Source organism: Felis catus, chromosome A1 (assembly GCF_018350175.1).
Source record: "Felis catus isolate Fca126 chromosome A1, F.catus_Fca126_mat1.0, whole genome shotgun sequence".
Taxonomy (NCBI): Eukaryota; Metazoa; Chordata; class Mammalia; order Carnivora; family Felidae; genus Felis; species Felis catus.
In genome coordinates this window covers 189619822-189764000 of record NC_058368.1, presented here as the reverse complement: position 1 = coordinate 189764000, position 144179 = coordinate 189619822, and the positions used below count along the sequence as shown (strand labels likewise).

Below are 144179 nucleotides of genomic sequence, written 5' to 3'. Positions count from 1 at the left end.
TTCCTTTCTTCCTTCCATAAACATTCACAGAGCACCTACCATGGGCCAGGCACTGTGATAGAAGCTGGGGATAAAAAAACCCCAAAAACAAAAAACCAAAACGAAAACCTTCTGCTGTTAGTGAGTTTACAGTCGAGGGAGAATCTTTGGCAAGTTACTTAATCTAACTTAATCTAACTATTCCATAGATAAGCAACCCAAAATGTAGAGCAGTCACAAGTTTGCCTGGGCTGGAAAGTAGCTCCGAGGGACTTGAACTCAGTTCCTTGTTTCCCGTTTCAGAGTCTTTCATCTATATACCATTTGGAACTAAATTTTCTCCAAAGTCCCTTCATGCTCTTTTCATAAGTGATTTTGTGATAAATATTGGTTGAATTAAAAGGTGATCACTTTTTACCTATTGTTCCAAAGCTGTGGGTAATACTTTTAGATAAGCATTGGAAAATCACTGAACGTTGTTGACAATGCAAGCCAGAAAATATTTATTGAGTATCTGATACATAATAGAGAATATATTAAGTGTTGGAGATTAAAAGTATGTGTATAATATGAATATATGAAATATACCTAAATATACTTTATAGGTAATAGGATATATATTATATATAATAAGAAATGCATTTATGTATAAAAGGATATGTATATGTGTGTGTATATATATATGTGTGTGCATCTAATATATACACACATCTCCTATTTTTTAAGGAACTTAAAGTCTAGTAGGACAAATAAACAGGAAATATAATACTACAATACTGTGTGGTAAGGACAGTGACAGAGGAATGCCTTTGGTACTAGGGGACAACAGAGTGAAGACACAAACTCAGCCTGGGGAAAGGATTGGGGAAGGTTTTCTAGGGACCCTATGTCTCAGCTGATTTTTGTGAGATGAATGATCAAAAGGAGTGGGAAGCAAGTGATCCTACCAGAGGGACCCATATGAACCAGGCTCCAATGTGTCAAACAGCAGAGTGTGTTCAGAGTCTGAGTGTTCTCTAATAGACCTGAAATATGATGTGTGGCTGTCCATAAATCTGGAAATGTGGGCAGGAACTTTGTGAGCCACACTTGGACATGTCCTGTATGTGGTAGGAAGACTACATATCACAGAGGTTCAGTGCTTGGGCTTTTAAGTCAGACCTTGTGTCCTTGATCCCAGTTCTTATATGTATTAGCTAGTGATCATGGGCAATGTAATTCTTCTGAGCTTTAATTCTCACAGCTATGAAATGGGGATAATAATGCCTACTTGTATGGTTTGTTCTGAGGATGAAATATGGGGTAATGCATGTATAACTCTTGTTGTAATATTTACTGCAAAATATGCTCCCAGTAAGTGGAACTATATGACAATAATGATGATGACAACTATCATTAGAAGGGTTTATCATAAATAGCTGCCTAGTTGTGCATCATATTGTCATTATACTGAAAAGTAAAGATCTGATGATGACTCCCAGGGAATTTACTGTCTTAGAGACGGTACTAACTTGAACAAAGAAAGCATGAACAAGTTGTGTAAGCAACTTTGCATTTCTATGCTTATCAATGAAGGTTTACTATTATTTACCCAAAGTGGGAGGGCAGAGAAATTACCCTGGTTTGACATCAAGCAGGCTGTCATTAATAATTATTTAACTTGGGGCACCTGGGTGGCTTAGTCAGTTGAGCATCCATCTTCAGCTCAGGTCATGATCTCATGGTTCGTGAGTTCAAGCCCCACATTGGGCTTGCTGCTGTCAGACTGTCAGATCCTCTGTCTCCCTCTCTCTACCCCTCCCCTGCTTGTGCTCTCTCAAAAATAAATAAGCATTAAAAGTTATTATTTAGCTTATGCTCTGTTTTATTCATTGTGGTAAACTCAGAGACAAAGAATGAATAGGTAAATTTTCCCTTCACATCTGAGGAAGGGCAGACAGACTTGAATTTTAGGTTCCCTGATCCAAAGGTGCATTGACAACTTTCTTCATTTTCCAGCCAGGAGGGCTGTGATGAAGTTCTGTCCTGGGGATTGGCAGGGATAGGGATTATAAGCTTCTGTGTAGGGTGTCTGAATTCTAGGCTGCCTCTTGCTCAAAGCCCTTCAAAAATGGCAGGCCCTTGGCCAGCAGGTGGTTGTGTGGATGCTGTGCTCTTGGGAAGAGTGTCTCAGCCTCTGTGGCCTGAGGACCTAGGGAGAGGAAGGATGAAGGAAGAGGCAGAGAAGCAAGTGCCAACAAATGGACGGAACAGCTGTCAGCCATGTGTGCATATTAGAGGGCTTAGTGTGATGACAGTGAGCGATGGGGACTGAACTAGAGCTGTTATCTCCATTTCTCCCCATATTCTGACACAAACCAAGGCAGAGAGAGGAAGCCACAAAAATGACAGATACCAGTCTTTTCACTGACCTGATTGCATGGTGCAGGAAGGTGGATTCTGTGTAGTTTAGAAAAATAAAAACATATGACATTGCTCAAAAATGGAGTATTGAGTCACAATTTCTACTCATTAAAATAACTTTCATACAGACTTCAATTCATTGCAAGTATTGGCAAGCATCAACTCAGATGCCAAAGAAAACTGGCATAAGAGTAGCCTTCTCCACCCTACCACCCCAACAAAAACATCTCATTGTGGGGGCTATTGATTTTCTCTGTTCTCTCCTTCTCCACTTTCTGTCCCTAGTGCCCACAGTACCTATGTGCTGGGCGGAACATGTATGGGAGCATTGGGTGGGTGCTTCTGGAGACGGCTGACCCTGGTTCATTGTATTTCCTGTTGGTGGTCTGGATATTTTAGCAGGCACTGTATCTTTTTCTGTTAACGGCTTTAGACCGTTATCAGCTCTGCTGCTGCTGCCCTCACACATACAGTCTTGGCAAGACACTGCCAGACCACCCTCTCCACTGCCCCCATCTGCCCACCACACCCCTTTCTCCTGTAAACCTCAAAGAGCTCCAAGGAAGGAGCAAGTTGCCTCCTGCTGCTCTGCCCTCCACCAGTTTGACTGGTTTTTCTTGCTACCGCACACAGCCCAGTCTTTCTGCTTCTGAGGCCTTGGTGACCCACGGAGACCTACATGGTTAGCAGCCATAGGACAAAAAACTCAGGTTTGGCAGGCAAACAGTAAAATTGGTCTTTTCAAGTGATTCTGAGAACCTGAAGAGTGACTTTGTTGTAAAGCCTGTGATTTTCCTTTCTGCTTCCAATGAGTTGGATGTTTGAACTATACTTAGTATTCAGAACTCAAAGTCCTCTTTGTGCTCATTGCTTGAGAACATATTACAAAGTGAACCCTTTCTCTCAGTAAGGGGCAGAAGGTTTTTGAAGAGCTCTGCCTCTGTCCTTCAGATTGTAATCATATTTGACATACCAACTGGCCATCATCACACCAGGTCCTTAGTACATTTCCGAGCAAGGAAGAGGGGGAAACTATTCTCCTACTCTTAAAAAGAAAGGTTGCAAAAATGACTAATTTAATTCAAGCTTTACCTGGATAGAAACTGATTACTATAGAAAATGAGGCAAGAAACTCACACAGACTGTAACACCAAGTATGTGCTGGGGACCCAGCACACATCCTCTTGTTTAATCCTCTAGCAAGGTAGCTTGGCAGGCTGTCTGGCAGCCTCTCGTTAATTACCATGGCCTCAGCTCCAGGAGAGACACACCAGAAGCTACAGGGCCTGTTGAGTTGCCCAGTGCCACATATGCCAACTTCTATTGGTTCAAGCAAATGATAAAGCCAAACCAGATGCAAGAGGCGGGGACAGAGACTCCACCTTTTGGTGGGAGTTGCTGCTGATGGGTGTGCAGTATAAGGGATGGGCAGAATTACTGAGGCCATCTTTGCAATCAATTGTCACACTGGACCTGGGGGAAGAAAAGGAGTAATGACAGCTGATGTGAGCCTAACCCCAAAGATCTAATGTCAAATGAAACAACATTCACAAAATGTTTTGATCCCCTTGGCAGAAAAGTGCAGTGTACAGTGAGAGGACAGGGGCAAGTATCCATGAAACATAAACAGAGGTAGTTTCTATTATCACATGACCCACAAAATCGATTAGATAGACTTAATCAGATTTGGAGGGTAGGTTTGCAATGATTAGACAAAATATAGGCAATATTTATTTGGCATGCATGTGATTCACGGTGAGGAGCTCGGGAGAAGTCATTCTCTAGTGCAGTTGACGCTAAACTGAGGCCTGCAGACTGCTGGCTGGGAGAGACATGCCAAGGGATGGAGATGGTGTGGGCAGAGAAAGTAAACTGGTTTCAATGGGAGCCCTGAATTGAAGGTCAAAAGGGTGGATGTATAGCAAGTGTTGATTTGCAACTGAGATTCTTCTCACATAAGCAACTCTGAGAAGCATGCTTCTGGGTAAGTAACCGCCTTCATTTATTTATCTAACAATGGTTAATGATTCTTTAAACCACACCTAGTAGACATGCTAGTTATTAGGGTCTATTGTTATTTCTCTATCTCTGAAAGCTTTCTGTTACTGACCGTTAGTGTGATAAGCAGGGCTTCATATCTCAATGAGTTTTACTTCTTAGAATGACCTTGGTGTCCCTGTTTTCTGGTGATGGATTCAGAAAGAAGTTAAGGAAACACTGTAACTGGTAGGGGAGTAGTGGAAATTTTTCTGAAGTTAACATATTGTACCTAGGGTAGAATGGCAATAACATCAGTTTGGGATGTAGAAGATCTGGCTTTAATTTTAGCTCTTTCACCAGCTATGTAATTGTAGAGGCTTCTCTTTCTTTTAACCCCCACAATAGGTAGTATCTATAATTTCTCTTGAACCTAACCACTATGCAGTGCATCTTTCCTGCCATGATCTAGTCCTTTATCAACTGTCTTTTGGATTTGAGGTGCCTTGGTGGCTCAGTCAGTTGAGCATCCCACTCTTGATTTCGATTCAGGTCATGATTCCAGGATTGTGGGATCGAGCCTCACCTTGTGCTGAGTGTGGAGCCTGAACAATCTCTCTCTTTCTCCCCCTCCCGCTCCCTCTCCCTCTCCCCCACCCCACTTGTGTGTGCGCACGCTCTCTCTCTCTCAAATAAAAAATAAAAAATAAAAAAGCAATGCTTTTGTAGAGTTTGTATCTGAACATCTCACTCTTCCATGGCTCTCTGTTGTCTCTCTAAGCACCTGAGTTTGGAAAACAGCCCATTTTATGTTCTTTGCAGGTTTACTTCTTGCCACTGTTTTCCTTCTGTAGTAGATTGATTTTAAGAAATGGCCTAAATTCTCCCTCCCTGTATCCATATGCTTCGCAAAAAGACTGCAGCTTCTCCTATCAAGAGGTGGAGTCTGGTTCCTTACCTCTTGACTCTGGGCTGTCCTTGTGAATTGCTTTGGCTTACTGAATGCACTGGAAGTGGCACTGAGTCAATTCTGAGTCTGGGCAGCAGAGGCTTAGAGTGCTTCTGCTCTTTTTTATGGAATCCTGCCACTGTTGTGTGGACAAAGCCAGCTAGCCTGCTGGGAAATGAGAGACTACTTGGAGGAGAGCCCAGTTGTGATAGCCAGGGCTATCAGAAACCAGGCTACAGCCAGCTAATGCCCACACATGCGAGAGAGAGCTATCTGCCCTATTCTCAGCTGACTGCTCATATGTGTATGAGCCCAGCTGAGGCTAGAAGAACCACTCAGCTGACCAACAGACTCATGAGCAGTAATAATGCTCTTTATTTTAAACCACTGAGTTTTGGGATGGTTTGTTACGCAGCGATGACTAATTGATACACCCTTAATTCTGTCTCTCTGCACTATGGCTCCAGTCAGGATAAATTTCTTCCAGTTTTCTATATATGCCATCTTCATCTTTACTTTTGGTCTTTGCACAGGCTGGTTCTTGCCCTTCAGCATCACCCTTTACTTGGCTAAAGTCTATTCATTTTTCATGAATGCTAGACAGCTAGCAAGATTGCCCTTAACCTCATCAAGAGTAGGTTAGCTGTCGCTGCCGTGTTCTCCCAGTGTTCTGCCCTTACCCCCTTCATGGCAGTAGTCATACTGTATTGTAATTACCTGTCTTCTCATCTGACTTCCTAGTCTCCTTTAAGTTCCTGAGGGCAGGCCTGCATCTTGTTTGAAGGAATATTGTCTAAGATTAACATAATGTCTAGTATATAGTAGGGACAAAATAGAACTCTGTCTATGAATAAATGAAGTTATTCTACTTTCCCAAGTTTCAGTTTCATCCTTTATAAAATATGAGGGGTGGAAAGAATCAGGGACAAAAATAGGTTTTGTTTTGTATGTTGACTCTGACCCCTTGGTTGTGAACATCTGCAGTTCTATACTGAGGCGATTATGAGGCTGTGACCAGAGTTATAGGGGAGAACTTCATAATTAATTAGCTATGTCTGCCATGGTCAGGAAATAGGAAGTGACAGCAAGTCTTCCAAAGACGTGCCAATCTAGGGAAAGATGATTTATTTCTCTGATTCAGCTACTGTGAATTTGAATCTTGCTCAGCCCAGTCATATCTGCATTATATATTGTGTTAATGAAGGGAAAACCAAATGTTAAACTGGCTTGGTGCTAAAATTAATGTCACTTGCTATGGTAGAGACTAAGTGCTCACCAATCCATTTTCTCTTTTGCCTGGGCACATACTAGACTCTGTTTCTCCAGCACTTTGCATTAAATCTGGGGCATCTGACTGGTTCTCACAAATGTGATATAAGCTGAAATGATGTAAGTTGCTTCTGGGCTGAGCTGGTTAAGCACAGAGAAGCCTTCTTTGTGCTCTCTCCTTCTTCCTTCTTGACCCATTCCAAAGAGGTAATCCACTGGAAGGATCTGGGTACCCGAGGGACTGCATCTCACATTGGACTGTGATGAGAATGAGAAATAAGCCTTTATCTCTCAAATTACTGAGATTATGTGGGGAGAGGTGTTATCCCAATACATCTGCCTGCCTTTTTCCCCCCTCTTTGATTGTTTTTTTTAAGCGTGCAGGCATGGAAGAGTTAGGTGCCAAATGTTAATGGCATCTATGCAAGTCAATAAAAATTACATTTGATAATTCAGGTGCTTCAGATAACCCAAAGTAATGACTTTATAAATTGAGATACTTTAGAAGTCTGGACTGTTCTGGTCTGCATTTATTACTGCTCTTTCTACCTTAGGTCCTTTTCCCATATAAAGTGACCCACTACAGGGACATGATAAAATCCCCACATGGAGCACCCCTCTCCACCTCCTCCCCCTTTTTTTTGATATCAGTTACCCAACAGACCCTGCAGGTGAAAAAGTTTATTGCTCTTAAAGCTCAAAAGGTAATTGATTTCTCCCTTCAAACCTCCTGCCTTCCACAGTGTGATTGCAAAAGTTTCCACACTCATGACAGAAACAGAAAACATAGATTTAAGATATTCATGCCTTTCTATCTGCAGCAATGTGGGGCCATGAATATGCATACACAGCCAGACAGCATTACCTTCTTGTTCAGGGAGACAAGAGGCATCTACGAAAAGTGGGAGGTGACCTTTCCTATATATCTGCCCTGCAATCTTGGGCCTCTTACCTTCTAAGTTCCTGGATATCAAGCCCTTATTCTTCCCCCAGTAATTATGGTCTCCAGAGCTGCCTGCTTTTCTTGCAGTAAAATGTTTTCTCTCTAAGATACCATCAAAACTTCCTCATCCTGTGGCCCAGGTCTCACTCGACTCTCTAATCAGCTCAATTCTTGTGAACCAGTGTGTTACTGAGTACTTAGAAAGGGAAGTGGCTTTTGTCTAATGTAATAAATGATTCCTCTCTGTAGTAGTCCATGGGATGATGTTGCCTAAACTGGAAATTTCACACTGGACATTTCAGGCCAGTAAGGACAAAAGGAAGGTCTACTGCATACCAGTACAGGGAGGTTCTTGGGCAAGCATGGCCTCCTGGCACTCCTCAGGTCACCCTTTGAAGGTAGCATTGTTATTTGCCAGTATGCAATGCTGTTCCAGTGAGCATACTGTGATGGCAGAGACCCGAGCAATGAGCTAGTGGGAGCTTTGATGTTATGGACAGCAGGAGTTTAATGTGTGCCAGGGCACATGTCAGAGGGCTAAGTAAAGGTCAATGGGTGGTATAGATTTCTGGTAAAAACAGGGCAGGAGGAGGGCACTGGGACTGGGTGGGGGTAGAGAGAGGTTTTAGAATGCAACAAGCAATAAGGAAATGCAGCAACTTGGAGGTTTTTGGTTTTTTTTTTTTAATCCCCTTTATGACTCATTCTTTCTTTTCTCTTTTCTTTTCTTTCATTTTTGTGGGTGCTATAGAGTGGGCCTGAAGGCTTGAATTTGCCTGTACCTTTGATTTATAGTGGAAGCCCAAACTAACACCATCACTACCACCACCACCAATAAATATAAGGTCATATTTATTGAGCCCTTACCATGTGCCAATGGTTCATTTATTGCTCCCTACAACTCTTTGCAGTCTCAGTATCATTATCCCACATTTTTTTAAGGAAGGGAAGAGGCAGAGGGAGATGGAAAGAGAGAATCTTAAGCTGACTCACAGTCCAGAGTGGAGCCAAACGCAGGGCTCAAACTCATGAGCTTGAGATGATGACCTGAGCCAAAATCAAGAGTTGGACACTTAACTGAGCCACCCAGGTGTCCCAATTAGCCAACGTTTATAGATGAGGAAACTGTAGTTAAAAAATAACTTGTGTAAGGTTACAAAGCTAGTAAAATGTCAGAGACTGCACCCTGTTCTTAACCATAACACCTGACTCAGCATCCTTGAGAGGTAAAGAAGCCAGAAACTTTTGTAGGACCTAGACCTCCTGTTATCAGCCCTACCTGTCTCATGAAACGTAGTTCAATGTTAAGATGTTCAGTCAGGAGTCAGTCTTGCCAGCAAGAATTCCACCAGCATCTTTGGCTGGGCACATTCTCTCTGGGCAAGTCTTTGCAACCAGTGTCCTTTGGCTGATTTGAGAAAGCAGGCTGCCAGCTTGCATAAGGTGAAGCCTCATCAGTGCTAGAGGAAGAGAAGCATCAAGGTGAAAACCCTAGAGAATTTGGGGTTGTCATATCCCTTGTCAGTCAGGCAGGGTCACCCAGTGGAAGATTCCCTAGTCATTAAATGGCCCTGGAGGAAGCTAACATGCTGTCCTTGAGAGAACCATGGCGGTAACAAAAAGACATGCAGACGTAACTGTACATTTGTGAGCAGAAAATCCATCGTGACAACAGGCTGCATTTGAGTCACCAAATGGATGCGGCCACCTGGCTGGATCTTGACTGCCACAGCACGTCCGGAGAAGTCAGCCGTGGCTCCAGCCCTGGCCGCCAGTGTGAGGGAAGTGGTTCAGTAATCAGATCTTTCAAAATCAATTTAGCTCATGCTCCAAAGTCCTGGCTGTAACTGACAACTTCCTCCATGGTTTCCTTAACTATCAGATAAAAATGTTAAACTGTTTTAAACCCTTTTGAGGCCAGGATTCACCTTCAAGTGGAATTTTAAGAGGCACCTGCAAAGAGATTTGACTTAATTTCAGGTCTTTCCTTTCCACTACTATGAATAATTAGCTAAGCAGTCCCAGTACCCAGAGTTTATGTATAGTGATCCATAGTGGGAAATATTAAAGAAGCCTGTGCCTAGTGGTGGTGGCATAAAAAGATTTCTACCCACCTTCTGTGTTCTATGAAATGGGGATAACGATAATGTATTCTGCTGGGTAGATGCAGGCCAATTAGTCCAAGTTTGTAAGGCTCAGGCAGGGTCTTATTACAGCTTTACTGCTCCTGCAGAGTAGGCAGGACCTTCCTGTGACTTTGCATGTGAAACTAATTGCCCTGGAAATGTCGGGAATTTGATCTTCCATCAAATCCTCCAGCCCTTCAGATCCCTTGACAATCTTTGGCTATTTGCATCTCAAGGTTAAGGGAAGCTATTGCTTTCTGGATGGATGCTAATCAGTTGTGAAAACTTTTGATCTCCTCTTGAAAACTAAAACTCTGTTGCAATTGCCTTATTCGGAGTCTGGTGAGAATGGAGGAGAAGTGAGATAGGGTGGCTTTATTGCAATGAGCGATGTGTTTAGCAGTTTTGAGTTTTAATTCTATTTTCCTTGGACTCTGTGGGGTCCTGGAAAATCACTTAATATTTCTGAGTATTTTTCCCCCCAAATGTGATCTGAATTTTGTCACATTTCCCCAGGGAGAAATTGGAGAAATTATGTTTATGAAACTCTAGATTATCATAGTACGTAGATTTAAAAGAAAGAAACTTTGCAAATAGTTTTCTGGAGGAAAAATATATGCTTATCCATACCCGCATGAGTACTGTTTTCCTACGACGCCATTTTAGCCAGACTGCGTGCTTTTCAGACATAAAAGTTACCCAAGGCTTCTCAACAGTGGTGCTATTGGCATTTTGGACCGCATCATTCTTTGTTGTGGGGGGATTGTCCTGGGTATTATAGAGTGTTCAGCAATATCCCTGGCCTCTGCCTACTAGTTGCCAGTAGCACCCTGTTAAATTGATTAAATAAGGAGGCCATTAGACTGAGGTGTTTCTAAAACCTTAGCAGCCTACATAAGCAAACCAAAACCTAAGCCTATAAATGCCTCAAGGTTAAGAAATCAAAACCTGAGGACAACCAACCATAAATAGCCAACTAGGTTTTCCCAAATAAGGTAACAGCTCAAGCTACAGCCAATCAATCCTTGCATTTCTTGCATGTATTCTCCATAAAAGTCTTGCCACTAGAGCTTGTTGGAGGAATGCTTCTAGCCACTTATAGTTGGGTGCTACAGATTTGAATCAATTTTTGCTCGAACAAACTCTTAAAAATTTTAATATGTCTCAGTTTATCTTTTAATAACCCCCAAGTCATGACAATCAAAAATTCCTCTAGACATTGCCACATGTCCCCTGGGATAGGATTGCTGAATTGAGCAAATAAAAATACAGGATGCCTAGTTAAATTTGAATTTCAGAGAAACAATGAATAGATTTTAGAATGTATAAGTTTAACTGGGTGTACTATATTTAATCTGGCACCTGTCTGGGGGACAGACTCTCCCCCTACTTAAGAACCACTATTCTAGATAAAGATTTGCATTTATCATTGAACTCACATTATTCTCATACTTCTCTCATTCCTGCTCCCCTTTTCTTTCTTTTTCCTCTTTCTCTCTATATATGGCCTTCAAGATAAATGGTAAAATAAATTACATTGTAGGCCTCACCATAAACTGTTGTTAGCCTAGGCATGAGAGAAAGTAGAAACAAATTTTTATGATACTATGATAAAATGAGAGTCGGTCACAAAAAAAAATAACAAAAGAAAGAAAGAAAGAAAGAAAGAAAGAAAGAAAGAAAGAAAGAAAGAAAGAAAGAAAAAAGAAGGAAAGGACGAAAGAATTTTGGCAAGCCAAATCATGCTTCTCCAAGCAGAATCCTTGCATGACTGGCACAGGACCCAATCAGATAGGCCTTTGAGGAAAGGAAATTCTGTGTGCTGCCAAGATCTCCATGGACCCTTTGAAAGTGAAACCCAGAAGTTAACGGGAGTTTTTCCTTCTGCCATTTAGTCACCAAATACTTTTTGAGCAGTGGCAAAATCAACCAGGTGCTATATGGCATACAAATAAGAAAAGGCATAGTTTGTGCCTGGTAGAGAAGAAGCAGGTTGTCCTTCCAGGCAGAGATACTTGCTGATAACAGGTGGTGTGCTCCCAAGGCCTAATTAAAATGCAGATGATACTCCCAAGGAGAAACCCATAACCACGGGCAGTGTGCGAGTTAGGGAAGCCTTTGCAGAGCAGGTAAGATGGAAGGATAGGTGGAGTTGGGGTGGGGGTAAGGGAACAAAGGTGGTTGGAGACATATGACTGCACCTTGAGGATCAATGATTTGATGCTCAGAGCACACCAAAAATATAGTGTTCCTTTAAATTGATAGTCAGATATTTGTTCAATATTAGTGTAGAGGAGCATGCATGGAGGAAGTAGAGAGAAGAAGGCTAGCTTTTGTCCGTCTTTATTCTTTTCTTTATTGTCCCCAAGGATTTGTTATTGCTCGACTCTGCAAAATAAAAGTTAATCAGACTACTGGTTAGAGACCATCTGTTGCTACTGAGACTGCTCTTTGAGGGGACCCTAGCTCCCCACTTCCACCACAATGTATTTGATATTTCATTCAATTCCATAGGATGTCTTGCTGAGACGAGTTCTCCACTTTCTTACATTTGCCACTCTTTTTCAGTGCCCCTTAATAGATTCTTGATTGCCCTACTAGTCCCCTTCTTAATCCAGCTGTAAGCCTATCAGGATATTATTGACACAAATGTGTGCTCAAACCATTTGCATGTATCAGTCACTCTGTAAAAGGGTCTTCTTCACCAAATGCTCCATGAAAAGGCTTTCCCTGGTGGTAGCAGAAGAGATAGGACACAATGGTGCCAGGGAAGAAGCATTCAGCTGGGAAGCAGAAGGCTAGTTTTGAGTTCTGGCTTTGCAAGTAACTTGCTGCGTGTTTTTGTGAATGTCACACCCCCACCCTGGGTCTTCATTTCTTTCTCTAAAAAACAGAAGTTTGAACTAGAACCAGGGCGGCAAAACAAGTTTTATCTTAAACACCAATTCTGATTGATTGGTAGCAGCTCCCTGGGATGTTGCATAGAGAAAGCTTTTTATTTTTTAAGATTTTATTTTTAAGTAATCTCTATACCCAATGTGGGGCTCCAGTTCGCAACCCCAGGATCAAGAGTCACATGCTTAAGGAGCCAGCGAGGCACCCATAGAGAAAGCTTTTTAGGCTACATCTGAGCTCTGGAAGAAACAGTGATCAATTAGCAAGGTCTACCATGAGTGCAAAAAGGGGATGGTGGTGATGATAGTATGGGTGCCTCATTTTTAGTATTCCTTGGTTGAATAGGCTCTGAAAAATTCCAAGCAGAGTTCTCAGACAATGTGAATATTGGTTAAACATTCAGAGAGAGTATCTATATTTGGAGTTAGAATTCTGTGGATTTCCCCAAAATGATAGCTGGGTTGCTCAGTGCAGAATAGCTCTACAGTTGACCTATGGAATAACATGATTTGAATAGGATTTGAACTCTGTGGGTTCAGTTTTATACAAATTTTTTCTTGGATAAATATAGTACAGTGCTGTAAATGTATTTTCTCTTCCTTATTTTCTTAATAACATTTTCTTTTCTCTAGCTTACTTTAAGAGTGCAGTATATAATATATATAAAACATATAACATAAAATATGTGAATCAACTGTTTATGTTATTGGTAAAGCTGTAGGTCAACAGTAGGCTATTAGCAGTTAAGTGTCTGGGGAGTCCAAAGTTATATGTGGATTTTTTACTGTATGGGGGGTTGTTACCTCTAACCCCCATGTTGTTCAAGGGTCAACTGTAATTCTTTGCTTCATTTGAGATGGCTTAGCATCTGACCTGCCACCAACAGAATCTGCACATCTCTGGTTTTTCTAGAAGTGGAGAATCCTTATACTAATAGAACCATACTTAAATGACTTAGTCCTTCAGCACACGTTACAATTTTTTTTTATTATAAAATAAGTTGATATGACCCTAACCAAAACAAAATAAAACAAAAGCCAAGCACAATAGAACAGCAAGAAAACAAGAAAATGACAATTCCATATGTAAAAAAAGAGCAAAGAATATCAACAGGCAACCCAAAGGAGAAAGATAAACCTGTTAAACATATGAAACAGGGGCGCCTGGGTGGCGCGGTCGGTTAAGCGTCCGACTTCAGCCAGGTCACGATCTCGCGGTCCGTGAGTTCCAGCCCCGCGTCGGGCTCTGGGCTGATGGCTCAGAGCCTGGAGCCTGTTTCCGGTTCTGTGTCTCTCTCTCTCTCTGCCCCTCCCCCGTTCATGCTCTGTCTCTCTCTGTCCCAAAAATAAATAAATGTTGAAAAAAAAAACCATATGAAACATAAATCATTTTTAATATGCTAAGCAATGCGAAATGAAACAGGGTACTGTTTCCCTCTATCATATTGGTAAGTAATATCCAGTGTTGACAAAGAAGCAATATAGAAAAGGAAGTAAACTACCACAACCATTTTGGAGGACAATTTGGACTTATCTATAAATACTTTAAGTGCACATATCTTTTGACCTAGCAATTTCGCTTCTAGGAATTTATCTTACAAAAGAACGCTGGTACAAAAATAGAAATACTCAAGGGCATTTATTGTAGCAATTTTGTTTTATTTTTTTAAGTTAATTAATTAATTAATTAACTTAGTAATCGCTACACTCAAGGTGGGGCTTGAACTCACAACTCCCAGATCAAAAGCTGCATGGCCTTCTGAGCCAGCAAGGCTCCCCAATAGCAATTTTAAACAGCAAACACATAGAATCAACTTAAATACATATAATCAATAAAGGAATAAAGAAATAAAGCATGATATACTGTATTATATGTGTTAGATTATACTGGGTCTGCTTGGTTCAGCTAAGAATTGTTTCCCAGAGTTCCCTTCCCTGTATGATCCTATGTTAAAGCTGGCCAAAAGAGGAGCTTTGTGAGATTGGGAAGGTTTAAGTTAAGAGGGGCCATTACTCACTACCACCACCAAATCCTACTGCCAAACTAACACACACACACACACACACACACACACACACACACACACACACACACACAATTTCTGTCAGTTTATATTCATGGATAAAACCCTGGAAAGCCCCACATGAAATTGTTAATGGTGGTTAATTTGGAATTGGGATTTGACAGTGATGATGAGTATGGTAAGTAGATTTTGCCTTTTAAACTTCTTTGTTGTTTATCCTTGTTATAAAGAGCAAATACAGAGGTGACTGGGTGACTCAGTCGGTTAAGCATCCACTTTGGCTCAGGTCATGATCTCACAGCTCATGAGTTTGAGCCCCACATCAGGTTCTGTGCTGACAGCTCAGAGCCTGGAGCCTGCTTCAGATTCTGTGTCTCCCTCTTTCTCTGCCTTTCCCTGCTCATGCTGGTTCTCTCTCAAAAATAAATAAATATTAAAAAAATTAAAAAAAAATTTTTTTTCTACGTTTTTATTTATTTTTGGGACAGAGAGAGACAGAGCATGAACGGGGAAAGGGCAGAGAGAGAGGGAGACACAGAATCGGAAACAGGCTCCAGGCTCTGAGCCATCAGCCCAGAGCCTGACGCGGGGCTGAAACTCACGGACCGCGAGATCGTGACCTGGCTGAAGTCGGACGCTTAACCGACTGCGCCACCCAGGCGCCCCCCCACCCCCCCCCCAAAATTTTTTTTTTAAAGAGCAAATACAAAGGTATATTTGAGAAAAAAGAAAAACACTTAAAAATAGTGTATTACAATTTTGGAAAATGCAAATAGAGCAAAGGAAATATGTATAAAATACATGATATCTGTACTTCAATAATAAAATATAATTTTTTAAACATTTTAGTTTATTTAAATTTCTAGTCTTTACTCATGCTTTTAAAACTGCTTTGTGAGGGGCGCCTGGGGTGGCTCAGTCAGTTAAGCGTCTGACCTCAGCTCCGTCACGATCTCGCGGTCCGTGAGTTCGAGCCCCGCGTCAGGCTCTGGGCTGATGGCTTAGAGCCTGGAGCCTGCTTCCGATTCTGTGTCTCCCTCTCTCTCTCTGTCCCTCCCCCGTTCATGCTCTGTCTCTCTCTGTCCCAAAAATAAATAAACGTTAAAAAAAATGTTTAAAACTGCTTTGTGAAATATAAAAACCATAAAATAAACTGCATGTATGTAAAGTGTTCAATTTGATGAGTGTAGATGTATGTCTATACTTGTGAACCATCACCAAAATCAGTGTAATGAACACATACCTCTCAAAAGTTTCTTTATGTTTCACTATAATTCCTTCTTCTTGGGGCACCTGGGAGGCTCAGTTGGTTAAGCGACCAACTCTTCATTTCCACTCAGTCATGGTTCCTGAGTTCAGGCCCCACCTCAAACTCTGTGCTGTCAGCGTGCTTGAGATTCTCTCTCTCCTTCTCTCAAAATAAATAAATAAACTTTAAAAAATTTCAAAAATATTCCTTCTTCTCTCCCCAACCATATTCTCCAACAGCTATTTATCTGTTTTTTTCTACTGTAAATTATTTTTGCATTTCTAGAATTACATATAAATGGAATCAAACATGTATATAGTGTTTTTTGTCTGATTTATTTCATTCATCGTAATTATTTTGAAGTTTATCCCTGTTGTGTGTATTAATAATCTGTTCATTTCTGCTGTTGAGTTGTATTCCATTGTATGGATTTCTGATTTCTTTATCCATTGACATATTGATGGATATTTGAGTTTTTCCAATTTGGGGCTATTACAGTTAAAGCCATTATGAACATTCACATACAAGTCTTTGTATGTATATATGCTTTCTTTTTCTTTGGGTATATACCTAGGAGAGGGATGCCTGAATGGTATGGCAGATGTATTTTTGACTTTCTTTTTTTTTTTTTACATTTATTTCTTTTTTGAGAGACAGAGCACAAGTTAGGGAGGGGCAGAGAGAGAAAGAGACACAGAATCCGAAGCAGGCTCCAGGCTCTGAGCTGTCAGCACAGAGCCCGACACGGGGCTCGAACTCACAAACTGTGAGATCATGAGCTGAGCCAAAGTCGGATGCTTAACTGTCTGAGCCACCCAAGCACCCTGTGTATTTTTGACTTTTAAGAAACTGCCAAACTGTTCAAAGTGGTTCTGTCATATGCATTTTCACTAGCAGTGTATGAAAGTTTCAGTTATGTGTTCATCAACCCTTGGTATAGTCCATTTTTTTATTTAACCGTTTTAAGAATTGTAACGATATCTCATTGTCATTTAATTTGCATTCCCCTAATTACTAATAATGATCAGCACATTTTTGTGTGCCTGTTTGCCATCTGTGTGTGTGTGTGTGTGTGTGTGTGTGAGTGTATGTATGTATTTTTTTGGTGAAATGATTGTTCAAATATTTTATTTAGGCTCTAATTGGTTTTTCTTATTAATAATCACCGAGTTTAAGTATTCTTTATATATGTTTACAATCCTTCTCAAGGTATCTATTTTGCTGATCTTCTCTCCTAGTATGGGGCTTGCTTGCCTTCATTTTCTTAATAGTGGTTTTTATATAGCAAAAAAATTTCATTTTGATGATGTCCAACTTATTAAATTCATGTTTTGATTTAAGACTACTCCAAAGTCTGTATGATTTCTTCTAGAAGTTTTATTGTTTGGATTCTTACATTTGGCTCTTTGATTCATTTTGAGTTATTTTTGTGTGTAGTATAATGTAAGGGTGTGGTTAATTTTGGTGTACCATTTGTTGAAAAGATTATCCTTTCTCTCATTGGACTGACTTGACATCTTTGTTATAAAGGAGTTGAACTTGTATGTGTGGATCTGTTTCTGGGCCCTCTATTTTGTTCTACTGATCTATAAGTATGTCTTTTCATCAATATCATATTTATTGTTTGTAATAACTTTATAGTAATTCCTGAAATGAGGTAGTGTGAGCTCCCTTACTTTGTTCCTTAAAAAATTATTTGGCCTATCTGCATTTTAACACAAATTTTTTTTTTAATTTTTTTTTTAACGTTTATTTATTTTTGAGACAGAGAGAGACAGAGTATGAACGGGGGAGGGGCAGAGAGAGAGGGAGACACAGAATCGGAAACAGGCTCCAGGCTCTGAGCCATCAGCCCAGAGCCCGACACGGGGCTCGAACTCACAGACCGCGAGATCGTGACCTGAGCTGAAGTCAGACGCTCAACCGACTGCGCCACCCAGGCGCCCCTTTAACACAAATTTTAAAATCAGTTTGCCAATTTCTAGAATTGAATAGAAATTTAAATAATAAATTTCTTTTGCTTGGATTTTGGACTGAGATTGCACTGAAACTGTAGATGAATTTGGGAAGAGTTGACATCTTAATTTTGACAGTGCATTTCATTTTGATCTGTTTTTCCCATATGGAATAGTACATATTTATAAGTAAATCTATGATTTTTTAAGGGATGAAATCAGGTATTGCTTGACAGAGCAAAGTTAACTAGCCCTCAGAGACTGAACCCATGGCTTTGTCCTGAGCAATATGGAATGTTAGCAACTGTTCCTTAACTTGATTCAAATAAAATGTATTTGGTTAAGTTAAATCCACATTTTTGTGTAGTAAAAAAAATAAAATGTTGTTGTTTATTGACTATGATTAGCAGAATACATCTAAAAATGCCTGACCATTTGGGATGGCAAATAGGTGGGATAATCCTGTTATTACCTTGCCTCTCATTCCTTGTTATGGCAGAAATCATCAATCATGCCATTCTTTCTCAAAGAATGTATACATAGATACTATTTATTTATTTATTTATTTATTTATTTATTTATTTATTTATAATTCATTTATTTATTAGCAGTGGTCCTGTTTATTTAATACTACTTATTACTGGTGGTCCTCAAACCCAGTTTACCTTTTCTGCAGTAGAGAGAATTCCTCCAAGGGGTTGAGTTAACTTGCAAAAGTTTTTCTAATGCTAAAGTCTGTCAACTTTTCATTCCTTACACCAGAATCTGCTAAGCCAAGGATTTTCCACTTGTTTTGCAACTCAAATTCTATGTGCTTTTTTGACTCTAGCACATCCCTGCATGGGGGTCAAAGTGGACTCAGTGTAATAGAGCCTTTAAATAGTACATAATGACTTAACTTCAAGGATTTTAACATTCTTGTAGAGCCCCTGTTCCCACCTCCTACCTTGAAGCCTAAGGCCTTGGGCCCTCTGCTGCCTCTACAGTGCAGCTGAAAATGCGTCCATTGTACTTATAGCCCTGACTTGTAGTGCACTTGACCACTCTCCCAATCTGTATGTCACCTTATGAGGCCAGCTCTCCTACTACTAGTTTGCTATTTCAGTTATTTCAGACCACTGGACTGACTCAGTGCATTATGGATACTCTTCCTCATGCTGAGCCATAGAAAACTTACCTTTCTTTTTTTTTTTTTTTTTTTTTGGTTGCCATGACATTTGGAGAGGTGGAGGGCAGGGTTAGAGACCTGGTAGGGAGCAGATGCTTCTATTGCTGATAATAAACTTAATTGGAGCTAAAAATCGTTGGGTCTCTTTGGTTTCTTCCTTGTGACCTCTCTGTAGTAATAGATGCCAGGAATTCAGGCCAGTTTGGGAGGGCAGGGTACTTGATGGATTCCATTTGCAGGTTGTAGAGTTGAGAAGAGGTGATTATGGGATGTCCTGGTAGAAAAGAGATGTGGATTTGGAGTTTAGGAGAAAGGTTTACATTGGAGATTATTGATTTCGAAGGCATTTGCATATAGGTGACTGCTTAAGAGGCAATGGTAGGTAGATTGAAATCACCATTTTCTTTCAGGTGGGAATGTGCATAAAAAGAGGCCTGCAGCTGGACCTTGGGGATACTCACATGTGAGAGAGTGAGGAAAAATGGGGACCTGAAAGTGGAGGAAGTTGAGAAGAAATGATGGAGAGAAAACTAGCATTATTGTATTAGGTCCCTTCTTAATTTCTACTTGGCCAAAACTTTGCACCCTCAACCCTTGTAACAGCGATTGGCACATAGTCAGTGCTTAATAAACTTTTGTTAAATGACTGAATGTGTGGAATCCAAAAGAGATTTTCTAGGAGGAACCCAAGGTCAACAGTCTCCCAATGTTAAAACAAGGCTGGGATGAATGAGAAAAGGTTTCTTTGAGAAAAGGGCTTGGATTTGAGGGATTAGGAAATTACTAGTGACTTTACAGTATATAGGTTATAAACTCTTATCACCTCATGCTTAGATTATTGGAACATGTAAAATGCAGATGGTTAATACTTGATTCCTTGGATTAAGGTGAGGGCTCAATGATATGACTTGTAAATGGTGTTAAGTACTTAGCCCAACCTCTCATTTACTCATTAAAATAATATTTAATGAGCGTTTACTATGGTCTAGGTGTGGTTTTAATATCTGCAGATAGAACAGTGAATAAAACAGATATGATTTGTGTATTCATGGACTTTATAGTCAATCTGGGGTGGGGACAGGTAATAACAAAGACATCTGAGAGTGACAGATGCTGTGCAGAACCAAAGGATGATCATCTGATAGAGAGTGACGTGATGGGTAGCCTATACAGATAAGGCCTCTCTGAGGAACTAATAGAAGCTAAGAGCTGAATGGGAAAAAGAGCCAATATTGACTATTACTATTCCTTCCTTCTTCCTCTTTTTATTTCTGGTTCTTCCTCTTTCCACTTCAACTGTTCGTCTGCCTTACACATCGGCTCATTTCATCACATGCTCAAAACCTTTCCATGCCTCCACGAGTGACTTTGCAAGTTGTTATCTGGGCTCAGCCAGCAGAGGAAAGTGCTGCTTTCTGTATTACCAGTGGGCTGTCAGCTCCACGTGGTGCTGTAGAAAAGGCATCCTTGCCCCAGGCAAAGGCATTTACACCTTCCAGGGAGATGAATGATTAGAGACAGCAGAGGGGCAGAGGAAGTGGCAGACGCAGACACAGAGGAGGGAGTGGATAGGAAGCTAACAGGACTTAATCTATTAGAAGAGGAAAGGCCTTTGAAAAGTGAATTAATGATATTTATAGCTGCATCAGGTAAGTAGTTGGCCAGAGTTCACTGATAATGAGACCAGGATTGAATTCCTATATGGACCAGAGAGCTTCATGTGGAGAAACTATGCTATTTACTCCCTGGCTATTGAGACTTAGGCAAACACATACCTCTCTGAACCTCAGTTCCCCAGTCTAAAATGGGCACACACATCTCATCTGCCTGCTCATGTCATAAAGAACAAATGAAAATGGATAATAAAGTGCTTTTAAAAATTATAATTTTTCAATGTGATCTATTGTTATTACTGATTATGTTATTATTTTCGTGGCCTAGGTACCTTCCTCCCCTCCTTTTTCTGCAATGTATCAGCTGGCTATCTCTCATAGTGGATATTCAACCACACTGTGAATGTTCCGTATAAATCAATCAATAGCCCTTCAATAGGCCCATTATACTGACCCTGAGATAGGAAGATCATATATTCTCAAGTGCTAGTGCTTGGGCTATTCTACCCACTCCTGGCTAAGTCTTTGTCTTACTTATTTTAATATTTGTTACACTCTATTGAAGTGCTTCTAACCACTAACCGCTAGTGTGGATTTCCTGTCTCCTCATCATGAATGAGTCGTAGGCGGAGTCTTCTTTGACCTTTGTCCTTTTGCCTGATCTCTAGAGAACTGGAAATTAGGTCATTTGGTGTTTACTACCCAGTGATGACAACTATAGGGCACATGTGTCTCGCCCCCAATATCCTGCTCATCATGGATACTGCTAATTGATTATTGCCCTATTCGCTATTGATGCGGCTTACCAGCCTTACAATGGGGAACCACTGGGTACATGTGGCTACAGAGCATTTGAAATGTGCCTAGTCCAAATGGATGAATGTTGTACAAGTAAAATACATAATGATCATGGAGACACCACAAAAGAAAAAAATGTAAAATATCTCAATAATTTTATATCTGTTGCAAGTTGAAATAATATTTTGCATATAATAATTAAAATATGCTATTAAACTTACTTTTACCTATTTCTTTTAACATTGTTTTTTGATGGCTGCTAGAAAATGTAAAATTATAAATGTGGCTCACATTTGTGGCTCATGTTCTGTTTCCACTGTATAATGCTGCCTTCAAATCATTATTAAGACAGTTCTTTAGGCATTCAATGACCAATAAACCAGAAATTAAAGGAGTTGTATTTTTTGGGGAGCAGAAGAGAGGTTGACATTTCGAGTTTACATCTAGAATGAAAAAAAAGAGCTTGAGTTTATGTAATTTAGTGGTTCCCAAACATGTCTCTGTATCAGAAAGTCCTGGGATCTGAAATTATAAAATTAGAGATTTCCAGGTTCCACTCTTGGCGATTCTGGTTAATAGGTCTGAGATGGGGCCCTGGATTGTGTATTTTCTTCCTTTTCTTTTGTTTAGTTTTTATTTCATAATAATAAACTTAACGCTGCAATCCAGCTAGACTTGGAGGGGGATAAGAAAAATATGGAACCCATATTCTTTGCAGTGAGATCACAAAGATTATAGGTTATTTTGAGCAGATGAGGGTGAAGGGGTACTTTTGTGAACTACAGAAGGAATGGTCTGATGGTTAAGATAAAACACAAGTCAAATTTATTAGATTTGTTCATGGTCAGCAATGTGATCATCTTGCTGGTCTTGCCATTCCTGGACCCAAAGTGCTCCATTAGCTTTCACAAAAGTCATGCCCTCTTTTACCTTGCCAAAGATCACATGCTTGCCATTCATCCATTAAATCTTCACAGTGCAGATGAAAAACTGGGAACTCTGTGTGGGATCCAGCATTTGCCATAGACAAGATTTGAGGACCATATGCTTCAGGATGAAATTCTCACCATTAGATTTTTCCCCATAGAAGGACGTGCCACCAGTGCCAATAAGGCATGTGAAGTCACCATCCTGGCACAGAAATCCCAGAATAACTCTGTAATTCCTTCTCCAAATTCTTTCTTCCAGGTGCTCAGAGCATAAATGGTTTCTGCTGTCTTTAGAGCTTTGTTTGCAAACAGCTCGAAGGAGTAATGGCCCAAAGGTTCACCATGCCTGACAATGTCTAAGAACACAGAGGGGATGACCATAGCTGGGTAGTGCGGGAATCTGCCAGGGTTGTGTGTTTCAGTAAGCAGCCTGCGAGATTCTGATGTGCAGCCAGGTTTAAGAGCCCCTGCGCTAGGACTTTTTTTACATTTCTATGAAGGGACTTTCCTGCGGTGACAAGTTGTTACTAGCAGAGCTAGGACCAGAGCACATGTTCTTCATGGATTATATTTTGTACCACAAATCCCTAGAATATTTTGTGCTACTGTGACCTAAGAGGCTTCACAGAACTCAGGATGGAATGAGGAACTCAGGCTACATCTAAGCAGGCAGGCAAGCTCTTCTTCCTTATTTGGAGAAAGCCCAGTTTGGCTCAGCAGCCCCCTCTGTTGTCAAAAATCCCTAGCGCAACCTGACACAGCTGGCTGTGGGAAAGGGAGCAGGGAGAGGGAACACAAGAGGATGTAGCATGAAGAACAGTAGATGGGGGGGATCTATTTGCAACCAGGCAGTGGTCAAAAGGAAACAATGCAGCCTAAGCCCCTTACAGCCAGAAAGGCCTGTGGAAATTGTTTACCTGACTGCCTCCTGGTCTGGAGGAGAGGAGGGAGTTTGGACAAATCATTTCACTTCTCTGGGCCTCAGTTTCCACATCTGAACAAGGAGAATAATGACATGCTCTCTACCCCTCCCTCATTACAGACTATTGTAATAGTCAAATAGAAAAATGGGTATGTTTTTAGCAGTCCAAAGACACGTGGCTAGTTCGAGATAGAACCAGACTTTGAACTCTGGTCTCCCGGTTGAGGCATGTCATACAATTTCAGCTAACAAAGGATAGATGTGTTCAGCTGCTTCCAGAGGGACAGAGGCAGAAAAAAACTTACAGGGGAAGTTGAGGCTGCCATCACACCTAGGTGAATTAAAGTCAGGTAGCTGCCCTTTATGCATTCATTCATTACTAATTTATTTAGCTTATATTTATTGAGTACCTCTTATAGGATTGAAACTGTGCGAGATGTGGTGATACTAAGTCAAATCAGACAGGCTTTTGTTATGTCTATGGTTCTTGCAGTGTTTCCCCAAATATTTCCTTTGTCAGAAATATTCTCAACTAGCTGTCACAGTGCACAAGTAACATGACTGGGTGAAATATAATAGCTGCCATTTATTGGGAGTTAGTTATGTGCCAGGCACAGTGCTAGGCACTTCCAGTAATAACTACCTTGGAATCCAGAAGAAGAAATAGACCTAGGGAGACTTAGCACATTTCCGTTTAGTAGGCGGTGGAGGTAGACATATTTCCACCTGTTAAACAACAATGCTATATTGTTTTGAAAAGTATTTCCTTTTTGTAATAGCGTGGGGTGGCTGTAAGGCCCTAGACAAAATGCATATTTACTTGTCTATGTTCATGAAAGTGTTATTTATAGTAGTGGAAAATTAACCTAAAATATTCAAAATAAATTTAAATAAATTATAATACAATATTTTTGAAGAGTATTTCATGATCTGGGAAAGTGTCATTCATAAATTGCTACTTCATACTAGGAAGATTTATATCTGCTTGATACTAATTTTGTAAAAAACACCCACCTAACCGTAAATCCAGAAGAAAAGGATGGAAGGCAATTCACCGTTGTTTTCAATGTTGTTGGGCATTAGTGTTTTGGGAGAGGCTTATTTTCTTTGAACTTTTTGAGTTTCCCATATATTCTAATTTTTTTTTTAAGTTTTCCCCCAGACATTAAAAACATTTTTTTTAATGTTTATTTATTTTTTGAGAGAGAGAGACAGAGACAGAGTGAAAGCTGGGGAGGGGCAGAGAGAGAGGGAGACCCAAAATTTGAAGCAGGCTCCAGGCTCTGAGCTATCAGCACAGAACCCAACATGGGGCTCAAACTCATGAACCACGAAATCATGACCTGAGCTGAAGTCGGACACTTAACCAACTGAGTCACCCAGGCGCCCCTCCCCCAGACATTTTATTATGATAGTTCTCACACATACAGAAAATATGGAAGAATTACAGTGAGTACCCATATACCCACAACCTAGATTCTACAATTAACATTTTACTATATTTGTTTTATCACTGATCTATCCATTTCTCTGTTTATCCATTTTATTTTCTGATGCGTTTCAAGATACATCGTTGGCCTCTCTATACCTTTGCCCAAATACTTCATTATGCATTTTTTAAAATTAAGAATTTGTTTGGGTACTTTTTTTTTTCTTTAGGAGGTAGTATTTACTTGTGATGAAATGCACAGATTCTATGTACCATTCAGTGGGTTCTGAAAATACATCCACCTGACAAATCCGCAGTGAGACACAGAACATTGACATCACCTTGGAAAATTCCTTCACCTCCAATCAATCCCTTTCCCCAAAGCAACTTCTGTTCTCGTTTTTTCCAGCATAGATTAGTTTTGCCTGTTACAGAAGTTCATGTAAATAGATTCGTCTAGTATATAGTCTTTTGTGTAAAGCTTCTTTTATTCAACGTAATGTTTTTGAGATTCAATCATGCTACTGCATGTACCAGGGGCTTGTTGTTCTCTGTCGTGAGGGTGGTATGAATGTATCACTTTTGGTATTTCCATTTTCCTATTGACGGACACCTAGTCCGTTTTCGGTTTGGGGCTATTATAAATAAAGCTGTTATGAACATTCTTATACAGTCACTTATGGACATATGTTTTTCTCTTGGGTAGGTACCTGGGTGAAGTTCTGGGTCATAGAGTAGGTATATATTTAGTTTTGTAAGAAACTGCCAGGCCCATTCTCAGAGTGGTTGTATCATTTTATACTCTTGACAACAATATAAGCAAGCTCTGGTTGCTCCATATCCTTGCCAATATTTGATGGTGTCAGTCTTTTTAAAAAAATTTTTTTTTAAGTTTTAGTCCTTCTGATGGGGGTGCAGTGGTGTCTCTTTGTGGACCACATATTTTTAAAATCAGAAAAAAAAGTTTTATAAAAAATAAAACTGAAATGATGTCAAAGAAAAGAAAGAGAAAGTACTGGAAGTAAATTTGGTAAAATTAACTTTCCTCTTTTTTGGGTGATTTGTACATGGATTTCTTTCTTGTCCTGTTTTGCTTTAATTTCCAGATTGTCAAAAATAAACATGTATTATTTTTATTATGAAAGAGAACATATTTATAAAAAAATATTACCTATGAGAGTTAATATGTTAATTGAGGTAATTCAGTGACATTTTAGTAGTCATGGCTGTGTGACAAATTAAAGCTTTAAAAAGTTTAAAATGTGACTGCTGGGCTTGTTTGATGGGCTATATTTGGGTCTTATGTGTAAATACTCTGTGAGTATGAGCAAAATGCTTCCTGTCTGGGCTTCAGTTTCTTCCTCTTTTTTATAAATGGGTTGGAATAAGTTATCAGAATAGGTTATTCTATCTCAGTTACAAAGAAAATGTGTGCAAAACTGATAAGCATTTGAGGAAGTGAGAGATAGGACATTTAAGCTTTGATGGGGAACAGAGGTTTGTTCCTTAGGAATTTCAAGTTGAGAAAAAAAAGAGCCATTTGCCCTGGGACTCTTAGAAAAGGTCCAGGGCCACAGAGGGAGACTGCAGGGTATAGCGAAGAGAATGTGAACTTCAGAGTTTGATGGTCCTGAATTCAAATTCAGACACAACCCTCTTCTTGACCTTTGACCTTGGGCGAGTGCTTTAATCCCTCTCAGCTTCTGCATCTGCAAAACAAAGATCACAAAACCTTTATCCTTTTGTGTGTGTGTGTGTGTGTGTGTGTGTGTATTTTAAATCATAATATTTACAGACATTACCATTTACAGAAATGTCTGGGTTTGTCCTCTGCCTTAGAATGTAGTAGGCAAGTGACAAAACTTGGGGAGAAGGACTTGGAATAGAGGGAAATAAAAAGGGCCAGAGATAAATTTAGAAATCTAGATTGTGAAGGCTTAAAGGAATGCTAGAGATGATCTAATCCAAAGCCTCATTTTGCAGAGGAGAAAAATAAGGTCTCGCATTGATCTCCCATGGACATGGTGGCAGGGCCAGTATGGGAACCCAAGGCATTTTGTTTTCCGCGTATATCATGAGGCTTCGGCCAGCTTTGCAATTTGACTCTAGTGTGGTGTCAATCAGATGAAGTGGAATTTTCCTTGCACATTCCACGAGGACCACTTGGCTTGGGGTTTTCAAATGCCATAACCAGCAAGAGAATAGAAACAAGCTCCCCAGGAGACTTGTCAGTGGAAGATTTAACTCTTCTCTTCAACTCTTTAAATTTTACAAACTCGAGTTTGTAACATAGTTACAAACTATGTTTGTAACATAAGTTTTACAAACTCGAGTTTGTAAAATAGGCAAAAACAAACAAACAAACAAACAAACAAACAAACAAAACACATGTTGTTGGTCAGCTTAGCTCTGCCCTGGAACTGTTTGTTACATTTGACTCTGATTCTTCCCAAGCTCAGGCACCAACTTCCCTGGTAAGTACATGCTGCCCAGGGAGGAATTTCTGTGTATCAATTTCATCCACGGCAAGTTTCCTCCATTGTCCTGGGTTGCAGGCTAGAGACTTACTGTCTGATAACTGTATGATTTTATGGCACTTTCAAAGGACACCAAATATCCCTGCCACACTGATTTGACCGATTAGTTTTCATCAAAGTTGTTTACTACTGGTTTGGTAGTGTTAGTTTGCTTTTGTGTTTAATTTCAGAGAAAAAGATTTAAGAGCTTAGAATCCCTCCTTTCAAACCTTCAGTTTGTTGGTCTGTGGAAGCAATTTCTTGGATAGTTTTATTGGCTGAGAAAAAGAAAAGAAAAGAAAAATCAAGATCCAGCTTGAATCTTCTCTTGCTCCTTGACCTGAATCTCTATAAAAAGTCTTTCCCTGCACACCACACCGCTCCCAACTTTGCAAAGGGGTGCTCATGAGTGAGTACTCTCAGCCCTGGCGATCTTGAGACAGGAAATAACATTAAGCTCTCCAAGGGAAGGCTGTTTTCACAGAGGGATTTTTACTCCAGACTGATTCAAAGAATAATGAGCCTCTTGTGGGCAAATCTCTTGGGAAACGTCTGATCTCGTTTTCTAAGATATTGGTCAGAGGAGTGGGAGGGCTTTGGGACACTATCAAGACTGGCTCTGGATCCATCTTACCTTATTTATCTGCTGGGATCAGGGTCAGCTTCCTGCTGGAAGGAACAATTTTTGCCAAGCTCCTTCAACCCAAGGCATAGAAAACACAGAAGAAATATTGATACATTCTTGTGCTTTCCAACACAAATGTATTTCATAGAGTCCTTGTGGCTATAAAGAAATTCTTTGAAAGCAAAATGTAAGAGAGCTTTGTTTATAGAAAAGTCCTTTCTTCCCTTGGCTAAGGGCTCCTTGTTTCTTTGCCGTCTCCATTCTCTCCCTTGCCTGCTTTGTTTATATGACAAAGTCAATATTATACTCCACTTACTGACATTCACTGTGGTAAGGAAGATGGAGTTGTAAGTTTTGGCCCCAAGGGCAATGTGGTAGAATAGAAAGGCCTGGAACTTGGTCTGGTGTCATAAATTCAGGCTCTGGTTTTGCTGATGACTTCTCAGACCTCAGCATCACCAATCATATCCAAGAATAAGATTTTACAAAATATTTTTCATAACATATGTGAGACATTTAACACAGGTTCAGGCCCAAAGTAAAGCACCCAGTTAGTTCTAGATGAGGTTGGCTTGAAAGGTTGGCTTGAGGTTGACTGCCTTATTCCTTAATGGGTGTGTATGGCAGGGGACTAGGCTCCTGTAAAAGAATGAGAGGGAGGGCTGCTGGAAGGGGGCCAGGATATAGGGGAAGGACTGAAGAATAGTTGTTGAAGGCATACATTGGCTTGGTCTTTTTCTGAGGACTGACTCTTCAGCAGTGGGTCAGTGTGTGATGTAGTAGAAATGTAATAGACTTCGAGTAAGACAGATTTGGGCTCCAGGTTCTATTCTACTGATTTTAGATGTGCAACATTGTGTATGTGCCTTAAAATACCTCTCTGATAGGTTTAGTAGAGAGACCCAAGTTTTCTGGGCTCTTCCCTGCCTTTTGCACCTGAAGCTGAGAAACTAGGCTGGAGCACTGGAAATGACTCCATTCTCTGTGTGAAACCAGCCCTGAAGAAACAATTAAGGCAGCCTAAAGGTGTTGGCAGAAGCCTAATAAACCTTACTGGCATGTTATTTGGGGTTGCTAACCTTCCTCACAATTGGACTCTTCTATTCACAGATTAACACTAATAATAAGCCCCATTGAAGAGAATGGCTCTAATTGGTTCCTAGTTGTTGCTCTGGGATAAAAGTTGATCATCTATTCTGAGAATGGTCTTTCTGAGGCTGTGTCTGCAGTTTGCTCAAATGAACTGATAAATCAGTGAAAAATTCACTTCACAGACTCGTTGGGTCTGAGCAACACTAACTTCCTGCGCAGGTTTATGTGTGTGTATGTAACTGTGTTTATGTGTTAGAGGAAGTGTATGGATGAGTATGAGTTTAAAACTGTGATGCAGACACATGAAGATACTTAGAAAAGTAAACTAGCCAAAGGCCCAAATAAAAATGTGCTCGCTTGATTGATCTCTCCTACATCAGTGTAACTCCAAAAGCAAATGGAAAACATTGTGGCATAATGAACATGACCTGTCACAAATTCTAATGCTTTAGGAGGAAAACAAGATGATAAGAAGGAAATTTGGCCCAAGGATTGAGGATATTCCCCACTTTCTTTCCAGAAATTATTGTAAGAGGGATATCCAAGTCAGTTACTGTTTTTGTTAAGGCCCATTGTATGTTTTTTTTTCTTGACTTCTTCATATTCTTTTATTGTGGTAAAATATACATAACATAACATTGACCATTTTAGCCATTTTAAAGTGCCATTAAATACATTCATCTTGTTGTACAACCATCACCACCATCCATCTCCAGAACTTTTTCATCTTTCCAAACTGACACTAAGTACCCATTCAGTCCTTCAAATTTTTAAGAGACACAAGTTACAGATTTTGGAAACTTCTATTACTTATTCACATGAGGGGTTAATGCAGGAAGTAGCACATGTTTTCTTTTTCCTTATTCATTTATTCAGTTGCTCAATAGGTATACATTGATTACTGATGATGAGCCCAGGTACTATGCTGGGGATGATGTCAAACAAACCAGACAGAATTTCACTCTTTCAGATCTCACAGATTGTTCCCTTCTCGTTGTGGCAGGCAGAATAATAGCCCTCTAAAGATGTCCATGTCCTAATCCCTGGAGCTTGTGACTATATTGCTTTACATGACAGGAGGGATTTTGAGATGTGATTAAGTTAGAGATCTTCCTCCCCCACCTTTTTATATTTATATTGAGGTTAAAAAAAAGAAGAAGAAAAACATGGATGTAAGATAAGGATCTTGAAATGGGGAGATTATCCTGGATTATCTGGGTGGGCCCAATGTAATTCCAAAGATTTTTATAAGGGAAAGAGGGAGGCAGCAGAGTCAGAAAAGGAGATGAGATAATAGGACAGAGTGATGAGAAGGGGGCCATGAGCCAAGGAATGTAGGCAGCCTCTAGAAACAGGAAAAGGAGAGGAATGGTTCTTCTCCTAATGCCTCCAGAAGGAACACAGCTTTCTTGACACGTTGGCTTCAGCCCATTAGACTCATTTTGGACTTCTGATCTTTAGAACTATAAGGTAATTTGTGTTGTTTTAAGACACTAAATTGTGGTAATTTGTTATGGCAGCAGTAGAGAACTAATACACTTGTCTTTATGTTTAGTGTTAAGGGGTTTCTTTATTGTTAGTTTACTCTGGTTGGTCCAGGAAACAGGAGAGTGTAAAGTTTTTGCAGAACTCAGACTTTGATTTGCTCTGGAAGACCTGCCTGCCCCATGTCATCAAGCCTGTGCCTGGACTTCCAATGGACGGTGGCTTGTATTTAATTCATCTCTTATATTCTTCCCCTTAGTACCATGCTGGCCAGGTACACTAAATGTCTAGCACTGAAACAGAGAGGCATCCTGCACTTGGCTCAGGTCCTTTCTGCACACCAAGCAGCGTTCAGGAGAGGTGGTCATTCCATAACTGAGTAAATTTACAAGTATGTAATCACTTTGCCTACAGTAAAAATGGTTGATTACCAAGTGGTAGTAGTGTATTCACACGTGCTGTGTACTAAACCATAAGATACATGATTTTTCTGAGACCCAGATAAAAGGCATAAATGTACTATGCAGGAGTCTTCCTCACACGAAAAGTAAAATCTTTGACAATTCTAAACTCTCAGTATTTACTTAGTCTTGTGCTTGTCTGAAACAGTAATCCTTATCCTTTTTGCTGCATGATTCCTTCTTAAGAAAGGAAAATTATATTTTCCAATCTTTCAGACTTCATTCTGTAGTCTCCCTCTCTAATCTGCTGGGCAGAGAGAGGTCAGGCCTGAGTAGGTAAAGGAGTAAATAGCTCCCAGTCTTGGGAAGACAAAAATGTGAGCATGAGAACGGAAACTCCATGTTCTCTGAAGTCTTGACCTAAGACCAAAGAAGAACAGATTCTTCCATTTACTTGATCTTTAGAGATCCTCATAAAAGTGAATCTCTTTTTAAAGAACAATTCTGAGATGCTAGCTAACCTTGTCTTTTTCGTGTTAGGAATGAAATCTAAGGCACAGTAAGTTGAACCTCTTTAAAATGGCTTACAAGGCCCTTCATGACCCAGCCGGCCCTTTTCCCTACTTGTGCAGCCTTATCTCTCCCCATTTTGTCTCCTAATCTTCCAACCATTCTGATTTTTTTTTTAGTTTCTCTGACATTCTGATTCTTTCCAGTGTCATAGCTTGTACCTGACTCAGCCTGAACCATGCGTTCTTCTCCTTTCCTCCACACCTTGGCCTTGCTGACTTCTATACAACCTTCAGCTTAGAGGTTGCTTCCTTAGTTAGCTTTCTCTCATCCCTCACCACACTCAACTGCTCCTTTGCAAGCAGTTATACACTGCTGTTATACACTGTCCTATTGATGCCATTTACTTGTCTTTCTCCCCGACTAGACTGTAAGCCCCAAGAGGGTATGTTGCATGGGGGCCTCTGTATCTTCTGTTCATTGTTTTCCCCACCATGCTTGGCACTTCTTTCTAACAGACTGGCACTCTGCCCACAGGCTAAATCTACCTCAGTCAGCCTTTTATGTGCCACCATTTGTTTTAATTGCACAGTTGTACATGACCGAGCAAACGGCGGATAGGTACCTGTAATCAAACAGTCCGGAGATTTTAAGTACTTTTGTTCATTCCTGGAACAGTCAGTGAGCCTTGGCAATAGGCAATTTAAATTCTGGACAACGAGTTTCCAAGCCGCTTCAATGGCTACATTTTGAGGATAGCGGAAAAACTCCGACCCTTTGATAATTAGACTGAATCAGTTTTCATAATTCTACTTTATGCACTAGAATGGTTAGCAAACTTCATTATCAGAAGCCTGATGAGAAAGCTTTTAGCTTCTAATATAGATCTTGTGCATGATTTCGATTTGCAACCAAACTATGGCCACTCTGCATAGCAATGTTTCTTAGACAAGATGATCTTAGAGTTTCATCATTATAAATAATTTCAAAGTAGGCTCAGAAAAGAGCATACAATCAACATCTTGCTTATGTATGTTTGATTTAGAGAAAGGACAGCTGATTGCCATAGTCAAAAGCAGCCATCATAAACCTTTGTAACACAGGTAGCCTGCATTTGTTGAACTTGTAAATTGATTTCTTTTGCTCTCTATGTCTGGAACATTGCCAGTATCTAAAGGATTCTTCCTAATTAATGGGAAAATATCCTCAAGAAGTTTCCAGAAAAGACATGTGACTTATCTGACAGAGCTTCCTGGGCTTCCCCTTTTGTGACACTCATAAATTACTCCTTCAATGTCTCTTTAATCCACATTAGTCTGAAAGCTCCATCAAGGCAGAGACCACTTCTGTCTTTGCTGCTGAGTCCTTAGCACACAGACAGTTCATACACATTTGTTGGATGGAGAGATTAGTGACTCAGATGAATGCACTTCCATAGTGATGTATTGGGACATATGCAGTTTTATCTTTGGCAGCTCTACTTACTTGATGCTATTCTAAGTTAGAACTCTATAGCTTATTTGGAAAATTGCTTTGCGTCCTCTTTCAGTGAAAATGGCTACATAACAAACCACCTCAAAACTTATGACTTACCTCTCAACAACATTTATTTTGCTCACACATCTGTATTTTGAACAGGGCATGGCGGAAAAAGCTCATTTCTGCTCTCCTTGGTGTGGGCCGGAGCAACTTGGCAGCGGGAGTGGGGAAGCATCTGAAAGCTACTCCTTGCCTAGGCTAGGAATCTTGAACAGCTGGGGGCTGGATAAACCAGGGTTCCTCTGACATCTCTTTCTAGCTCTGCAAGGTCTGTGTAATCTCTCTAGCATGGTGGCTTCAGGGTAATTGGAATTCATACACAATGGTGCAGAGCCCCAGGGGTACGTGTTCTAAGGAGAGAGAAAAAGCCAAGTAGAAGTTATATTGCTTTTTATTTTTTAACCTCCCAAGTCTCATGGCATCACTTCTGCTGCACTCTGTCCCTTTGAAGAGGTCACTTATCGGGGGTCAGTGCATAATCAAGGGGAGGTTGAATTCGATTCCACATTTTGTGGGAGAACCTGCAAACATGTTTCAAAACCATCACTCACCCATTCACTGTTCTGGAAGTTTTGTGAAATCAATAAAGTCAAAATCTATTAAGCTGAGACTTGAACACCTATTCTGAGTGAGACAAGGACTCCTGCAGAGAAATAAAATAGTGTAGTCACTTTGTACATACAGGCATGAAAATGAGGAGTTTGAATGAGGACCCTTTTCACTCCAATGCAAGCCATGGTGTCATGACTCCTCCAAAGGGTAGAATTTTGGAGTACATTTCTATTCTTTCGATGGGTACAAGTGGGACCCTTACAAGAGGAGAAGAGATATAATAGGCAATGTCAACGTAGACATTAGTAGGCATATGCTTTATGGTACCCTCATTGCCTCCCACTGTTCCAGCTTGTCCCCCCAGGCTAGGCTTCAGGGAAGGTAGTGACTTTCCTGATCCTCTAGTTGGTCTTCTCAGACCTTTTCTTCCCCAGCAACTCCCACAATTGTGCAAATATCATTTCTATACTAATACATTTCCCATTCTATAATATTGATAGTTGTTCTGTTATCTGATTGAAGTCTGACTGATAGAGAAGAAACCAACATCCTGTTATTCTATAAAAAAAATCTTATTTTTGACCAAATACAGCTTGACTGGTTTTTATTTGCAACATGAAGCCTCAACTTTATATAGATGGCAGTTATAAACCATGTATACGGGACCTTTTAAAATCTAGTGGAGCTCCCCAAGATACTTTGCATTGACCTCTATTAAAGTATCACCCAAAGATGAACAGATTGCTGCTGAGGTCCCTGAGGCCATGCCAGTCCTGTACCTCACAGGCCCTAGGTATGGAGAGGGTCAACTCTTCCTTATCCTCCACCCACAGGCCTGAGGAGTCTTACCTCAGATTACCCTCAAAGCATCAAAGGACCAAGTAACCTACTATTCCTCTCCACTCTAGATCAACCTAGTTAGTTGCAAACTACTTGCTTCAAGACTGTTTTTCCCAAATCTCCTCTGGGAAGCCGGCTGAGTATTTACAGCTCTGTTAGAAAGAGCCTGTCTCTCCTGACCCTGAACAAGGCCTCCAGGACTTACAAGTCTGATTTGGGGTTGTAATCAGGGCCTTCCCCCTTCCACCCATCTCAAGCAGCTTTCCTTTTTGGTCCTGGAACAAAGGCCCTTTGGGGAGGGGTAAATACCACTCATTCCTTCCTGATAGACAAAGGAGAAATGGACACAGAAATATCTCAGTAGATTATTGTTCTGCAGTAAATTCTCAAGAAATCATCAGGCTATGTATGTTAAAATACCTTTAGCTATTAAAAGAAGCTTATGAACCTCAGATGAAATAGTGTAGGGGAAATTTTGTTTTCTTTTAATTTTCTCACTATTTGTAGGGTGTAGATGTGGAAAATTTCCTGGATAGAGATGTTCATAGTTAAAACAAAGGCAGAGCAAAAGGGGTTTCAGGATGTTCATATTTAAAATGAAAAGAGTGCAAAAGCGTTTTCAGGATGAGAGTAGTAACAGAGGGAATACTTCTCTCTTGCAGATCTGTGAGTTTGCTCTTTTTTTTTTTCTTCTCTCAGAACTTCTAAATATGGTGAGTTCTTCTGAGTCCCTGAAAATGAGCCAGCTGTTTTCAGAGTATTTAAAGAACTCAAGGGAATGTTGCTAAGTTCTGAGGATCTCCTCCAAAAGGAAGGTAGGGAGGATTAAGGAGCTACCGAGTTTACTCTGCAGATACGTGATTCACTGACCTTGTTCTTAAAATACCTGATAAAGTAGAGTCTCTAAGAGTTGAGATTATGTGACTGGGCCAGACCTTGCTACAATCTGCACATTCTCCAAACGTAAGAGCGCAGAACACAGTTATACGTAAGAACATGGGTGTTAGAGGAAGTTTTCCTTCTAGCTTTTCCCTTTATTAACTGTGTGAACTTTGTGGCAGGGACTCACTGTCTTTAAGCCTCAGGTCCTTGTACCTAAAATAGAGGTAATAAAAGCATCTACCTTACCTCATAGAATGAATGGGGGTACAGGATAGTGGTTAGGAGTGTGGATATGGAGGTGGACTGTCCAGATCTCACTGCTGGTTCCACTGTGTATTATTTCTGTGTGAGCTTGTGGGCAAGCTCTTTACCTCTTGGAGTCCCAGTTTCCCCATCTGGAGAATGGAGCTAACAATAGGACCTAGCTCTTAGAATTGCTATAATAATTTAATAAATTAAGAAAAGTAGTTAGGAGAGTGCTAGGGCCTAGCAGCGCTCAGAAAGTGGTAGCTATTCAAGTAGTTACTCGAAGCTGGAATGAAATCCAGAGAGCCAATGTAAAAAGCCTAAGTGGGCTTCTGGTGGATACTCACATCATGAGATATGTGAAGGAGATACAAGGTGCAGGACTATGTTACATGGCATGAATTCTTTGCCTAGAAAGGTTCTCTGGACAGACATCTATACTTCACTTATGGACTGATGCTCAGAATACAGTCATTAAAGAATAAATTTAATAGCCTAAGACAGTATGTTCTGGTTATCGATTGCTGCATAAAAACTACCCTTAAAATTAGTAACTTAAAAAAACAAAAACAATTTATTATTTTTCACAATTCTTTCAGTTGACTGGACAGTTTTGTTTCACATGGCATTGGGGGGGGGGTGCTGCAGTCATCTGGAGGGCTCAATTGGGTGGGATGTCCAAGACGTGGTACACGGTCAGTGCTGGCTGTTGACTAGAAGCTCAACTGGGAATGCCAAACAGAGCACCTCAGCTCTCCTCCACATATCCGTTCCATGTGGCTTTGGTTGCTCACTGCATGTGTCTGAGTTCCAAGTGGTGGGAAGTGGAAGCTGCTAGGAAATTCCAGAATGTCACTCCTGCAGCCTTCTATTGCTCAAATCAGTCCCAGGGCCAGCTCAGATTTAAGTGGAGGAAAAATAAACTTCATCTCTCTCTCTCTCTCTCTCTCTCTCTCTCTCTCTCTCTCTCTCTTTTAATGTTTAATTTATTCTTGAGGGAGAGACAGAGCACCAGCAGGGGAGAGACAGAATTAGAGAGAGACAGAATCTGAAGCAGACTCCAGGCTGTGAACTGTCAGCACAGAGCCCGATGCAGGGACAGAACTCATGGACTGTGAGATCATGACCTGAGCCAAAGTCAGGCACTTAACCAACTGAGCCACCCAGGTGCCCCTAAACTTCATCTCTTGATGTGAGGAGCAGTAATCAGGAACAGGAAGGGCACACAGGAAAGAGACTAACTATCTGTATTGATGATCTATTGCTGCATAACAAGTTACCCCAAAACATAGCAGCTCGAAACAATGAACATTATTATCTCACATCGTTTCTGAGGCTCAGGGATTTGGGAATGACTGAGCTAAGTGATTCTGATTTCAGAGTCCCTTATGATGTTGCAGTCAAGCTGTCAGCTGGTGCTGCAGTTTCTGGAGGAGCTGGACTATCCACTTCTAAGCTCATTCATGCGGCTGTTGGCAGGAGGCTTCAGTTTCTCACCACATGATTCTCTCCATAGGGCTGCTCATTTCCCCCAGTAAGAGTGGTCTAAGGAAAGATAAAGAGAGGGAGAGGGAAAGGGAAAGGGAAAAGAAGAGGGAGAAATAAAGGGAGAGAAAGAGAGAGAGAGAGAGAGAGAGAGAGAGAGGAAGAGAGAAAGAGATCAAGTCTGGAATTGCAATTTTTTTATAACCTAATCTTGGAAGTGATATACTGTCACTTCTGCTATATGCTATTGGTCATATAGACAAAACCTGGTACAATGTTGGGGGTGGGGTGGCTACAAAATGGTGTAGCTTGGGTATTACTGAGGGTCATTTTAGAGGCTGCTTACCCCACTACTGCGTAGTGATGCTGTGCACAAGAAGCTTCTTGAGAGCTAAATTTGCAGTTTGCTTGTTTGAGATTCTGATGTAGACCATACTTTGGGAAGCCTTGGTCATACCAAGGCTTTAATCTTATTGACAATCTGATGTCCAAAGGGCAGCTAATTATCTGCTGCAAACACACATTTATGCATCAGTGTGAATAGATATGGGTTTCTCCTTTGCCTCCCACTAAGATTTGATGTGTATTAAATGTGAAGACCACAGACCCTGCATTGCTTGGAGCAGATGCCACTGACAGATGTATGGATTTTTGGTTTTGGGCTCTTTAGTGGACTCTTCGCCAATTTTTTATTTTCCTAAGCTGTAGATCCCTGCTTCTGATTGGCATACATGGTGTTAAAGCTAAGAGTCCCTATCAGTGGCTACTTACTTCTGGATACTCATCACGTGCATATGGACATCGATGATATCACTGTCACTGGATTTCATAAGTATCTACATTAAGACACTAAATTCCTAACCTTCTGGTTTGACTCTTACCAATATAGGGAAGCCCTCCAAATGTATTTGGATTTGTCCCTCCTGCCTCCTCTCTCTTCCTCCCTTCCTCCTTCTTTCCCTCCCTTCTATTCAACAAAACACCTGTGTAGGAGTCACCTTTTGGGCGGTCTGCTTAGCTCACAATGATTCTTTCTTCTCTTTTGCCCCTTTTCATTGTCCCTAGTAATTGTGTTTAAATCATATAGCTGTGACCAACTGAAGTTAGTAAATTGAACTGCCGTGGATACCCGACTCAAACTGGGCATTCTGACTCCTTCCCTGGGATTTGAAATTGAGACCAAAGAGGAGACAACAAGGGATTCTTTTGGCATGGCTGCACTTCTGCCCTGTAGGTGCAAAAATTGTGGTAGAACCGAGTCCCTCCACTACCATCCTCCTCTTTCGCTGTGTAATCTGATAACAGAAAAAGTCAGTCTGTAGTGCAAAGCAGATGTAAGGGTGAATCGGTGATGGAATAGGGAAGAGTGTGACTTTTGGATGAGAGATGGCTTTCCATTTCTTATATCTGTCTTTCTGAATCTTGGCTTGGATTTTGTGTGCTTTCCATGTATACTTATCACTTGTGCCCCACCTCCCCCCACTTTTAAATTTAAGCTAGCTCCTATAGATCTCTGTTGCTCAATTTCTAAGAAGATTTTATTTATTTAAAATTTTTTTTTAACCTTTATTTATTTTTGAGACAGAGAGAGACAGAGCATGAACAGGGGAGGGGCAGAGAGAGAGGGAGACACAGAATCCAAAGCAGGCTCCAGGCTCTGAGCCATCAGCCCAGAGCCCGACGCGGGGCTCGAACTCACGGACCATGAGATCGTGACCTGAGCTGAAGTCGGATGCTTAACCGACTGAGCCACCCAGGCGCCCCAGAAGATTTTATTTTTAAGTAATGTCTACACCCAATGTGGGGCTTGAATTCACAACCCTGAGATTAGGAGTCACATCCTCTCCTGACTGAACCAGGCAGGTGCCACTCTGTTACTCAATTATTAATACAATCCATTTGTATGGGCACTGTGGTTACACCCCTTACCTGGTGAGTTCAGATATTGCAAGAGAAAATTCTTGCTGAAGGCCACCTGGAGAATAATAGAGGCATGGACATAAGGTGTTGGGAGCACTGAGGAGGGATTCCTCACTCTATCTGAGGGTGTTGGCGGAGGTTTCACACAGGGTAGGAGGGCAGGGTAGGAGGGCAGGTTTGAGCTGGACTTTGAAGGATGGCAGGAGTTTGTGAGAAATGACAAGAATCTAAGTCCAATGAGGTCAGGCTGGTGTGTAAAAGCATAAGAAAGAGCAATTATAGAAACTGGGGGTGAAATTTGATGCCAGAAAAGTCAAGGGTTTCTTATGTTATGCTAAAAATAACAAGACATATTTTCAAAAGAGAAATGAAGATAATCTAAAGCATAATTTGGAACAATTGGTCTGGAATATCTCCTCATTATGTATTCATTTGCTATGCACTGTAATAGAGCCGGTCCTTATAAGTGCATTTGGAATTCAAATGACTCTCACATATACCTTCCACAAGGTTTGGCCTATACTTTAGAGGAAGCTATTGAAAAACATCCATAAGCTTTCATTCTGGTTGTAATATTTCTGTGGCATGGGAAAGACATTAAAAAGGAGACTTTCACACATCACATTTGGCAAGGCAGATGTTAATTAGAAACAAAAGCAATTTGTGTTTAATTTAATGGTAGTGGGAGATTCATTATACTGTTCTTTGGTCGGACACAGTGTAATGAAGGTAGATTTCTATGCTGTTTTTCTCTCTCTTTCCATTCTCTTTGTCTTTCACAGCCATGGTTTAATATATTTCCTGGGGATTCAGACTCACTTCATTTTTTTCCCCATTTGATTTTTTTTTTAATATCATCACTATTACATTTGAAATTTAATTCTTTTCTGCTTCTAAGCTTTCATTTGCTTGTTTTTGCATCCTGTAACTACACATTTCTAATTTTCTTTATGGTGGGCAAAGTCAAATTGTGGGTTATTCAGGGAAAGGCAACCTGATTATCAGGTAATGTGACTCTTATTTATTTATTTATTTATTTATTTATTTATTTATTTATTTTTTACCTTCTTCTTTCTCTTGCCAATTTTATAACCTTTTCCTGCTCACCAACATATTTATTAATAATCACCCAGGGGTGAAGGAGGAAAAAAAACTCAAGCAATTAAAATTCAGTGATTTTTAAGCGAATGTGATAAAAGGTTCATTGGGAAGAATTTGAAACTTCTGGCTAGAAGCAAGAACTTTGATTATCAGTAGAGCTGGGATTCTTTTCTGAAGTCTTAGTAAACTATAAGAAAATATGTTCTTTTTAATTTTTTAATGTTTATTTATTTTTGAGAGAGAGAGAAACAGATTGTGAGCAGGAGAGGGGCAGAGAGAGAGGGAGACACAGAATCTGAAGCAGGCTCTAGGCTCTGAGCTGTCAGCACAGAGCCCAACATGAGGCTCGAACTCACGAACCACGAGATCATGACCTGAACTGAAGTCCAACACCTAACCGACTGAGCCACCCAGGTACCCCCAAAACACTTTCTAAAGATGGGTCATAATCTTGTGGTTTGTGGGTCTGAGCCCTGTGTTGGGCTCTGTGCTGACAGCTCAGAACCTGGATCCTGCTTCAGATTCTGTGTCTCCCTCTCTCTCACTCTCTGTTCCTCCTCTGCTCATGATCTCTCTCTCTCTCTCTCTCTCTCTCTCAAAAATAAACATTAAAAAAATTATTAAAAAAAATAAATAAAAAGATGGGTTTAAAGGAGACCTCTAGACTACTCCTTCATGAGATAGCTTACTTCTTATTTGGGAAAGCAGAACAGAACCACCACTCTATTTATTGAAAGACGGAGACAGGTGGTATGGCTATCAGGCCCATGGATGTGTGTTCTAGTCCTCACTTTGCCATTCACTATCTATATGACAACAGAAGCACTATAAATAATAGGAATATACTGATGGCTTATGGTGCTATTGTTATATGCCAGGCATTTTACTTATGATGATTTGTTCTTGAAAAACCTTATGAAATGAGAAAAAAACTGAGTCAGAGAGAGCTTATGTAGTTTGCCCAAGGTCACTTGGTTAGTAACTGGCAGGATTCTAACTCCAGAGCCTTTGTTCTTCATCACCACTTTCTACTTTCTTCCAATCCTCAATTGCCTGGCCTCTCTAGGCCTCAGTTTGTTTTTACAAAAGGGAAACTACTTACTCTGATACTCCTTTCTAGCAGAGAGAATCAAATAAGAATGTGAAAGGGAAAATGTTTTGAAGAATGTAAAGTAGCAGAAAAATACCAACAATTATGAAGATAAACAAGCTGAAAGAGAGAAAGAGAGGGAAAGCTCCCTGGAGTGAGAATTAGAGCTTGACCTTCAGTAAAAGGGCTGCCGTCATTGTGCTGACAGCCCAAACCAGGGACCTGGGTCCCTTCCTCCAGAGCTGTCAGAATGGCAGGGGCAGGGGACAGACGCTGGGCCTGGGCATCCAGGCGTGAGTGGTACCAGAGTCTCTGGGCAGATTCACTCAGAGTCTGACCTTTTGAATGTAAAACACTTGTCAGGTTGCCAAGTGCCAACTAGCCACAGGGTGGATTCAGCCGGGAGAATAATATTCCTGTGACTTTTCCAGGGATGCTCTCTTTTTAACTGGACCCTATGACCACAGGGTCTCTTTTGAAGAGAAATGGCTTCTACTGAGCTCAGGGAATACCTGGAAACTGGGATCTCTCTAGTATCTGGTTGGCACTTCTCAAGTTTTAAAACCCATGCCTCCATTTTAGAAATGTGATGCATTCTATAATTTGTATTATAAAAAAAGCTGTATATATTTCATTTTCTAACTATAAAATTATGTCATTTATTTGAGTGTTTTCAAATTATATGCCCCCCCCCCCCACCATGTCTGGTAAGTCTCTCTGGGTGGAGTTTTGGTAGGGGTGAGGGGAATGCTTGTTCTCTTTGGGAATCATTGATGTATATAGTATTTTCATAGAAATGTCTCAGCCAACCCATTTGGACAAGAGATCTGCACAGGAGAGCTCTGTGAAAAGCAAAAACATGGACTATTCTATAGACTTGGTGGAAAAGCTTTCCTTGAGGAATCAAACCACAGAGGGCTAGGATGAGAGGTTAGTAATTTAAGTCACTGACTACTCAGAATATGAATTCACATCCTTGTTTAAATGTTTACAGTTTGGTAGGTTGTAAATGGCTGCAAATTCTTCCCATCTCAGATTGCACTCCTCTTTGCCATGTGATTTTCTTGTCCTTCCATCAAGAGATAGAGTCTTTTTCTCTACCTCTTAAATCTGGGTTTGGCTATGTGACCTGCTTTAGTCAAAGGAACATTAAGAAATGTAATGCAGCCAGAGGCTTAAAAAACAAAAACATTGGGCTTTGCCCTCTCTTGCTGCTGGATCCCTTTTGTCACTACATGAGGAAGCTCAGAACAGCCTGCTAGAAGATGAGAAAACAGAGGGAATAAAGACAAGGGTCCCAGGGGGGGGCCCCTATACCACCTATTCTGCCAACCACCCAGCATGTGAATGAAGCCACCCTATCTTTGTTTGGGTTGCTGTAACAAAACACCAGTGACTGGGTAGCTTATAAACAATAGGTACTTCTCACAGTCTTAAGGGCTGGGAAGTCTAAGATTAAGAAGCTGACAGGTTCAATGTCTGGTGAGAGCCTGGTTAATAGATGGCTATCTTTTTGCTCTGTCCTCACATGGTGGAATGGGTAAAGGAGCTCTCTAGGGTCTTGTGATGTTGTGATTTATCATAAATATATATTTGGTGTTCCTCTATTCTCAACAGAGCTCTTAAGATCCTTGGAATTTCCCAAGTAAGGTGAACAATAACGGTGTCTTTTTTTTATCATAACAAGCCTCTTTCAACCACACCCGAGTTTATGTTAATGAAGTGACTTTTGGACCACCCTTAAGGATGTTAGTTGCCATGGGAACCAACCTTTTGATTAGAGGGTTCCAACATTCAACCACACCCCTGGAGATTGAGTTCCATTACCAAAGACCAATGATTTACTCAATCATGCCTATGTAATGAAGTCTCCGTAAAACCCCTAAAGGACAGGAGGGTTCAGAAAGCTTCCAGGTTGGTGAACAAGAAAGTTCTGGGAGGGTGGTTTACCCCAAACTCCATGGGAACAGAAAGTACTGTGCTCAGCTCCTTCCAAACCTCAACTTTATCTCTGGTTTTATCACCTGTAGTGATTATCTGGATGTTCATTTGCATCTTTAATATCCTTTATAATTAATAGCCCTTATACTGTAGGATCAGGCTAATACTGCATCAGAACTGAGTTAAATTGTAGGACATCTAGCTAATGTCTTATTTCACTTCTTTAAGGTGTCTTTTGATGATAAACAAGTTCTCAATTTTGTTTTTCACAGTCAATGCTTTTTATATTGTTTAGAAATCATTCCCTTGCTCAAGGTAAAAAAATACCCAGTTAATGCTTTCTATTTAAAAATACAAGTTTTGTTTTTTTATACTTATGTTTTTACATATCTGGAGTTGATTTTTGGATATAGTGTGAGACAGGGATCCATTTTTTTTCTATATAGATTGCATTTTTTATGACAGTTTTATTTATTGAACAGTTACTTCTTTCCCTGCTGAAGTGATATGCCACTTCTGTCGTTTATCAAAACATTACATAAATGTGTGGATTTATTTCTGAGCTCTCTATTGTACTGTCTGACTCATATTCTATCCTATTCTATTCTATCCTGTCCTAACATAGCCCATTCCATTCCATTCCATTCCATTCCACTCTACTTGTCCATTTACCTGACCTTGCACAAATATAACTGTCTTAATTATTGTAGTTTCATAATATTCCTGATAGTTTGTAGGACAAGACCTACAAACTGCTCTGTTCTTGTATGGATGATCCTATCCATTCTTGGTCCTTTCCTCTTCCATGTACATTTTAGAATTGGTTTATCAAGTTCCATGTAAAATCCTGTTGAGATTTTATGTTGAAATCTGTAGATAAATTTGGAGAGAATGGATATCTCCACCATATTGTCTTTCTAATCATGGGCATCTTAGATATTTCTTTTATTTGGGTCTTAATATTTTAACAAAGTCTTATAATTTCCTCTGTGATTCTTAGTTTTCCTATCTTGATGTTCTCTGTATTATGTACATGGTTATTTATTTTTAAAGATTTCATTTTTAAGTAATCTCCATATTCAACGTGGGACTTGAACTTACAACCCTGAGATCAAGAGTCTCATGCTTTATTGACTGAGACAGCCAGATACCCTTGTAAATGGATTTTTTTTAAAACTACTTTTTCTAATTGTTTATTGCTAAGCAAAGGTTTTTAAGGCCAAGAAGCCGTACTGAAAGATGTCCACAGCCACAGAAAAAAGATGTACACATCACCCACCTTCCAGGAGCAGCTCAGAAGGCCACTCTAATATCGTTAGAGTGCCATCAGGAGAAACAAGGTCATGAAGTTCTACTATGTCATGAAGTTCTCCCTGGCCACCACGCCAGTCATGAAGAAGATAGAATATAGCAACACATTTGTGTTCCTTGTGGATGTCAAGGCCAATGACACCAAATCAGCATGGCTATGAAGAAGCTCTGTGACACTGACATGGCTAAGGTCAACACCCTCATCAGGCTTAGTTAGAGGCATAATTTGACTGGCTCCTGACTATGATGCTTTGCATATTGCCAACAAAATTAAGATCTAAACAGTCCAGCTACTAAAATGTAAATTTTTTCACCATAAAAAAATTCTGTAGCCAACTTACTTGCTAAACTTTATTTTTTTAATGTTATATATGAAAAGTTTATTTTGAGAAAGAGAGAGAGAGAGAGAGAGAAAGAGAGAGAGAGAGAGAGAGACTCGTGTGCAAGTGGGAGAGGGGCATAAAGACTGGGAGAGAGAGAATCCCTAGCAGGCCCTGCACAGTCAGCACAGAGCCTGATGTAGAGCTTGAACTCACAAACCATGAGATCATGACCTGAACCAAAGTTGGACACTTAACTGACTGAACCACCAGGCACTCCTAAACCTTCTTTCTTTTTTTTAAAAATTATTTTATTTATTTACTTATTTTTATTTATTTATCTATTTTATTTTAACTTGTTTTATTTTTTTAAATTTACATCCAAATTAGTTAGCATATAGTGCAACAATGATTTCAGGAGTAGATTCCTTACTGCCCCTTACCCATTTAGCCCATCCCCCCTCCCACAACCCCTCCTGTAACCCTCAGTTTGTTCTCCATACTTATGAGTCTCCTCTGTTTTGTCCCCCTCCCTGTTTTTATATTATTTTTGTTTCCCTTCCCTTATGTTCATCTGTTTTGTCTCTTAAGGTCCTCATATGAGTGAAGTCATATGATTTTTGTCTTTCTCTGACTGACTAATTTCACTTAGCATAATACCCTCCAGTTCCATCCATGTAAAACCTTATTTCTAATAATTTATCTGAGCCTGGGTGGCTCAGTCGGTTAAGCGGCCGACTTCAGCTCAGGTCACGATCTCGCGGTCCACGAGTTCAAGCCCTGCGTCGGGCTCTGTGCTGACTGCTTGGAGCCTGGAGCCTGTTTCAGATTCTGTGTCTCCCTCTCTCTCTGACCCTCCCCCGTTCATGCTCTGTCTCTCTCTGTCTCAAAAATAAATAAACGTTAAGAAATTTTTTTTTCTAATAATTTATCTAAAAGTATTATTTTGAGTTTTATTTATTTTTATTAATTTTTTTAATGTTTATGTATTTTGGAGAGAGGGAGAAATACAGAGTGAGAGCAGGGGAGGGGCAGAGAGAGAAGGAGACACAGAATGCAAAGCATGGTCCAGGTTCTGAGCTGTCAGCACAGAGCCCCCGACACAGGGCTCCAGTTCACGAATCAACAGATCATGACCTGAGCGGAAGTCGGTCACTTAACCGACTGAGCCACCCAGGTGCCCTTTGAGTTTTATTTTTAAATAATTATATAATATGCAATTAACTATGGATTTATATTTTCTTCTAATTCTTAGAACTCATTTGTTTTTGTCTTATCATACTGGCTTAGACCTTTATGATGTGAGTAGAAGTGGTATTAGCGGGATCCATTCCATTCTTTAAAAAGAAAGATTCTAGCATTTTCCCATTTAGAACGATTGCTCTATTTTATAGATACTTCTGTGTCTCTTTGGTATGTCCACATAATTCTTTGAGTTCTTCCTTACTTTCTGGAGCAAAAAGATGTTGGAGGTTTATCTTGTATTTTTCCTACCCAGCCCTGCAATCAGCCATTTCTCCTAAGAGACTTGATTTACTCACATGGAGGGTGATCTACAGAAACCAAGATCTGGGGGTACTATTATTGGTATATTATGCTTCTAGTCTTAGTGAACAGAATGGACATAAACATACATATATGTATCTATATTAAAACCATTGAATTCACACTAATACCTCCAATTCCAATCCAATACTATAAGGCTTATTTCTGCTTTCCCCTTTTTAAAAAAATTTTTTTTTTTAAGTTTTAAAAATGTTTATTTACCTATTTTTGAGAGAGGAGAGACAGAGTGTGAGTAGGGGAGGGGAAGAGAGAGAGAGAGGGAGACAGAATCCGAAGCAGGCTCCAGGCTCTGAGCTGTCAGCACAGAGCCTGATGTGGGGCTTGAACCCATGAACTGTGGGATCATTACCTGAGCAGAGGTCGGTCGCTTAACTGACTGAGCCGCCCAGGTGCCCCTCCCCTTTTCCATATTTGTAACTTTCTTATTTCAGTGAGAACCCTGTTTTCCATTATCCTGTATGTAACCAAACTCTTGCTGTGTAGGTTGAAAACACAAGAGGTGAGGGAGTAGCAGGGAAAGAAAGGAGGAGGAAGGATAAAGGAGGAAGAGGTTTAGGTTTTTTTTTTTTTTTTTGTCTTCATTTTAGAGAACCATTTCTGCTTTCTCACAAACCCTGAAGAAAAGACACAGAAGGATAGGGGAGGGGAGAAGTGCCCCCAAGGGAAGCAAACCAGTCCAGTCTTGGCTTTGAGGTGGGGCTGAGTGGCAGGCTAGCAGATGGAGCTGGCTGGCCCTGCCTCTTCTCTCCCAGGTGGTTCCTGGCAGGTTTTTTTTTTTTTTTTTTTTTTTTTAAGGCGATTTTTATAAGAGCAATTTTAGGTTCACAGAAAAATTGAGAGGAAGGTACAGAGATTTCCCATATATTACTCCTACTCTTGCACAGCCTCCTCCACTTATTAACATCTTCCACCAGAGTGGTACATTTGTTACAACTGGTAAACCTACATTGACATATCATTTCACCTAAGGTCCTTAGTTTACATTAGGATTCCCTCTTGGTGTTGGACATTCTGTGAGTCTGGACAAATGTGTAGTGACATGTATCCATCATTATAGTATCATATAGAGTAGTTTAAACTGCCCTAAAAATCTGGCAGCCTGTAAAACTTAACTGCTTTGGTTATTTTGTTTTTGTGGGGCATGGAGATGCTGGGTATGCATTTAAATGAACCCTGTTGGGAGACCACCGTGGGAGTCTGCACACCTCCACCTACCACCGCAGGAAGTCTTCTTGGCCCTGGGGTGCCGCACATGCACAGCACCATTTCTTGTTCAGTTTGTACGGGCAGCTATTTGTGTCAGGCACCTTGCTGAATTCTCGCATCATCTTGTTGGGCTCTATGGAGCTTGTGACAGTCATATTCCTCGTAAAGTGCAATGAGTGTGGCTTGACCTCTCCAGGTTTGAGCATCTCCACTTGATTTTTGCTTTTAGGTTCATTCAGGTTCATTCCATCAAATCAGAAACAAAGAGGCCTCCATGTACCCTTGAAGGAGCACCTGCTGAAGCAGCCTCCAGTGGCCCACTGCTGGCTGTGGCTGTTACAAGAGGGAGAGGCTGGGGGCACGCTGGGGCAAAATCTGCTAGTTCCATGCCTGCTGGAGCCACCCAGTGTGTATGGAGTTTAGTTTGGATTCAACCTGGGGGAAATTGGTATTATCTGAGGTTCTAGCACTGCTATTGATGCAGTGGGATGAAGGGGAGGCCACAGGGACACACTGGAGGGCTGTGCTGGGCTGTAGCGCTTTACAGTAACCCAACATGGGGTGAGGCCCAGAGGCCTGGTTGAGTTACACCCAGGCTGTCTTGGATGCTTGGCATTGGCAAGAAAAGGCCAGGGAGACTGCAGGGGAAACAGAAGCCCCAGAGGTGCTGGGGCCTTGGCATCATTAGGTTGTCTTTACCTTTCTGCATGGAGGTCTGGCCAAGGCTGGCTCTTTCCCGAAGTGGGGAATTCCTGCTCTCGTTTGTGCTGGTAGACAGATTGCTGTTTGCTGAGGGGTGAGGGGTGGTCTCCTTCCTCTCTAGGCAGGATAGGGGGCTGGTAGGCATGATAGTTTTGCTGCTTGTGTTCTGCCTTGTCTCCTGATCCTCTCAAAATCTGCCTTGCTCCTCTGAGTATTCCTAGAGGAGCAATTGTTGTGATTTGAATTGTGTGGCCTCCCTTCCCCCACAAGGCATGTAATGAAGCTCAATCCCCAATGTTATTTAGACATAAGGCCTTTAAAGAGGTGATAAAAGTTACATTAGGTCATAAGGCTGGGGCCCTAATTTAATATGACTGGTGTCCTCATATGAAGAGGAGACCCTAGAGTTACACAGGTGCAGAGGAAAGGCCATGTGTGGACATAGAGAGGAGGCCAGGAAGATATCTCTCACTTAGAAACCAACCCTCACAGCACCTTGATCTTGAACTTGGAGCCTTCAGAACTGTGAGAAAATAAATTTCTGTTGTTTAAGGCACCCGGTCTGTGGCATTTTGCTATGGTCATCCTAGTTGACTAATACAGCAACTAAAGATAGGAATGACAGGTTCACTGAAACTCAGTGCTTGGGATTGGCAGAGACCCAGTGCTGTACCTCATAGGATGGGGAGGGAGTGCTGCTGTTGGTCAGATCTGCTGAAGGCTGGGACTTCAGGGTGAGGGTGTAGACCTGCAGCTTGGATCTCTGGTATCCCAGAAGCAGATAGCTGGTTATCACTTCTTTGTACCTCTGGCCTGTCAATGAGTCCTGGATATTCTCACGGAGTAATCCATGGACACAATCAGCTCAGTCTGTGAGGTCTTTGTACTCAAGAGACTGACTCTACATAAGGCTTTAGTTCCTCATCTTTATGACCCATATTCATCCATGGATCCTTCGTCATTTACTTTAAAGTGCTTCTCTTGCTAGGACATTGAGAATGAGAAATTTCTTGAGCAGGTTTTCACATTCCATGCACAAGTCAAAAGGAAGATGGTATATTCTGCTCACTTCTTCCTGCAGCTCCTTAAAGTTCTGTCCATCAAAGGCAGGGATCCACTGACCAATGTATAGAGAATGATTGCCAGGCTCCACATAGCCATGGCAGGTCCCTCATACTTTGGACCCTGGGAAAGTTCCAGGGAAGCATAAAGGGGGACTGTTCCAAAAGTTATCTAACTTGTTGACAAGGTGAATTAGTTGCTGAAACCAAAGTCTACAATCTTGATGTTCATGTCAGCATCCAAGAGCTAGTTTTCTTTCTTTAAGTCTCTATGGACAATAAACTTGTGGTGCTAGTTCTGTATAGCAAACACTGTTTGGCAGAATTTGACTTTGATCTCTTTTTCTTGCATACTTTCATGAGCCACTAGGTACTCATCTCCACTAGTATACTCTATGACAAGGCTTCTTGTCCCTAGTCTCCATCACTTCACATAATCTCACTATGTTGGGATGATTGAAAGCCTTCATGATTTTTACTTTTCGGGATAGTCTCTGGAGGGTGGAGGAATTCTGATGATCTTATCAGTGATCTTTATGGCTACCTTTTCCTAGTCAGGATGTGTCAGGCCAAGTTCACCACGACAAAGGTACACTTGCTGATGGTCTTGAAGACTTGGTTGTTGCCAACATGGTTCTCCTAAGCAGAGATGGCTGAGAAGCCCTGTAACATGTTGGATTAACAGCTGGGCTTGAAAGCAAGCTTGGGAATTTAAGCTCGGGATAAGCTGGTGAGAAGCTTGGCCAGGTCACCTCAAAAAAAAATCACTTCCAAAGACCACCTGATGAACTGATCTTTATGATGGAATCAAAACACAATGGCAGACTAAAAATGAACTAAAAACAAATACTAAAAAAATGCGAAAAAAAAGATGTGAGAAAAAAGAATAACTTTTAAAAATGAAAGAAAAAAGAAGAAAAAAAGTAAAAGTAAAAAAAGTCAGAAAAATAGAAAGTGAAAAAAGATAAAGAAAATGGGAAAGTGAGGGAAAAAAAGTAACAAACAAAATATACAAAAACCCACAATGCCAAGGAGAAAACAAGCTAACTTTAGTCAAATGTCCTTCAGGTCATTGAAAACCAGCTTCCTGAACTAGAAGCACAGCAAATCTCAGCCCAACCAGGGGCTTATATAGGTGCTTGGAATTCTATAATAATGGTTGCTGTGAGGTCACAGCAAGAAACGGACCAATCTTGGCTGGTGATCATCCACAGTGTTTTTTCTCATTTTTTTGGTCTAAAAAATCTATTTGTCTTAAAAAAGAATTGCTGAGAACTCCCAATAGCTTTTTGTTCATGTACATTATATTTATTGATATTATTAGAATTGGAAAACGGTATGATGCTTCAGTGGCTTTTTCATTTCTAGTTTAAAAAACTGCAATAATTTTTTTAGGCTAAGAGTATTTTTTTTTAATTTTTTTTCAACGTTTATTTATTTTTGGGACAGAGAGACAGAGCATGAACGGGGGAAGGGCAGAGAGAGAGGGAGACACAGAATCGGAAACAGGCTCCAGGCTCTGAGCCATCAGCCCAGAGCCCGACGCGGGGCTCGAACTCACAGACCGCGAGATCGTGACCTGGCTGAAGTCGGACGCTTAACCGACTGTGCCACCCAGGCGCCCCTAGGCTAAGAGTATTTTTAAATGCCCAAATGGGTGGGGATTTTTAATTTCTCTTTTTGTTAACTTTCTTCATTCTATTCATATTTCAGTTTGTAAAATATAACTAAAATACCATTATAAGAATGATGATTCCTCAATATCATCTATTCAGTGTTAAAACTTTTCTCATATATTTTGAAATCTTTTGTTTTTCAGATTGTACACTTGAATCGGGATCCAAAACAGGTCCACATATTGTGATTGGTTGGTATGTCTCTTAAGCGTCTTTTAATCAGTTTTTGCTACATCTCCTTCTTTCTCTCATAATTTATTTTGGAGGAATTCAGTTTTCTAGTGTCCTTCTGTTTGGATTTGCTGATTGTATTCCTGTGGTGTAGATTAACATGTTCCTCTGTATTTCCTGTATATTGATAGCTCAGTCTTGAGGTTTAATCAGATTTTACGTGATCTTTTTGGTGAGACTCCTTCATGGGTGCTGTGTTCTTTTATCAGGAGGTACATGGCGTCTGATGGTCTCTTTGTCATGTTAACTGACTTCCATTCTTATTGCCTAGATCCATTATATCATGACAGGTAGCAAAATACTCTATTATCTGTTCAATTATTAGCTGGAATACTTCTACGAAGAGAAATGTCTCCTCATCTATTGTAAATTTCTAACCCAATTACCTGTGGTCCGAGATGACAGTCTTTGATTCCTGTTCTTGAAATTTGTTGGAGGTGTTTTTAATGGTGTAATACACATACTTTCCCCCCACCCCCTCCCAGGTTTTTCTATAGGACTTCTAGGTAAAATTTCACTTCAACAAATGTTTCTGTAACAAAAAGTATTTTGAAAGGTTCTGAACAAAACCAAAGGAATAAATGGCTAAGTGAGGAATTTGGGCATCAAAAACATCTTAGATATTTGAGGTCCTGAGAATATTTGATATCTTGTCAGGGCTGAAAAAATACAAAGGCTGTGCTACCCACAGCCCTTAGCATTGTGCCCAACACGCAGTACATGTTCAATGTATTTTACCATTGTTAGTATTATATAATCTATCCATCTCATTTTATGTGTGGGAAACTGGGACTCATTCATTTGTTTGTTCATTATGTTTCCGAGCCCACGTGGTCTGAGGAGGCACTATTCTAGGTGCTGTGGTAAACTGCAAAATAAAGTCCCTTAGTCTGTTGTGCTTTTTTTGTGGGGTGGGAGAAACAAAAGAACAAATTAACAGGTAAGTTGAGAGATGATAATGATATGAAAGGAATAAACAGGGTGATGTGTTAGTGCTATTAGGTGGGGCACTATTTTAGATGTGGTACTAACATTTCCTAAGAGACTACTGGACCAAGAAGGAGTTCAATAGGGAAGATCTAGGAAAAGGATTTACCAAAGGCTCTGTGGTGGGAATCAGTTTGGCATGATTAAGTTGCAGAAAGGCCATCAGTGTGGCTGACTGTGAACAGGCAGGCAGAAGGGTGATTGAAGGTGAGTCTAGAGAGGCAGGTAGGGGCAGAGAAGAGAATCCAGTTTTTGTGGCCAATTCCACGTTGGTACATTTGGTATCTCACTCTGCATGATTCTGAGGCCCTGACATTTCTGTTTCTTCAGCAGAACATGCGCAGTTCCAAAATACAGTGTTTTAAAAGTCACTTCCCTGATTCTGTCTGCCCTGCTCTGAAGTCTAGACCTGTATCTTAGGAAGGCAGTTCTTAAGGAAACGTGGCCGCTTTGCTCCAGCCTGAGTTTTCTTTCTGGCTGCTGCAGTCTGCTCGTGCCCCTTGGATCTCTGGCGTGAGTTGCTGATTTGAGCAGCGTTGAAGAGCCAGCCTCAGGACGATTCCTGCTTTGCGCTCTGCCCTGACCTCTGGTGGACTCGGCCTGTTAAGACACAGATCAGGCTAGAAACTGGAAGCCTTTGCTTCCTATCCCCACCTGCTGGTATTGGGCTTGGAGTGTGCACTGCACAGTATTTTGAAGACCTCCAGGACCTGCGGAGAGGCACAATGTCAGACACTGCCATGGGGTGGCTGGGTGACTTTGACCATCCAATACCTCTTATTTTGGTACAAGAACCTTTCTTTAGAGTATGGATGGCATCAATCCTGCATGTAGCCCAAGTACAAGGAGTGGGTGCAGGACATGGCCTGACCAATGGGAGCGCACCATTCCTTTGGCCTCAGGGATTGGGTCCGGAAAGAGCACATGACCAAAACTGGGCAAATCAGGTCTTCTCTAGGAGTTGGTACAGGGACCCTGGGAGAGAAGGCTCACACTCCTGGATCTAGAATTTTATAGGTCCTGTATATCCGGATTACCAGTAGCCATTCCTTCGGCCACATGGAAGAGAGGCTGCCTGAGGATTAAATCAACACTGAGGAAGAAGGTGGGGGTCTGGAAATTCAAAGGGAGTTATCATTTCATCTCCTGCTTCTGGGTGTGCTTACAGTGAGCCAATAAATTTCCTTTTTACTCTTAAGCTAGTTTCAGTAGGGTTTTTGTCACTTGCAACTGGAAATCTCCTAATTAATGCAATCAGTACTGGCCATTGTTATGGCCTACTACCTACAGTAGTAGGTAATCAAGGGTGAGTTTGAAGTAAATACACTGGGGCACTTTATGACCCTCACCACATTTATTATTATATGCTGTATAGTGATCAGTGTGATTTTTTAAAATGTCAGTCTCTCTATGAGCAGGATGGTATTTATTTGCTCATCACTCTAGCTCACTGGGTGATAGTAAGTTCTCAATAAATATTTGTGGAATGAATAAATAGCTACATGGCAATCTTTACTGGCATGAGAACCTGCTTGCCATTAGCCAAAACTATAGTGGTTATCTAGGGGAATGCCCTATTCATCAGCAAGTGATACTCAAGTGAAGTGTTTAGGGGCAGAGTGGGATCATGTCAGCACTTAAGTGGTTCAGCAATAAATAAATACACACACAAATAAATAAATAAAAGAAAAAGAAAAGTATATCTGTGTGTGTTAGAGAAAGAAAAGAAAGCAAACACGGCAAAATGCTAATCAGTACTGAAATTAAGTGGTGACTACAGAGGTGTTCATACTATTCTTTCAACTTTTGAATGCTTGAAAATGATCAAAATTTAGGTTCAGAAAAGAAGAAAGATTACCATTATCTGGATGGGCACTCATGTTTGCCCTGCCTTTAAGAAACTTCCAATCTCCAAATTGTAGGACAAATATACCAGAGAAAGACCATTTGCACTACAAAAGAATTTTTCATTTTTCAGGGGGAAAAATTCTCAAGTCTTCAAATAATACCAGTTATAATGGTCCAGGGAAGGCACTGAGTTCAGCTGTAGGGGAAACTGGAATTAGCCCTATAGAGCAAATCTTCACCTCCTTCTCTTCCTTCCTTCCTCCTTCCCTCCTCCACCTTCTCTTTCCTTTCTTCCTTTTTTATTTTGCTAAAATAGAAAAGATTTTGTTTTTATTAGATTCTAAAGTCACTGTAAAAGAAAGCTGCAGACACTAAAGAAAGATATAAAGGAGACAATAACCCATCACTGGATTAAGGTATTATGATTTCTCTATTGCATGACCTAGTGTAAAAACTTAGCCACATATATTAATTTATTTATGAAGCAGGAAAAGATAGACCTACAACATTATTTGTCATGGTGATGGCATCATCACCACCATCATCACCATCATTGTCATCATCATCATCACTGGAGGCTTGCGTCAGGCACTGTGCTAAACGCTTTACTTACTTTAATTCTCACAACTACTGTATGAATCAGAGGAAAGCATGGGGCGGGGGCGGGGGATGGGGGAGGAGGTTAACTTGCCAAAGGCTGAGTGGAGCTTTAAACTTGCCTGGCTGACTCCAGAGCCTGTGCTCTTAATCACGCACCATTGTTTGTATCCAGTTCTCCAACTTTGTGTGTTTTAGTTATTTCTCAGTCTTAACATTTTATAAACAATGCTTCCAGGAATATCTCAGGGTAAACATTTTTATGAGTCCTCAAAAATCTCAGCCCTTAGGACCCCTGGACTGTATTTCTTTCTGAAATATTAACGAGGCAGATATTCTTATTGAGTAAACAGGAAAATACACTCAACAATGAGTCTTCCTATAAAGTGTGCCACCAAGAGTTGGAAGGGAGTCTTCTGGTTGATCTACTCTGGGCTAGAATCTTCTCTAATAATGACTTGGTGTCAGAGGTAATTACAATAGTAATAACCCTTCCCCCGCCCCCGCCGAACACCTCGCTATGTCACACTGGGCCATGACTCTTTCCTTTGTGATTTTCTTATTCTTTAAAATAATCCTGTGAGGTAGGTGTTAACTGCCCATGTTCAGATGATAGCAAATATCCTGTGGCATCCCTGACAGATGAACACAGCTTTCACGTAACACATGCCTATGAAATGGGAACTCTGTTTTGCAAAGCACTTTGGACCACTTGTGGACTGCTCTAATTGCTGACGTATTATTTTATGTAAGAATTCACTTAAAATCCCTTACAGAATTCACCACAGGATTCACTAGATCTCTTTTCACACAATATAGCTTGCACTTGAAAAAGAAAAAAATAACAGTGAACATAGCTGCCATTATTGAACATGTGCAAGGGGCCAGCATGTGTTCTTAGTGCAGTTCTCACCCGCATTACCTCATTTGTGCATTACAACCTCAGGAGTGGTTGTGGGTGGGGGGGGCCTGTTATTTTCTCCATTTTATGTATGAGGTGGTTGAGGCCTGTAGGTATTAAGTACCAAGGCCAAGACAGTCCCTTCCCACCTGCATGCATTTGTCTGTGGCTTTAGAACCTGACCTCCCTAGAAAGTTTCCTGAGGGTGGAAGAGTGAAGCTGGTCAGTGGGGTCACCATAGAAAATGTCAATTTAGAAAGACAGAAAGCAGCTGACCAAGCTCCTTCCCCAAACTCTTCAGTTTTCAGAGTCTTATACAGTATGTATGTGGGTTGTAACAAGGAAAATTTAGATGAAAGTCTAGCAAACATTAATTATCATATCAATAAACATCTATTAATGATGTCATAGTGATTTTATATTTTGTTGAGGGGCTAAAAATAACTGATTGGTAAGATAATGAAACTTACTAATAATTATCGGGTTTCTTTTTATGTACTATGCCTGCTCGTTTAAGAAAAATATTTTATTGAGGTGAAAGTCACATATCAGAAAATTAACCATTTTAAAATGAACAGTTCAAAACTGAGGGTTGCTGGAGGGGAGGTGGGGGGGGGATGGGCTAAATGGGGAAGGGGCATTAAGGAAGACACTTATTGGGATGAGCACTGGGTGTTATACATAGGGGATGAATCACTGGAATCTACCTCTGAAATCATTAATCCACTATATGCTAACTGACTTGGATATAAATTAAAAAATTAAAAATTAAAAAAGACAAAATAAACAGTTCAGTGGTATTAAGTATATTCAAAATGTTGTTCAACCACCATTTGATTTCCAAAACATTTTCATCACCCCAAAGTAAAACCTTTTACCCATTAAACATATTCTCTCTCTCTCCCCACCTCTTAGTCCCGAGCAACCACCATTCTGTGTTCTGTTTCTATGGTTTTCTTTATTTTGGCTATTTCATAGCAAGGAAAATTTGTATGTGACTTTTGTGTCTGGCTTTTTTGGTTAGGATGGTTTGGAGGTTCATCCATGTTATAGCATGTATCAGTACTTTATTCCTTTCTTATGGATGAATAATATTCTATTATGTTTGTCTATTCATCTGTTGATGAATTTTTTCATCTTTTGGGCAAGTAAATCCCCATGGTCACCCCCCTCCTGATATTGGTGATAGTAGCTATCATTTAAGAGTACATTATATGATTAATACTGTTATTTCTCCATTTTACAGATGGAGAGACTAAAGTTTATAAAATTTAAGCACTTTTTCTAAGTTATATACTAGTAATAGAGCTGGGATTAAAACCCAGGTCTTGGTGACTCTAAAACTGTCAGTATGTGATGATTATGTGCCTGAGTTTCCTGTCTTTCATAAAGATGATTTTAAAAAAATTGCAGTGGATACCTGCTGACCATCAGTGATAAAAACCACTAATCAGTGAGTTCTGAAATCAATTTAGTGGGTCACAAACCTCATCAGAAACTGAAATAGAATGGAATAGAATGGAAAATGTTATGTAGTAAGAGTATTACGTTGTGAAACTCTCATTTCAGTTACATGTTTGTGGCATGTATGGGTGTGTCTGCCCTGCCATGATGTAAAATATATTTCTTTTTTTTTAAAGAATATTTTTTAACGTTTATTTATTTTTGAGAGACAGAGAGAGGCAGAGCATGAGGAGGGGAGGGGGAGAGAGAGAGAGAGAGAGAGAGAGAGAGAGAGAGAGAGAATCTGAAGCAGACTCTAGGCTCTGAGCTGTTTGTTAGCACAGAGCCCGATGCGGGGCTCAAACTCACGAACTGCAAGACCATGACCTGAGCCGAAGTCGGACGCTCAACCGACTGAGCCACACAGCCGCCCCAAATATATTTCTTATTGTGGGTCTCAGTCAAAAGTTTTTGAAAAGTGTTGCACTAAGCTACTCGCAGGTTCATTTTTTCCCCCTTATGTATGAACTTCTTTGTGCCTAAATGGTCCTTGTTAGTTTCTGCATTCTTAAATATGGAGATGTTCCTCTCATCCTCCAAATTCACAAATCACAAATTCCCTGAAGTACATTTTTTGCTCCCTCACAGTCATCCCTGACTTACCTTACATGCCCTTTTAAGATTTGGTTGGTGAGTGCCAAATTTGGTGCTGCATGCCTTTGAAGTTCTGTTCACAATCCGCAAGTACATAGTTTGCTTGGTTATTAAATGACAAGAAATGTGCACATTTAATAAACACTTTAATAGATGATAGCCCACATCGATCCCATTCAACGCAAGCAATAATTGTGCTCATTTGTCACTTATTGGCACCCACATCAGATGGGTGAGATGTGGAAGAAGACATCTTCCCTGCTGTTTGTCACACAGTGCGAGTGCAATGTGGAGCTCTAGTCCCCAGACAGCCTCCGGGAAGGGGCCCTGTGGATATGCAGATGATAATTTCACATGGTGAATGTTGGGTTTTCTTCACGTCAGTAGCTATCCACAGCAGTTCTCTAGGGACCCTTTCAAAAGCCAGTTTGAAAACGTGTTCCTTAAAACACAGAATTTTATTAATAATGAGAACATATTAAAAATGCCAAGTTGTTGCTGGGAAAGTCCAAAAGCGGTCTTTTAATAAACTAGAGTGAATTATAGCTTAAATCTACAAAACAGAATTAGGGTTTAAATTTTTTATTTCTGTACTATAAATGCAAGAATTCAGTTTCTTATTGAAATGTTAAAAAAAAAGTCATGTCGAAAGTTCAAGGGGTTCTTGATTGGGTGGGGATGATGCGGAGACTGGTCATTCAGTAAATGTTGTTGAAATACCCATTGTGTGTAAAATACTGTGCCTAGTGTTGAGGATACAAAGGAAAAAAGTATGTTATAGCAAGCTACTTCAGGAAGCTGTCCAAGAGAAAAACTCCTGTCTGTGTTCAGACATTTAAAGAAAGTTCATCAAGATCTTGTATGTCGTCAATGGTAGGAAATTAGAACCATAATGTCTGTTAAAAAGGGAATAGTTATATATGTTTTGGTAGAAGCATAGAATGTGATACAGAAAACCATTACAAAGAAAGAAGTAGACCTTTAAGACGATCATGAGAGAAAAGCAGATTTTAATGTGAACAGAAGCATGCTCTTGTGAAGAATGTGTCTCATTCACTGTTTTATTTCAAGCATCTAGAATAGACCTTGGCATATAGTAAGTGTTTGGTAAGACTATGATAACATTTTAATGAAAATATCATTAAATTTTATTAAATAAAATTTTATTTTTATTTTATTAAATAAAAAGCATTATTTAATAAAAATATTTGTACACAGGTATACATCAAACTGTGAAGAGTGGTTAACTCTGAGGCATATGCTTGGGGATGGAGAAAGGGGGGACTTTGGGAGGGCAGAGATCAAACCTTGCATGGGTCCCAGTGCTTGTTAAGTGCACTCAGTGTCTATGAAGTATAAACAACCAATGTTTTGAGTTAGGCCTATAGTTGCCTGATTCATTTTTGTATTCTATTATTTTATTTATTTTTTTAAGTAGGATCCATGCTCAATGTGGTGCTTGAACTCATGACCCTAAGATCAAGGGTCACATGCTCTACCAACTGAGCTAGCCAGGCATCCTCATTTTTGTATTCTAAACAGAGACTAGAAGGATGCCTTGAACGTAGTGGTTGCATCAGACACTATTGGCTGCTTACATAGCAGCTGTTCCTCATTTCTCCCTAAGTTTATACACCCCCCAATTTTCAGGCTACAATATGATCTGGGAATGTGGACCATTCCCCTGAGTACAGGGTCTAAACCTAGTTTAGTAATTGCATTCCCCATTTGCTCCAGAGATTTAGGGGTGGCCATGTGACCAACTTGTGGCCAGTGAGATGTAAGAAGAAGTCTTCTGGGAGGGATTTTGCTTCTGAGTAAAATGAGATAGGCGAGGAGATTAGCTTTTTTCTTGTCTTAAATGTGGTTGTGTGAAGCTATGATGTTTGGAGTTGAGGCAGTCATATTGCTAAAGCAAGAAGCCCAAATGTAAAAAGTAAAGATTGAAGAGCAGAAAGGTAGAGAGTGTCTGGGTGCTAGGTGACATTGTGAAGCCTCTGTATCAGTCCTGAAACTTCCAGAAAGAGACTTGAATTGTGAAATTTGCAAGCAACTATTAGGTATGCATTGCTACTTGTGGTGAAAGCCATTCTAAGCCTATACAGTGGTCTAAAAACAGGGTTGCATTAGTGGATTCAAGTATTAATGAATTCAAGGAGGTAACAGTCTAATTGGGGACATAAGCTGTATAAATAAAAAAAAAAACCTTGACAATGCAAGATGATGTGTACTGAATGAATAACGCAGCCTGGTGGGCCTATCGGGAAGGCCTTCATGGAAGATACCAAAATGTGAACTGTTTTTACAAAGAACTTAACTAAATAACCGACCTATTTAAAAAAAAAAAGTGAACTGATGCTTGAAGGCTGGTAATAGTAAAGGTGTGGATTTAACAATTAGCTGTGCAAAAAAAGTCAGTTTAGTTTTTGATAGCTTAAATTGGTCTCATTTTTGAGACTTCATTCTGCTTGATGTTCGGAAACATAATACTAGTTTATTCTAGCTGTAGTCAGTCAAGTCAGTATTTTCTACCCTCCTTCCTTATCTCTAGAAGATATCTAAGTACTGATGGGCTCATGTGTCATGGAGTTGGAGTGGGGACATTTGATCCTATGTTGGTGACTGTTGACAATGGCAGTACTTCTCAAACATGCATATCACCTGCATGTTTATGAAAATGCAGACTCTGATTCAGAAGGTCTAAGTGGGGCCTGAGATTCTGCATTTCAAGCCCTCAGGTGATGCCATTGCTGCTATCCTGTGGACCACACTTTGAGCACTAAGGAGATGACTCTGCTTAAAATCACTGCTTTGGAGCTTTTTCTTTTCAGTTTTTTAGAAGCCAGGCTTGAATGGGGCAGGTCCCCACAACTAGTCATAGTCATTGCATCAAACTTTGGTTTAATTCTCTATTGTCTTTTTCCTCCTATTTTATATATGACTTATGTTTTTGGTTTTTCCTTCTCTCCTGTGGCTCCACTGGCTGTCATGAGCTGGGTATGTGCCACTGAAAAAAGGTGGCACATGTAATTCATTGTGATAATGGAATCTTTCATTGTAATACAATTAGCAGTGGACATGTCTGGTTTTACTCTGGGAAAGCAATATGGAAAGAGTTATTTAAATTAGTGAAGAGTATTAACATATAATTAATACAGGATTGCTCTGTTGGATAAAATTCCATTGTGTGTGGCACATGTATGCCTGTGTATGTTATGCCAGACAATGACAACTATAACAATTGTTTTTAGTGTTGATTTCCTGACTGTCACCCATGCTGATTTCTGTCTGCTAGTGAGATGGGTGTTAGAGGAGGAGTAATCAGAATCATTATACTTCTCAAAGATCCATTTTTCTATAATTCAGAGAGAGGTCTTGCAAGTTCAAGCAGGAATAGTAGCTAAACATAGTAGCTAGGGACCTTGAGTTGATCATCAAAGCTCCCATTAGTGCAAGAGGTGGAACTTTTCTTAATAGAAATTACTGTAAATGGATATAGGAGTCATGGGGGTAATTGACTAACCAAGGCTTAAGCATGTTTGCGGAAAGCAAAAGCCACAAAACAGTATGCCTTCCCCCATTAGCCCCTAAACAGAAGTGAGTGGCAATTGCTGGTAATCCATCTCGAACCAAGAGTAGAGCTCTTTAGGATGTCAAATTACATGGAAATTGTAATGAGATTGCTAATGCTCATTGAATCTGTAGATCGTGTCTTTTATATGAGTTGGGTTATTTTCTAAGACATTATATTTTACTTACCTTGAACCTTCTGTAGTTGAACTGTCTTGGTAATACGCCTTGGTGGGATGATGTGTTCTAGGCTCTTTGGAGAATGTTCTGCTATTCTTTCTGTTGCTGGGTTTGAAACGTGACTTGCCTTGACTGTCTGGAATTTTAAAATGTAAGCAATGGTGCCATCCAATGGTGTCTAAGCAGCCTTCTGATAGAGAAGAAAATAGAATTTACTTTGAGGAGATAAGCTTCATGAAGCTCTATGCTCAAATGTGGCTCCCAGGCTCCATGGATTATGTCTGTCTCTCAGTGGAGAGCCAGGTTCTTTGATTCTTGTCATTGTTGGGAAAAGTGACCTTGGTGGAATTCTCTAGTCTTGTCCAGTGAAAGTCACATCTCTCCTGAAAATGGGAAATTTTCTATGTTCTCCTGGCTTTGAGAATTAGGATCTTCATTTTTAAAAAGTAGGGAACTGGTTTTGAATACAAAACAATGTCTGGTGTAGTACCAGTAAAAGCACTGTATTTTGAATACCCAGACCTTTTCACCGCTGTTTAAAAATCCTATCCTCAAATCTATAACCCTGTTTAAGTAGAAGGCTCCATGCATTGGATCCTGTGCAACTCGAGGTGTTTAAATAATTGTAACTGAAGGAACACCTGGGTGGCTCAGTCAGTTTGGCGTCCAACTTCAGCTCAGGTCAGGACTTGCCATCAGGATTGACCCCGCGTTGGGCTCAGTGCTGATAGCTCAGAACTTGGAATTTTCTTTGGAATCTCTCTCTCTCTCTGTCTCTCTCTCTCTCTCTCTCTCTCTCCCTCCCTCCCCTGCTTGTGCTCTGTCTCTGAAAAATAAATAAACTTAAAAAAAATTTTTTTAGATAATTTAATTGGAATCCGGATGTGGCAGACTTCCTGAGGAAAGCTGGTGTTCCTGCTATTCTCTATTCTCTAGGGTCTTTGGTGAACCCCCAGTTCTAGGACACATAAACAAAAATGCATTTTTTACTGAGGATTTCAGGAAGAAACAGGGAAGATGATTTCTACCATAGACCATGTAATAGATAGCTAATGAAGATCTCATCCCTGTTCTGTCCTCTGCCAGCAAACTTGTCATTCCCCATCTCTTACTCCACATAGTATTTGAAGACTCCTTTATTATGCAAGTTACTCAGTGTATGTCCTCAATTTACAGCAAATTTGTTTCAGCAAAACAAAACCCTGGAATTAGCTTCAGAGTGGTCTTCTATTGCCTCCTGAAGGCTTCCTCCCTCATCAAAGCTTTCAATTTAGTTATTCATCCAACTAAAATTATTTGGGTGGATGGCTTCTCCTGCTCAGTAAAGAAGATTTTTCTCCATAATGTTATTAAGGTATATCCTGCCTACTTCCAAAAATGACTGTGAACCATTAAGAGATTCAGATGTATGTAAATACTGAGTAATCAATTACATAGTCCAATACCAGACATCATTCACTTTGTTACTATTTATCCTGTTGCCCCTGGTTGCTCCTTCAAAAGAGTCCTTCAACCATTCCAAGTGGATTTTTTTTTGTCCTTACTTAACTATTTTTTCAGTCTCTTGGTAACTCCCTTCTTATCCCCCTGCTGAGGCTGGCCAGCTAGCCTTGTTCTTCCTGGAAGCACTCTCTTAGATTCTCTCCCTCTCCAGGATTTCTTAGACCTGGTTGCTGTTATACTTGAAAGGTGTTAATGAATGACAATGATGTAATGTATCATGGCTGCAGGACTATTTGCATTTAAATGGGAACTTTTACATTTGCACAGTCTGAACCCAGAGAAATGACTCCTTGAGGAGAATTACAGTCTTAGGGGCAGGCCAATGAGGCAAGCATTTGGCTGTATATAACCATCATTATACATGGATGCCCCTACCCCTGGGTGAGGGCTAGATGTACTGCGTGAGATGGGTGGGGGAATGCAAGTGTCAAGTGAAAAGAACACATTTGACATTACAAAATAATTCTGTATTTGATGGCTTCTATGAACTGCCCCACACTATAGGGTACAAATGTAATGATGTCTCTTTGTCCTGTTCACTGTTGTATTGCTAGTTTTTTTTTTTTTTAAATCTCCTTTTTCTGTTTATTTTGTTTTGAGAGAGAGAGAGAGAGAGAGAGAGAGAGAGAGAGAAAGAGAGAGTGTGAGCAAGCAAGGGAGGGGCAGAGGGAGACAGAGAGAGAGAATCCCAAACATGCTCTGTGTTGTCAGCTCAGTGCAAAGCCCAGTGTGGGGCTCGAACTTATCAACTTTGAGATCATGACCTGAGCCGAAATCGAGTTGGACGCTCAACCAACTGAGCCACCTGAGTGCCCCTGAAAACTTTTTTATTGAGGAATCATCAAAATACAAAAAGCTGCACATATTTAGTATACAACTTTGTGAGTTTGGAAATGGGTATACACCCATGAAACTATCACCATAAATCAATGCCATAAATGTATCTGCCACCTCTAAGAGTTTCTTCCCATCCTACTTATTTAGTGATAAGAACACTGAACTTTAGATCTACTCATTTTGCAGAATTTTAAGTATACAGTATTGTTAACTATAGGCACCGTGGTGTGCAGTAGATCTCTGGGATTTATTAATCTTGCATAACAAACTTTGTACTCTTGACAAACACCTCCCTGTTTAACACTCTTTCCCACCCCTGCCCAGTGTTTTGTGTCCTGGCACCATAGTAAGTGTTCAATAATAATTTGCATAGTGCAAGGATGGATACATAGATGGTTGATTTTTCAGTAGATTGTTTAAACTCTTCCTCATACACAAGAACTCCAAATATCTCTCCTGAGACTTCCATGACCTGAACATTTCTATGGACTGCAGGATTTTTTTTCTTAGTCTTCAACGGTGAGTGGGGCATCTAGTCCTTTTTTCTTTCTTTGTGCCTGACTGTGCTGCTGGTGAAGCTGAATTCTTCACAGTCCCAAGAGTCTGGTTCACCTGAAAGAGCCATAGGAGCTCTCCAAGAAGAACCTTCCACTCCTTCAGGGCCGGGGTGAATGGGTGCACAGAGCTCTGGCTCAAGACTGCAAATCTGAGCCTTTCCCTGTGTTCATGGGCACAGCTGCATCCCAGGGCACAGCCTAGTGGACATCCAATCCTAGCTGCAGATATTTGCAATGGGGGAAGAAATGGAATTTGGTAACATATAATGCATGTGAACTGCTTAGTATAGTCTCTGGCATATAGTAAGCATTTAGTAAATGAAACTAATTTATAAAGTGTGAATGTATTAACGTAGATTGGGTGGCTGCAATAGAGAACAAAATTTAATGGCTCAAAGAAAAAAATTATTTCTCACGCTTGTTACAGAGTCAGGTGACTATTCCAAGTGTTAAAGAAAACTTTTTAGACAATTTAGTTATAAGCATGTATCAGAGTTTTGTTATGGTCATGCACATAAGAGAAATCACCCTAGAAGGCTGCTTCCCAAATTCACTTTTGGCAGAGAACCTTGGTAGGAAAAGGGTTTAGTTAGATAATCACTGTTAGAGTAGACACAGAAAGAAAAGTAAGTCTGGTTAAAGGTCACTAGATCTTTGACTGACAGTTGGCAACTGAGTGTGTGGGTAATTGGGCATGTGGGTAATTGGTTTCCCAGAGCAAACCTTAATCCCATTCAAGTTCACAGGAAATTGTTTAAGCATTTTATCAGGAATGCTAACTTCTCAGAAAGAGATTGTGAAGCAAAAAGCTTCTGTCCTCAGACCAGGTTTGGAACAATTTTTCTTATGTGGGACTACGGACCCCTCTGTCCCATCCAGTCATTAAGGAACCCTGGATGATGACAGCTCTTCCATTGTTAGTATATGGCTTTAATGTCCTTTTGGTCACTGTCAGAACAGAGATTTTGTCTTAAGCAAATGAACCAGAGGTTGGAAATAGAACTTCTGCTTACACATCACTGAGAACTTAGTTACACAGTCACCAAGCAGCAAAGGGGGCTAAGAAATGAAATCCCTGATTGGCCATCCAGGTCCTAGCTGCAGATCTTTTACTATGGGGGAGAAATGGAGCTTGGGGACAGCAATGGTCTCTGCCACAGTGAGACTGTGCCTAGCCCTTCATGTTCTACTGTGTTCTACTGTATTCTACTGTGTTCTGAGCAAGAGTTGGCAAACTGTGGCCCACAGGCCAAATCACACCCACAGCTATTTTGTAAATAAAGTTTTATTGGGACACAGCCATGCTCATTCATTCATTTATTGTCTATGGCTGATTTCATACTACAACAACAGAGTTGAATAGTTGAGACAGGGACTACATGGTCCAAAGCCTAATATATTTATTATTTGGCCCATTATAGAAAAAGTTTGCTGACTCTGTGTGGGGCGTCCTGATTGTGTGGGGGCTGGCAAGGCAGGTCGTGGAAGAATTCACTGAAGGCAGAAAAATCAGACAAAAGTTTGTGGAAGGGCACCTGGGTGGCTCAGTTGGTTAAGCGTCCAACACTTGATATCGGCTCAGGTCATGATCTCACAGTTTGTGGAATTGAGCCCTGCATCGGGGCTCTGCACTGACAGCATAGAGCCTGCTTGGGATTCTCTCTCTCACCTTCTCTCTCTCTCTCTCTCTCTCTCTCTCTCTCTCTCCCTCTGCTCCTCCCCTGCTCATGTACACACTCACGCATGTGCTCTCTCTCAAAAAAAAAATAAACATAAAAAAAAGTTTATTGAATACACTGTAAGGAAGCAGCAGGGAGGGCAGCAAAGGAGAAACTGTCTGCCATGAAGTGGTAGTGACGGGCCACAGTTACAGAGTGCAGTAAAGAGTGTGGGGACATATGGAATTTTCCCTTTTATGGTAGAAATGGCGCCTGATTGAAATTGGTCAGTTAGGGCCTCTGGCTGCTTTGAGGTGTGTTGCTTAATGAGCCAGTTTGTGTCAGCTCAGTGGTCACTGTGGGCCCTTTGCCTGGCTCAAGTTTCCATTGCTCAAACCTGTTGCCTACAAGTGGCTTCCAGATTGTTTTAGAGAGGGTCCTGAATTGCCCACAGAAATTAAACTGCTGAATTAAAGCATATGTGTGTTTAAATTTCGGTAGGGGTGCCTGGGTGGCTCAGTTTGTTAAGCCTCCAACATCAGATCAGGTCATGATATCACCGTTCGTGAGTTCAAGCCCTGCGTAGAGGGCTCTGTGCTAACAGCTCGGAGCCTGGAGTCTGCTTCAGATTCTGTCTCTGTCTCTCTGCCGCTCCTCTGCTCGCTTTCTGTCTCTGTCTCTGTGTCTCTCTCTCAAATATAAAATAAAACATAAAAAAAAATAAATTTCAGTAGATTTTGCCCTTTATACTTGCCCTTTGCCTTTTATATGCGATTGCCTGTTCCCCAGTATCCTCACCAGCACCGAGTGACATCAAACTTCCCTGTGGCCAATTTGATATGTGAGAAATGGTATTTCACTATCATTTAATTGCACTTATGTTATTAGTAGTAAGATTTAGTTTTAGGTATTAGTTATAATAAGAAATATATTTGGTTTTTGTCCCTGATTCCTGATACAAATCTCCTAAAATCCATGGAATTTGCTAAATGATAGGAATTCGCTAAATGATAGAAATATTTTTTTGATATTAACAACAAACCCCTTTCAGCCACACCTGAGTTTATATTAATGAGGTGGCTTTTGGAAAGCCCCAGTGGATGGGGCTAGTTATTAGGGGAACCAACCAGGATTATTAGATTGGAATTTACAGTCCCCAAGATAGAGGGGAGAGGAGGTGGAGGTTGGATCAATCAATCAATCATGCCTACATAATGAAGTAATGAAGCCTCAACAAATCCCCAGAAGAGTATGGTTTGGAGAGCTTCTTGGGTGGGGGACATGTGGAGGTGCCAAGAGAGTGCCACACAAGCTTTGTGCCCCTTTCCCCATACCTTGCCCTATGCATCTCTTCCATCAGGTTGTTCCTGAATTATATCCTTTTATAATAAACTGGTTATCTAGCAAGTGACACTTTTCTGAGTTCTGTAAGGTTCTCTAGCAAATTAAATGATCTGAAGGAGGGGATCTTGGGAACCTCTCATTTATAGGCAATGCATCAGAAGCACAGATAACGATCTGGACTTGTGATTCACCTCTGAAGTGACAGTCTTGTAGGACTGAACCCTTAACCTGTGGGATCTGATGCGATCTTCAGATAGTGGCAGAATTGAGTTAAATCATAGGGCACCCAGCTGGGGTTGCAGAATTGCTTGATGTGTGGAAGATCCACACCTTTGGTTTTATTATTTTTTTTTTAATTTTTTTTTCAACGTTTATTTATTTTTGGGACAGAGAGAGACAGAGCATGAACAGGGGAGGGGCAGAGAGAGAGGGAGACACAGAATCGGAAACAGGCTCCAGGCTCTGAGCCATCAGCCCAGAGCCCGACGCGGGGCTCGAACTCACGGACCGCGAGATCGTGACCTGGCTGAAGTCGGACGCTTAACCGACTGCGCCACCCAGGCGCCCCTCACACCTTTGGTTTTAGAAGTAAAGTAGTATGAGAGTAAAGGAGAGACATAGAGGAATGTATTTTTCTTTTATACTGATTGCAGCTGAAACTAATCATGTTTTTTAGAGTATTTGTACTTCCTATTTTATGGACTGTCTGCTGGCAACCTTGGCACATCAGTTGGCAAATATTGGGTTGTTGATTTTGCATAAGTTTTAGGAGCTTTTTATATGCTAGGGAACTGAGCTCTTTATGATAGGAATTGCACAGATTTATCTCATTTTTAAAAGATATTCATTTGACTGTATATATGGAGGTTTTTGCTATACAAATTTTTAAAATTTTTGTGTAGTCAAATTTATCAGTCTTCTCTTCCAAGACTTCTGATTTACATGTCATGCTTAGAAAGCTTTCTGCCCTTTTTTTCTAATAATTTTGTGGTTTTTCAGTTTTTAGATTTAAATGTTTGCTCCATCTGTAATTTATTTTGTTTGAGGTTAGGGGAATGGATTCGATTTTCTGTTTTCTAAATGGCTACCCATTATGTGAATACCATTTCTTTAATAATACATTTTTATCATATGTTAGTTTCCTATGTTTTGGGGTCTATTACTGGAATATTCTACTGATATGTCTATTTATGGGTCACTATTATGTTGCTTTAATTAATACAGCTTTATATCATATTTTAATATCTGGCAGGGCTAGTTTGACCTCATTACTTTTTTTAATAGGATTTTTCTGGCTAGTTTTACTTGTTTATTTTTCCATGTGAAAATAGTTCAAAAATACTGCTGATAATTTTTATTTGCATTGCATTAAATTTATATATTAACTTGGCAGGATTGACATCTTTATCAAGTTGATGTTGAGTTCTTAAGCATGGACATAATATACCTTTCCATTTGAAGAACTTGTGTTGTTTTTAAATTACTTTTTGCTTATTGACTGAATTTTTCCAACTGTGAAAATCTTTCTGAGGCTGGGCCACTTGGTTCATTTCTTAAGCTCGTGTAAATTATTGTTTTTAATTGCTGAGACACAACCTGTTCCACAAATTGAGAAGATCTGTGTTATAATGAACAAACACACAGAGCAAACATACCTTACTGTAGGAAATGATACATTTGTGGATTTTATCATTGCCTTGTTGTTCTTAAGTGTTTTTTGGTGATTGCTTCATAGAATAGGAGCAAGGAGATCATGACACAGAGGGCGGAGAAGAAGATCTGGAAGACCGATCTAGAGAAAGTGTTGGTTCAACTCTTAATCTGGAAAATTCCATGTTATTCAGCAACTTATGGTTGTGGGCTCACTTATAGTCTGGACCTCTGGTAAAAAGTGGAGAATATGCCTCAGAGTTGTCCCACCCAAGGGCCAAAGTGTCTGGGGTATTTATGAAGTTCTCTTTGTCATTGAGTAAATGCTGCTTCTGGTGCCATCAACTCAGGCACCTCTAGTTCTCTTTTGAGTGTGCACCTATGGCTAAGAAAAGCCCCATGCAGAGAGTCAAAGATGCTTATAGTTGGAAGTGGTTAGCTTACAGAGGAACAGGGGAGGAGAGGCGCTGATACAACTGTCTTAAAACGTTTAAGTTTCTGCATCCTTAGCCATCAGATACCCGCCCATGTTGAAAGAAGATTAGGGTAGTTAATATTTTGGATCGTTGGTACCATCTATGCTCCTTTCTTAGAAAATTCTACCTTCACCTTGAGTGGGCATGTCTTCATTCTTTGCTTTGGAACTTTCTCTTCCCACTCTCCTTCCTACCGTACTGATTGGACCAGGGTCCAAACTAATCTCAAAGTTAGCAGTGCTATGGGCTTGTCAATAACCCGTGACTTACTATTGGAGTTTGTTCCAATTCAAAATAGCAGGGCAGGTCATGTTCCTCATTTGGGGATATGGAATTGAGAAACAAAGAGCTGGTTGCTGCTTAGTAGTAGGAGCTAGAATTAAAATATTAATGTATGAAAAGTGGAACATGATAGCTACTTTCAAGCAGAAATCATGAAAGTTGGTTGTCAGAGGAAGATGGAGAATGAAAGGGTGGGGGGGAAGAGAAAAAAAGGAGAGAGCTAAGAGGCCAACCCCCAAAGATGCCTTGTTTCTTGTCTTTCCTGAGTCTTACAATAACTACCTCCACCCTTTACTTGAGTTACTATAAGTGAGTTACTGTTATTTGTCTTGACCAAAAACACATTAGCAGAAAATTGAAGGATGATCCATCAAGAGTAATTTATGCATTTTCCCCTCCATTCTCTGGGGGCAGCTATTTTGCCAATTCACAGTTGTCCACTGTTGTGAAAGTCTCCAAGAATATAAAATCCGGAGAAAATGCTAGTCATTAATTGGTGTAGGCTTGTCTTTCTCAGAACAGGTAGTGATAACATCATACAGTTTACTCTATAAGGAAGCTAAACTTTCATCCTTTCAAGAAGAGAGGAAATCTGATTAAATCCATTATATTTGTAACCCCGTGCTTTATAAATGGGTCCTGACAATAAAGAGGTTAGAGGGAGGAAGTTTTAGCAAGTTTCCTTTAATGAAACTTAATGAGATCCTCTCACCTGAGTTTTTATTGACCTAAGCGTCTTTGAGGAAATAGCTTCACCTACCATGCACCAAAGAAGCTCAGTTGACCAAGTACAAAGAGGCAAAAACAAGCCAGGAGGCTTAATTCAATCCATCCATGCTAAGCAAATATGACCCACGACAAAGCTGCATTAAATAGAATCTGCAAATGACAAACATAACATGTTTATTCAACCCCTTCTGTGTTCAGGCTTTGTGTTAGGTCCTGGCAGCATAGAAGTAAGTGAGAAAGACTTGTTCCTGTACTCAGAACATAGAATCTGTGGGAAAGATGGATACTGAATACATATTTATAAGCAAGAGTATAAATACCAAGGGGAAGGACATGAGAGCAAAGCAGGGAAAGCCTCCCCAATAAACGTTATTTCTTTATTATTTTGAAGCTGACACCTGAAGAATGAGCAAGAGGAAAAGTCTTCTAGAAATAAGGATATTATTTGCAGAAGAGGTCAGCCTCCTACTGGGTTTCATATAATTTCTTTGTGCTGCTAAAACTCCACCTGTAATCCTGCACAGGGCATTCTCAAGAGTAGGTCACTTTTTTGGAGGAATAGTGGTAGTTTTTGATCACCTGTTTGTTCTCTGCAGCAGATGCTGTTGGTGCCTGCACAGGGGACATCTGCAGACAGCTGCCTTGCAGGCTGAGGTCCTGTCCCCACCTACATGGGCTGTCTGGCTGCAGACACTATGGGGGTCTTGTGGGGGAAGCCAGCAGCATCAGAGATTTAATGCTTCTCACTGGTTTTCTACTAATATGGGACAGGGAGTTAGAGTTTCCTCACCCTTTAGTGGACTACTCTGAGGTGTGTTTACACAGCCTTTAAGAGGATTCTCGATAGGACCGAAGCCCCAGTAGCCTTCATTGGCTGTGTGTGATCTGTGCCTCAAGAAGTCCTTAATGGGGGCACCTGGGTGGCTCAGTCAGTTAAGTGGCTGACTTCAGCCCAGGTCGGGATCTCACAGCTTGTGGGTTTGAGCCCTGAGTTAGGCTCTGTGCTGACAGCTTGGAGCTTGGAGCCTGCTTCAGATTCTGTGTCTCCCTGTCTCTCTCCCCGTTTCCCACTCATGCTGTCTCTCGCTCTCTCTCAAAACTAAATAAATATTTAAACATTCTTTAAAAAAAGAGTCCTTAATGGGATTTCCTTCCTTCTCTGCCTACCTTCTCCCTCATTTCCTCACAATGCTTCCTAGGATTTCTATCTTGGGGTCTGCTTTTGAGGGGAAGCCACACTACAATGATCTCCAAGCTCTTCATTTTTGCTTTCAAGTTGATGTCATGATTGTATTTATGGTTTGTGGGGACTCCTGTGGGTGGAAAGGAAGGAGAGGACATTCTGGACCAGAAGCTTCTGCTCCTTTCATAATCAGAAGGCTTGGTGTGTGTGTGTGTGTGTGTGTGTGTGTGTGTGTGTGTGTGTGTGATTAAAAGTAAATCCTCTTTAGGAAACTGTTGAAAACATCTGTCTCATGTTATTCTTCTCCAGAAGGCTTCTATTAAAAAAATAAAGTGGAAGCAAACCATGTTGGGGGATGAGCCCTGACCTGGGAGTCAAGGGATCTGAATCAGATTCTGTTACAGTCACTCACTGTGTGACCTTGGGAGGGAAACTTCCCCTCTTTGGGCATGGGTTTCCTCATCTATGAAGTGGCAAGGCAGGACTTAGTGGTCTTCAGGGTCACCTAGGGTGCCCTTTGAATATATTTTAACTCCATGGTGTGTAAGCTCTGCTCCAAGCCCAGGGTACGCCAGGGGTGGGGGAAGGAAGGAAACATTGGATGGGGCCTCATTCATTCATCAAGTGGTTCTTGAAGCTTACCCAGTGCCAGGTACTCTTTCAGGTCTTGGAGGCAGAGGGAAACAAGGGAGTGTCAACTGCCTGCTCTGATTCAACCAAAGAAGGCCTTGAATGAAGAGAGTTTGGATAAAACTAGTCTTATCCTCTTTTCATCATCTATTTGGCACCTATACATGAATGCAGTTTTTTTTTTTTTTAATTAGATTAACCATTTACTCTCTAGCACAAAACAAAGCCCTATGGGAAAATGACATGTGGGGCAGGGATATTTTAAATTTTTTTTTTCAACGTTTATTTTATTTTTGGGACAGAGAGAGACAGAGCATGAACGGGGGAGGGGCAGAGAGAGAGGGAGACACAGAATCGGAAACAGGCTCCAGGCTCTGAGCCATCAGCCCAGAGCCTGACGGGGGCTCGAACTCACGGACCGCGAGATCGTGACCTGGCTGAAGTCGGACGCTTAACCGACTGCGCCACCCAGGCGCCCCGGGCAGGGATATTTTAATGGGAAAAACTTGGGACTATGGGTGCTCTCCTGGAGAGTGAGATGGGGCTTGGGAGAGCTCAGTGATGTGGGTGCCTGGCTGTGGGCAGGACAAGTGGTCAGTTCAGAGGTGGAGGACTGGCCCTTATCTTGAGCTTTTCCATCTCGGGGCCTCTCAATGTAGCCAGTAGTTTGTACTAAAATTACTGGTCAGGTCACAATGGTGTTTTTTATAAATAGGAGATTGAGATGGGGAGTGGGTGAAAATAGAATGATTTATCATCTTAAAGCAACAGATTTGGGTGTAGGCCCAGTGCTACTGAAAGGGTCCTTTTCATGATGCGTGGGCAACTCTTTCTGCTTCGTAAGTCATCAGAGAGGCAATTGGAATGGCTTTTAAACATGGACCCTGTCAAGTGATACAAAAGTCCCATGATTTACAGCCCAAAAAAGTTTATCTTGCTCTGGGAAAAAAGAAGACTTTGGAACCAAAGCTTCACATTTAGAAGCCAATAAAAACATCTTAAAATAACGCCCCCCTCCTCCCTTCTTTTCTATAATGAGAAATGGAGGTTTTAGCAAGAGGTAGGGGGGCTGTGGGCAGGACTATTGCAATCACCAGTGATTGAGCTTCAAGGTCCAAGGACTTTGTTGTGGGCACTGGAGCCCTAATGATTTATAATTAACTCCAACAAGAAAAACCAAATGCCATGCACTTTCCTAACAGAGCTACAAAAATAACCACATTCATAGTGTTTGCAAAATTGGAAACAAATGTCCCAAGGAACATAAGAGCTCCATGCTGTCCTACCCGAGCTTTGGGGGAAGAAAAATACTGGCACTCAGTCACGACCACAAATGATGAGCCAATATCGTTTGTCATGGGAAATTCATCTGGGCAAAATCGGATTGCACCATTAGCCCTCAATGACTCTGAGAAATAACCATACTGAAATGCCTCAAATTAAATTCAGCCAAGGGCTGGGTCTAACATCCTCTTTTCTAGGAGTTGCTGAGTTTTGTTTCTTTATCCCCTCTTTTTAACATGGAAGAACTGAAAGGGGGAAAACAATCAATGCCTAATTGTACCCTTGTTCCTGAAATGGTTCAGACATGGCTGTTTTTAAAAAGTGGATACAAACAAGGGTAATGACCATGAAAAGTATTAGGGGTCTTTGAAGTGGTACACAAGGGCAAGGTGACCTTAGTTCACTGTTAAAGAATTATGAGGGGTGGAGCTGGTTATGTGGCAACTGGATTAATGACCTATAATCTTAGTTTACTAAAAAAAAATTTTTTTAGGATATATGAATCCTATTCCATGAATAATCTTAGTTCTTGTGCTAATGTAGAATATAAAAGGTTTAGTTACAGAAGTTTACTCAAGAGAAATTCTCTATCTGTAGGGACCTTTTGATGCTTTTAAACATCAAAGTTATGCAACAAAGGACAGAGTTAATGGTTCTAAAGACAATAATGAACTAAGTCCAGGCATTATGGCAAATACTTTACAGGCATCTTTGCAAATTTGCAAAACTCTATGAAACAGTCTAATTCCCATTTTATAGATGAGAAAATAAAGCCTCTGAAAGGTTTAATAACTTGCCAAATCGCAGTTAGTGAAAAGTAGAGCTGGGACAAAGACCCACTATTATTTGACTCCAAAGGCCATATTACGTGCTCACTCTTAGGTGGATTTCTGTGTTTTCCCCCTTTTGCTCAATGTTTTCCAAACTGTTTCATCAAATTTTCCAAAAGTTCAACTTTGAAGGCCACAGGAAAATTTCAGATGACCTTACCTTATTTCCCTAATTCTGTATGTCAGAGAGGTGGGGAACAAAACCCTTTCAATGCTCAAATCTCATAATCTTACCTCCAATTTTATGAAATAAGTAATGTACCTCCCCTCATGAGACCCAAGACAGTAATATTAGCTGAGTGAGAAGGAATACAGATGAGTGAACTTTCCAACTGACTTAGACATAGCAGCAATAAAAATGTGAACTTGAAAAGTGCCTGAGAATATATTGTTTGAACTTTTGTCAGTTCATGTAAACTTTGTGCAATGAATATGCAAATCTCCTCCATATTTTCATGCTTATATACTTCTAACAGACCTGGATATAGCCTCTTGGGAAAATGCTGGTTTAAGCCTTTCTGCAAAAGTCACCTATGAGACTGATAATTTCCACTGGCTCTGTCTAAAACATGACATTAATTGAAAAAATTCCCATTCCTTGTTTTTTGCTTGAGAGAAATTAATTCTTCCTATGAGAAGTTATTTTTTTTAATGTCCTAAAACTATCTGAACTTTAGGAATTTGAACCTTACCTTGTAGCTACCTTCTTTCCTAAGAAACATAATCTATCCAAGCTGTTAAAGTGTTGTGAATGCCAATAATAGGACAATTTTATAGTGTTCAGGACATGAAGCTAAAGCATATTAGACTGCTGGGTGTATGTGTATTTGTTCACATTTAAAAACTAGTTAAACATTTCAGACCTCTTTAGAATTATACAGGGTTATTTTATTACAGGGCTCTTGAACTTTCTAGAGGCAGCAATCTTCCGGTGATCTTTATCAAGCTGGTCTCTTCTAGCCTCCTACATGGCTGCTTGTTTGGTTCTTTCTTTTTCTTTTCTTCCTCCTCCCTTTATCGCCCCTTGAATTTAGCCTTAACAGGGAAATAAAATGTCAAATATATGTGAAAAAATCCAATGGTAATTTGCAAATGGGAATATAATTTGAAGCCCATGCCAAAGTTAAGCAGCTAGGTTTTAAACTTTTTTTCTTTCTCTGCTAATTAGGCTGCACATTTTAAATCTTAAACATGTGCAGAGTTGTGAGGGATCTTGTGTGTAGAGAGAAGCTTAATTCCAGCACCTCTTGAGAGTCAAGTGTTCAGTTTTACAATACTCACAACAGACACCATCAGTAACTCACATCTGTTTGAGTGCCTTTTGCACAAATGGCAGTATGGAAAGAAGGATCAGAGAAAGTTAGAGCTGGCGTGCACTCTGATGTCATCTATTCCAGTGGTTTCTAATTATTTTTAGGCCAGAAACAAGTAAGATATTACCCAGAAGCCTGATATGTAAGTCAGATAGCCTTGAGCCACTATGTATGGAGGGTGTGTACATGTGGGTATGGGTATGAAAGACTGTGTGTGAATGTGGGTGCATTTTGCCTCACCTTCCTCTGTTAGGACAGAGTACCTATCAGTCTGGGAATGGGTACACAAAACTCTTAGATTTATAGTTTGAAAATTCTAGATTTTGGACCACCCTTTCATTTTATTGAGGAAGAACCCAAGTTCCAGAAAGCTGCAGTGAGCTGTTCAAGGTCATACTGCTAGAAAGAGGTTGAGTAGACTCTTGAACTAGGTCTTCTGTTTCTGGGCATTCTGCTCTTTTGTTTTGTTCTACCTGCTAAATTTATTATGTTTTCTTTTACTTCATGCTGTCATGTCTATTTTAACACATAAGTCTATACATGTTTCCTGTTAGTTTCTTTGGAAACCACATGTATCAGTTTAATTATATTTCCTTCCTATTATAAGGAAGGACTACAAAGTACTGTTGGTGTGCTTGCCTGCCTGTCTGTTTGTCTTTTCCATTTTTATTGAGATATAGTTGACACATAAGTGCCCTTTCTTTTCCTACTATAATGCACTGTTTCCTGGAAGGCAGACAAATTATCCATGTGTACTAGTGAGAAATCCAATAAGATATGTGCATAAAAATAAAGTTAGTGTACATGTAAGGGTAAGGTTGAATACTTAAAGGCTTATTAATTTGGTCATTAAAAATATGTATATAACTGTGGAATTAGGAGTGTGAAAAATAATTGCAAAAGATTGGTATAACAATGTTGTAAAAACCATGGATGATTCTGTATCCATTTGATTTCTTAAAAAAATTTTTTTTAATGTTTCTTTATTTTTGAGAGAGGGGGGGAGAGAGAGAGAGAGAGAGAGAGAGAGAGAGAGAGAGAGAGAGAGAGAGAGAGCATGAGTGAGGGAGGGGCAGAGAGAGAAGTAGACACAGAATCCGAAGCAAGCTCCAGGCTCTGAGCTGTCGTCACAGCCCGACATGGGGCTTGAACTCACAAACTGCGAGATAATGATCTGAGCTTAACTGGCTGAGCCACCCAGGTGCCCCCATTTGATTTCTTTATAAGTGTCTTTAAGATTTCATCACTCTTTAAGGAAACCTAAGCTGGAAATGGTAGACATTGCGTTATGAATTTAGTGTATGCAAAAAATAAAATGACCAATTTCAATCACCATACCTATTCTCAATGAGCAAGAATATGTGAATCAGGGAACAATGCACATTTATATATCCAAAGTTAAAACAAAATCAGGGTGCCTGGGTGGTTCAGTCGGTTGAGCGTCTGACTTCAGCTCAGGTCATGATCTTGCTAGTGGGTTGCCGCCCCGCATCAGGCTCTGTGCTGATGCTTAGAGCCTGGAGCCTGCTTCAGATTCTGTGTCTCCCTCTCTTTCTGCCCCTCCCCTGCTCGTGCTCTGTCTCTCTCTCTCTCAAAATAAATAGACATTAAAAAAAAAGTTTTTTAAAGCTATAAAACAAACTATAAAAACTTTAAAAAACAAATAGTAAGTGCTATTATATGTAATTATTTATTACCAATTGACCTAAAAAAATTGTTTGGCCAACTACTAGTCTTAATCATATGAATATGAGAACTTCTTTATCATAGCCCTGCTGTGTGCCTGTATTTACTGATACCAATTTTCTAGCCATTTGAATTATGATTTTCTCAAAGCAAATAGCATATTTCTGGAAATCCAGAATATATAACTTCCTACTGAGTTCCAGTATATAATATGCTGTATTTATAAACAAAATAATTTTATCTTTTGCAACTACAATTTAGAGTTACTTTTAATTCATATATAATAATGTGATTAATTTTTTTCCCTTAGAAAATCTCTATGCAAAGTATATATGCAACCCCTATTCCAGCAGGTCTGGTAATTTCTGCCATTATGAAACTCACTATTGAAAATCTTGCCTTATATTATCACTAGGTAGATGGAATGTTGCATTGCCTTTGAAGTCATGAAGAAACTTCATCATATGGATATATGGATGGTTTGGGAGTTTTCCTGGGTTTCCCACCAAGCAAATACCTGAGGTTTTAGCAGGCTCAAATTCAGTAGGGGATGGAATAGGCAGGGAGTATAGGTAGTACAGAATTCAAGAAATCCAAGTAATTGGCAAGAGCAGCACAACAGAGATTTATACTCTGCCCTGCCTAATCCCTTTCACTAAGGTGGTAGGGGAGGTCCCAAGTCTTATTTCTTCAGGCAGAAAGGAATCAAGGGGTGCTAGGCTGGGAAAATCTTTCCCATGATTAAGCCAATGGCAGAGATCCAACTCAAGTCGTCCTTGCAAGGGGCTGACCAATACTACAGAGCCAAAGCATTCATTTATGGGCAGGATTTGGTTCCTTCTGCTCTCTCTTAAGTAGTCTTTTTTAATTTTGAAAAATTTTAATATGTTAAATTTTTATTTATTTATTTTTGTGGACAATGAGAAACCAGGCCCTACAGTTCTTCAGAGCTTGGGTGGTCCAATTACTAATTCTTTGTTGAAAGTTCTGCAGTGCACTGGCACTGGCCACGAAATCGCAGCAAGTATGCATACCTCTCCAGGCCTCTGAGAACATGTAGATTTCAGTGTGTATGCCCAAAGCCACACCCCTTTCCACTTCCTCTATTACCCTTGCAAAATGAGGATGAAGGCTGATCCCAGACAAAATGAATGAGTAGGGCATGGCCTTTGAGCATTTGATAGGTTCTGGAAAGCTGTCCATTCAATCCAGCAATAAATAAATACCACTGTTTTTTCTGTAGTCTCAGTTCTATATTTCTTTTCTTTTCTTTTTCGCTTTTATGTATATAAAGAGAGAGCGCGAGCAGGGAAGTGGGGCAGAGGGAGAGAGAGAGAATCTTAACTAGGTTCCATGCTCAGTGCAGAGCCCAACTTGGGGCTCAATTCCATGTCCCTGGGATCGTGACCTGAGCTGAAATCAAGAGTTGGATGTTCAATGAACTAAACCACCCAGGTTCCCCCTCAGGTTTATATTTCTATCATTAAAAATGCATCACCACTTTGATTCTAAAAAGCATTTTGTTTTTCTTCAGATATTGAGAAATCATACCTTGACTAGATTACCACTTTTGTGGGAATTACTTCATTTCTTTGTTCTAAGGTGTGTTTTCTCCCACATTTGAACACTTCTGTAATGCTTAGTTAGTGTACGGTGTATGTACTTCATGTGATATTCCATTTTTATTTCTTGGAAAGTTTTTACTAACTTGATGATTCATCTTAAAAGGATAACATCTTAGAATCAGGAGAATACCATCGCTTCTTTAGTTAATTTCTAATTTTGACCCTGAATGAAACTATGTAGCCACAAGATTATGATGGTGATGATGGAAGAGGAGGAAATGTGAGGAAAGTAGGGACAGATTGTTGAAATGGGAGAGGGACTATGCTAGAGAAAATTTTACTGTCTTATTTCTACTTGGGATTATGGTTTTGACCTCCATTCAGCTGCATTTAACTGGGCATTTCCCCCACCAATTGGAGTGGAGAAGTTCAGATCTGTTTTATCATCTCTATCAAGAACCACTGATTTATTGCCTGCCATATAAATTTATGAAGAGATATAAAGCACAGCCTTTGAACCTCAGGATATATTGATTATTAAAAATTTGTGACTTCATTGGTAAAGCAGGGAAAGCCTTCCATTAAATATTATTTTTTGTTAACAACTTTATATAATTCACATACACTACAACTTACCTATTTAAAGTGTATATTTCAATGGATTTAAGTATATTCACAGAGTTGGGCAAATATTACCACACTAATTTTAGAACATTTTCATCACCCCCAAAAGAAGTTTAATGTTCCTTGCAGTCACCACTCATTCCTCCCATCTCCCTTAACTCTAGATATCACTATTTCATTTAAATTTGAAGACCAAAAATACAGGGTGGTGGAGGGGCTAGACTGGGGCAATGAACTAGGAATTAGAAGTTTTCAGAACATTCCAAAATTTGGCATTGCTTCTTAGAAATTATGTAATTTCTTTGAGCCACATATTCTTAATCTGTATAATTGGTATAATGAAAGCCATATCACAAGTAGTTATTATTATTGTTATTATTATTTTTTTATTTTGCAAGCCCATATTCTTTAGGCTTCATTTATTCATATTTTGTTTTTTATTTTTTTAACTTTATTTTTTATTTTTTAAAATTTACATCCAAATTAGTTAGTATATAGTGAAGCAATGATTTCAGTAGATTCCTTAATTCCCCTTACCCATTTAGCCCATCCTCCCTCCCCCAACCCTTCCAGCAACCCTCAGTTTGTTCTCCATATTTATGAGTCTCTTTTGTTTTGTCCCCCTCCCTGTTTTTATATTATTTTTGCTTCCCTTCCCTTATGTTCATCTGTTTTGTATCTTAAAGTCCTCATATGAGTGAAGTCATATGATTTTTGTCTTTCTCTGACTAATTTCACTTAGCATAATACCTCCAGTTCCATCTACGTAGTTGCAAATGACAAGATTTCATTCTTTTTGATTGCTGAGTAATACTCCATTGTGTATATATATATATATATATATATATATATATATATATATACCACATTTTCTCTATCCATTCATCCATCAATGGACACTTGGGCTCTTTCCATACTTTGGCTATTGTTGATAGTGCTGCTATAAACATAGGGGTGCATGTGTCCCTTCGAAACAGCACACCTGTATCCCTTGGATAAATGCCTAGTAGTGCAATTGCTGGGTCATAGGGTAGTTCTCTTTTTAGTTTTTTGAGAAACCTCCATACTGTTTTCCAGAGTGGCTGACCAGCTTGCATTCCCACCAGCAATGCAAAAGAGATCCTCTTTCTCCGCATTCTCGCCAACATCTGTTGTTGCCTGAGTTGTTAATGTTAGCCATTCTGACAGGTGTAAGGTGGTATCTCATTGTGGTTTTGATTTGTATTTCCCTGATGATGAATGATGTTGAGCATTTTTTCATGTGTCGGTTGGCCATCTGGATGTCTTCTTTGGAGAAGTGTCTATTCATGTCTTTTGCCCATTTCTTCACTGGATTGTTTGTTTTGGGTGTTGAGTTTGATAAATTCTTTGTAGATTTTGGATACTAACCCTTTATCTGATATGTAATTTGCAAATATCTTCTCCCATTCTGTCAGTTGCCTTTTAGTTTTGCTGATTGTTTTCTTCACTGTGCAGAAGCTTTTTATTTTGATGAGGTCCCAGTAGTTCATTTTTGCTTTTGTTTCCCTTGCCTCCGGAGATGTGTTGAGTAAGAAATTGCTGCGGGCAAGATCAAAGAGGTTTTTGCCTGCTTTCTCCTCAAGGATTTTGATGGCTTCCTGTTTTACATTGCGGTCTTTCATCCATTTTGAGTTTATTTTTGTGTATGGTGTAAGAAAGTGGTCCAGGTTCATTCTTCTGCATGTCGCTGTCCAGTTTTCCCAGCACCACTTGCTGAAGAGACTGTCTTTATTCCATTGGATATTCTTTTCTGCTTTGTCAAAGATTAGTTGACCATACGTTTGTGGGTCCATTTCTGGGTTCTCTGTTCTATTCCATTGATCTGAGTGTCTGTTCTTGTGCCAGTACCATACTGTCTTGATGATTACAGCTTTGTAGTATAGCTTGAAGTCTGGGATTGTGATGCCTCTGGCTTTGGTTTTCTTTTTCAAGATTGCTCTGGCTATTCGGGGTCTTTTCTGGTTCCATACAAATTTTAGGATTGTTTGTTCTAGCTCTGTGAAGAATGCTGCTGTTACTTTGATAGGGATCACGTTGAATACATAGATTGCTTTGGGTAGTATCGACATTTTAACAATATTTGTTCTTCCTATCCAGGAGCATGGAATCTTTTTCCATTTCTTTGTGTCTTCTTCAATTTCTTTCATAAGCTTTCTATAGTTTTCAGTGTATAGATTTTTCACCTTTTTGGTTAGATTTATTCCTAGGTATTTTATGGTTTTTGGTGCAACTGTAAATGGGATCGATTCCTTGATTTCTCTTTTTGTCACTTCATTGCTGGTGTATAGGAATGCAATTGTTTTCTGTGCATTGATTTTATATCCTGCAACTTTGCTGAATTCATGAATCAGTTCTAGCAGTTCTTTGGTGGAATCTTTTGGGTTTTCCATATAGAGTATCATGTTATCTGCAAAGAGTGAAAGTTTGACCTCCTCCTGGCCGATTTGGATGCCTTTTCTTTGTGTTGTCTGATTACAGAGGCTAAGACTTCCAATTCTATGTTGAATAATAGAGGCAAGAGTGGACATCCCTGTCTTCTTCCTGACCTTAGGGGGAAAACTCTGTTTTTCCCCATTGAGGATGATATTAGCGTTGGGTCACTTGTGTATGGCTTTTATGATCTTGAGGTATGCTCCTTCTGTCCCTACTTTCTTGAGGGTTTTTATCAAGAAAGGATGCTGTATTTTGTCAAGTGCTTTCTCTGCATCTGTTGAGAGGATCATATGGTTCTTGTCCTTTCTTTTATTGATGTGATGAATCATGTTAATTGTTCTGTGGATATTGAACCAGCCCTGCATCCCACTTGGTCATGGTGAATAATTTTTTCTAATGTATTTTTGGATCTGGTTGGCTAATATCTTGCTGAGGATTTTTGCATCTATGTTCATCAGGGAAATTGGTCTATAGTTCTCCTTTTTATTGGGGTCTCTGGTTTTGGAATCAGGGTAATGCTGGCTTCATAGAAAGAGTTTGGAAGTTTTCTTTCCATTTCTATTTTTTGGAACAGTTTCAAGAGAACAGGTGTTAACTCTTCCTTAAATGTTTGGTAGAATTCCCCTGGAAAGCCATCTGGTCCTGGACTCTTGTTTTTTGGCAGATTTTTGATTACTCATTCAATTTCCTTACTGGTTATGGGTCTGTTCAAATTTTCTATTTCTTCCTGTTTCAGTTTTGGTAGTGTATATATTTCTAGAAATTTGTCCATTTCTTCCAGATTGACCATTTTATTGGCATATAATTGCTCATAATATTCTCTTATTATTATTTTTATTCCTGTTGAGTTGGTTGTGATTTGTCCTCTTTCATTCTTGATTTTACTTATTTGGGTCCTTTCCTTTTTCTTCTTGATCAAACTGGCTAGTGGTTTATCAATTTTGTTAATTCTTTCAAAGAACCAGCTTCTGGTTTCATTGATCTGTTCTACTGGTTTTTTTTGGTTTCGATAGCATTAATTTCTACTCTAATCTTTATTATTTCCTGTCTTCTGCTGGTTTTGGGTTTTATTTGCTGTTCTTTTTCCAGCTCCTTAAGGCATAAGGTTAGGTTGTGTATCTGAGATCTTTCTTCCTTCTTTTGGAAGGCCTGGATTGCTATATACTGTCCTCTTATGACCACCTTTGCTGCGTCCCAGAGGTTTGGGGTTGTGGTGCTATCATTTTCATTGACTTCCATATACTTTTTAATTTCCTCTTTAACTGCTTGGTTAGCCCATTCATTCTTCAGTAGGATGTTCTTCAGTCTCCAAGTATTTGTTACCTTTCCAAATTTTTTCTTGTGATTGATTTCAAGTTTCATAGCATTGTGGTCTGAGAATATGCACGGTATGATCCCGATCTTTTTGTACTTACTTAAGGCTGATTTGTGTCCCAGTATACGGTCTATTCTGGAGAACATTCCATGTGCACTGGAGAAGAATGTATATTCTGCTGCTTTAGGATGAAAAGTTCTGAATATATCTGTTAAGTCCATCTGGTCCAGGGTGTCAGTCTAAGCCATTGTTTCCTTGTTGATTTTTTGATTAGATGATCTTTCCATTGCTGTAAGTGGGGTGTTGAAGTCTCCTACTATTATGGTATTACTATCGATGAGTTTCTTTATGTTTGTCATTAATTGATTTATATATTTGGGTGCTTGCACATTTGGCACATAAATGTTTACAATTATTAGGTGTTCTTGGTCTATAGACCCTTGATTATGATATAATTCCCTTCTGCATCTCTTGATACAGTCTTCATTTTAAAGTCTATATTGTCTGATATAAGTATGGCTACTCTGGCTTTCTTTTGTTGACCATTAGCAAGATAGATGGTTCTCCATCCCCTTATTTTCAATCTGTAGGTGTCTTTAGGTCTAAAGTGGGTCTCTTGTAAACAGCATATAGATGGGTCTTGTTTTCTTATCCATTCTGTTACCCTATGTCTTTTGATTGGAACATTGAGTCCATTGACATTTAGAATAAGAACTGAAAGATTTGATTTTATTGCCATTATGATGATTGTAGAGTTGGAGTTTCTGGTGGTGTTCTCTGGGCCTTTCTAATCTTTTGTTGCTTTTGGTATGTATGTATGTATGTATGTATGTATGTATGTATGTATGTATTTATATGTATATATTTTCATCTTTTCTCCCCTAGAGTGTCCCCCTTAAAATTTCTTGCAGGGCTGGTTTGGTGTTCACAAACTCCTTTAATTTTTGTTTGTCTGGGAAACTTTTTATCTCTCCTTCTATTTTGAATGACAGCCTTGCTGGATAAAGAATTCTTGGCTGCATATTTTTCTGATTCAGCACACTGAGTATATACTGCCACTCCTTTCTGGCCTGCCAAATTTCTGTGGATAGTTTTGCTGCAAACCTGATCTGTCTTCCCTTGTAGGTTAGGGACTTTTTTTTCCCTTACTGCTTTCATGATTCTCTCCTTGCCTGAGTATTTTGTGAATTTGACTGTGCTATGCCTTGTTGATGGTCGGTTTTTGTTGAATCTAATGGGAGTCCTCTGTGCTTCCTGGATTTTGATGTCTGTGTCTTTCCCCAGGTTAGGAAAGTTTTCTGCTATGATTTGCTCACATAACCCTTCTACCCCTATTTCTCTCTCTTCCTCCTCTGGGACCCCTATGATTCTGATGTTGTTCCTTTTTCATGAGTCATTGATTTCTCTAATTCTTAAATTGTGCTCTTTTGCTTTAATCTCCCTCTTTTTCTCTGCTTCGTTATTCTCTATAAGTTTGTCCTTTATATCACTGATTCTCTGTTCTGCCTTGTCCATCCTTGCCGCCGCTGCATCTATCCGTGATTGCAGCTCAGTTACAGCATTTTCAATTTCATTCTGGCTATTTTTTACTTCCTTTATCTCTGCAGAAAGGGAATCTAATCTATTTTTGACTCCAGCTAGTGTTCTTATTATTGTGATTCTAAATTCTGGTTCAGACATCTTGCTTGTGTCTGTGTTGGTTAAATCCCTGGCTGTTGTTTTTTTGTGCTCTTTCTTTTGGGGTGAATTCCTTTGTTTTGTCATTTTGAAGGGAGAAAAGGAATTAATGAGGTAGAAAATTTGAAATTAAAAAAATATTAAAATTAAAAATTAAACACACACACACACACACACACACACACACACAGAAATCAAATAAATGATGCTAGATCCTAGGTGTGTTTTGGTCCGGGTGTAGAAAGTGGTTTGACAGATTAGAGAAACAAACAAAAAAAAAAGGGGGGGGAGACAAAAAAAAGGAAATTGTTTGAGAATTTGAAAAAATGAATACACTAAAGTAGACTACAATACACAAAAGTAGGGAATATAGTAGAAAAAATTATAGAAAAATATTTTTAATAAAAATTAAAAAGAAATATGAATTTTTTCATTTTCTGTATTTAAGAAAAAGAAAAGAAACAAAAAAGAGAAAAAGATAAAAAGAGAAAAAAGAAAAGACAAAAAAAAGAAATCGCTTGAAAATTTGAAAAAGTGAATACACTGTAGTAGGCTGAAATAAAATGATGGGAGTAAGATAGAATTTGAAAAATTTTACATAAAAGCAAAATAATAATAATTAAATAAAAATATTTTAAAAAGAAATTGAAAGTAAAAATGAAGATTTTCTCTTTCTGCATTCAAGAAAAAGAAATGAAAAAGAGAAAAAAGAGAAAGAAAGAAAAAAAGGAAATTTGTTTGAAAATTTGAAAAGTTGAGTACACTGAAGGAGACTAAAATAAAATGATGGAAGTTAAGTAGCATTTGAAAAAAATTACACAGAAGTAAAAAATATAGTAATAAAAATTAAAGACATATTTTTATTTATTTATTTATTTATTTTAAATTTTTTTTGTAACGTTTATTTATTTTTGAGACAGAGAGAGACAGAGCATGAATGGGGGAGGGTCAGAGAGAGGGAGACACAGAATCTGAAACAGGCTCCAGGCTCCGAGCTGTCAGCACAGAGCCCAACGCGGGGCTCGAACTCACGGACCGCGAGATCATGACCTGAGCCGAAGTCGGCTGCCCAACCGACTGAGCCACCCTGGCGCCCCAAAGACATATTTTTAATAAAAATTGAAAATAAAAATGAGTTTTCTCTCTTTTTGTATTCAAGAAAAAGAATTGTAAAAGAGAAAAAGGAAAAAGAAAAAAAAATTGAATAGATTAACCTAACAGAAGAAGTAGGATTGAAGTTGCTTTGTTTTCCCCTAGAAGTCAGTCCATGTAGCTCTTTATAGTCCATAAATTAAACTGGTGGTGAGGTTTGTGTTCTTGAAGAGCGAAGTTGGCCCAGTTGGGCAGGGCTTGGTGTAACAGCTCCGCTCTTCCCTAGATGGCGCTGCTAGCCTGCTGGGGTGGATTGTTGCGGTGCTCATCGGTGCGCATGCGCAGGAGTGGTGAAAAATGGTGTGACCCAGCCACCCAGTCTGTTCTCCCGTCTCAGCAATCGCATACCAGTTCTCCATCTTCAGCTCTCGTCCACTCCCCGCTTTTCCACTCTCTGTGACCAGGCCCCAGGCAGTACCTCTCTCCCAAGTTTTGTCTCAGATGCGGCTGTTTTCTCCGGCCCCTTACTTCTGAAGGACTGTGGCTTTGACCTGCTCCGCCCCTCTGTGGGAGGGTCTCACTGAGCAATGGCAGAGTGAGCCAAATGTCAGCTGCACCCAGGAACGCTTGCTGGACCCTGCTGTTGCCGGCGCCCTGAGACCGCGGCCAGGTGCCAGCCCGCTCCCCCCAAAAATCGTGAGACAGTGTAGCCTCAGCATTTCAGGGACCATGGAAAATTGCAACACACATCTGGCACCAGGCTTCACCCTCAACAACCTTGTCCCAGCACCAGCGAATGTGGCTGCCTTCCGGGGTCTGCTGGGACCAGGTGGCTTCAACAGTCTCTACCAAATGTCCTTCCAGCAGTGGAACCGCTTTTCCCTGTGTGGCCCGAGAACCTCCTGGACCCCATTCTGTTCCTGGGGATTCACCTTTCCCACCAGAGCACCGCCAGGTATCGAGCTGCAGAGTTGCAGCCTTTGTGTTCCCCTTGTTTACAGTCTTAATGGAATTTAAACCCTCTCCTTTCTCCTTTCTCCCTTTTTAGTTTAGTCCCTACGGCTGTTTCCAATTTTCCACTTTCTCTCCAGCTGCTTTTGGGGAAGGGTGCTTTTCCCGTATGTTCTCCCCCTCCCCAGTCTCCACCTGCAAAAGGGGTTCCCTAACTTTCAGGGCTTCTTGCTCCCCACGTTCAGCTCTTTGTGTTGTGTACCTGCTGAATTCTGTGGTTCAGGTTGTGCAGATTGTTGTATTAATCTTCCAATCGGTTTTCTAGATGTGTAGGATGGTTTAGTGTTGGTCTGGCTAGATTTCCTGGATTCGAGACACACGAAAAGCTTTCATGCTGTTCCGCCATCTTGGCTCCTCCCCCCGCAAGTAGTTATTATTAATGTGATGGTTTTGAGGATTAACTAAGATAGCATATGTGAAAGCACCGGCACAGGGCATGTCACATAGTAGGTTCAGAATATTATTTTCTTCATCTTTTCATTTCTCTTCAAGATGGGCCCTGAATTGAGCTGCTGAAGGATGACTGGTCTCTCTCCTCCCTTTACATGAAGACTGAGTCCTTTGTAGATGCCAACCCAGTGTTCCCTCTCAGCAGTCCCCTTTTATATGTGGTTAAAGCCCAGTACTGCTGCTGGTGACATCTCGATTCAGCAGCTGAGCTGATAATACAAAACAGAGGGTCTGATTCCCATTTTCTCAGAAAAGAAAAAAACCAAAAAAGTCATGTCATCCACTTTATTCAGACAATCGGAAGTCATCCTAAGCTCTCAAAATTTCCATTAACCGGATGGTTTTCAAAGGGATTCGTAGCAGTTAGGAACCAAGGTGGTCAGCAAGGATGATGGATGTGGAGCAAATACAATGATCCTCTCAGTGCCCCCGTAAGAATCTCCATGCGGTAAAAAAAGAATGAGGGTCACTGGACTCCAGAAACCAATCCCATTGGCGTTTGGCTCTGGAAAAGCCCACGGAGCTGTGCCAAGACTTTTCTTTAAAATTTCAGAGATGTCTGGCTTATCTTTATTTGTCCATCCTTGAGTGGTGGAGAGATGAAGGGCATTTCTGTGTTGATGTGATAGATGGTGAAATTGAAGTGTAGGGTAATTTCCATGGTCTGAGGCCCTGAGGTCTTTCAAAGAAAACATTAGTGATGATCTTCTCATGATTCTAGGCCCTCTGATCCCACTTCTGGCAGAATCGGGATGCCACTGAGAACTTTTGGCTCTCTTTATGTCTCTGTCGACTTTTGCCAACACCAGCTCCAGGTTATTCTACTGAAAACAATTTAGTCAAAAATAAGCTGATCAATGTAACTATTTGGCAAAGAAAAACATAAAATGAATGTTCTCCAGACACTATTCCTTGATAATTTTGGTCCATGATTGTGACTGCTTTGCATCCTTTATTTATCTTTAAAGATTTCTGTCCATTCTAAAATTTAACTTTCAGTATTTCCCTATATGTTTATTATTATATTTCAAATTCATTTCCAGCCCATTATTCCTATTCTTTGGTATTTGTTGAAGTGAAAATTTGGGATAATAGGATTTAGTTGAAACATCCAAAATATCCAATAATTCTTAGTCTGATAAAATAAACATACAGGTTCAACATATGTGATATAATCTTATATTCATAAGATAACAATAATGTATAGATAAGTATTTGAACAACTATACATCAAAGTCTGAGTAATGTTTGCCTGGGTGGAATTATTCTGCTTATTTGTATTCTGTTAATCCATTCAATAAAATTTTTATTAAACTCTTCTAAATGTCTTCTAAATTCTCTATGTTGGGGCTAAAGTGATAAAGAAGAAAAACAAGAAAGTTTTGCTTTCAAGAAGGTACAAAAGAGTAAGAGAGAAAGAGTAGACAGAAGAATCAAGTCAAATATATATTAGGGTTGATAGTGAAAAGTACTATGGAAAAAGAATGAAGCCAGGAAGGGGGATGGAGTGTTGGGGAGGTTTCCAATTGTAAATAAGGTCATCAAGGGAAGTTTCACTTGTCAAAGTAGCTTTTGAGTAACGATCTCAAGGAGATGAGGGTGTGAACCAGATATCTATCTGGGGCAAACACATGATAGTAGAAGGAACAGTAAACTCGAATAAAAGATAAAGAGAATAGTCATGAATGAATCCAATTTTTTGGCCTGGGCAACTAGAATATAACTGCATTAATGAGATGGGGAGGTCTGCAGGAAGATGAAATTTGGGAGGCAAGACCTGGAGCTCAGTTTTGGACATTTTAAGTTTGATATCCTTGTTAGTTTAATGAGAATGCATTGTTTTTGAAATTTTGAAAACCAATAAACGATATTTTAAAAGACATTCTATTGTGGGACTAGGTAGTTCCAATGAATCTTCTATTGTTGGCCTAAATTTCTCAGTTGACTAAATTTCTGTGGCCAAATTGTTTTCCTTCAACCACATGGCACCCTTGCTCTTAAGACCACCCTGCTTAAAAGAAATTTGAAAGCAGACTCAATGGTGCTTTGCTGTCTTGACTGTCAGTGCCATTGACTCAACTGACTTCCTAGATGCTTTTTTAAAACACCCTAATCCCTCAAACTCTGCCTGACTTCTTGGACCTTTGACTCTTCTGTCAGTTTCTCTGTTTTCAGATATTTACCTTAAGTCTTAAGGCTCCGGAGCACCCAGACCCTTAGTTCTTCCTTTCCCCTGATGGTCCTTGCCTGATCACATCCATCTTGTAATTGCAGTGCTCTTATAAATCAGTATACACTACATTTCTTGAGCACCTATCTTGTGCATTTTTGAGCAGGTGAAGAAGTTGAGATGTGGCACTGACAGTCTAGGAATTTCCAATGTTGTGGAGTATATAAGTATATATAATGAGGTGGTAATGACAAGCATTTAATAGAGGGGAATCTAGGGTGCTGACTTTTGTAATAATGATTTACTTGATCCCACCACCTCTATTCCAACATTTTATAGATTTTTCTCAGAGGCTTTTATGTACTTTTCACTATTTATCCTTTATCCCCCCTGCCCTACCCCCTGCCCCACGATTAAAAAGTAACAGATATTCATTGTAGAAAACATGAGAAAAACAGAAAAATATTAAGGAAAAAAACTACTAATAATCTTATCTAGAGACAGAATGTTATTAATTAATGTTTGAGTATATTTCTTCTCATTCTTTAGAAAAAGTTTTATTGTTGGCATTTTCCCACATCATTAATATCCTTTGGAAGAATGTTTTTTTTAATAGCTGAATGAAATTGATGCTTCATTATTCATTTCCTGGCTTCCTAATGTTGAGTCTTTTCATGTTTTCATAGCTAAGTTCCCTCTTGCTTGGGTTACATAGGCCTAGTGTTGAAGATGTCCATGGATACCTGGGGGAGAGTAGTCTCATGAAATGGGAGTGTGCCCATATGAGTGCACTTGGTGAGAGGGGCGTAGCCACTTGGGGCATGAATAGCAGCACTGAATTAATCCATGCCTGTCTCCAAGCTCGTGCGTGCATGAGTATAGTAGATACCACAGACGAAATGTCAGAGAGGGACTGTTCTATATTTGAAAATCTGCTTATCATTGGTAGACCAAGGAACTTTGAAATCATATGATTTTAATGTAGTGCATTTTTTTATGATAAACATTAGTAGTTATATTTGTGAAGGAAGCTTCATAAAATAGGAATGACACAGGACTCTTCTTTTAAAAAGTGGAGAATGATCAAAACAAGATCAAAGAAAGTAGCATGATGGCTCTTAAAATGTAGATGAGTCTCCCCATTTCAGTGAGATTCCTCCAGGGGAGTGAGTTTAGGGGCAGAGACAAGAAATAGGAAAAAAAATTGGAAAGACAATATTATATTCTTTTAGAATTTGAAAACCAATAATGCTTTTCAAGGCTGGTATGTGAAACTTGCCCTTCTCTTTTGGCTATTCCAGCCACAGATGAGTGTTTCCTTGCCAATTAGAACATTCTTGAGGTGTTTTCTTTTTCTTCACGTGATGTTGTTTGAGATCCCATGCTTGCCATTATTTATAAATTAATTTCTGGCATTGTAGTAAATTCTAGGAAAACCAGTATAACCACAAGTGTGCAGTTAAATACTTCTGTGTTTCTTTTTTTTCTACTTGTTTTTTGTTTTGGGGTTTGAATCTTTTCTCCTATGGGAAAGACAAGAAAGGAAAAAAAAAAACTCCACTAGTGGATAGGTGATTTATAGAGTACATTTCTAACCTCCATTATTCATTTATTAGTCTTTTCATTGCTGTGAGTGTGTTCTCCCATTTGCTTAAGGCTATTTGGCCACCTTTTTTTGATAGGAGTGGTAAAGAAATTTATCATAAGGCTCTAGATTGATGGAAAGGAAATGAATTTCTTTTGACAAGAAATGCCAAAGATGATTATCAATAAATACTTCTTTGAATGTATCCAAGCCATAAAGCCAAGTAGAAAACTGGTAACACCAGAAAAGTGGTCATGTATAAATGGTCACATATAAATGGTGTATTGGGCTGACATGAAATTGTCAGAGAGACTCAACTCTTTTTAAAGTGTGTTTTCAGCTGTTTCTGAGAAAGACATTCTCAGGAATTTTGGAGAAGTAGTTCTGAGTGCTATAGAACAGCATCTCCCAAAGTGAGTTCTGTAGAGTGTTAAAGAGTGGAGTGGTTATCTGTTCACATTTCTTTCTGCTGGTAGTAATACCCTGATTTGCCTTCAAGGAACTACTTCTCCCTGCTGTTGGTACAAGTGGTTTGGGTGTGGCTGAGTCCAGAGGTGGATTGATGGCCCAGGACTGTTCAGTCAGCATAGTCTATCAGCTGTCTTGGGAATTGGTGCAGGTATGACCATGTGACTAAAGACAATCTAGTGAGATTCATCCTGGGCCCTTTTTAGGACTACTGGGAAGGAGAAGCCCCTTTTTCATTGAGGTTGCTGAAAAGAGAGAATGTAAGCTCAGTGCTAATGGTCACTTTTCCACCTTGTGGAGAGAGCGTGTTGGAATGAAGCCAACACAAAGGACTGTAGAGCCCAGAAAAGGAGACAGAGCAAGTCAACATGACATTGTCCAAGAGCCTGAGTCCTCTAGGCCTAAAGCCAGCCTATTCTTGGATTTAAATAAATTTTTCTGTTTTAGCCAGTTTGTACTGGGCTTCTCTCACTTGCCACCAAGAGGTTTGTCTAATTGAAAAAGTGTTCTGTGAAGATTGATCTGTCATCAAACATGTGTGGGAAACCATGGGAATATTAGTTTGAGTTATCTCAGAAGTAGACCCTACAGTTAAATTTGTGTGCAAGTAGTTTATTTGGGAAGTGGGAAGTGGGGAAGTAAGATAGTGGAGAAGAGAAGGCATCTAATAACTGGCACCTCATCAAGCCAGCAACCACTGTGGGCAACAAGAAGTTAATCCTATGGGGGAAGCTAAGGGAGGTAGTATAAAGCACATACTTCAGAGTTATCCCAACCAAACAGCAGAGGGCTGGGATAATTATAGGCAGTTATTGGTTGAGGGACTGCTCTTGGGGTATGAGTTCCTGGTACTTCAGGCCAGCTAGCAGGCAGAACAGTCTTTTGAGGCTTGGGGTGGGAATTGGGAGTGGAGAGAGAGAGAGAGAGGAGGGGAGGGAGAGAGAGACCTTAGACAAAGAGGTGCAAATAGGGACAGTGGAAGGCAGTAGGAATCAAGGGATATGAGCTAAACAAAGCAAAAGTTCCTTTAAGACTTCTAAGTGCCACACACACACACAAAAGACTTCTAAGTGCCTTTAACATACTAATATAGATACTGAATATCCCTGGGGTTATGGTATTCTGTGTTTTCCAAATTTATTTTATCATAGAATTTTTTCTTTATGGATTGTTTTTGGAACTTGCAGTCTATAGCACATGCTTTGGGAAATGCTGTCTCAGAACACCTAGATTAAAGGCTTAATGTAGCTATAAAAACTTTCAGGACTCAATAGCATCCACCTCAAAAATTAGAAGGAATCTATGGGTAAAATTGTGAAACCTTTGGTTATGTGATGGACTGAATGTTTATATTACCTCAAAATTTATATGTTGAAATCCTAACCCTCAATGTGATTGCCTTAGAGGGTGGGGCCTTTGGAAGGTGACCAGGTCATGAAAGTGGAATCTTCATGAATGTAATTGGTGCCCCTATAAGAAGAGGCATGAAAGAGCTTGCTTCTTCCTTTCTTAGCTCTCTACATTGAGAAGACATAATGAAAAGATAGCCATTGAGCTGAGAAGCAGCCTCTCACATATTCCGGATCTGCTGGCACTTTGATCTTGGACTTCTCAGATTCAAGAACTATGAGAAATAAATTTCTGCTGTTTATAGGACACCCAATCTATGGTATTTTTGCTATAGCAGCCCAAACCAAGATAGCCGATAAGTGTAATTGTTCAATTTTTTTTAATTTAGTAAATTACTGCTGTAGATGATTCTATAGTCTCATCACCATTTGAATGGTGAGACAACACATGTCCAGAAAGTTTCAGTCATCTTATTTAACGCTGCTAACTATCTGTGCAGTTAGAACGAGAGTCTATACTCGGGGATTTTTTTTCTTCCTTCTTTCCATGGATCAAACATTTCAAGGCTATGTTGGAAATGCATTTTGTCCTATAATTGTCCAAACATGCTACCAATCTTCTCCAACACTTATCTTTGTCTAAGTATTTGCTTTAGCAGGTAGCAGATTCCGGAGTTGTTTTTCAGGTCAATTTTGCAAATACAGGTCTTGGATACTGTGTACTATTCCCTAGGGCTGACTGGCAGGCAGCCTTCATTGTCTTTAGACTTAGGATTTGTTCTGGCTTTGTGAAGAAGTCTATGTTTCCACCCACTTGCTTTTCTAGATCATAGTCATAAATGCACCCAACCTCATGGATACCAATGAGTCAGAGAGACTAGTTAGGCCAAGAACTGCACTCATGGACCAGCTTATGGATAATTCTTCGTGCTACTGAGCATAATTGGAAACAGTAGTTTTAATGTGTGGCCACATCTATTAGGTGGTTATAGGCATTCTTATGGTCTTGGCAAATACGCATGTAGCAGGCATATAGCTACACAAAAGCTTAGCAGGCTGACTTCTTACTGCCCAGGATGTTTTGCCTAAGTAAGTGGGGTTTTGTGTCCAGGAACATAGCTTTGGTTCTCAGACTGAGGGAGATAATGTGGAAGTGTTTCTGTAGAGATAAAAAACAGTGAGTTATTATTTATTCTTATCCTCCATTCCTAGCATGATAAATGACAATGAACAAGGTTTTCTGCTGGCTGTTCCTGACCATCAACCTTTTTATGCTGTCAACTACTTTATACGTTCCTATATATTGATGCTCACAAATTTGGTGTGTAAATCACTGGAGGTCTGTATAGTAAAGGCAGTAGTAAAAGATCTTCCAATAATCAGTAATATCATTGCCAAGCATAGCCTCTCTTACCCATTTCTGCTCATCCTTTAAGACAAAGGAAAAGATACATACAGTTCATTAGGTATCTGAGTTGTGAAAATACTTCAATTTTTCTCTAAACAGTAATAGAGATTTAAAGGCTTGTTTTCATTAAAATTGCTGAGTGGGAATGCTACAATGTATCTTTACAATGATTGGTTTACATACACTGTATATAAATACCAAATATTTAACCAGCCATCTCTATCTGTGCAACTGTGGGGAAACTGTCTTAAATATACCTCTTACTGTGTAGCTCTCGATACATAATATTTGACATGGTTCAAATGATGTACACTGAAATATAGCATCACAGAATGAAATCTCAATACAATGTGATATACTCATGAATAGTTTTATCAAACAATATTAGTGTTTTAGTGGAAAGGCTATTATCATTAAAAATATTTTGCAAGTTTTAGTTATCATTCATCTGGACCCAGAATGGTGCTAATCTTTTGGTCGATGCAAAATTCAAAGGGAGATATGGTGTCTACTTTCTAGAAGTCAAATGGCTAGACATGTATTTGTAATACATAGGAGATAGTAAATCCCAGATATCATCAGGCACTACATTGTGATATAGACTGTGAGGGAAAGACACATTCACAAGAAGGAAGAATCACTGTGAGTTGAGGAGGTTGGGAGGGACTTCCCAGAGGAGGGGGACTTTGTTCAGTATTTCATACCTCTGGGCCTTGAAATGTATTCCTGCGTTTACTCTCGACTCAATGCTTATGGATTTTCAGTTGATATGTCCTCGTAGGTGGACATGATGGAGCTGATTCTCCTACAAACATTGTCTTCTCTCTACTAAAGGAAAGGTGTTTCAACACCACTGTTCAGGCAGTATTTTGCATCTATGTTTTCTTTTCATATTACTTTTGGGTTGGCTCTACTAAAGAGTATGAAGATATACTCCAAAGTTAATTTTTTGGTTCTCTTAACATGAAATGGCAGTCTGTGGGTGCTTTTACAATTGAGTTTTGTGATGTAGAGCAATGAGATTGGGAGTCAGATGATCCAGATTTGCGTCCTGGCCCCAACATTTCCTGAGAGATGTTACTCAAGTAAACTAACTTCTCTTAGCATCAATTTTCTTGTCTCTAAAGGGGAAATATATTACATACTCTGTCCACCTCCTGTGTTGTTATAAGCATCACATGAGATAAGTCAAGTAAGAGTATTTTTATAACCTGCAGTATCTGATACAAGTATGAGGTATTAATGTGATGTTAGATAAATGCATCATTTTCCTTACCTGTTAAATAAAGACAGGGATTGTATGCACCTCATCGGATTATTCTGAGGAGTAAATGGAATAAAACATGCAAAGCCTTCTAGAACAATTTGTGGCAAATAGTAAGTACTCAATAAATCTAGAGATTACAAGGGTAAAGAATTTATGGGATAAAAAGACTCCTGTTAAAGCACACGCACACACACACACACACACACACACACACATACACATATAAGTTTTTGCCTGTAACATTTTCACTAGTCAACATTTGCTTTTACCTTCAATGTTAAAAATGTCAGCTTCAAGTGAGGTTGATCATTCACCAAATAAAAGTTTCCCTTTTCAATCAGTGTTGCTCAGATTGAGAGAGCAAACTGGTCATGCGGTTCTGCCCAGATGGGATCAGTTTGGAATGGCAATCAATTATATTAGAGATTCTCAAAGTGTGGTCCAAGGGCTGTTCTCCTCTATTATTCATGCTGTAATGTGACAGCATCCATTCTTTAGTTTCTGGCATAAATTAATAATTTGATACTGAATTAATAATTATCCTATTGAATACAAACCAGACATCACCTCATTGGTGTCTAATTGAAAGCAGTGAATTTCCTGCCAGGTACTTTGGGAAGGTTTTCTGAGGATGACATGGATGAACTTGGACTATGAATGGGTGAATGCCTTGATGAAGTGATCCCTAGATCAAAGAGTCTTTACGATCCTTGGATTAGGACTTCTCTGACTGTAGTTTTCTGTGGAGTGGACAACCAGAAGGAAATGCTGTGGGTCCACATTAAAGAAAGCTATTTTAACTCAGTATGGAGTTTATCCCTTATATATTCATGGGTGTATTTTTTGGAAAATGGAACAGAAAATTCCTAAAAGGGAGAAACTGCTTTTTCTGGAAAGGTGAAAGATCCTGGAAGATGTATAATTTTTCTTAAACTGAAGATAATTTCCCGGAAGAATCTGTCATGTTTGAGAGTATCCAACTCTTCAGTCTTTATCTCCCCAAGGGTCATGCTTTTAGTCTGTTAAAGAAAAATGTTCAGGCAGACTTTATTCAGGACCACTGCAATAGGAATGACTGCAATGGGATTTTACAGTGGAGGAGACAGACTGGGTTCAGCCCTGAATACAGCATGGACCAGTGGGAATTTAATGCCAAGGAGCAGGGTGGAGATCAGTGAATGGAAAATTACTAGAGAAAACATCAGGTGTAATGAGGGGTCCTGGCTAACCCAACCTAACAGGATTGTTGCTGAAGATAGGCCAAGGTGATCAGACATAACCTGGGTGATGGTGAAGGCTGAGGAACCTGATCAGATATCCAGGGTGGAGAATTCTGGTTAAACTGATTTGGCAGGGTTTCTGCTAAAACTAGATTTTACAAGAAAGTGCACAGCTGGGCCTAGGAGAATGTTCAGGAAACTGACTAAAGTTTTGTCAAGCAAAGGATCTTTGTCAAGTGTGACAGACTGAAACCCACCAAGGAAGCTCTTAGAAAAGTCTTGAGTCTGGTCAGATATAGTCTGCGGTAGCCAGGGGTCAGTCATGGGCCTATATGAGTGAGTGTACAGCATTCAGCCTTCTGGGTTTCGGATGTGGAAGATACTGCTCACTATATTCTTTTACTTTGTCACCATGCACGTAGCTAAATTACATTTCCTAGCCTCCTCTGCAGTTAGGTGGGCATACGACAGTTCTGGCCACCAGCAGGTGGGTTGGAGTGTTGTATGCCACTTCTAGGCCTGACTCCAGGACCTGGCTTAACACCATGTTCCTTCTTCCCAGTACCCCTGGCTTAGAGGTAAAGCCCTCTAACTTTGTCAGCTGTGGATGGATTTTCACTGGGTATGCCAATTGATTTCCAGCAGCTGCACTCTGATTTTTTTTTTTTTTTGAGAGCTTTGGTGCAGATAACTGTTATTTTTTCTAGCTCATGTACATATTCATTTTGTATTTGTCACAGAAAAGACCCCACCTAATTTTTAGGATGCAAGGAGTCATTCATTTGTATGGAACTCTCCTAAAAAGTTCTCTGGATTTCTAAACCCTGCATCCTCAGCATGTGTCATCATGCTGACTTCACTTTCTTCTCTGTGGGTCTTATATTTCTTGGGGGCAGGCTACAGGAGTGTATCAGATTGTGTGTTGTCATCTGTAAATAGAAAGAACCCAATGAAAAATGGTGTAAATAATCTGGACATTTTTATCATGTCAAATAATAAGTTTGAAGATAGGGCAGTTGCATGGTTGGTTCATTTGGAGGGTCAACCAAGTGAAATTCCTAGGTTATTTCCATCTTTCTCGCTCGGCCATCCTTACCCTATTTGGTTTAGTCCTTGAACTAACATATTTTCTTGATGGCAATAAAGCTGCAGCAGCTCCAGGCATCACTTCCTCACCCCCTAAACTGAGAGTGGAAAAATGGGTTTCTATCTTTTTGCACATTTGATTTTAGGCACAAGAAAACCTTTCTCAGAAATCCCTCTCCCAATCTCTCCTTAATCTTACTGGTTTGAACTGGATCACAGGCCTACTCTTAAACCAATCACTGGGAGAGAATGGGAATTACTGTGGTTAGCTTAGATAAATTAAGATTTACTCTTGGGAATTGGGAGGGGTCCTGCCTTCTTTGAAGCATACAATTGTGCCCCCCAAGGAAGAAGGGGAAAAAGGATTTTCATAATAAGTAAAAGAGACAAGATTCCAGGCTCCTTATGAAAGCTTTAACTTCAAGATTTTTTTTGAGCTAACTTTATTAAACATTCAAAAAGGAAACAAATTCTAAAATAAAAAATTAATGAGTCTTGCTCTTTTCCCATGCCAATCCCACTCGTCAGATGAGCCAGTCATAAAATCTTACTCTTTTTCCTTCTAGACTCTATGGTGGCAGGTTTAATGAAAATACACGATCAGGACAAATTTAGGGGAAGAAGTGGCATTTTTGTAATTAAAGCTATAGTCTGGGCCCTTCTGAGTGATGTTGCTCTGGGTTCCCTAATCCCACATTGTGCAAAACACCCAGGGTGAGCCTAGACCTTGATGATGCCCAGAACTGGACCAGAGGGTGTCTCTCTTGGACATGGCGTGGTGGCTATTCAGAGTACCAGACAATGATGAATTTTTCCAGGACATTGCACCCACTTTTTATAAAACATATTAGTGTTGTTATAAATCAATGAACATGGTTCATAATAGCAATAATGCCCTTGAAATCTGTTAATCCTGTCATCAAAGAATGGTATGCCAGAGCATTTGCTGCCCTTGGCTTCACCTTGGGCTATTAACTAACAAATCAGTTATTAGCTGGTGGTAATGACCAATTTTCAAGAGATGATTGCTTAAATATTGCCCACCTTGAAAAGAGAATTATTACTCAACCGAGAACTGAACCCTTATTTTCGACTCAGTAGAGCTAATGATCTTATCTTACTCCACAGTGCTTCCCTCCCCTGATGCACCCCCACTCGACCCCCTTGCTTCATCTGCTCTCCTTCTATCTATGAGGTGTGCAGAGATCACATGGTTACATAACTGCTTTCCTCTCGGCCTCAGTGACTTGAGTCCAGGAAAAGTTCCATATTTAATATTTATTCACTAAGCAGTGGTGGATGAAGACAGATGGTAATGAAATCAGTCTTGCTGAAAGTGACCACAATGATAATAGATTCTTTATGATGTCCAGGAATTCTGGACTCTTAGTCTCTGCTTAAATGCATGTTGGCGCCAACTCTGTCGTCTTAAGCTTTAGTATTCTTGTCATCCTCCTGACCTCTCCTTAGACCAGAGAGGGCAGACTGTGCTAAAGGCATCAATCTGTCTTTCTCCTCGTATAAATGCTTTAAACACCTATGGCCACAAATGACTCACCAGCAAAGATTTTTTTTTCTGAACAGGAAAAGTGAGAAGATAAAATAAAAGAGCCCCTTCAGAGCTGGCAGAACAGCTGGTACCCGTGTCCAGGCTGGCTTTGCTTTTGCTGCCCATTGCCTGCAACTGGTTCATCTGAACACCCAGCTGATGACCCAAGCTGAGCTTGTTGGGGATTTCAGAATTCCTCCAAACTGGGAGAGAGGGTGGGGCCAGGGGGAGGAAGGGAGAAAAACAGATATGGAAAACTGAAGCAGAAGCAGACTTGGCAAAGAATCCGTGCTCCTGTCAAATGAGTAAACTCAGACTGCTGATTGCAGTGGAGATAGCAATATCCTGTGCTAGCCAAGCTTTTTAAAGCAATCTGGCAGCTCTTTTTAGTAATAAGAGGTAAATCATTCTGATGATCTCTTGCTATTCAAAGCATTAATCATGTTGAATTCCTTTGTTATTCTGGGGTCTGGATCAAGTGTAATTCTATAGGAATTCCATTGTAATCTAGTATTAATTAATCTCTGTTTTATAGTGCCAGAAACCTTTCTCTGCATTTGTTTGCTTGTACATCAGTAATTAGCTTTGTCATAGTACCTAACTGGTTGGGGAACTCCTCTCTCTCTCTGTCTCTGTCTCTGTCTCTCTCTCTCTCTGTCTCTCTCATTTTCTTTTTCATCCCCATCTTGGAAATTGTCTTTTTCCTTAGGTAGGAATTCTGGGCAGCTTGTATATTTTGTTACAGGAAAGGGTTTTGAGAGGTGGGAGGTGAGGATGATGAGAGGGCTGGTTGCAGTCTCTTTGAGGAGCCAGAGAAACTGGGGTTCAAACTCCAGCTCTGGCGCTTACTCACTGTGTCATTTTTGAGCAGGTTAGGTTACTTCAGTGTCCTTTGCTTTAAAACAGACATTAAAATGGTTCTTATTTTCTCAGATTGTTGTGAAAATTAAATAACAATTTTTCTGTCTCCAGTGATGACTAAGCCTGCCCAGGGAGCGGATAAATTTCCTGCCCCATGACGGTATCATCCTCAGTCAGCGATGCTGTGAGTCTTTCTTCCAAGATGTAGGATGCAGGGTAGATCGTTGCTAGTGTCACTTCCAACTTGAAGATTTGGAGTGTTTGCATAGATACCCTGTGTTACTGGCTCCAGGAAACACCTGCCTGCCCCTCAGCTCTTTCCAGAATATGCCTAAACAACAATGGAGGGTCAGAGGCTGAGATTCTTGGCTTTTCAGTGGTAAATAATGAATGTTGCACCAGCTGCTGGCAGACTCTGAAACCTTCTGTTTCGAGATGCAGGAGAGGGAAAAAAAATACCCAATATGCATTTATCTGGTCCATCATCTTTAAATAGCTCTCTTCAGATTTCAAAAAAGGTAACACTATCCTCTTTTCTGGCTGGCTCTCTGCATCCTACCACAAAACAGGACTACTGGCCCTAGATTTTGACCTGGTATAAAAAGCAGTATATTTTTATGACCTGGTAACAGTCACATTTCTACACCATAAAATATTAAAGCAGGCATGACAGTGCCTTTAAGATCTTTGAGGCAGGTGCTATCAAAATGTGCCCCTTTATTATTTATTTATTTGACTCTTTCTGTATAGTGAAGCTTAAATGCTTTTCAGGCCAAATAATTAAATTCCATTATGGAAAGTGAGGATTGTTGGCAAAATGTGCTCACTCTGGCTATTAGACCCTTGAGTCCCCAGGGGAAGTCCATGGAGGGGAATAAAAAAAATCTGGCTTATGTTTATATGTAAGACATGAGTATGACATATATTGAGCCCATAGGAGTGATGCCACATAAGAAACTAAATGGGGAGGGGCTATTAGAGATCCTGTTCTAGCCAGCATCCTCTTAGAGCAGGGAATTGCAAACTCTGGCCCTTGGGCCAAATACTGCATGTTTTCATATATCTTATGAGCTGAGAATGGTTTTTACATTTTTAGATGGTTGAAAACAAATCAAAAGAAGAATATTTTGTGGCATGGGAAAATAATACAAAATCAAAATTTCATTGTTTGTTAAAATTTTTATTGGGACATAGGCACACCCATTTGTTTAGTTATGATCTGTGACTGCTTTTGCACTGTACAAATTGAGTGGTTCTGACAGAGACCATGAGGTTGCAAAGCTGGAAAATACTTACTTTCTGGCTGTTTATAGGAAAAATTGGCTGACCCCTGTCCTAGAGGAATTTGGACTTGGAGTCTGGAAAGGATAGCATTGGGACTAGAAGAGTTTAAGGTCTTTTATCCTATTGATGCATTTGGATATTGACTCTTGATGTTGATGATCTTCATTATTTCCTGAAATGGACAGACAGGCATGTTAAGGGAAGAAGAGATTAAAAAGGTAGTTTTGGGATCCCATAACTCTCTCTCCCCCAAAGGCACCTCCCAGGGCTGCACCGTAAGTGACATCCATTTCTTCTCTCTCATCGTCTCCACTTCTGCCACCCAAGAACAAGCCATAACCATCTCCCTTAGTCTTTGAGAAAAGCCTTTTAACTTGTCTATTTCTGTTCTTGTTCAATAATAGTTCTTCCTCCACTGATTTTTTTTTTAAAACAAAAGCGATCATATAACTTCCCTCAGATTTTTTCATGGGTATATGTTCTCTACATTCAAGTCTCTGCATCAGTGATACTCCCTAGCAAAGGCTTTCCTTTATTTTATTACCCCATTTTATTACTATCCTAGCATTTGTCACTGTCTTACATTATCTCGGTTGGTTTACTGGATTATGCTTCATTTCTCCTAGTAGAATGGAAGCTTCATGAGTGTAGGCACCTTGACTCTCTTACTCATTGGGGTATTTCTGATACTCAGGTATTTCCCATATGAATATTCATAAAATTTTGTTGAGTGAATTCCGGCAGAAGCTCCAAACAGCATTGGCATCACATTCTGCCTGTCTGCTTCTCTGTTTGTATGGTGACTTTCTTAATTTCCTTCATTGTCTCTTCTCTATCAATGTCTCATAAGGCAGCATATTGACCAGTCAACTGCATTGAGGGCCAGCTTATGAGAGTTTAGTCCTATATTTTGTGCCTTTGATCACTTGAAAAACCTGAAATTCTTTCTGGATGCTTTTCATCTTCAGGGCCATTATAAAGGTGGTCAGAATGTCCAAACATTAATATTAGCTTCATTATTAAGAGCTTGGGTCATGGAGTTAGACTGACAGGGTTTGCATCCTTGATTGCTGTGTGACCTTGGGCCAGTCATTCAACCTGTCTGTGCATCAGTTTCCCCATCTCTATCTGGGCTCTAAAGTGGGCTTAATTACAGAACCAGCATCACAGTTTGTTGTGAGTCTCAGATGAGACTGTAAATATTACACAGATGATAATATAGATTATATAAATATAACCCTGCCATATGGCAAACACTTGATGAATGTTGTCATTGTTTCTATGATTATTATTAGTTGAATATCTCCCACTTAATTAATCATTTATTCAACAATTCTTCTTAAAGAATTAATTGTATGCTAGAGACTATGTTAGATTCTGAGGGTAAACTGGCAAAGCATACATATCCCTGCCCTCAAGGAGACAAAAAGAAAAATCACTTAAATTTTGGTTTTATATTTTGGGGCACCTGGGTGGCTCAGTTGGTTAAGTGTCCAACTTTGGCTCAGGTCATGTGGAGGATCTGAGACACATGTAATGCATACTTCTCCCCTTTGAGGCTCTGCTGTAACCTGAATGTAGGTGTCGTCCCAAATTCATATGTTGAAATCTAATCCATAGTGTGATCGTATTTGAAGATGGGGTTGTGGGAGATGATTAGGTCATGGGCTTGGAAACTCATGAATGTGTTCAGTGCCCATATTAGGAGATCCCAGAGAGGTCTCTCACCCCTTTGTCAAGTGAAAATACTGAGAGAAGATAGCTATGGATCAGGAAGTGGGGTCTCATTAGACACCAAATCTGCTGGCACCTTGACCTTGGACATCTCAGCCTCCAGAACTGTGTGAAACATAGATTTGCTGTTTCAGTTACCCAATCTACGGTATTTTTGTTATAGCAGCCTGAACAAAGACAGGCACTTACAGTTTGTTTGACAAGCCAGATCAATACAAGTGTGAATAGTCAATGGCAATATTGAGTAATACTGAACCATAAGGTTGCACAGGAGAGAGTGAGACCTATAGTGTGAACATCACAGAGGAGTCAGGACCTAAATAGGGTCTTAAAACCTGGATAGGTGGAGGAGTAACAAGGGGCATTTCTAGAATAATACAAACAGTGGCAGGGAAAGATCTCCTAGACCTTGGTACAAGGTAGTCTAGTAGAAGGTGAGAGAAAGAAAAGGGTGAGAGAAAGCATAACAGAACCTTGGCAAAATTAGCTCTTACCTTACCCCCAAATAGTATCATTGCTTACTCATCATGTCTCTCCCCTATAATGCTGACATAATTTCTCCGATTGATTCATTAAAACACTTTTCTCAAAAGTTATACAGCTAAATATGGAATTTTATTTTTTGTCTTTAACATCAGCTTCAAATCACTACTCTAGCAGGGAGATAACATTAGAGTATTTTTTATTTGAAAAGTACTTCAAAATGATTTTTGTGAGGGCTTCCAATTATACACGTTGACCAGTACTCTTATCTCCATTTTATGGATCATCTATCAGGAGTGAACTGACAAAAAGACAAAGGTCTAACAAATGAAGAGTGGCTTGAAAGGATGAGAAGCACAGAATTGGGGTAATGATGAACAAGGCATGGTATTAGGCTGCTAAGTCTGGCTTTAAATCTTACTGTGAGACCAAGGCATATTATTAACCTACCTGAACTTCAGTTACATCATCTGGGAAATGGAGATAAAAGTATTCATCAAGGTCCCTATCAAAATCAAATCAAACAATATTTATACAAAGTGCTTACTGCAATGATTGGCATAGGTTAACTTCTCGATAACTGATAGTTGTAAATATTATCACTGAATTTCTTGGCTGCCTTTTGAGAGCCATGAGTCTTCCTCACATATTTTTATTTCATCTAAGTTTTGAGTGCAAGAATTGTTCAGTTGTGAAATGAACTCAATACTAGAGCAAGAAGGACCCTCAGTTTCCCAAAAATTAGTGCCCTGAGAGAAGATTCTAGATATCTGGACCCCAAAGAATCCTGTGGTCAAGTAAATAAAGAGCTCAACAGTTAAGCCAACTTCTTCAAGGCGGTACTTTTACTATGCTAATGTGGATTTCTAATAGTGTTTCCTAAACTATATTTCCAGAACTCTTTTCCATGAACACTTATTAATAGCTCATGAAATTCCACTGCTCCTTGTAATAGGCATTGGAAAGTCCTAATCTGGTTAACCCTCATTTTACCAAGGAGGAAGCTGAGATGAAGGAGGGAAAATAGTTTATCCAAAGTCACAGTGAGTTCATGGGGCCTATGAGTAGAACCCCCATCTTGATCTGGTACACTTTGTCTGTTTTTTATTTTCTCCCTCCCTTCCGCTCCTCAGTAGCTGTTTCCATGGATGTTTGTGTTGTATTTGGAGACATCTCCATGTCTTTCCACATCCTTTCTTTCAGCTCTCAAGTGTTTTTGACTGCACACCCCTTCACAGAGCCCCACCTCCTTTTACTCAGGAGCACCTCCTCACTTCTTGTCCCTTAACTTTTCTGACATCTGCATCCTTCCTCCTGGATCCTTTTCTTTTCTAAGGCTAGCCTGCCCATTTTGCACTAAACCTTTGATGGCTGAGAAAATCTTTATGTGCTTAGCAGACACTGTCATGCTCCACCCAGATCCTCTTGGATCTCTTTCACGTATCTTCCCCTGGGTGCTTTTTCTTCTCTGACCTGCCCTTGTGAGTGTTTTTGAAGGACACTCTAGGGCAATTGGAATGGCTTCACCCCAGTCCTCAGAGGGGTAGAAATACCTGGCTTTTATTTGCCCTTGCCCAGGGCTGCTCTTAGCCAACAACCAATTTGTGTAGGAGTACAAAAACCCACCTTCTTTGCCTCAAATTGAGACAAACTCTGAGGTATGTGATTCACACTCCAGAGTTCCCTGTGGGAACTTATTCTTCCTGAGATTTGCCAGAAATTAAGCCTTGGCTTAGCTTGTCTCTCTCCCCAGTTCTGCTTCTCCCTTACTGATTTCTCCTGGGAACATTTCTTTAACAAATCACTTGCCCCTGAATCATCCTCTCAGAGTCGGTTTCTGAGGAGCTCCACCTAACACACTAAGTTTCCATATCTTAGAGAGATACATAAGCATTTAATATGGAGGAAGTATACAAAGGGAATATCAGCCACTAGATAAAACTAGTGTTCAATACACTTTATTTTTTCTTTTGTGGGTAGGTAGTGTAGGAGAGAAGACAGGGGTACTTTACTGGGCGCTGAAAATTGAGCCATGTAGGTGACTTACAAGGTGACTTAATGTGTTAGGTTTGTTCTTAGTAAAGGAAGGAAAAAAACAAGCTAAGAATGCTCTTATTTGGGTAATGGATGTGAAAAAAAATCTAATCATATATTTGGTTTTATGGATCAGAGCACGGGTCAAGGAAGAAAAAAGGGTAGTTTTGCATCTAGGAAGTTCTGTCGGGGTCCATTTTGACAGATGTGCTAAGTTCCTCTGTAAGGATCACCTACATGCCACCAATCCTTTTTATCCTGCACATGCTGGCAGCTTATTTAAAATTACCATGCCCCAAATGACATGGTTTTTGCCCTCCACCAGATGGTTCGATTAGTCAAGATTCTGAAAGAGCCAACTGGAACATTCTTCTAGCCCATCTATTCAAGTCAGCCAACGCTTCAAAGCTGGGTGGGGACTCTGAGAGCAACAGATTTACCCAGCCCCAAGGCATCAGGGTTATTACTTTTTGATGGGCTCCTGGAAGGCTGGAGGAGGCTGCCAGTGTGACTTATATATTGGGCACTTCCAACACTAGAAGAAAACGGAGAGAAGACCTTTTTTTCTGTTGGACTGTTTGGAATGAGCATGTTAAGGAGGTGTGATGGAAGAACCCAATTCCTGTTCTCCTGCCACGACACACTCCAAGTCAATGCAATCATGCTGATTTTGATTCTCTAGTCTTGGTGCTACCTGGATGCCTTTACTTGAATGAAACATGGAATTAGTTCCACATTTCTTCCCTTGCAATTAGCATATCAATGTGGCAGATTGATAATTCTGGAAGGATGGATGGTTGAGCACACAGGCTGCCTTCTTCTGAGTGCTCCAACTAGCAGTTTCTTTTTTCAGAGTCAACCTCAGCACATTGGCACCAAGTCATAGGATTTAAAATGTGAAAGGCATCATTTAGTTAACCTTCTCATTTTACCTGGAGGAAAACTAAGGCTTAAATAGATGACATGATCTGATTCAAGGGAATCTTGTTGGGCCCATAAACTAGAAACTGATTGAATGGAACAATTTTCTGTTACAATTTCTTATGGGAGGCAACTTGGTGGTGATGAAAAAATTGAAAAGAATCTGTGCTTTCTAGTCAATAGACCTGGGTTCAAATCTTGACTTTGTATTAGGTATAATTTGGATTAAAAAAAAAAAAAAAACTTCCTGAGTTTCAGTTACTTTACTCTTAAAACTGGGATAGAAGTACCTTCTAAGGGGAATTAAACTGAAAAAAATCTGTAGAGAGGTTTTTTAGCACAGAGTTGGCTCACAGCAAGGACTATACAAATGTTCTCTTGTTGCCTTTTCTTTCTTCCCAAAGACACAGAGCTGATTAATGGCAAACCTGAATTCCAGTTCTTTTGATTTCTGGTTTGGTATTCCTTCTGCCCTACCTTTATTCCTTGATTCTTATGTAGTCTGAGCAATTTTATTCTTGTGACTGGGTTTTTCTGACTGTAAATTTTGGAACATTAGCAACTGTAAGATGGGGATGATGAATTGTTGTAAAGCAATACTCAGAAGGGAGTGGTTTATTCCAGATACAGAGTAGCAAGAATGGGTGATAATGGGAATGATATTGACCAAATAATTAATTCAATAAACACGTATTGGGAACCTGAACTCATTGGGGCACAAGAGGTAACTCAGAGGTAAATAAAGCAGATACGGTCCCTGTGCTCACCAAGTCAATTGGGGTGGGATCAGGGAGGATTTGTTTTTCAAGCGGACCTTGACTGACCTTTACTCCCTTTGAGCTTGTGAAATATATGGCTAAATGTAGGTTGAATAAAAGGAAGCCCTGGTCGACATAACTTGTGATCAGAATGTGGGACATAGAAGACATAGTAAAAGCTGAAAATGTAGCTTTTAATAATATTTAAGAAAATACTTTAATGTTAAATGGATAACTGGGTATGAGGGGAAAGAAAGACATTTTGAGAATATTCCCAACCTTTGAGATTAATACAAAGAAGGCAGAACTCTTTCTGTATGTCATTCTTTTCGGAACAGGATGGAGTCATGAGAGTTTCCATTAGTTAGCACTTATTAAGCACCAAGCATTGTTTTAGGTGACTTAAATGCATTATCTCACTTAATCTTTACAGAATGGGGTGGTACATTTCAATATCATTCCTATTTTTAAAGATACAGAAGTTGGGATTTGGACAGTCTGACTCCAGAGCCCAGGTCATTAAACCACTTCTTGGCCCAAGTTTGGAGTTGAGGCACATGTCGCAGGCTCAGCTGTGCAGTTTACAACCCTGCACACGTTAGTAATTACTGGATATCTCTGTGATTTAGTTTCCTCATGTGTAAAATAGGTTCAGCCACAGTGTTGTGCTGAGGATCAAATGAGATAATAATAGTCAAAGTGTATGGTTAATTTGCCCAACAGGTAGGGTGACCAATTGTCTCAGTTTTCTTGGGAGTTTTTTATTTTTAGTACTGAAAAGTCCTGCATCCTTAGAAATATCTCAGGTCCAGACATATCAGGACAGTTGGTCACCTCTGCACAAGTCCCATTCCAACCTGTAGAATATTTGGGCCAAGTGTTTATAGATTTTGGAGAACAGGAAGCATCCCAAGGAGGCAAGTGAATATCAGCTGCTGATCTAAGTCACTGTCAACTTCTGTGGGTTGAAAGGCTTAAGGGAAGTCTGCCTGATAAAGCCTGTGAGAAAAGTGGGGGAGTTAGAGCAGCATTCAGGAAACAGGATGCTTGCCAAGCCATGGTGCTAATGCTTTGAATCTGTAGCCTCTGATGCACAGCCTGGGTTCAGAGCCTGGAGATAAATGACTGATTACAAGGAGTGGGAGTGGGAAGGGGAGTGGTAGGGGGCAGGAGTCCTGGTGGCAAAGTCAGGCACCTTTGGCATCTCCAGGTATAGCTTTTTCCCTTTCTCCTTTTATAGAACATGCATTTTGATGAATTTGAATCTGGCTAGTAAATAATGCTGCTATAAACATAAGGGTACGTGTATCTCTTTGAATTAGTGTTCTTGTGTTCTTTGGGTAAATACCCAGTAATGTGACTGCTGGATCATAAGGTAGTTCTATTCTCAACTTTTAGAAGAACTTCCATACTGTTTTGCACAGTGGCTGCACCAGTTTGCATTCCCATCAACAGGGCATGAGTGTTCTTTTTTCTCCACATCCTTGCCAACACCTGTTGTTCCTTGTGGTTTTGATTTTGGTCATTCTGACATATGTGAGGTGATGTCTCATTGTAGTTTTGATTTGCATTTCCCTGATGATAAGTGATGGTGAGCATCTTTTCATGTGTTTGTTGGTAATCTGGATGTCTTCTTTGGAGAAATGTCTGTTCACATCTTCTGCCCATTTTTAAATTGGATTATTTGTTTTTGGGTGTTGAGTTGTGCAAGTTCTTTATGTACTTTGGATACTAGCCCTTTATCAGATATGTCATTTGTAAATATCTTCCTCCATTCCGTAGGTTGTTTTTTAGTTTTGTTGACTATTTCCTTTGCTGTGCAGAAACTTTTTATTTTGATGTAGCCCCAATAGTTTAATTTTGCTTTTATTTCCCTTGCTGCAGGAGACATATCTTCAAAGAAATTGTTACGGCCAATGTCAAAGAGGTTACTCCCTGTGTTCTCTTTTAGGAATTTTATGGTTTCAAATCTTACATTTAGGTCTTTAATTTATTTTGAATTTATTTTTGTGTATGGCATAAGAAAGTGGTCCAGTTTCATTCTTTTGCATGTTGCTGTCCAGTTTTCCCAACACCATTTGTTGAAGGGAGTCTTTTTTCCCCATTGGATATTCTTTTCTGCTTTGTCAGAGATTAATTGACCATGTAATTGTGGGTTTTTTATGGATTTTCTATTCTGTTCTATTGATCTATTTTTGTGTCACTACCATATTATTTTGATTATTACAGCTTTGAAATATAACTTCAAGTCCAGAATTGTGATGCTTCCAGCTTCACTTTTCTTTTTCAAGACCACTTAAGGCTATTTGGAGTCTTTTGTGGTTCTATGCAAATTTTATCCCCATCACCTCTTTCACCCATCCCCCCCCATCCACCTCCCCTCTGGTAACATCAGTTTGTTCTCTGTAGTTGAGTCTGTTTTTTAAAGTTTTTATTTATTTATTTTGAGAGAGAGAGAGAGAGCATGCACACAGGCATAATTAGAATTAGGGCAGAGAGAGAGGGAGAGAGAGAATCTCAAGCAGGCTCTGCACTAACAATGCAGATGTGGGCTTGATCTCAAGTACCCTGAGATTGGGGCACCTGGGTGGCTCAGTTGATTGAGCGTCTGACTTTGGTTTAGGTCATGATCTCATGGTTTGTGAGTTTAAGCCCCATATGAGACTTGCTGCTGTCAGATCAGAGCCTGCTTTGGATCCTCTGTCCCCCTCTCTTTGCCCCTCTTCCTCTCTCTCTCTCTCTCTCTCTCTCTCTCTCTCTCTCTCAAAAATGAATAAACATTAAAAAAAAAAAAAAGAACTATGAGATCATGACCTGAGCTAAAGTCAAGAATCGGACACTTAACCGACTAAGCCATTCAGGAACCCCAAAGAGTCTGTTTCTTGATTTCTCTCTCTCTCTCTCTCTTTCTCTTTCTTTCCTTTGTTCATTTGTTTTGTTTCTTAAATTCCACACATGAGTAAAATCATATGGTATTTGTCTTTCTCTGACTGCCTTATTTTGCTTAGCATAATACTCTGTAGCTCCACCCATGTTGCAAATGGCAAGACTTCATTCTTTCTTTATGGCTGAACTATTTAACCTCTTTAATCCTTAATTACTGCATCCATAAAAGGGAATGATCATAATCATTCCCAACTTCCTGTGATGTGGTTAGGATTAAAGAGGAAACTGACTGACATGAAGGAAGCATTCAATAATTGTTGGTTACTGCTATTGCTACTACTATTCTTATTCCTACTATTATTATTAAATATTCTATTAGGGTAGGGTTTCCAGATTTTACAAATAAAAATACAGCAGCATTTTATTTTACAAATAAAAATACAAATTGAGTTAGATCTGAATTTCAGATAAACAAAAATATTTCTCAGGACATTCCTAAACTAAAAAATTATTCATTATTAATCTGAAATTCAAATTTAACTGGGCATTCTGCATATTGTCTGGCAATCCTATATTAGAGTGATGAAGCAGCAGAATCTGCAGGATTTCCTGGGATACAAGACTTTCAGTCTAAAATCAGGACAGTCACATGGGCATAATTGGTGATTCTGTTAAGGTAGCAGTCTGGTTGCTTTTTAGAAGATCACATTTGAAACTCAAATGGTTACAATGCACTGTTTCCCTAAAAACACACATATGAATGCAGTGTTTTGCATATGTTTTCAGGAATTTCTTGGACCCTTTGAAGCCCATCCCCTGAATTCCTGGTTAAGAATGTAGGCTCTGAAAAATCATCTGAGTTTGAAGGTAATTTTCTTATTCTTCTTTGGCAAAAACTGTGAATATATTTTGAGGAGACTCAGGAAATAGGCGGTGAGGGACCTGAGGACCCTCCAAATGAGTTTTCAGTAGATTAGTACATTGATTGATAGAGGAAAGATTAGTGCCTATGTCCATGTAGCATAAGATGAGGTTGTCTCTGTGTTGAAATTCATCCACTTAGTTAATTCAAGCCTTCTTCTAAATCCACTTTGAGGTCACAGTGATCCGTTTTGATGGTCTCTATTGATTGAGTTGATTGAACTTTCATATTTATTATTTCACCATATGAAGAATTAAGGCAGGTCATGGAACCATCTGAATCTGGGAGATATCATACAGAAGCTATGAAAAAGGAATATACTTACCTAGCTTTCACTCCTTTTTCTTTGTAGAAGTTATTAGTTTTTGTTTTCTTTTGGAAACTATCATGTAATATACACACAATTGGCTGAAAATAACAAACAAGGACAGTGTAAAGAGTGATAATAAATAAACAACCACGTACCCACCAACCAGCCTAAGAACTAGAACATCATCAATCATTTGAAGACATCTGTGTGCCCTTTGTTTTCACTGTTGTACGGTGTTCCATTGAGTAAATATATTTTAACCTACTTATCCATGATAAAGTTGAAGGACATTTGGGTTGTTTCAAGTTTTCTTTTATTCTCCTGTTACAAACAATGCTATCAACATTCTTACACATGTCTTCCTGGTACACAAGGACAAGTGTTTCTCTAGTGTGTACATTTAGAAGTGGAATTTTTGGGTTGGAGAATAGATATAGCTTCCATTCTATGCTGATTGTTTCCCCAGGTGTTTAGAGAAGTCACAGTCTCACCAGCAGTATATGGAAACCTCATTACTCCACATCTCTCCCAACACTTGGTATGGTTAGACTCATTACTTTTTGTCTACAGGTAGATGCAAAATAGTGTCTCATTGAGGTGAAAACTTTTTTTTTCTTATTACAAATAAAGCTGAATGTCTTTTCATATGTTTATTGCTATTCATTGTTTCTTTTTGTGTAAGATGCCTATTCACGTCTTTTGCCAATTTTCTATTTTTATTGCTTAGATTGGTTGCTTGTATATGTTGCAAATATTACTTCCTAGTTTTTGGCTTTTCTTGCTACCCTCTATGAAGAGTGGTTTGTTACCTGCTTGTGCTTGTCATATTTAAACTACTTGTTCAGTGTCTGCCCCTCTGACTGGACTGTAAGCTCCAGGAAGCCAGGCATGGAGTCTGTCTCTGTCTTTGATGCTAGCACAGCACCTGATGTACATAGTAGGTGTTCAATAAATATTAATATATAAGTATACTTACACATAAATATTTTGTATAATATGGAGTTATTGTGGTTGCTGTTTTTTAAACTGCCTTTTACATTGAAGGGCAGAGCAGGTTAGGTTAGAAAAACCTCTGCTGCTTACTAGCTTGGTGACTATTGGCCAATTAACCTTTTGTGCATCAAATCCTTCACCTGGAAAATGCTATCTCATAGGATTGTTGAGTGAATAGGTATAAGGAACTTTGAGCAGTGACTCGTATGCAGTGAGCACTACACAAGTATGAGCTGTTATTCTTATTTTTCTGCTGAGTGAAAACCCACGTTAAAGGTTTCTAATGATAAGTTTGGGACTCATAGAGTGCTGGCTTATTTTGCATTGCTGAGGGGAGAATATTTAAAATGACAGGGGCTGCTGGGTGTTGGGTAGAGACAAGGCTAGGTAGGGGACACTCCAGGGATGTCAACAGCACTGTCAACTGTGTGTTCTTAAGACTAGCAGAAGTCCTTTAATCTGATATGACAGAAGCAGTTGTGCAGTTAATGAAAAAAAAAAAAGGTTAAATCAAGATATCACTTAAAAACACGTTTAAACATTTTATTTTAATGTAAGACACATAAAGCAAATGTTCATCTCCTCATCATTTGATATCTGGCGAAGGCCTTTGTTTCCTGGCCAAGTTTCCTGCTATTGAAGTTCCTTGCTTTTCTTGCACCAAGTGCTCCATAATGCATCATCTGTGAATTCTAGTTTTTATTTTTAAAAACTAGATTATCAACTTAAAAAAAAAAAAACAACTTTGCAAGTAATATCAATACAGAGTCTTTCCAGAGGTTTACTCTACCCCCATCTTTTGTAGTGACCTTTTTTCTCAAAGATTGAACCTGACAGTAACTTCTCTAAAAGTGCGGCTTTATCAATTCTATATAAAACATTTACCTCAGTTTTGATAGAGATGAGAGCTGTATTTTTATACTTATATTTTATCTGTTTGTATTTAATTAAATTACATAACTGCAATAGCAGTATAACTGTCCCAAACAAGATTGGGGATAACAACCTTTGGGCATCAGTTATGAGTTGTATATAGGTCATGGGAAGCTTGGGTCAACTCAGTGGGTGGTCAGATAGAGGTCAGTCAGTAGCTCTAATGTACCTCAATGGAGACCATGTGCTGTCTTTTAATGAAATTATCAGTAAAATCCTCATTGTTTGCTCATTGTTGTTCCTAGCTCTCTGCAATTGGATTCTTTGGGGGCAACCTGAGGAGTTGAAGTTCACATCTGGGTGTCTTCAGTAGAAAACTGAGAAGACTCCCTCAACACAGTAGTCAGGGAAGAGGGGGCAACTGAGTAAGTCTGAGGAAACTATCGGTATCGTAGGAAGAGGTAGGCTTCTCCCACACTACAGGACTGAAATTTTGAGGTAATTCTATTGAGAATTCAAGAGTCAGAGAAGTCCCAGATGACATGACAGAGAAATAAATGTGTTTGAGGGGATTAGATATTAATTCAAAAGGAAATTCTCCTGTGTTTTTTCCTAGATGTTTGTATGTTATAAAGACCAGAGAGAGGTGATTTTTACAAGTGGTGTTTTCTGTGGGCCATAAGCTCTCTCCCTATGCTGTTAGGCCTGATCTACCTGTTCAGCTACTTTTGTCTTCTTCTCAGTCTCTATGTGTGGGGCTCAGCCTGGCTGAGGAGATTGGGGTGTGAGAAAAGAGGTAGGAGGCTTTATCTGCCCAGATCTGAAAGGTATCACCATCCTGCCTTGGTATGTGCAATAGCCTCCCTCAGTAAAACTCAAACCTTGCCATATTTATGGAGTACCTCACAGTTTATAACCAAACCATAATTCCGATCCTATTTACTCCATGCCACGTTTTAGTCACTCATGAGGTAGGCCTAATGCTTGCCTCTTAGGATATTAAAAGCCTGGTAAAATGCAGATTTGATAAAAGTGATAATGGAAGAAACTTCCATCCACCCATAATAGTTTAGAATGAATTAATTTTTCAAATTAGTGAAAAGAGAGTAGAGTCTCAAGGGAAGGGAACACTTGGTGGGTTTTGATTAGGGGGTGTGTTATCTGAAGGTTGAGAGTACATGAGTGTACTTGAGAAAGAACCTTAGCTAACTTTGAAACTCTGGGCACTAAAAAGGCAACATCACACACTGGGTTCCTCCTTGGGAGGATACCAAAAAACGGGAATAACAAAGAGCTGAATAACACCTTGATCTTTTTCACAGTCTTGTCTAATGGCTCTGGCCTTGACCGTTTGACTCTACTGGCTGACCTTGGCTGCTTTCTATTCAGTGGAATGGTCGACAACTGGCCTTGTGAAATTTCTTTCTCATATGTCTTATGTGTATTGGTTTCCATTTTCCTTGAGCACAGGGAAGCTCTGGTTCTTCCCTAAGGACACTGAGGGGCAAATAAGTCTTTATGCTGGATTTGGCAGAGGCTGGAATAACCACATGCGGATGCTCTATCCTATGCTTTCTTTAATACATGTTGCATGGATGAAATCACTCATTTAGCTGGTTTCATTATCTGGGTTCTGAATTCCCAGGGGGCCTGGACTGTTTTCCATTAACAATAATTATTATTATTTTAGTAGCTAATCCTTATTTGAGTTCTTATTATGAGTATGTACTGAATTAGACACTTTCTATGCATTATCTCATTGAATCTTCCCAGCAGAACTGTGAGATGGGCACTATTATTTTAAGGAGACTGAGGCTGCTTAGAATTTTTTTTAAAAAAGCCGATAAGTGGCAGAGCCAGGATTTGAACTTGATTTGTCTGGCTTTAAAGCTGGTACTCTTAATGACCATGTGGAAATATTGCCTTCTGAGGAATCAAGGAAGGCTACTCATTTTCTTTCAGTTCTAGAGAGACCACAGGAAGTATCTTTTCACCCCATTTTCAGACTTGCCTGAGCTGAAGTCTGTTGCAGCTAAGAGGCTATCTATCCACTGGGCTTATGCCGGTATGTGAGGAACGTGCAGATTGCTGTGGCATCTCAGGATCATCGTGTCCAGGTCAGAGCAGCAGAGAAAAACTCCCAAACATTCTGGGACTAATGATACTGTAAAACCCAGGCCTCTGTAGGCCAAGGCTGCAGCAGTCATAGGAACAGTAGAAACAGGAGTGGCCAGCTGAGAAAACCTTCCCAGATATATGCAACCACCACCACCACCACCACCACCACCACCACCACCACCACCAACAATGAACAAAACCAAGGGAGAAGTAATTTTTGGAGGGGGAGGGGTTGTGTATGCTTGTGACTTCTTGGAGCACTTGGAAATTACAGAAGTTCTCAATTTCAAGAAATATTGCACTTTTTTTTTTCCTCTCTGAAACAACCTAAGTGCCCATCTCACTTGCAGCCTAGAGATTCAACTTTGCTGAGTTGTGGGGACCATCTCTTGGCGATGGCCCCAGGTCATCAGCCATCAAATGTGCCTTGTTTGCTGAGATTCCCATGTACTCAGCTCACATGGTGTGATTCCTGCCCTGTTGCTTTTGTGCCACAACAGGACCAAGAACATTGTTGTCAAAGCAGAGTGCTACACAGCCATTCCTTGCTAAAGTCTTGTTATTTTTCCAGAACCCTACCAGACAGCCTCCTCAAGTCTTTGCCACTCATTGGGAAAATGTGGCTGTCTTTTGCTTTTAGGAATCTCCTTCTTAATCTTGAGATAATTTGTTTTTCTTGTTTCTATCAAATGAATTACCTCTAGTTTCCAATCTTACTTTCCTATTCATTGAGGACTCCTGGCATAGTCTCGTCAGTACATTCAGGCGAAGAATCGCAAACTCAAATGCCTACAGAGGCTGGATAGGAATAGAAGTGAGTAAAGCAGCTTGGTAAGGACTTGGCACATAGTCTGTCTAAAGGGGAAGCTGCTACTTAGTTCTGGCTTGCTGTTGTCACTCATGGTGCCCTGTGTTACTGGATCTTCTGATTTTTCAAGAAAAGCTAAAATCCAGATTTTTATGAGCAATCTCCTACGTGTCTCCTGAAGTCTTTAAAATTACTTTGTGCAGGCCAAAGTAGATTGTCCGTGGGCCATCAGGTTGCCATTGCTAGTATAGGCTTTTGAGAACAAAAGTCAGGGAAGAAAGTGTTTCAGTCACAGACCTTCTCTCAGGGAAGCACAGGGCTTGGTACTTGATTGGATACAGGGGAAAGGTAAAAGTAAAAGACAGGAAAGAAAAACACATAAATGAATTTCTCAAACAGTTGTCCTACTACAGAATGCACCGCTTTGACTCACAAGGTCTGCTTTCCTGAAAAGAAGTCTTTTTTAAGTCTTACGCTTTGCTGTTCTCAAATCATTTGCTTGGGGGTTAGTAAGTCAACCAATTTTTGGTTCAACGTAAATTTCACACACTCATGATACACTTAGTTGTGAGTGATCTTGCATTATGAACGTAGAAAGAGTTTATACCTACTTGGTTCTAAAGTCAACATTATGTTTTGCATTGCTGGAGTTAAGATTTATTGGAGTAAATTTGGTTCATTTCTAGTTTTTAATGCAAATTTGGTTCATTCTGTTTTGTAGACAGCATTACCAACTTTGGAGAGATGTTTCACAGGGATATTGCCAATGACTCAAAAGATGAGAAGTGTGGAAGAATGTATACAATTGATTCCAATTTCTACTACTATTCATGAATGAATTTTTATTTATGAAACCCTCTATCAGTCCTGATTAATTTGGCTGAATTTGATATATACTTAATTCAAACTGGCTTAAGCAGAGAAAGGATTTTTGTGGAAGAATGAAAAATTGTCTCTCTCCAGTGGTATGCTTCAGGAGTGACATGGTCCAAGGGCTCAACTGATGTCATGAGGACTTGGTGTCTCTTCATTTCTCAGCTCTGCCTCTTGCCATGTTGGCTTCATTCCCAGGCTTCTTGTGATGGCCCTGGAAGCTCCAGACTCAAATTCTCTCTGCTGCTAGCAGACCCATGGGAAAACATGATGCCTTTCTCTCCTCAGTCCCAGGAAAACCTCTCTGGCTCTGATTAGATTACAAGCCCATCCCCAAACCAGTCCCTTGGCTTGAAGAATGCAGCTTTTTGAGTAGCTAAACCTGCGTTAACATCACTCTTATGCCCCACCCCCTCAAACAGGGCCTGTTGGAGACCAGAGTAGAATCAACTCCCCACAAAGCACATGGACTGAGAGTTAGAGATGAGGGTACCAGAGCAAAGTTGGGATGCTGTTATTTGAAGAAGGATATATGGATGCTAGGTGGAAAAATAACAGATGTCTATGCTGAGTAGACTAGTAAATATATAGTTTTCACCATTGTATCCCAGATACATCAGATTGTCTTCAGAATTTCTAATTAATATGCTGATGGTGAAAAATGTTAACTGCGTGGAATGGAGATATGGTTTGGGGAAGTCAAAATGGGGGGGAAAGTTGAGTATTTTATGTGGAGGACTCTGGTTATTTCTAGGAAGATAAAGAAATGGGAGCAATAACTCATCAGGTGCCAGTGTCTCATTTAAACAACAAAACTAAAAGCTCTATGAAGGTAAGAATTATGCCTTATTCTGCTTTTTTTTTTTTTTTCTCACAGACCCTGGCTTCACAAAAGTAAGCATGTAAAAAATACTTAATGGCTTGAATCATTGAGGAATCAGTGATACAAAAGGAAGTAACAGCTAACATTTACAGAACATTATGTCCTACACTCTATCAGACTTGACTTAAAATCTCAACTATGCCAGCAAGTGACTCAGTTATCTCAAGCATTGTCTGTACAATGGGACCAAGAACAATACTTAGGCTGGATTGTGGTGAGACACAAATACGACATAGTAGGTCCTTGGCATAGTTAGCGCTAAATAAATACTGGATATTATTGTTTTTATATTATCTTTTTAATGATCAACACTTTTCATATTATCATGTTTTATTCTTCCAACAAATAATAATGAAAATACTATTTTTATTTCCATTTTATCCATAGATCCAAAAAGTGTAGGCTACTCAATCAGGGTCATATGTAAGTGAGGGATGGAGCTAGAATTTGAACCCAGTTTTGCCTGACTTCAATTTCTGTGTCCTTAATTATAATTTTATTCTGCTTTATTATCCTCTAATATACCAACTGAGAAGATGTAAGTTACTCAATCCCTGAATTCCTGTTTCTTTGTGGGGAGTGAGGCAAACCACTGGTAATGCAGAAAGAAACCAAAGAACCTCTTGCTTTGTTTAATTAATTTGTTTTTCTCCACATAGGGCAGTTCTGCAGAATCCCAACACTGAGGCTTCCCTAACAAATGCAAATGAATGTACATCATAAGACTGTTCTTCAGTTAGACCAGAGCCTTTGGTAAATGCTGTGGCCTCAAACATCTGGCAACCCACACATGGTTCATTCATCTCAAAGCTGTGATTGTTGATGCAGGGATGACGTTGGCTGCGGGAGCCCCCTTCCTCTCAGTCATGGGCAGCCAGCAGGGGATTTCACTGAACAGTTAAGAAGTACTTACTTGGTTCTGGGCACTGTTCTAAGCATTTTACAAATATTATCTTGTTTAAGCTTTTCATGAACCCCTTTGAACTCAAGAAACCATCACCTGTGCTTTCATTCTGAATCCAAAATAGAGTGCTTTGTGCTGAACACTATTTTCAGTGCTTCAGATACACTGGGTTATCTGTTTAATCCTTACAAACAACCCCATGATGTAAGATACTTTTATTATCATCCCTGTCTTACAAGTAAGGAGATTGAAGTATGGGAAGAGGAAGAAATTTGTCTAAAGTCACACGGTTCGTAATTAGTAGTTCTGGGATTTGAATCCGAGCAGTCTGGCCTCAGAAAACACACTTATCTACTAACTACCCTGGGAAGTCATCTCCCTTCCCCTGTTGTTTAAAAATAGGTAACTCTTTTTGCTCCTGAAGCTTTAAGAAAATAAATACAGTAGCTCTGCCTAATGTGAACATTGTTGGTCCTCAACTTAAACTCATTGGCTAAATTTTCTAGAATATTTAGCTGAGATAATTAGAAAAGGAGGAAGGTGTGAAGGGTGTAGACTGCTATGAGCCATTTATTGGCTGTATGACCTTGGCCAAGTTACTTTACTTCTTTGAATCTCAGTTTATTAATCAGTAAAATGGGGCAATAATATGCTTACCTCATGGAGTACAGTGAAGAGTGAATGAAAAAACCTTGTAAAGACCTCATATAGTGCCTGAAATGAGGAAAAACTCCAGTAAGTAGTAGATATTTTTATTATTACAGACAAACATTTTGTCACCATAGGGATGGTGTTGTTAGGTAGCCTATTAAACATGCCCTATGAACACTATTCAAAAAAAATCTTCATTTTGTAATTAATCACTTGATTGTGTTATCTGATGAATGGCAGTCCCTTTCACCAAACTATAAACTCCTCTAGGCTGTAAACTCTATTAGTCTGTGAACTCCATGTATGTGTTTATGTTGTCTGGTTTTGATGCATAGCCTTATTGGATACCTTGGCATGCAGAAGGAATATCTGTGTCTAGTGACTTGAACAAGGGTCGGACATTTTAGAATATGAAACACTTAAGGACAACTCTAGGTATAGGAATATTAGTTTACAAAACACAGTCGAGGTTTAATTCTTTGTTGGTTGGGACCAACATCATCTGATGGGCAGTTTTCTGTTTGAAGTTTGGTTCAAGACTGACTCTTTGCAGGTTTGGGTTTAGGTGACTGTCCTCTGGAACACATCTATTTGCATATGAACTTTCTCTGTCTGGAGACCCTCTGCTATAGCACCCAACCTAAAAAATCCTCCCCAGAATGGCCCATCCTCTATTTTACTAAAAAATTAATTGTACTTGGAGGGGAAAACATTTAAATGTTAACAGTGGTTCCCTGAGGGTATAAAGTGCTTACATGGAGCGTGACACAGTTTTTATTAAAGAGGAAGAACCAAAAAAGAGAGAAGAAACCCGAAGAAAGAGTTAGAATTTTACATGAAACTGAACAGATATCCTTTCCCACTTTTGCCCTCATAAAAATGAAACTTTTTTATGGTGACATTTTTAGCCCACTCTGAAATGTATTGATTTGTTTCCTGTGACTCATTGTCTGTTTCTTCTTTCTATGTTAAAAAAAACATATTAAATATCATTGTGATAATATAAATATATATGTGTGGGTGGATGGAAGGGTGAAGGGAATTTTCTTTTAAATTCTAAGAAGGGAAATAGCTTTCTCATGTGTTCCCACATCATCAATCAACTCATCACATCCTTAGTCTACTTCATTTTCTCCCCCAAAATAATCACTTCTGATCTCAAAGCTTGAGAAAAAAAAAGTTTCAGAAAGTTCTGGAGATGGCCCATTAGTTGGGGCGACTGTAGACTTTTTTGTACCTTTAATTCCGGGTTGAAGGGACATCCAGCCGCTATTTCCATTTTGGGCAGTAGAGGGCAGACGTCTCTACTCCTGCCTACCCAAGATTACCCGGCAACATTATGTTTATGCAAACAGCCTTTGACATAATAGCTTTGAAACAGCTGAAAATTGAATTGTGCCTTGAGGCCAAACATCTAGACCACCACCTTTGTTATATTCATCTGCCACAGTAAATTGGGTTCACCATTGGCTCCGGGAGCTGCTTTTTCCTAGATTCTGGCCCCACAATAACTTTGCGTAGGAGAAAGACAAATGTGACTTCCTCACACAAAATGTTGGCAGGGTTTCATTTCACAAACTCTTATCCGAGGGGCTGGAGATTGCAGTGTGGATTTCTCCAGCCATCTGCAGACAAGAAAATAAAAGGAAAACTGGAAACCTAAACCAAATCCATCTAATTCTGGAATCTCTCTGTGTGTTTCCATAGCTTTTTAGTTTCTCCACTTAATCTAATTAGGACTTCGCCTCCCGAAATAAATACCTAATAAAGAATGAACCTATTAAAAGACTAAATTTACTACACACCCGTTTGTGCAAACCCGCTGCATGTTTCCTTGAAGCGGTAATGCCGATGAAATTGAACGTTGTTTGACTGGATAATGGTCTCCCGCTGTAAGACGGATTATAGAAAATAAACGTCGAGGGGGGGAAAGCCAGTCGCTTTATTGAATTCCATCGATGATAATGCCATCACCTGAAATAGCTGCCTGAAAAGAGTATAAATGGGAGAGAAGCAGCAGCATCCAGAGCCAATTTGCAACTGGGGAACAGTTCATTTTATTGGAAGTAATTTTATTCTGTTTTGGGTTCACTGCCCTGGTTTGGGGGTTGACATAAACTAGATTTTTAAAGGAAATATGTTTGTGGGCACCATGAGTGCTTTTCGCAGGAGGGCATTTAGGCATTGATTAATTGATTCATGTGTTTATCAATTAATATTTAATGGGGACCTACTGTGTGCTGAGGACTGTTTAGAAGCTGAGGATAGGATAGTGAGCAAAATAGGTGTCATTACTCTCAGGGAACTTACCGTCTAGTGGAAGAGGTAGAATCCATTCAGTAGCAAATATTTATTAAACACCTACTTAGGATCTGGCTCATGATCACAAAATAACTATAGATTTGCAACCCAGACAAATAGTATGAAGGCAAGGTAGTGAAATTGGTAGCATACCATGCGTTTGAAGAATAGTTTTAAAAGAAATCATGTAACATCAAAAGGACTCCCGGATCAGTATGGAGATGGCTTATCTAAAGAGTTTAGTAGTATGTTGTGAGTTTCCTTAATGGATAATGGGTTCAAATCCAGTCACCGTACTTTTCTGGGACTCAGTTCTTTGTTTTTCTTAATAGAAGTTTACAGTAATTCCTGTCCAATTTGCCTAATAAGATGCATGTTTTAGTAAAATAAGGGAATATGCAAAAAAAGTGTTTTGTAGTTGACGAAAATGGTAGGAATTATTATTGTGGGCTGGTGCTTTTCTAGGGCCTACCTACAAGGATCCTACAGAATTCTTGGCTAGACAAGAGGAATATAGCTTGATCAACAGTGAGCAATTCAAACAGTTTATGGGTAATAAAGTATGTGGCACAGATGAAAAAAAATATGTTGCATGAAGTCAGGGAGAGGTTAGGCCTTGAAGAGTAGATGGGGTTTAGAAAGAGGAGAACAGGACCCCAGAGTAGTCTTCATTTTGGGCTTATGAGATGCTGATGTACACACTAGCAGTTGGAAAACCCTGGTGGTGGTGGAGGGTTGTTTTACTGGATACAACTCAAGTTCAGGGTTCTTTATGGACCAATGTATTAGGTTGACATCTGACATTATGTTGGATGGTACTTCAGTGACCTTTTGTAAGGCTCTCCTTTGCTCATTGGTGCCTACCCTTCCCTTGCTCCTCATGTGTCACCTGGATACTCCATATTCTCTATCACTCCTCTTCCAAGCCTTCTCTGCACCTTGAGGACCCTGCTCTCCAAAGTTGTGGCACTTGTTACATAATCAATGCCGAGACACTGATGGGAGATCATAAGGGCATTCACATTTTATCCCACTTTCCTGAAAAGACAGTGCTTAAAACCAGGGCTTCTTAAATTTTTGTGATGTTTAAATTTTGGACCCCTCTTCCAAAAAAGAAAAAAACTTCTCTCAACTCTAGAGAAGACAACCCTATTTGGAAAACACTGACTTAAACTTTCAATTGTAAACTATCATTGCTAAAGAGAAATTTTGGTCTTATAGTTGCTAATTTTTCTCTTTTGAAATTATCATTGAAATGAAAACACATAGTTGAAAAATGTTTTTGAAACTTTTAGGCCCTGGGGAAGAATGGGCCTTTCAGAGTCCATTAAATTAAGAACTTCAGGGGAATCCCTACACCCCCAAGGTCTCAGTTCCCCATTCATTCTCCCCATTTTTCTATTATGTTTCTTCAGACAGCCAAGTGACATTTCTTTGATGATTAATGATGCTGGGATCTCTCAGGAGTCCCATACTACCTCCTTGTAAGGACCCAAGAAGCAACAGATCCCTGAATTTCTGTTCAAATGCACTGTTATGTTCAGTGCCTGTTCCAGAGACCAGTTCTACACTTAGCTAAAAGAGCCCTGTCTAAGGCTCCTGTGAAGTCTCAGAGAGTCAGCTTCATTGTGTGCCTCAAAGTTAACATATTCTCCAGCCTCATGGAGAAATCTGGGCAGAAGAGGCAGCCATTTTGAGGCAATTTCCCTACATTCTGACCGTGAGTTCTGTAAGCTCAAGAGAGCATCTTTGAGTGATTCAGTTTGCCTTAAGTTATCCTTGCTCGTACCTTCATTATGTCTACATCTTGGGCAGCAGGAGAGGAAGATAGGAAAAAGGCAAAGGTAGAGTATAAGAAACATAGAACGATTTGAGGAACAAAACATGGTAGAAAAGAAAGAAAAGAAAAATGTTTCCATGTGGTGTCATCAAAAAAGACATCGGGCAGTGGGACTAAAATATGTTGAGTGTCTGCTACATACCAGCTGATTTACTTACAATGCACCTTGCTGTATAGTGGAGAGGACTCTTCATCCAGGAAATAAGCTATATAATAAGTCAATTTAAATCCAGCTATAAGCCCTGAATCCTGATGGTTGGAGGGAAACCCAGCCTCTATCATTATGGGAGTTCCTTCAATCACCACTGTTGCTCCCCCCACACTCCACCAGGGTTTTGCCAAGGTCCTAGGCTTTTTCTCAGTGCTGGGTAGAAGTGGCCACATTGGTCAATATAGGTTAGCTCTCAGTGCTTCTATAAGCCCTTTAGGGCTTGGCTCTTGGGGTTTGGACCCTGATGAGCCTGGGAACCCTTCTGTTCTGTGTTGAGATCCCATTAGTCTACGAAATATCTATCCCTATGAACTTTACTGTTGGTGCTGCCTGACCTTTACTTCTTTCTTATTACAGAAACTTTCTTCTTCCTTCTCCACTCCTTTCCTCAAAAGCACACCTCTTTCTTCTTCTTTGGGTCTATTGTCATGATCTCTTCAAAGTTCTGGGGCTTTTACAAAAGATAGAATCATTGACTTAAGCAGCTTCTGTTTTCTATCCTGTAGAATTCTCTAAGGCAAGGAATTATTAAGGGTCTGAACACATGTTTGGGAAAGGGGAGGAAGGAAAAATAAAGCAGAATACTAATTAATTTTTTTATATTTTATTTCATTTTAGAGGGAGAGAGAGAGAGTGAGAGCATGAAAGTGGGGGAGAGGGGCGGAAGGAGAGAGAGAGAATCCTAAGCAAGTTTCACATTCAGCACAGAGCCCGTGACCCTGGGATCATGACCTGAGCCGAAACCAAGACTGAGCCAACCAAGCTCCTCACTAATTCATATCTTAAAGATATTTCCTGCCAAGTGGTAATACTGAAATCATGCAGGAAGAGACTTGTCTTCAGGATCTCTTTAGAGTATGATGACAGAATTTGAATATTTATCCAATTTTCTTTCTCTGGCTCTTTAAAAAAAGAAATCTTTTGAATAGTACTACTTGCTTGCGGTTCAGAATTCAAAGGACAAGATATATCATGAAAAGTCACTCTTCCAACCTTATTCCTAGCTACCAGTTCTCCCCAGGGGCAATCACTGTTACCTGTTTGTTGTGTTTCCTGCTGAAATATTCTGTGCATGATAATCATATACGAACACAGTATGTTATTCTGTACTTTTTTTTTGCTTAATACTTATTTTTAACTTCTTTCACATAATAATACAGAGCACTCTCTTTAATTTTAACCTTAACTATATTTTACTTTATGTATTTACCATAATTTCTTTTACCAGCCTTCTGTTGATGGACATTCAGGATGTTTTAATTTTTTGCTAATATAAGTAACGATACCATAACAATCCCAGTTATTGTATACAGATTTAGGTAAATTTCAAGATGAATCACTAGAACTTTAATTGTTGATTTAAAAGATATATGCATTTTAAATTTTGATAAACATTACTAAATTACCTTTCTCAGAGGTTAAATCATTTCACATTCTTATCAATCAGGGTTTAAATGTATTTGTTTTCTTACCTTCAAAGCAAGTTGCTATAATTTTTAAAAATCTTTATCAATCTGAGAGGTGAAAGATGGTATCTCAGTATAGTTTTTAATGTTCATTTCTCTTATTGTGAGGAAGTTGTGTAAGTTTAATATGTTTATAAGTCATTTTAGCTTTTTTTTTCTTTTTCCGTTTTTTAAGTTTATTTATTTTGAGAGACAGCATGCACACACAAGTCTGGAAGGAACAGAGAGAAAGAGAAACAGAATCCCAAGCAGGCTCTGCGCATCAGTGCAAAGCCCCATGAGGGCTTCGAACTCATGAACTGGTGCCCCTAACTAATTTTCTATGAAGTGTATAGGTCTTTGCCTATTTTTTCCTTTGGTAGTTGGATTTTTCTTATTGATTTCTAATGGCTTTTTGTATATTAATGAAAATAGGCTTTGGTCTACGATATGAATTGCAAACTAGCTTTTCTCCAGTTTTTTATTTATCTTTGACTTTTTCCCCCTGATTTTCTTTCATATAGAATTTTTGTAGTGAAATTCATCTATAATTCATTTTGACATCTGAATTTTATGTTATATACAGGAGTGCTTTTTCCCTTAATGTTATATTCTAGAACCTTTATGGTTTCATATTTTGCACTTTAATCTTTGGCTGCTCATCTGGAATGCCTTTTGGTGTAGGGAATGATTTAGTAATCAAACATCATTTATTTTCCCAGATGATTATTCAGTTTTCCCAATACAGTTTTACTCATTTTGCAGGTCTTTAAAAAAATAAATAAGAATTCTTTGGAATGTATGCTGTTTCTGAATTCTGATTCCAGCATCTGAGTGGGAATAGTTGGCAGGTAGGTTGAGTTTCCCAGGTACACAAATAATGAATGACTGCTATTGAGAAGTCAGGAAATGAGTCCCAGTGGTAGAGGTGGGGGAGGAGTCTATCTTCATTTCTTAACCCCTTTCATAATGTTTATAGCCTTGAGAAGAAAGGGTTGGCTAGAGTTAACACTCTTGGTGCCAAACTTTGGCAGCAAATAAAAAACCTAGTTAGAACTGATAGTAAATAAGGTATAATGAGCCCATGTTAAATATATACTTTGCTATCATTTTGGAAGGCCATTTGGTTTTTAATAGCTTTTTTCTACTATAAATTATTCCTTAATATTTCTAAGGACGTTTTTTACAAAAATATCTCATAGAGGTGATTTTTATCTCTAGAGGCACTTATTCTGAACTGTTTCCGTTTTGTTTTTCCCCATAGAGTGATTTACTGTACTGGCTGCATTTTTTCCATAGTCAACTCTGTTATATGAAATTCTTTGTCCTATGTCACAGTCACAAACCATTTATCTTGGTTATTTTTTTTTTTTAATTTTTTTCAATGTTTTTTATTTATTTTTGGGACAGAGAGAGACAGAGCATGAACGGGGGAGGGGCAGAGAGAGAGGGAGACACAGAATCGGAAACAGGCTCCAGGCTCCGAGCCATCAGCCCAGAGCCTGACGCGGGGCTCGAACTCACGGGCCGCGAGATCGTGACCTGGCTGAAGTCGGACGCTTAACCGACTGCGCCACTCAGGCGCCCCATGGTTATTTTGGGGTAAAGATACTTTCCAATAAAATGTAGTTATTCTGTCACATGTCCCCCCTGCACTGTCCTTGTCTCTCTCTCTGGGCCTGTATCTCCATGAAACTCTTGGATCATCAATCAAGTTTTGACTGTCCAGTTCACTGAGGCACAGATTTATCCAGTAGTTTTGGTTGGGTAGACCAGGAATTTGGCATTGTGCGGACACAACACAAGTATCTCTCAACAGGTTAACACTCAAATGTTCAGTAAGAATGCATTGATCTTAAAGTCTTTAAATGGAAAATATGTGTGACAAGGGGGCCATCTGAGATAAATACTTATTAGGAACTCTCACTTGGGAAAAGAGCATATTCTCTATCTACGTCAGTGGTTCTAAAAATTAGTGGGTATATTGGGCGCCCGGGTGGCTCAGTCAGTTGAGCGTCTGACTTTGGCTCAGGGCATGATCTCCCAGTTCATGGGTTCAAGCACCACGTTAAGCTCTGTGCTGACAGCTCAGAGCCTGGAGCCTGCCTTGGATTCTATGTCTGCCTCTCCCCTGCTCATGCTATCTCTCTCTCTCTAAAATAAATAAACATTAAAATTAAAAAAAATTAGTGGGTATAAAAAGCACCTGGGGAACTTGTTAATGCTGATTCTTTGACCCCACCCCTAGAATTCATGACTTCTTAAGCCTGGGATGATTCCTAGATAATTTTATGTTAACACACTCCTCAGGTGACTATGATGTAAGTTGTCCACAAACAACACTTTAAGGTTCTTCACTAAATTATATTTATTAGACAGTGCTTGTTTTTAGCAGAGTAGGTGAGAGACCATGTTTGACTTTGGACTTCCTCCTTCATGTTTTCTCCATGCTCTTCTGCTCTTGGTCTCCACTCTTCTATCACCTTCAATTCCACCCTCACCCCAAGTGCTCTTGGCCACTACAGTGGCCAGTTTGTCTTTGGGTCTCAGCTGCTAGCTACAGCCTTTCTCCTAATGAAAGGAGACTGTCTTGTTTTCCTCACCTGAGAGTCTTGATGAGAAATGGAATGGCTATTCTAGTGGACTCATGATTTCAGGTCAACCAGCATCCTTTTTGGAATCTTCAATATATGTTAATTCAGTTAACATTTATCTGCTTTTCACAAGGTGGTGGGGATAAGAAAATGAAACACACAGCCTCTATCTTCAAGGGTCTAGAGCAGAATTTGGTGATTTCTTTTTTGTAAAAGCTTCAATAGTAAATGTTTTAGGCTTTGTGCGTCATAAAGTCTCTATTACAACTACTAAACTCTGCCATGGACAATATGTAGACAATGAGTGTTGCTGTGTTCCAAAACATTTTTATTTGCAAAAATAGTTGGTAGATCCATGGTCTAGAGGGCATGGGCATGTGATCAATTATATACATCGTGATAATGCTGGAATAAAGGCTAGAACCAGGAATAGCTATTGTGCTTCATCTCAAGAGCCAGCTCTGATCAGCTTGGAGCATTCCATTCGTTCATTCAACACATATTGACTTATTTGGTACGTTTATATGCTGGATTTAGTAGAACAGACTACTATTATTTATTCACTTTGTTTTCCATGGGCAGGGAGTTACAGCATTAGGGCTGTGTATTTGCCACCAATGAACTGTCTTAAGGATACACAAATGAATAAGGAATATTCTACATGTATAAGCCCATATATTCAAGGAATTCAGTTTTGTGCTAACCAATAAAGCAAGTACTATTATGCCCCTTTTACAGATGTTAAAGGAATGTTAAGGAATGTACTAAGATCACTCAGCTAGTGAGCTGTGGAACAGCACTTCAGCCCATGTTTCCTGCTCATAAATCCAAGACTTTTCTACTACACCCCAGCTGCTTTTAATAATAATGATTTATAGTACAGAGTTCATGGCTTGAACTTTAGTGTAAACCAGAGGTCAATGACCTTTAAAAAATTCCAATCTCTTTCCTTCTGACATGCCTAGACAAGGTTAACATTGAAGCTGATCATGACAACCTTGTTACCAAGAGTAGTTGAGCTTTTGCTGTTTGTGTGTGTCTGTGTGTTTGTGGATGAGTGTATAACCCTACTGAAGACAGGACTCACATAATCCAGTCTCAGAGCTGTGTTGCAATCAAAGAACTTAGTTTAAAGAAATGTTAATATCAAACAACTCAAGTTCTTTGTTTAAATTGCTCAAACATTAAGAAGGGATACATATGCCACAATAACTCTTTTAAAAGTATCCCTCTTACCTAATCATCTAATTCCGTCATACCTTGTGGCTTCTCCTTTTCTACAATTTTTATAACATTCCCAGGAAAGCTTCACCTCCAGTGCTAGTAGCCTTTGTGCTCTTTTGTTTATCCACCTTCCCTGCTTCTATCACAAAATTTGAAGAACTGTTCTGACAATGGCGGAACCTACCTCAGAGAGCTGGGAGGGGAATAAATCAAGTGAGCAAAACAAAAAGTTGTTTGTTAGGTACTCATGTACTTGTTTGTTCTCACAGGCAGGTCTTCAGAAATCCTCCTGAAGCACCCTATGTAAAGTTGTATCCCTCAAGTCTTTCTATTCTATTACTTTGTTTTCTTTTCTTTATAGAACTCATCATTAACACTAATTAGTTCCAGCACTAATTGGTTTGTTTACATGTTTATTGTCCATCTTTTCCCCCCACCCCGTCTTCTAAACACTAGACTGAGTTCAAAGAGAACTATCTTGTTTATCCTGTCTTCTGGTATATAGTATATGCTCAATAAAGATTTGTGGGAAAAATGAACAAATGATACAACCTTAACATGTTAAATATCTTAGGGTTTTATAGCTCTCTTGCAGTTTTATAGGTAATAATGCCTTGATTCAAAGGAATTCCTAATAATAAGATACTGGGTGTCGGAATCAGGCCTGTGGGGAAGATATTTTTGGCCATGGGACCTTCTTGGTATGCTTTTAATCAAATAGGTAGATAGTGAAGGATCTTGTTAATGGTATACCATGGACATTACTATGAGAATTGTTGTATTTTGACAAATGTCAGGAGTTGTAGGACTGTCCTGTAATTGTATGTAGCTGTTTTGTGTATTCACAATTCCTTAGAGGAAGGTCTACAGCTTTCCTCAGATACTCAGTCCTTCCAAATTTTAAGAACTCCAGCTTTCCAGCACTGTTACACTTGTATCCATGATCTTTTTATTAACATTCTGCAGGAGCCAAACATAGCTGGGTTTTCAGGAGAACTGGAACAATGATAGCTAGAATAGTAGGAGGATGAGTCTTCTCTCTTTTTCTGTTTTTTTTTTTTTTTTTTTTTTTTGCGACTTGTCATGTACTCATGATACTTGCATTTTTTTCAAAATGGAAATCTTTAAAAAATTTATAATAATGGAATATATTTGTAATTTAATAAAATCCCATAGTGTTGCAAGTCTAACGTGAAATTCTCCTATTCCCGCACTTTAGAAATGACTCCTAATACCTTGTGTATATACTTTCCAATACTGACTTCAAATATTAATAAACTTGCATTACTCACAGTTTTTATGATAGAAGATAATTAAGATGCATAAGGGAGAAAATGACTGTTGAACGACAGGATGAAAGAATGCTTATTATTGTGGTCACCTCTGATTTCCAGTTCTAAGTGCACTGAGGCAGGGATATTGCAGCTACAACAACTACAACAACAGGTAACATTTATTACGTGCTTACTGGCGTCGTGTTAAGTGTTTTACATGCCTGATTTTTAAGCCTCACAGGAACCTGTGATTCTGTTATATAACTTCCTTTAACAGCTCAAGAAACCAAGGTGCAGAGAAATGAATGCACTTGCTTGAGTTAAGTAGCAGATCAAGACTTTCAGGCAGCGAAGCCCACCCTCTTAGTTTTTCACTCCAACTCTGGCAGGATACAGGAGTAGTGTGTGAGGAATAAAAGGAAGTATTTACTCCTCCCTGAGTTCTTCCCTGGTGTAAGGTCGTGGAGTATAGTTCTCTGAACCTCTTCCCTTGTCTCCATCTGCTGTTGTTTGAGGAAAGAATGAATTGGACTCAATGCAAATTATATTCCTCAAAATGGGTGGTCCAGAAAAACTCAGAAGGGGGTACAAAAATTGAACTGTGCATCTCTGAAATTTTTTATCAAATTACTTTTAAAATAACTGTATTAAAGCTTCCCATGGCACAAGAACTTTCTAAGCAGGAGTGGGACCTGTAACTAGTTCAGGGAGAAGGACGTTAATGATGTGATGTGATGTGGTAGCCAGTGGAAGCTGGGATTTCTACTCTGGTTATTAATGATAGTAATAAGGATGATGATAAATGAAGTGTATCTGTTAGATTTCAGCAGAATCTTAATTAAAAGATGAACACAAAGACACCCTCTTTCCAATAAAGGCATTGGTGTATGAATGGTGATCACTAATTAGTTGCCCATTGACTATACTTCTGGTCTGAGAAGAAGAGACAGCTTCCCAGCTTCTGCTCTAGGAAGGTTGGTGAGCAGGCCAATTCCAGGTTGACAACCTTATAAGTAAGAGGTACTGTTTCAAAATTCCACTCTTAGGCAGCTAAAGCCCTGAGAGTTTAAGTGTCATGAATAGGAGAATTTCCTAACACGTAGGACCCTTGGAAAATATCTTGTTCAGGTCCTTCATTTATACATAAGTAAGCTGAGGCCCAAAGTGAGAAATTCCTTGCCCAAGGTTACACAGTTGCAAGGTCAAGACTCCAGATTTCTAGACTTCCATGATTATATACCTTTTATCTTTTCAGTGTTGCCTCCTTAGGATTTGGACTATAAATGGTCTTTAACCATTTCTTCAATAGAAAACTATGCATTGTTTAGGGCATACCCTTTTAGGCTGTTTGATTCTCACCTTTCATCACCCTTAAAGTGTTTTATTACTCTGTAAAGTAGAGATAACAGATAGCAAGGCAAAAATAATTCTTGTTTCTTGATATGCAATTGAATATGCAGTTGAATTCTGTCTGGTGGACAGCCATGCAAAAGTCATTTTGTGTCCATTTTCACATTCATTTTAACATTCTTTTAAATAACACAAATTTGTGCTTTTACATTTGAACTGGTTATATCATCCGTTTGGTTTATTAAATAATAAATAAAATCTTTAATATGTTATTTTATGTGTGTATAGGTTATAATGATTTTACTTTTTTGGTGGAAAATATGTTTTAACACTACCATTTTCATATGTTTTGGACATAACCAAGAACTATCTTTTACTTAATATCTTTCTTGAAATTCATTCACTTTAAAATACTTAATCTATTTTACAAGGATATTTGGTATCTATACTACAAATGGAAACTATTTACCATAAATAAGATTTAAGGATAAAAAATAAATACAATGAAAATAGAACAATGTTATTGAGTTTTAATTAGAAATGGTTTGTGGGCGCTCTGAAGCCAAGGCCTGCTTTATCTCTGTTATAATGAATATTAGCGGGAATTAAGGACACTCTAACATCAAAATGTATCTTTCTTCTTGCACTGGCCGGGTCAGAAGAATTAAAAGAAAATGGAAATGAAATGAACTTTCTTACAATGAGAGTCAGTGTTACTTAGTGCCATGTTCAGAGAGGAGTTAAGATGGCGGAGCAGTAGGGCGACCAGGATTTCCCTCCTCCCTCAAACACAGCTATATTGAGGTCAGATCACTTGGAACACCCAAGAAATCAATCTGTGGAGTGGCAGAAGGATCTCCGTAGGTGGAAGGAGACAGCTTGGCAGACCGAGGTGCGTGTATGTGAATTGGGGGAGATAAAACAGGATAGGCACAGGGGGGAAGGAACCCCTTCTGTGGAGAGACAAAGGGGAAAGACAGGCTGTGGAATTACAGTATTGTGTTAGTATAGGAGAAAAACCTCTACGGACCATGGACTGGAGAAGGAGAAATATGGAGAGTGCCAGTTTCTATTTTGCAAACACTTTCAGGAGATGAAGATCAGAGTTTTCAAAAGTGCAGGACTTTCTCTGCACCAAAGCCACTGCCCTGTGCACTCGTCTTGGAGGTGGGGCGAGGCGGGGCGCTACCCCAGGTACAGTAGCTATCTCAGGGATGCACTGGGAGAGAGCAGTCCCCTTCCCCGAGTACTGTGGGAAGAGGGTTTATTGCCTCCCCAAGGACAGAAGACCCTGCAGGCGCCAGCCAAAGGCCTTTTATCAGCAAGGCTGAGTGGCGCTACACCAGAACAGGGTCCGGGCGGTGCAGGGCCCTTTGAGACATTGGGTTTTGAATCCCAGCAGAGCACATAGAAGGCTCGGGAGGCTGTGGAGCCCAGCAAGTGGACTGCCTGGGCTGATCCGGGAGGACGGCCTGAACGGCATGGTTTGAGACACCCAGTCCAGGGAGGAGACACTGGGGTATTGCCATTTTTCTCCCCATCACCGTCACAGTGGGGCTTCAGGAAACAGCACAGGGGCCCCGAATGGAGGCAGGACCTGCTTACACCTAACTCCACCCCCCTGTGCCTGGTAATTGCTTATTTACTGGAACAAGACTGACACAGAATTAGACTGCCTCCCCTCCAGACCAGCATAGCCACCAGTCCAGGAACCAACAGACAGCTGCCTTGTGTTTTTGCCTATTAGTCTGTTTGCATTTTCTCTTCTTCTCTTCTCTTCTCTTCTCTTCTCTTCTCTTCTCTTCTCTTCTCTTCTTTTTCTTTTTACCCTCTTCTTCTTTTTTTTTTTTCCCTTTGGAACCAGGTTCATAGTTTCTGATTTGATTTTGGTCAGTTTTTAACATATATATAAAATCTGGGGAAGGAAACAAGCATCCAAGTCCAAGAGGCACAGAGAACTCCCTTCAACATCAACAAATATATATAATGTATTTTTTCTGGTTTGTTTGTTTAATCAGAAAATTTTACTCTATTCTTTTTACACCTTTTCTATATCTCTTTCTTCTTTATTTTCCTTTCTCTCTCTCTGGACTAAGACTTATAGTCTTTTTGATTCTCTGATTGGTCTTTTTTTTGCCCCTTTCATTTTTCTCTTTGTATGGGATCAGGCTCCCCACCTTCCTTTTTTCCTTCGTTTTTTCAATGAACAAATCAAAGCACACCTGTTGGAAGGTCCAAACACTCCACCACTACACAAGGAGGAGCTTTGTAGAGGACTGACCAGTGGGATAGAGCAGCCAAAATGCAACAGCAGAGTGCATGCAACAGTCCAAAAACACCTTCTAAAGTGCCAGCCCTGGACCTGTGTATGACTTCGTATTAACATGGTAGTGCTCTCAAGTTCAGGACACATAACAAGTTTTAAAACACATAAAAGACAGAAACCTAACCAAAATGATGAAACAGAAGAATTCTTCTCATAAGAAAATCCAGGAAGAAATGACAGCCAGAGAATTGCTCGAAACAGATATAAACAATATATTTGAACAAGAATTTAAAATAACATAAGACTAATAGCTGGGCTTGAAAAAAGCATAGAAGGCTAAGCAGAGAATCTATTGCTGCAGAGATCAAAGACCTAAGAAATAGTCACGATGAAAGAAGAAATGTTGTAAATGAGTTGCAAAATAAACTAGATACAGTGACGGCGAGGATGGAAGAAGCAGAGGAGAGAATAGGTGAGATAGAAGATAAAATTATGGAAAATTATGAAGCTGAAAAAAAGAGCAAAAGGAAATTACTAGACCATGAGGTTAGAATTACAGAGCTAAGTGATTCCATGAAATGAGATGATATCCATATCATAGGAGTTCCAGAAGAAGAAGAGTGAGAGAAAGCGGCAAATTTATTTGAAAAAATTATAGCTGAGAACTTCCCTAATCTGGCAAAGGAAACAGGCATCCAAGCCCAAGAGGCACAGAGAACTCAACAAAAACAGGCCAACACCATGACATATCATAGGGCCATGTTCATGTACCATCTAAAATCACTTCCTGTACCACCTAAAAGCATCTTCAGGGTACAGGGAGGGATATGTGTCCACATTTTAAGAAACACTGCTTTAGATAATTAGCTTTTTGCTAATCTTGTAGATGGAGACAGACAATGCTTATATCATTTACAGTAGCACATGATAAAGTTGTTTACAGTTAAAAACTAAAATGCATTTTATAATAGCATCATTTTATCTAAAACCTTAACAAGAATTTATCCATAAAATTGAAAATAGAAAATGTCTCTGAGTTGCTCTGACAAAGGTCCATTATTTTATTCTGTAGGTCTAGCTACTTTCATGCCTTTATACAGTTAGAGTAAATGTAAAATAAAGGTAGATTTAAAGTAAGTTCTGTAGAATCATGGGGACAACTAAAGTCAAAGGAAGGAGTCCTGGGAAAGCAGAATGGTCTGGACCATTGACTGTAGGAGCAGATAGCACTATTACATATCAATGAATTCCTTCGACCCTGCCCATGTTTCAGCAGTAACTGTTTGGAATGACTCCCGGGTCTTTAGTTCCAGTTCAGAGTTCTTTCTTTAGCTCCTGCTCTACATAAACCATAACCTTGGAGACATCCTTACTGTGAGAACTCTATCGAGGTCCAGGAACCAACTATCATCTTCTGCCCCAATCGTGTTTGTCCTCTTGAGTTCCTTAGCTCAGTGAATGGCATGTCTATCCTTCTAGTTACCTGAGCCAGGAAACTGAGGTTATTTTTTGACTCCCACCCCTCTCCCACCATATTCAATTGATTATCAGGTCCTTTGGGGTCCACTGCTTCAAAAATTTCAAATTGGTCAACTTCTTTTTATTCCTAGTGCCATTATTTATGTTAACTCATCTTCTTCCATTATGTAGACAACTTCAACATCTTCCTAACTGGTCTCCTTTCCTTTAGGTACCCTTGTGCACCTCAAAGTCTATTCTACATATTTCTGTGAATAAATTTTACGATGTGAAAATCTGCCTAAAAATTTAATGTAGCTGTGTATTGCACTCAGAATGAAGTCTGGACCACTTATGGCAATTTATATGATCCTTCATGGTCTGGCTCTGCCTCCTTCACTAGTCTTTATTTATTGACAGCCCCTCTCTCAAGCACCTATCTGTTACCCTATCTACCAGTATCTGCACCCATATACAGTTTTGAGCCTGTTGTAATAAGAATTACTCATGTATCTAAAGCTAAATTCTTTTAATTGTACCCTAAATCCTGACATCCTGCCACTTAGGGACATTATTTTCACAATTCTCCCCTTTCTCTCCTACAGCCTCAATCTCTGTAGGAGGTCATTCCATCAACATTTAAATATGTGGCTAATTTTCACATCTTCTCTTGATTCTGCCTTTTATGCTAATTGTGACTCCATTTATTTTTCTCTCCTGTGCTGTCTCAATTTTCTTCCTTCCTTTTCTCTCTTAAACTCACCCCACTCAACCTTTTGCTCCTATATCCCTCATCAAAATAGTTTCTGTTAAGGTTACCAAATGACTTCCATACTGCTTAATTTAGTGGTTGTTTTTCAGAACTCATGTTATGTGACCTATCAGCAGCTTTTGATCCAGCTGAATACTTGCTCCTTAATGCTTTCTTCCTTTGGCTTCTGGAACATCACACATTTGCTTGGCTTTCCTCCTACCTCACTGGTTGGTTCTTCCAAATGTCCTTTCCTAGTTTCTCTTCTTCCTGACATCTAAATATTGGAGTGCCCCGTGGCCATTCCCTAGTCTTCCTCTTTTTTCTATCTACATTCATTCTTTTGGGGAGTTTGGCTGGTCACTTGGATTTACATGCCATCTATATACTGGTGACTTTCCAGTTTATATATTCAGTCAGACTTCTTTCTTGAACCTCAGACTCATACATTCTGCAGCACACTGAGCTTCTTCACTTGCATACTGGATAGACATTTTAAATTCAACTTGTCCAAAACTGAATTCCTGATCTTCCTTTTCACCTCTGTCCCAAACCTGCCTTATCCACAAATTTTCCCTTCTCAGCTGATAGCATTTCATCCTTCCATATGATCAAGCACAAAGTGGGGAGACATGCTCAATACTTTGTCTCTCACATCCCGCAACAAAGCTGCAGGAAACACTATGGACTTGGCTTTCAAAATGCATCCAGAATTTAACCCCTTCTCATCTCTACTGCTGCTACTCTAGCCACTATCATCTCTAGCTTGGGTTAGTGCGGTACCCTTCTAACACATCTCTCTATGTCTACCTGCCATGGAGCCTCCCTCTGTCTGGAATGCCGATTCTTCAGACAGCAGCATAGCGAGCTCCTTTAAGTCTTTGCTCAAATGTAGCCTTTTTGATGAAGCCTATCCTGACTAGTTACATAGTACATATTATACAAAAATTCATCTATTAAATTTATTTTTTATTCACAGTCTTCTGGAAACAGGGGAAGTTGTCTATAATGAGGCTATGCCAGATATGCATGCCCTCCCTCTGCTTACTTTGACTCATGGATGGGATGTCTAGCTCAGGTGAACAATGGATAGTTGGCATGAGCTAGTGTTCCTCTTACCCTCCAGAACATGGTCCCAGAATTATGGGGGCACCAGATCCCTTGGATGCTATGAAAATGGAGTCACATGGTAAGGATGGAAGGACATCCATGTTCTGAGCACTATTTGTCTCCTTCTTCATGGGTGGCTTTGGATAAATCCCTTGCCTTCTTAGGCCTTACTTTTCTAACTTAAGAATTTCTTTTGCAAGCCTAAATTTTCCTTCTGTTCTTATGTTGATAAACTAATTAAAAATATAGCATATCAAGAAATATAGCATAGTGGATACAAGTGTAGACTCTGGTATCAGGCTGCTTGGATTCTAATCCTGACACTGTACTTATAGGTAGTATGACATTGAACTTCATCCCTCTGAGTTTTTCTATCTATATAAAACACAGTTACAAGACCTCATTGTCATTTCCAGAGATAAATTACATTATTTTGGGTGTAGGGGTTGGGAGTGGAAGGATATGGGTAGAGACACTGAGGGGAGATTCCAACAAAAATTTCTTTAGAGTCTGTGTCTGTGGGAAATTGAGAACAGCAACTGTCATCCTTTGACTAAATGAGTTCATTTGGGATTGACTAATTGGTGGACACTGCTCAGTAAATGCTATTTGAATAAATAAATGAATGAATGTAACTGGAAAATAATACTGTACCTGCATCCTAGGACCCTGTGAAGTTGAATTAGATATCTAGGTAGGAGAGCAATTTGAATTTATATAGCCCTTTTTCTCTAAGTATATCAAAGTACATACAGTCAGTTCTGGTTTATATGTGTGTGGTTAGCTATGGTAGATTTTTAATGTCCTGCTGTCTTTGCAATGCATGTCAATTTGGTTTTGGGCTACTTCTCTTTGTTCTCAGGTTGGGAATAGTGGGGAGGGCACCATGAGGCAATGCAAACTCATTTTAGTAGCAGTTTAGAAATAATGATGAAGACAAAATGGGGTTTGAAAATGTAAACTGAGTATTCCAAAGCTGAATGAGAATGAGTTTTGTATTATCTGTTCATTTACATTGTTTACATAGCACTTCCCTTCCCACAGTGTGAATAATTACTGTGGGGAAGTGGAAAGAACATGGGATTTAAACTTGGATACATCTAGGTCTGAGCCTAAGTTCTTTTACTTTATAGCTGTGTGCCCTTAGCAAGTCCGTTAACTTCCCTGAACCTCAGTTTTCTTATCTTTAAGTATAGCTGTTATGGACTGAAATTTGTAGATTGAATCTCTATGATCTTATTTGGAGATAGGGCCTTTAAGGAGGTAATTAAGGTTAAATGAGGTCATAAGGTCGAGATTTTCTCCAATATAACTGGTGTTCTTATAAGAAGAGGAAGAGGTACAGGGATGTGCATGCACAGAGGAAAGGCCAGGTGAGGAATTTTACATGTATCATTTAAAATTGCAGAAGGCAGCTGCCTGCAAACCAAGGAGAGAGGCCTCACCAGAAACTAAGTGCCTGCTGGCACTTTGATCTTGGACTTCAAGCCTCCAGAACTGTAAGAAAGTACATTTCTGTAATTTTTAGAAAAAGTTTATCTATTCTGTGGGAGAGAGAGGGCTCCCAGCACAGAGCCTGACACTGGGCTCAATCTCATGAACCATGAAATCTGGGTCTGAGCCAAAATCAAGAGTCGAACACTTAACTGACTGAACCACCCAGGTGCCCCTAAATTTCTGTATTTTAATTCTGTTTTATTATGTTATGGAGGCCTGAGCAAAGTAATCCAATAGGTAATAATGCTGCTGCTGCTGCTGCTGGAGATTGTGATGAGTCACAATAAAACTGCCACCATCAGAGGAGGTATACTCTAAGGGTTTAGAGTGAACTTTTGAGGTCAGAATTAACTAGGCTCATCATAGTTCTGCCATTTATTGGCTCTGTAATTAGATTTTTAACCTATCTGAGCCTCAGTTTTCTTAGCCATAAAATAAGCATTAATACAACACCAATCTCAGAATGATGTCATAAGACATCATTGAATAAGTTATTGTGTATAAAATGTTTTGCACACTGCTTGTATATGTCATGAAACAGGATATATGCTTCCTACATACTGGTTTAAAAATCACACTTGCACAACTTACCTTATAGAGTTTTGTGAGGATGAAGTAAAATATTGCACGTGAAGGTGCTGTGTAGAATTAAGTAATTTTATTGTTATAATAAAGATGTGACAATTTTGGACATTAGTAAGAATTATTCATTTAACAAATACTTAATGTGTTTATATTATATATAAACTCTCATTAATAAATTCTAATTCTATGGTATTTATCTCCAAGCTTCTCAGATAAGTGCAATGTTTTTGAATAGTTAGGTGGCTGTGCTGTTGGTCAGAGCTACAGCAATCTCAGAACCATATCCTTTGATTGGCTTTCAGAGGCAAAAGTTAAAACTGCATTCTGTTGATCTCCATAACCCAGAAATGGTTGGTTGTTAGTGAAACAAAATCATTATTTCCATGTAAAGAATTCACCAAGAATAAAAGTTAATGACAGAAAGGGGTTCAGATCTACAAGCCCTTTATAGCATTATGTGTTTGAGCTTCAGATTGCTTGATGCTTTTCAATCATGCCTGGGTTTATTTAAAAGATTACAAAGATATTGGTCTTGATTTTTTTTGTTAAGTGATTCATAGGAATTTTACCTTTTTAATTTCTATGTAAATGGGATCTTTCTTTAATATGAAATATTCTAATGGATTTTTGCTGACATACAGTAAAGCTATTAATTTTTGTTTATTTATATTTTATCTTACTCCATGTTGAAGCCCCTTATTAGCTTAAATGGTTTTTCAATTAATTTATTTGGATTTTCTAGGAAGATAATTATTATTACAAACAATAATTTTGTCTTTTCCTTTTTAATATTTATTTCATATTTCTTTTTCTTGTCCTACTGCATTGGCTAAGACCTCCAGAACAAATCTCAGTGGTATTGGCATCTTTGCTTATTCCTAATTTTAATACAGGTATCCTTAGTCTTTCATCATTACATAAGTTTACTGTTACTATCTGATATATATATTTTAAATACCATGTTAAGAAAGTTTCCCTTGATTTCTAGCTTAGCAAGTGTTCATAGTTTGATTTGTTTGTTCCCTTTAATAGAAGTCACTATTTTCATTTATTCAGACTAGGGCCATCATCCCATTCCCCCTGGACCCATAAGCCAAGGCCTAGGAGGGAGTTGTTGGAAAGTTTGGGTCAATCTTAAGCAGCCACAATGCCTCATTGTATAGATTTTTCAAAGTTAGGCCAACTATAGGAACTGGAACTAAACTGATTAAATGAATCACTGACAAAAATGAGGACTAATTTTTTTGAACTCTCAAACCAAACCCAAATGTTATTTTTTAATTGAGTGAGAGTCAAAGAAAAGGTCTTTTTTCTTTTTAAAACTCCCTAGGAAATTAGTTCAAAGCAGTCCCAAAGCTATATATTTTTGAGTACTGTTGAAATGGAACAAAGGGAAAACTTCAAATGTCTCTAAATTCAGTCTGCTGGGACAAATGCTTCATCCATGCAAAGTCCCTGGTAACAGGAGGCATACTGCTGGAGTTGGTGTGGCCAGACTCCGGAAATGGCAGCAGAACTCCAGCTCTTACTTCTGATGTTTCAGTGTTACTCCAGCATCACCCCAGGACGTAAGTAGAATATGAACCTTGGTCAATCTGGTGTTAGGAATCCAGCTCAAGCCGTCACTTCCTAGAATATATTCTTGAGTAAGGATAAATAAACTGCACACACACTTATATATGTAATTCATCTGTAACCACCCCCCTACCTCTTGTCATAACAACAAAGCAAATGAAATTAGTTACTTTTCCATGTAGGTGCTTTCCTATGAAAAAGTTGAGAAATGGGTAAAATGTCTTCAGTCCTACAGTTTTGCATCTCTGCCCCCTTCCATTTTCTCAGAAGACAGGTCTTATTCACTTTTGCAGTACTAAAATGGTCCCACAATTTAAAATTTTATTTTTTTAGGGAAAACTTCTTTGACTGCTATCCTAACCCAGTTTAGGTCAGTTTGAGTCTTCTGACTGGTTCACATTACACACTGTGTTCACATTACTATCCCAACTGAAACAAAATTATTTCTATATGTTTGCACATTTCTCAGTTTACTGTCTTCACAACTAGCAGTTAAGCTCAATGAGGGAAGTTACTTGGAATGTGACTCATCATAGTATGTTACCAATAGACATGGAAAAATGGTTGGATGGATGACTTGGAGGAGCACAGGGAGAGAACTCTAATATGGCCGTGGTTGCCAGCCTTTTTGGATATGACCATAACCTGCTCTCTACGTGTTTAAATATTCCTCAGTTTATAATGTCCCCCCACTCCATGATTATAATAGTAACCATGCTAGATGTACTTTTGGGGCACATAACCTTTGTGATTAATCTGCCGTGCCAAGCACTGAGTTCAGTTGGGCTAACAGGTGAAATGCAATTCCTGAAAAAAATTTCAATTCAAGCTCACCCACAGTCTGGTTTCATTCTTATATCTTACCATTTCCGTGAGGTAAGAACACACTTTGTACTTCCTGCTCCTTTGCCTTTGCCCAAGTTGCTTCTCTCTAAAAAGCTCTGTTTCCCCAGCTATGTAATGCTAAGTATCATTCCAGGAGTGTGCAAGTGCTCCTGTGTGAACACACGTGCACACATATGCACACACACACACACGAGTAAGGGAGGGCAGAGAGAGAGGAAGAGAGAGAATACTTTTCATGTTCATTTATTTTTGACAGAGAGAAAGAGAAAGAGTGCGCGAGAGCGCTAGTCGGGGAGGTACAGAGAGATGAGGACAGAGGATCCGAAGCAGGCTCTTCGCTGACAGCAGAGTCTGATGCAGGGCTTGAACTCGGGAGCCGTGAGAACACGACCTGAGCCCAGGGCAGGTGCTCAACCAGCTGAGCCACCCAGGCACCCTGTAAGAGAGAGAATCTTAAGCAGGCTCCATACTCAGTGTGAAGCCTGACACGGGCCTCCATCTCACAACCCTGAAATCCTGACCTGAGTTGAAATCAGGAGTTGGATGCTTAACTGACTGAGCTACCCAGGCACCCCCCAGATCAAGTTTAAATCTCACCTTCTCCAGAAATCCTTCTCTTACTGCTTAATTCCTCCCTCTTTCCAAAGAGTCCCCTTAGCACTTACATTCTGATGCTCTTACTTAATACATAGCTCTGATGGTGTTGACTTTAGCTCTGCCACAGGCTGTGTTCCCTGGGAAGCAGATTTTGAGGTGGGCTTGAGTAAGGTAAGATGTTTGTTAGGGATTGCCCTTTGGACTAACAACTGTAAAAGGGAGATGAAAGAGTGGGCTGAGGGAGAAACAGACCTGAGATGTAGGCAGACGTTACTAGAACCTCCACTGACGCGGGGAGCTATGACCAGCCAGAGTTGCTTGGCATTGACTAAAATGGCCAAGCTTTTACACTCCTATGGTTATCAGTCACTGGCTGTGGCCACCTTGGGCAGGGAGTGGTCTCGGGCAAGGCAGCTCTCTGCAGTTGCTATATTCCCCTGAGTGGGGGCAGCTAAAGGATCTCTGCACATAGCACTCCCAGCAGGGAGGACAAATTCCTTCTTGAAAGGCAGTCAGTGCCTACCACAAGCTTGTTAAGGCACAGACCGTGTCTTATTTACTGGTGAAATCCCCATAGTGCCTAGGTCTGTGCTTGACACACAATCAATGCTCTGTGCATTAATAGATGCTAAATGAATTGCCATTTGCTTGTGGTCTAGATTCTTATTTCTGATCATATAGTGAGTTCTTTGAGATCAAGAACACTTACTCCTCCACAGCTTATTACGAGGCTTTTCACATAATGTGGGAGATTGATCTGGCTGTCTCTTAGAGCTAATGCACTGGTATGTGTTTCATAGTTGGGTGTGTGTCTGATTTGGGTTGCTTTATACATCAAGGTACATATGGCAAGGAGGGTGAATGCGTGTTCTGGTTGGCGTAGGTTGTGGCTGAGGGCTTGGGCATATGCCTGTGATATAGCTGAATGTTTATGTTGGTGTAGCTGGTTGGGTATGCTAAGTTTTTGTGGTGCCTTAGTTGGCGCATATCTTGTCATGACTTGGTATACGTAAGTTGTGATTAGAACTGTGTGTGGATCGTGGATGGTATTGGTGTTTGTGGTGGTTGACTTTGGGCATGAGGACTGGGGATGAGAGAGAGATGAAGTTGCCAGTGTGTACGTATGTTGTGAGGGCTGTGTGTGAGTATGTACGTGTATGTATGTATATGGGTGTGTGTGCACATAGATATGTGTGTTCATGCTTGAGTGTGAGCATGTGGTGTCTAGAGTGCATCTGCCCTGGGGTGTGGTGCACAATGTTGGCTGCAGTTGGGAGCCCAGATTCAAAGCTGGAGGCCTTTCTCCTCCAGCCTTGCGAAGGCCGGGCAGGCCGAATCCCCAGGACTAGCAGCATGAAGTCCCTCCACTTTCAACAGACAGCAGTATCAGCCATAATTAAAGCTAATTATTCCACAGTGCTCTGCATGTGTGTTGGCCTCCAAAGTACCCTGCGATGAGCAGGGAGGCAGCAGGGCTGTTTTTCTTCATAAAAACTTATGAGGAGCGCTGAGCAGATTAACAGCTTTAATGACAAAAATTACCGCTTACAACACTGACTTCAAATCAAAGAACAATATCCGCAGACAGATATTTTCATGGTT

The 144179-nt window shown here is 39.7% G+C and overlaps 1 long non-coding RNA gene and 1 pseudogene across 1 annotated transcript; one reads left to right on the top strand and one right to left on the bottom strand.

The window, feature by feature from the left end:
* Positions 1-47132: 47132 nt before the first annotated feature.
* On the bottom strand, positions 47133-49705 carry LOC101091505 (annotated as a pseudogene).
* A 422-nt stretch (positions 49706-50127) lies between these two features.
* LOC123379723 lies at positions 50128-124666 on the top strand. The gene is made up of 5 exons (XR_006584609.1): positions 50128-50354; positions 50838-50889; positions 111105-111185; positions 118093-118109; positions 118758-124666. It is a non-coding gene; the product is annotated as an uncharacterized LOC123379723 (long non-coding RNA).
* The last annotated feature ends 19513 nt before the right edge of the window (positions 124667-144179 follow it).